Below are 141,105 nucleotides of genomic sequence, written 5' to 3'. Positions count from 1 at the left end.
AATTAACAATAGCAAAGGTAGGCATGTGTCCTCCTAGAGTAGAAGCACTTGATCTATTTTGGTAGCTTTATAAATGAGAACTAAGGTTCCCCTTTTGGTTCTCTGCTGAGCACGCTGCTGACCTAAGGTTCCCCTTTTGGTTCCCCTTTTGGCTCCCCTTTGTGAGCACGCTGCTGACCTTAAGCATAGGAGAGCTAAATCTTCCGCTTTGACTGAGCATGTAGAAAAAACCAATCATCATGTTTGCATTGAGGAAGCTAGTGTTATTGCTAGAGTTTCGCATTTCCATCATCGGAAATTTAGGGAAGCTATTGAGATTGAAAAGAGACCCAACAATCTTAATAGAGATGATGGCTGGAAAATCAGCAGGTGCTGGGTCCCAGCGCTTTCTTCTTAGTCGTTTTTTCTGTCTCTTTTATTATTTATACTCTTATTATTAGTACTCTTATTTACTATTATTTAGTAGACAACTATCATTAAATATACAAATTAAAACAATTACTTTATTTATTATACAGTACTAGTATAGTAATCGTTGCTCGTATCTCTGAATTTTTTATATTTATTTATTTGATTATTTATTTGTAATAACTTTTTCTAGTATTATTTTGAATATTATTATTAGTAGTTATGTACTTAGTAACTTAATTATTTATTACATTTTTAATTATTAGTGATTTATTTATTTATAAACTATTATTTATAATGATACCATTTCTATTCCCATTTATAGAAATTAAATAAATAATTTATTTACTATTTTATTTATTAATTTGTATATTTACTCCTTTATTTAATAAATAAATAAATAATTTATTATTATTTCTAATTCTTCATTTACATTTTTATTTATTTAATAAATAAATAATTTATTATTAGTTTTATAATTCTTCAATTGTTTTACACCTAATATAACTTAATTTGTGTATTTACCTTAATAATGATACCATTTATTTATATAAATTAATTAAATAATTTATTTTTGCTATTATATTTATTAATTTATATTTTCATAAATAAATAAATAGTTTATTATTATTCTTCATTTATATATTTATTAATATATAAATAGTTTATTATTATTTTATATTTCTTCATTTATTTATTTATGTATCTTACTCCCAATATAACTAATTCTATATTTCTATATATAAATTTATATATTTTTATTTATTTATTTGTATTTTTATAAATTAAATAAATAATTTATTTTTACTATTATATTTATTAATTTATATTTTCATAAATAAATAAATAGTTTATTATTATTCTTCATATTTTTAATAAATAAATAATTTGTTATTATTTTATATTTCTTCATGTATATATTTATATATTTATGTATGTATCTTACACCCGATATAACTAAATTTATATATATAAATTTATATATTTTTATTTATTTTTATTATTATATTATAATTTATCATGTATATATTTAGATATTTATTTATTTATTTTTACCTAATATAACTAAATTTGACCTTGCTCCTTAAGTCAACCTTTGGCCCAGGTAAACGTTGGTGTCTCTGCTCTAGCTATTTAAACAGGCAAAGCTGGATCTGTTCTTCAACTTGTCCTGACGATGAACCACACTGGTTGGTTCGAAACGCGTCGACAAATGGTTTCTCATGTGATTTTCGCCGAAAAATCTATCATAGATCTTTTATTATGTTTTCAATAGATATCAAGCTATGCTACTACTAGAGATTTGGATGTAAAGAACTCTATTTAAATCCTACAAGATAAAAATAGATATTTTAACTTACTATGGTCTTGGTTTCCCTAAAGGAAAGTTGCAGTTAACCTTGACTACATTTTAATTTGTACTATATTAATATAAATTTCAACTAGCTTACAAAAAAATAAAAAATAAAAAACTTGAAAACTCGAGTTTGAAACACCATAAATGACTACAAAAGAGGATAGTGGTGTTGAATTTTCTACAAGATGTACAGTAGAAACCAATTTTATGATCTAATAATTACTACCTAATAATATTTAAACAATTCATCTCATGCCACTAATATCATTGAGCAATTATACACAAAAAATCTCAACAGTAAATGCAGCGAAAACAATATCATAAAGAGGTAGCCATGCACAATAAAGACCACAATTTTACCCTAGGAAACCCAACCTTGGGAGAACCCAACAACTTTTCTTCTAAGAAAAAATATTCTTAAGCAAGGTTTACAATCCAAATTGTCTAGAAATTTGTGCCAATATCCAAGTCCAAAGTCCATTCAAACCTAGTCAATTTCCAGCAAATCAACATTGGTCAAACCAACCAAAAGTACAAAATTCAACACTAGTCAAACTGTCAAATTTCGTGTTATGGTCAAATCCATATTGCGGTCAACTCTAGTCAATAGTCAAACTGATCCATACTTATACAGAAACGCAACATAATACAGATACAAACATTAACACTAAGATGCAACAAAAATAAAACTTCATTTCTTTAATATTAAAGAACTAAAATATGCTTACATACAAAATGGAAATAAACTAGCTCGGGCGATGGTAGCTTATCTCTGAGAAGAGATGTGGAGGCCACATGCCTCTAAACTATGTTAAAATGAGGCTCAAGGGCCTTTTTATTATTGAACAATAAGGGGAAAACCCTAAACAACCAAAATCCTAACCCGAGGAGATGGAACACCAAAAGTTTGTGGGTCCCATTGGGGTTAGTTGGGCAGCGAACTTCCCGGGGTCAGAACTTGGTCATATGATCTTCATTTGGCACATACGATACCTCTTTCGAAAGATCTCTCTAGGTACTACAGGATTTTGCGAACCTCAAAAAAATGTCATTGAGGGGGTCAAAACAGCTCAGGAAGTTTACGACCTGAAACACTACTAAAAATAGTAAATGTTGGTATAATCAAGGAAACAAATGAAACCTAAAGGGGGTCTAGGTGGAATAGGCGGGTGGCCACCAATTTCCACCTAGATCAGTCCTCCCCCCTTAGGAAGCAATGGTCCCCATTGCGTGCAGAGCCTCCATGAGGTGAGGAATTTTTTGTTGAACCTGGTGCCTAGTGAACCACTTGCCCTGGTGAAGGAGTTGGCATACTTTGACTATTCGATAAAGGTCGATCCTATGTAGGTAAGTGTACTTGATTTGTGTGTCCATGATCCTGTCAGTTGTGGCATGTTCGATGCCACTAGGGTTGACCTCTTTTGGTGTTAGATGCTCAGCAACATCGAATGTGTCCAACAATGGGGGGAACTATGGTCACAGTCGATCCACATTGAATATTGGGTGTAGACCAAGGAATGGTGGAATGCTGAGCTCAAAGACATTGTCCCCTACAACCTTGGTGATGGTGTATGACCCATATCAGAACAAGCGAAGTTTGCAGTGGGGCCCAACAAGGTGCTCCTTCTGCAAATGTAACCAAATTTGCCGCCCACTTGGAACTTGTGTGGCACTTGATGTTAATCATACCGTTGCTTGTACTTAGCATTGGCTCTATCCAATATGTCATGGATGTGTTGGCGAATGTGCTAAATGAGCTCAATGAAGCCGTTAGCCCTGTTAGCTTCGACCTGGACATGATTTGAATCTGCCTAAGTCGCTGCAAATGGTATGGCCACATCAATGGTGTTGAAGTTTCTAAGTATACTTAGTTAGAAACCCTCCATGCACTTTATCTGATTTATTCCTACCTACTTGTTATGTTACTTACCAAGTTATTTACAATGTAAATACTGAAAATAAACACTAGTGCATGCTCAACATATTACAGACTAACAACTGAAGGAAACAGAAACAATCACACCATATGACACCATTATTTTTGGACCAATGTCCCCGGAAAAACCCAATGTGGGAAAACTAGTGCAGCTATCTGAGGGTTTTCTTATTAAGCAATATCAGAGTACAATCTAGGTGTCGAAACTGGCCTACCCAACAGAGAATTTCCTTGGCAGTAATACCTCTCAGCTTTTGACAAATTTCCAGGATGAAACCCCGGATAATCCTTCCGACAGCTCCTCAGCACCAATCTGCCCCAAAAACCCCAGCGTCGGCCTTTTCTGGACTGCGTCAGCCCCTCTCTACCCAGCGCTAGCCCTGTGTCACCTCAGATGGGTCTGCGTCAACCTTAGGAGGCCCTGTGTCAACCTTCTGGCCCTCTGTGTTAGCAACGCTGGCCTCTTTGAGGCTTTGCGCAACTCCCGACTACCTCTGTGTGGCCTTGTGTGAGCTATGGCTGCTACAGCGTCACTCTCCCCGGCTACTACGCTGCTCTCGCGGTAATATCTCTGCCTCTATGTCTCTTTGTACTCAATGCCCCTCAACTGCAACTCCCGATCACTAATTCTATCTCTCTTAGCAAACCCCGCTCTAGAGAATAGAATGACTAATGACTTTGGTGTGTCCTCCAAGTGACCCTCAAGCCTCCTCTTATACTTTTTCTGTTGACATATCAAATCCTTAATTCTATCTCTCTTAGCAAACCCCGCTCTAGAGAATAGAATGACTAATGACTCTGGTGTGTCCTCCAAGTGACCCTCAAGCCTCCTCTTATACTTTTTCTGTTGACATATCAAATCCTTAATTCTATCTCTCTTAGCAAACCCTGCTCTAGAGAATAGAATGACTAATGACTCTGGTGTGTCCTCCAAGTGACCCTCAAGCCTCCTTTTATACTTTTTCTGTTGACATATCAAATCCTTAATCAACGGCTAAGATTAGATATGGCTTGATCCATGTCTTTTGGACCATTCTAACATGGTTTCATATTAATCCACATTAATATTTTATTTTCCCTAAGTTTAGACTTGGGACTCCATTAAAAATATTAATTATTTTAATATCTCTTGAGCTGTTTAGAATCTTCCCAAACCCTTTCTGGGTATTGGAGATCTCATGTGCCCCAACCTCTCCACCAAATTTTGTGGCTAGAGCACATCCGATGCTACCCCAAACCAACACTCCCTCTTAGCGAGGATTATACTCTAGCAATACTCCTCACTGAGAATCACTCTGATCATTCGACATCAATCCTTGTATTGATGCTAGGCCTGCTGCCCACCATCCTCTGCACTGTTGTCTCCTGTACTGCTGCCCATGGTTCTGCCACTGCCACTGTTGCATCTGTACGACAACTCCCTCTGCATCCGTGCTATTGTTGGCCCTTTCTCCCAACACTGCATCCACACTGCACCTCCTCATCATGTTGCATCGTGCTGCCCACTGCTGCATTGCAACTCAGTTGCTGAGAAGTAAGTAACTGATCTCCCAACTTGACCTCCCTGTTGGGCTAGAGACATCCACTGATATTGAAGCTCCCTCTGCCGTTGACAAGTGCTCCCTCTCTGACCTCTGTACTACTGCAACAACTCCCTACATCTCGCACCGTTGCACACCTCTCTATGCCATCCTGCACGAGTGAAACACTCCTGTGCCTCTCGCACTGTTGCAGCCTGCTAGCCTCGCGCTGTCTTGGGACTCCTGCACTATAGCTCTCTCTGTCGCTCCATCTGCATCCATCTCTACCCGACTCAGCCAATCCTGCTACTCCTCTTCGGGGCTCCCGTAGCAAGGCCTAATCCAAGAGGCTGGGTACCTCAAGGATCTTGCCCTCATCGCCTATAGTCCGCCTGATTACAGCTCGATGTCTCGCCACTTCCACTCAACTGGTGCATGTGCGCTCATGGCACAGGTCAAAACTTCCTTCTCTACCCTTGCTGGCGCTGCCTTAGTCTCGAAAGACTCTCCCTTACTCTTATTCCTTGGACACTGGATCGCATAATGACCTAGATCCCCACAGTGGAAGCACTTGATCTTGGAGAGATCCTTCTTCTTCCTCTTTTCTTGCTTTCCCTTAGATGCTAGGGCAACATCTTCCTCCTTCTGCTTGAATTTGATCCCCTTGCTGCTGCTACCTGCCTTCGACTGCCATCTGATCTATTCCTGGCGAAGAGCCGCCCACATCTCATCCCAAGGTGGAAGTGTCCCTCTACCCAGTATACTCTGGACAAATACCTCCCAGTCTTCTGAGACTACATTCAGGGTCGTCCTCACCATCAACTCCTAATCTGGGGTGGATTCTATAGCAGTCGACTGATCTCGGATCTCGTTCAGTCCTCCGAGGAAGGTGTCGATCGGTTCTCCCTTCTTCATTTGATATGACCTCAACTGATTCTCAAGTAACATTCTTCTCTGCACAGAAGTATGTTGGTACAACTTTTTGAGGGCCTCCCACATCTCATGTGTCGTTTCCTTCTCAGCAATGTGTGGTACTACATGGTCCTTGACCCCATCAAGGATGACGCTCTTGGCCCTCGCCATTGCCTCCTTGTACTTGTCGTTATCATTGGGGTCGATTGGGATAGCTATAACCTTTAAGGCGAAGTTCTTGACACGACTTCTGTCAAGTACGGATAAGATTCTGGCCTTCCAGACTGCGAAGTTCGACGCTCCGTCCAGCCTGTCCTGGTCTCTTACTTCGTGCGGTGCCATGATGCTTTTCTACTTCCCTCCTCGAAGTTATCTGTTCGACTCCTCCGAGTTTGTACTTGTCGTCTGGAAGTTCTCTTCCGAACTCCCTCTTAATCTCGATTTCCCTCCTGGAAATCCTTTTGCCGCCGTCGAGATGCCCCTTACTCTGATTGTCTTGTGCAATCGCACCACTAATCCAGGTTCCTTGGCTAGAAACACTCAGTAGCAACTCCCTCCTCTTGGCCTTGCTCTGTCAGGTATTGTTCTGACTACAGTACCTCACCAGCTTCACTGTGCAATATTCCCACAGCCTTCTAAACCCCAACAACCTGAGGGTGAGAACTCCTAGGCTTTGCGCAAACCCGGCACCAGCAACCCGACCTCCTCAGCCAACTGCGTCAGCCCTCCCAACTTCTGCATGGCTCTGCGTGAGGCTCCCTTTGCCTTCCTTAGCCTCTGCGCTGCCTCTTCCTGGCTCACCCTTGATGATGCAGGCACTGCGTCACCCTTCCCTTGTTGCTGCTCTGCTAGAAACAACTTCTGTCACCTCGAGAAAGTTGTTTTCTGTTGTTATTGCTCCGCTCGGCTGATGTCCTTAGTCCTCCTGTGATCTGCAATCACCCTCTAATACCATGTTGAAGTTTCTAAGTCTACTTAGTTAGAAACCCTCCATGCACTTTATCTGATTTATTCCTACCTACTTGTTATGTTACTTAACAAGTTATTTACAATGTAATTACTGAAAATAAACACCAGTGCATGCTCAACATATTACAAATCAATAACTGAAGGAAACAGAAACAATCACACCATATGACACCATTATTTTTGGACCAATGTCCCCGGAAAAACCCAATGTGGGAAAACCGGTGCAGCTATCTAAGGGTTTTCTTATTAAGCAATATCAGAGTACAATTTGGGTGCCGAAACTGGCCTACCCAACAGAGAATTTCCTTGGCAGTAATACCTCTCAATTTCTGACAAATTTCCAAGCTGAAACCCCAGATAATCCTTCTGGCAGCTCCTCAGCACCAATCTGCCCCAGAAACCCCAGTGTCAGCCTTTTCTGGACTGCGTCAACCCCTCTCTGCCCAACGCTGGCCCTGCGTCACCCCAGATGGGTCTGCATCAGCCTTAGGAGGCCCTGTGTCAGCCTTCTGGCCCTCTGCGTTAGCAACGCTGGCCTCTTTGAGGCTCTGTGCAGCTCCCGGCTACCTCTGTGAGGCCCTGCATGAGCTCTGACTGCTATTGTGTCACTCTCCTCGGCTACTGTGCTGCTCTCCCGATACTATCTCTACCTCTCTGTCTCTCTGTACTCAATGCCCCTCAGCTGCAACTCTCGATCACTAATTCTATCACTCTTAGCAAACCCCTCTCTAGAGAATAGAATGACTGATCACTCTGGTGTGTCCTCCAAGTGACCCTCAAGCAAATTTTGCAACTAGAGCACATCCGATGCTATCCGAAATCAACACTCCCTCTTAGCGAGGATTATGCTCTTGCAATACTCCTCACTGAGTATCACTCTGATCATTCGGCATCAGTCCCTATGTTGATGCTAGGCCTGCTGCCCACCATCCTCTGCACTGTTGTATCCTGTACTGTTGCCCATGGTTCTGCCACTGCCACTGCTGCATCTGTACAGCAGCTCCCTCTGCATCCGTGCTACCGCTGGTCCTTTCTCCCAACACTACATCCACACTGCACCTCCTCTCATCATGTTGCATCGTGTTTCCCACTGCTGCACTGCAACTCAGTTACTAAGAAGTAAGTAACTGATCTCCCAACTTGACCTCCCTGTTGGGCTAGAGACACCCATTGACGTTGAAGCTTCTTGTGCCGCTGACAAGTGCTCCCTCTCTGACCTCTGCACTGTTGCAACAACTCCCTACATCTCGCACCATTGCACACCTCTCAGTGCCATCTTGCACTAGTGCAACACTCTTGTGCCTCTCGAACTGCTACAGCTTGCTAGCCTCACTCTGTCTCGGGAATCCTGCACTGTAGCTCTCTCTGCTGCTCTATCCGCATCCGTCACTACCTGACTTAGCCAATCCTGCTACTCCTCTTCGAGGCTCACGTAGCAAGGTCTAATCCAAGAGGTTGGGTACCTCAAGGATCCTGCCCCTCATCGTGTGTAGTCCGCCTGACTATAGCTCGATGTCTCTCCACTTCCGCTCAAGCGGTGCGTGTGCATTCATGGCACAGTCATCATCTGTCAAAACTTCCTTCACTGCCCTTACTGGCGTTGCCTTAGTCTCGAAAGACTCTCCCTTACTCTTCTTCCTTGGACATTGGGTCGCATAATGACCCAACTCCCCACAGTGGAAGCACTTGATCTTGAAGAGATCCTTCTTCTTCCTCTTTTCCTGCTTTCCCTCAGATGCTAGGGCAACATCTTCCTCCTCTTGCTTGACTTTGATCCCCTTGCTGCTGTTGCCTGTCTTCCACTGTCGTCTGAACTCTTCCTGGCGAAGAGTCGCCCACATCTCATCCCAAGGTGGAAGTGTCCCTCTGCCCAGTATACTCTAGACAAATACCTCCCAGTCTTCTGAGACTGCATTCAGGGTCGTCCTCACCATCAACTCTTGATCCGGCGTGGCTTCTATAGCGGTCAACTGATCTCGGATTTCGTTCAGTCCTCCGAGGAAGGTGTTGATCGATTCTCCCTTCTTCATCTGATACGACCTCAACTGATTCTCAAGTAACATTATTCTTTGCACAGAAGTATGTTGGTACAATTTCTTAGGGGCCTCCCACATCTCATATATCGTTTCCTTCTCGGCAGTGTGTGGTACTACATGGTCCTTGATCCCGTAAAGGATGATGCTCTTGGCCCTCGCCATTGCCTCCTTGCACTTGTCGTTATCATTGGGGCCGACTGGGATAGCTATAACCTTTAAGGCAAAGTTCTTGACACGATTTCTGTCAAGTACGAATAAGATTCTGGCCTTCCAGACTGCGAAGTTCAATGGTCCGTCCAACCTGTCCTGGTCTCTTACTCCGTGTAGTGCCATGATGCTCTTCTACTTCCCTCCTGGAAGTTATTTGTTCGACTCCTCCGAGTCTCTACTTCCCGTCTGGAAGTTCTCTTCCAGACTCCCTCTTAGTCCCGATTTCCCTCCTGGAAATCCTTTTGCCACTTTCGAGATGCCCCTTACTCTGATCATCTTGTGCAACCACACCACTGATCCGGGTTCCTCAGCTAGAAACCCTCGGTAGCAACTCCCTCCTCGTGGCCTTGCTCTGTCAGGTACTGTTCTGACTACAGTACCTCACCAGCTTCACTTTGCAATATTCCCACAGCCTTCTAAACACCAACAACCTAAGGGTGAGAGCTCCTAGGCTGTGCGCAAACCCGGCACCAGCAACCTGACCTCCTCAGCCAACTGCGTCAGCCCTCCCAGCTTCTGCGTGAGGCTCCCTTTGCCTTCCTTAGCCACTGCATTACCTCTTCCTGGCTCACCCTTGATGACACAGGGACTGCGTCACCCTTTCCTTGTTGTTGCTCTGCTAGAAACAGCTTTTGTCACCTCGAGACAGTTGTTTTCTGCTACTATTGCTCCGCTTGGCTAATGTCCTCTGTTCTCCTGTGATTTGCAGTCACCCTCTGATACCATGTTGAAGTTTCTCAGTCTACTTAGTTAGAAACCCTCCATGCACTTTATCTGATTTATTCCTACCTACTTGTTATGTTACTTAACAAGTTATTTACAATGTAAACACTGAAAATAAACACTAGTGCATGCTCAACATATTACAGATCAACAACTGAAGGAAACAGAAACAATCACACCATATGACACCATTATTTTTGGACCAATGTCCTAAGAAAAACCCAATGTGGGAAAACCGGTGTAGCTATCTGAGGGTTTTCTTATTAAGCAATATCAGAGTACAATCTAGGTGCCGAAACTGGCCTACCCAACAGAGAATTTCCTTGGCAGTAATACCTCTCAGTTTCTGACAAATTTCTAGGCTGAAAACCCGGATAATCCTTCCGGTAGCTCCTCAACACCAATCTGCCCTAGAAAACCCCAGCGTCAGCCTTTTCTGGATTACGTCAGCCCCTCTCTGCCCAGCGCTGGCCCTGCATTACCCCGAATAGGTTTGCGTCAGCCTTCTAGCCCTCTGCGTCAGCAACGTTGGCCTCTCTGAGGCTCTACGTAGCTCCCGACTACATCTGTGTGGCCCTGCATGAGCTCTGGCTGCTACTGCGTCACTCTCCCCGGCTACTGTGCTACTCTCCCGGTACTATCTCTACCCCTTTGTCTCTTTGTACTCAATGCCCCTCAGCTGCAACTCCTGATCACTAATTCTATCTCTCTTAGCAAACCCCGCTCTAGAGAATAGAATGACTGATCACTCTGATATGTCCTCCAAGTGACCCTAAAGCCTCCTCTTATACTTTTTCTGTTGACATATCAGCAACCAAGATTAAGTCCTTAATCAACGGCTAAGATTAGATCTGGCTTAATCCATGTCTTTTGGACCATTCTAACACAGTTTCATATTAATCCACATTAATATTTTATTTTCCCTAAGTTTAGACTCAGGGACTCCATTAAAAATATTAATTATTTTAATATCTCCTGAACTGTTTAGAATTTACCCAAACTCTTTCTGGGTATTGGAGATCTCATGTGCCCTAACCTCTCCACCAAATTTCGTGGCTAGAGCACATCCAATGCTACCCCAAATCAAAAAATGGGACATAGTGGCTAGAATTCCAATCCCACCTGAAAGGGGATATGGCCAGTTGAGCTATGGAGAGCTCTATTGTAACTGTGTTGGACATAGGAGAGGCTTTCATCCCATGTGTGTGGATGCTTCGAGTTGTACATGCACAAAATGTGCACGATCATCCTATTGATGACTTATGTTTGGCCATCAGTTTGGGGGTGGAAGGTCGTGGACTCAGTGAGCTTGGTATCCATCATCGACCAAAGGTCTGACCAAAATGTACCTAGGAACCTGTTGTTGCAATATGAGATAATGGATTGTTGGATCCCAAAGTGTACCCACACTCATTCAAAGAAGAGCTTAATAATGGCTTCTGTTGTGATACTCTTCTCGCAGGCCGCTAAAATGGTCATCTTAAAGAATCTGTCGACGAACATGAAAACACAGTCATTGCCATGCCTAGTAGAAGGAAGGACCGACATGTAATCCATGGAGATGGATTCCTAAGGTCGATGAAGAGTAGGTAGAGGAGATCATAGGCCTTGCTTCTTGATGGTCGATTTGGCAATGGCGTAGGCAGTGCATGATCTAATGTACTTCTCAACATCATGTCGAAGGTTCAGTGAATAAAAATACTTTTGCAACACTGCAACTATTTTTTTTACTCTGAAATGTCCAACAACTGACTGTAGTGCACCTCCCAAATCACCTTGGCACGCTAGCTTGAAGGAACACAGAGGTGTCCCAAGTGGCATAACAGTGCACCCTGAAGGTGAAAACCGGGAACTTGTTTTCCTTCCAGGAGCATCTGGTATGTGTTGCCGAATTATGGATCGCTCTTATAAAGATGCAGCCACCTTGAAGTCTCGTGTCCACAAGAGTCGAGCATAGTGGTCAGCACCATGACTGGTGGTCAACTGAGGTAGTTTGCAACATTATTCATGTTTCCCTTCTTATACTTAATGTTCAAATGGAACTGTTGCAGGTATGTGGACCATTTTCGATGGCGATCGTTCTGCAACTTTCCTTGTGTCTACATGAACTGCAAGGGTCGGTGGTCTGTGTGGATGATTGTTTGCTTCCCCATATGTAATGCTTCTATTGTCAACAGTACTGCACAATGGAATACATCTCTTTGTCATAGGTGGGATACTTTTATACTGTGTTTGAAAGAGTCTCATTGTGATATGCCATTGGATGTCTTTGTTGAGTAAGAACTGCACCAATAGCATAGTCAGAGGCATCTGTCTCAATCTAAAACGGTTGTTTAAGGTCTGGTAATGTGAGCATTGGTGCAGAACAGAGGCGATGCTTCAACTCAGCGAACGCCTTCTGTTGGGATTCGGGCCAAAAAAACTTTGTCTACGCTCCACCCTTGGTGACTCAAAGGCCAAGTGATATGAGAGAACCCCAACATGAACCTGCAGTAGAAATTGGCTGGACCCAGAAAGTTGCAGAGCTTTATTAGAATGGTTGGGGTTGGCCAATACCGAATAACCTGTATCTTGGATGGGTCCACATGCACACCCCACTCATCAATGATGTACCCCAGATATTGAACCTGGGTCATACCAAAAGTGCATTTCTCCAAATTGGCACACAATTTGTTTTGTTGCAGGGAGGTGCTCTTCCCAACTCTAGATGAAGATCAGGATGTCGTCCAAATACACTACCACGAATGAGTTGGTGAAGGGCCGCAAGATATCGTCCATCAGCCTCATGAAGGTTGCGGGGGCATTCGTTAACCCAAAAGGCATGACCAGCCATTCGAAAAGGCCCTCCTTGGATTTGAAGGCAGTCTTCCACACATCAAAGGGTTCGATTGGTACCTGGTGATAACTGGACTTCAAGTCAATCTTGCTGAAATATTTGGCCCCCTTGAGCTGGTCCAGAAGGTCATCAATCCATGGGATTGGATCAATGATCTTATTCAACACCCGATAGTCAATACAGAGTCTCCAGGTCCCGTCTTTCTTCTGTACCAACACAATCGGGCTCCCACAGGGTGATGAACTTGGCCTAATGTTCCCTTTTTGCAACAACTCTTGAATCTGCCTCTTGATTTCATCGTTCTCCAGAACAGAGCGTCGATAGATCAGCGCGTTGGGCAGCGGCCTGCCCAGAGTCATATCGATAGAGTGATTGACCTGACAGTGTAGGGGTACCCCTGTGGGTGAGGTGAAGATGTCCCTGTACTCCTTCACGACTTTGTCCATCTGTTGCTGCCATGCGGAGGAGCCCTCTTTGGAGGCCGTGGATGTTGCCACAATCTTCTTTTTTCCCTGAGGGTGAATCATAAGGAAGATAAATTTCCCGGTCTGGGAAATGATCTTTCTCCATTTCTTCGGAAAAAACAAAGAAATGGTGGTAGGTGGTGCTACCTCCGATATCCTCTATAACCTATTGCCCAAAGAAATAATAATAGTGCAAGGTCTAGACTCATACACAACATGACGCTTCCACAAGTATGGTTAGCCTAATAATACATCACATACTTCAAGAGGGGCAACATCACACAGTACCTCATCTGCGAAGGGCTTGATGTTGTAGGAAAGGCGACATTGTTGGTTGATGCGGAGATCTCGTCCTTAGTGAAGCCACTCGATGGTGTACGGTTATGGGTGTGATGTTGTCGATAGGCCCAACCGCTTCACGACCTCTGTTGAAATGCGGTTCTTTTGGCTTCCACTATCGATAATGAACTACAGCGAAGAACCCTTCACCCACATCTGTGAATGGAAGAGTCGCTCCCCTTCCTTTGAATATTTAGGCTCAATCTTCTAGATCTTGGTGGTGGCAATGGTGGCGCTGGGCTCCACATCAATACTTTGCTTCCCTTTGTCATTCCCCTTGTCAGGTTCTGACCCAAAGTCGAAACATGCATCTAATTCAGAAGCTTTTAGCTCGGCCACTAGTGGCTGCTTGGCTCGACACTCACTTGTGTTGTGAGTGGGGCTCTTATGGAACTCACCATTTCCTTGTGTCTTTTGGCTTCATGGTGTTGTTCTTTGCTTGCGGCTTCAACAGGCTGTCCTAGGTCACCCTGCCTTAGCTTTGTCCTTTATTCTGCGGTTTGGGGGCGCCTTTCCCTTACTTTGTATTTGCAGATCCAAAGTCTTGCTTCTTCTGTTTAAATTTCTGCTCAATCTTAACATCGTATCGATAGGCGACACCAAGCGAGGAGATGTCCAGGAACTCCATCTCATCCTGGATGTACTTGTGTAGACAATCGTGGTACTTGAGTACCAAATGCCGCTCAGAATCCTTGATACTCAACTTCGTGCGAAGGGTATGAAAAATATTTGTGAACTTCAACACGTCTTGGTCCCTTCCTTGCCACAGCGTGGGCCACTTTATGTATTTATCTTCATAGCTCCCAACAAGGTAATATTGTTCCTTGATGGCATCTTGGAAATATTTCCAATTGGGTGCAACTGAAAACAATGAGGGTTCACTCTCGTCCTTCTGTTCACAGTAGGTTTCCCACCAATCCTTGACATGGGGGAAGGCTTTGAAGATTGCAAAAGTAATATTTTCCCGATTGGAAAAGTCATAAACCAAAAAATATCCTTTCAACAGATTTAACCATCTATCTACGACGTTTGCATTTATTTGGCCTTCAAATATGGGAATGTCAACGTTGACTTGTACCTTAAAGGGAGTGGCGCCTCCCGAGTGGCTACTGAATGAAGATGTGTCGCTTGTGGATAACTACCGAAGGATCTGGACAAAGTTATCCATCATTGTGTTCCTCTATCGCTCGAGAGATTCCTCGAGAAATATTTTGAAAGGATCTCCTGCTCCCTCGTCTTTATTTTCTTCCACCACGGGAGGTCGTTATGGTGGAGGTCGTTGGAGTTTGTGAGGCTGGTCTTGCAAAGGTTCAACTAGTTCAAGCCCTAACTGCTTATACCCTGACCTTGTTGCGGACATGCAAAGAAAACAAGAGAAAGAGCAGACCACTTTGATAACACTGATCCAGAGTTATACAACAACGCAACAGAATACAGATACAAACATAAACACCGAGATGTAGCAGAATTAAAATCTCATTTATTTAATATCAAAGAACTGAAATATGCTTACATATAGAATGGAAATAAACTAAATCAGGCGATGGTACCATATTTTTGAGAAGAGATGTGGCGGCTACATGCCTCTAAACTGTGTTACAATGAGGCTCAACAATTTTTTTTTTTATTGAAAAAAAAAGAAAACCCTAAACAACCAAAACCTTAACCCCAGGAGATGGAATGCCAAGAGTTTGTGAGGCTCATTGGGGTTAGTTGGGCAGCCAATTTCTCGAGGTCGTAACTTGGTCATATGATCTTTGTTTGGCGCGTACAATACCTTGTTGGAAAGATCTCTCCGAGTATTACAGGATTTGCCGCAAGACCCTACCATATCTACGAGCCTACTGCGGACCTCAAAAAACGTTGTTTAGGGGGTCAAAAGAGCTCTGAAAGTTCAGGACCCAAAAAACTGCTAAAAATTGTAAATGTTGCTATAATCAAGGAAATGGATGAAACTGACTGGAAGTCTACATGGAATAGGCGGGTGGCAACCAATATCCACCTGGATCACAAACTCAATCTTGGTCAACTTTCAGAATTCAGCTCCTTTCTATCACACGTGCGGCTACTCTAGAATAGAGAAGATGTGATGATGAATGATCAAAATGAAGATATCGCATTATGTATATATACTTGTCAAATGGAGTTGAATTTGACCAAGCGACACACCCTTTCATGGTGGGGCAAACTTTTCCTTTTTGAGCCTACTGTAGAAATTCCCACGTGTAGATCACTTGGTAATGCAATATACTAAAGCAAAACACTTGATCTACTTCTACAAACAATTTAGCAGAAGCTTAATCGAACATGAGCAACATCAATAAGAACACATATAACTGATAAGAAGGAATCAATCACACATAACACAGAAGATATAACCCGAGGAAAGCCTCGGCTTAAAACCCCAACTCTATATTATCATACAAGTGGAAATATAGTCAGTATTACAAAAAGAATTAGCTCAAAAGCTATCCTTCTCTCTCTGCAATACCTCCGCTGTTCATAGACAGTTAAAGGCCTCTATCTAACCTCTGGTCTGCCCTCCAAGCCTCCTATTTCTTTGCACAATTCTAATTGGGGTCTAGTGCAGCCACTTGTGTGAATTGGCCTCTTCACACACTCACTAACCTCTGATCCAACTACGCAGTCCTGAAGGAAATAAATCCTCATCATGTATGAGCTTCCTTTATAGGAAAAATATTCATCCAATTGATAGTACACTGTCCCTTCTCTGATCTCAACTAGGTCTCTGTCTGCACTGACATGCATGAGTTATTCATGAGAGAATATTTAGTTATCTGAAGAACAGCAGTTATCTGCTAGCATGCATTAACTAATTTAACTTACTTAATTTAAACACACTGTTTAAATCAAATATAACTGGACTTGACTTGGTTAACTGAGCCAACTAATTACTACTCAATATAAAACTCATCCTTATCTCTTTAACTGATGGATAAATTCCTCGATTAATAGAGAAACTGCTGCATGCCCTCACATAGACTTCATGTTTGATTTTTCACAACTAATTAACTCATGGAAAATTAATTAATTTATTTTCAAACAACTGTTAAGTTCAAATTCGAATTTTACTTCCTATTTCTAGTCCAGGGACTGACTAAAATAGGAATCCATACTGAATTGCTAAAAATATAATGCTATTTTTAGCACTTCCATTTTTCATTCCCTGTTGCCCAATCCAGCACTGGTACCCAAACTGCTATTTATCGCAGTGCTATTTTTAGCACTTCTATTTTAGCATTTCTTGTTGCTATTTTCAACACTCCCTCTCAACAAGAAAGGCTTCAACTCGAACCCAATCCTGTACCTTTGGAATGTTCTGCATGCAACACTCCTACCAAGTGTGTTTGCTCCAGCAACTCTCGGAACAAAAAAACTCCAAACTGACCTCTTTGTTGGGCTAGAAACATACTCTGATGCTGAAGCTCTACCTACTGCTGACAAGTGCTCCCTCTCTGACCTCTAAGCTGCTGAAACACTCCATGCATCTCGCATCGTTGCACACCTCTTTGTGCCATCCTGCACTGGTGCAACACTCTTGTGCCTCTCGCATTGCTGCAGCCTGCTAACTCTACACAGTCCTGGGACTCCTGCACTGTAGCTCTCTCTGTCGCTCCATCCACATCTGTCTCTACCCAATCAGTCAGTCCTGCTACTCCTCATCGGGGTTCCTGTAGCAAAGTCGAATCAAAGAGGTTGGGTACCTCAAGGATTCTGCCCCTCCTCCTTGGGACGATCACTCCACATCGCCCCACCTCCTACTCGGAGGTATGGCTACATGTGATTCCTTTGCCCACCTGGCTCAAAGATTCCCCCTATTGGAGGTCTCTGCATGAGTAGATGTCTCTACTCGATCTCCTTTCAGCTTCTCTAGTTGTGGCTGCTCCACAACCTCCTGAAGCTGCTTCACCGATCGTGGCTCCTCCACAATCGTCTGAGACTTCTTCTGGCACTGCATGTTGAGAGGTAATGTACTCTCCCTCTCAATCACTGAGTCTCCATCAGTTACCTTGCTCCTCAAGGCTTTGCATGCATCTTGAACCTCAAGAGCATACATGTTCTTGACCCGTGAACCAATCTGCTTCACCTGTCTAGTGATGATGTGTTTAAGGAAAACCTTTCCCTTACTGAAGACTACATCATAGCCTCTATCTTCCAACATCGTGATCGACACCAAGTTTCTCTTCTGTCCTGGTACATACTTGACATCAGTCAAGGTAAGGCAAGCTCCATGCTCCCTCTGAAAAATAACCGTGCCTACACTTGAGACACTATACTTTTCATCATTACCTATCGCCATGAGTATCTAGAGATCTTTCTCCTCCAAAGTACTGAACAAACTCGTGTCACCGGTCATGTGGAAAGAAGCTCCACTGTCAAGAAACCAACCACTTCCCACCATGGATGAAACCATGCATGCGAACAGTGTGAAATCCAACTCGAACTGTGCGGCCAATGCCTCACTTTCATATCCTTCCATGGATCCCTTCTTGGATTTCCTCAGTGGACAATTTGTAGCAAAATGGCCCACCTCATGACAATGAAAGCATCGCACTTTCGATTTGTCAAACTTCTTCCCACCATGGGAAGAACTCGAATTGGAAAGAGAATCCTTCTCCTTCGCCTTACTCGCTAAGGCACAGTTTTCCTTATCCTCCATGGATGAAGAACCATCTCTGGTGCTTCTTCTTATCTCCTCCTGCATCAGATCCGACCAAAGTCGTTCCCAATCTGGCAGTTTCTCTCTTCCATTAACCGAGTCTTGGTAGCTATGCCAGCTCTTAGGAAGACCGAGGAGTGCAAGACTCACCATGTCATCATCAGCTGTCACGATCCCTACACTTCCAAGCTCATCCCTGCATGTGGTGAGCTTGTTCAGATACATAGAGATCATGTTGCCATTTTCACACTTGATCTTTCGAAGCTTGTCTTTCAATGCCAGCTTCCTCTGATCACTGCTATTTTGATATAGATCTTTCAATGTTTATCACATTGAAAACGGTGTCTCCTTCCCATAAAGACTCGAGACTATGTGATCTCGAACTCCCTCCAAAAGGATTCTCCTTGCTTTAGCTACACATTTCTTCTATTCAGCCGATTCAGCAGCACCAGTCGGCTTGGGGACTTCTTGATCAATGAAGTCCTTTAGACCGTTATCCTCTAGTACTGCTTCCATGTGATCCTTCTAGGCTAAATAATTCGAACTGCCATCAAGGGCATATTCGAGTCTCAAACCATTGAACGCCATAGGTGAAATAGAAATGTGATAAGAACTCAATTTCTATATTCAGGAATCACAAACTTCAACTTCTTCCTTCTTGTATATTGTTCTTTCTTGATCACCTGTGCTTTGATACCATGTAGAAATTCCCATCTGTGGATCACCTGGTAATGCAATATACTAAAGCAAAACACTTGATCTACTTCTACAAACAATTTAGCAGAAGCTTAATCAAACATGAGTAACATCAATAAGAACACATATAACTGATAAGAAGGAATCAATCACACATAACACAGAAGATATAACCCGGAGAAAGCCTTAGCCTAAAACCCCAACTCTATATTATCATACAAGTGGAAATATAGGTAGTATTACAAAAAGAATCAGCTCAAAAGCTATCATGCTCTCTCTGCAATACCTCTGCTGCTCATAGACAGTTAAAGGCCTCTATCTAACCTCTGGTTTGCCCTCCAAGCCTCCTATTTCTTTACGTAATTCTGATTGGGGTCCGTGCAGCCACTTGTGTGAATTGGCCTCTTCACACACTCACTAAACTCTGATCTAACTACGCAGTCCTGAAGGAGATAAATCCTCATCATGGATGAGCTTCCTTTATAGGAAAAGTATTCATCCAACTGATAGTACAATGTCCCTTCTCTGATCTCAATTGAGTCTCTGTCTGAACTGACATGCATGAGTTATTCATGAGAGAATATTCAGTTATCTGAAGAACAACAGTGATATGCTAGCATGCATTAACTAACTGAACTTACTTAATTTAAACAAACTGTTTAAATCAAATATAACTGGACTTGACTCAGTTAACTGAGCCAACTAATTACTACTCAATATAGAACTCATTCTTATCTCTTTAACTGATAGATAAATTCCTCAATTAATAAAGAAACTGTTGCATGTCCTCACATAGACATCATGTTTGATTTTTCACAACTAATTAATTCATAGAGAATTAATTAATTTATTTTCAAACAGCTATTAAGTTCAAATTCGAATTTTACTTCCTATTTCTAGTCCAGGGACTGACTAAAATACGAATCCATACTGAACTGCTAAAAATAGAATGTTATTTTTAGCACTTCCATTTTTCATTCCCTATTGCCCAATCCAGCACTGGTATCCAAATTGCTATTTATAGCAATGATATTTTTAGCACTTCTATTTTTAGCATTTCTTGTTGCTATTTTCAACACATACATGATGCCCAAAAAAATTTATTTTATTTTGATTTTTCACAATTCTTCTAGGCTGACTTAGGAGACCTCTTGGCATGTGGAATACCTCCCAATGCTACAAGAAAAATCAACACTCCCTCTTAGCAAGGGAGGCATTCTCCTTAGTAGCAACAAATTTCCCCTTCACTGAAATTTCTCCTTCGCAAAAATGTTCATGAGCTTGGTATGTGTATGCATGTCTATAGATAACTCCATCTTCGAGTAGGCAATGTAAGTATCCTAGGCCATTTACCCATGGCCAAATCAGCATGGCCTCGCCAAAGTCCTTTTATGGCTCCTTAGGTAAGTATATCAATCTCCTCTAGTCAAATTAGCATGACCCAACCAAAGTCCTTTATGGCTTCTCAGGAGAGGATTTACCCCTTAACCACTCACCCCAGCCAAACGACCCAACCAAGGTCCTTTATGGCTTCTCAGTGAATTTCATCTATCTCCTCTAGTTAAATCAACATGACCCAACCAAGTCCTAGATTTTTTGGAGAAGATATGTCCAATCTGCAATTTCCCTGGTCCATTCACCCCTGTTTGAATCAACATGACCCAGCCAAGTCCTTCTACCTTCTCAAGTGAATGTGTCCATCTCGCCTGGTCAAATCAACATGACCCAGCCAAGTCCTTCAAGCATCTTAGGAGATGGTCTACCTGGTCCTGCAAAGACATCAACACTCCCTCTCAACGAGGGGACATTATGCATCACGCCAAGCTTGTCTCTAAAGTATACAAACTTCACTCTAGATAGAGGCTTGGTGAGGATGTTTGGAATATGTTGATCTATGGATATGTACTAGAGCTCCACTGCTCTTCTCTGCACCATGTCTAAAATGGGCCTCCTAAGAAAAATGTACAATCAAAATAAACTTTAAAAGAACCAATAGGATTCAAGATGATGATGTCAACCATGGAGATGATTCACCATTTTTGGAGTGAAAAAGTAAAAAGCTTAAAAAATAATCAAATAATAAAACTACTTTTTCAACTTATCTCCCTAGATTTTACTCAAATTTTGAAAAGGAGTACTCGTTGGATGCAAAATTTAATTCCTCATTCAAGAAAAACTATTTTTTCAACTTATCTCCTTATGGGTTTACTCAAATTTCGAGCAGAAACACTCGTTGGATGAAATATTTGATTCCTCATCCAATGAGTACCCATGTTGCATACTTTCGATGGACCCTGTTACACGAAAAATGAAATCATGTTTTTTCATGTATTTCTCATTTTTCGTGTAACAGGGTCCATCGAAAGTATGCAACATGGGTACTCATTGGATGAGGAATCAAATATTTCATCCAACTAGTGTTTCTGCTCGAAATTTGAGTAAACCCATAAGGAGATAAGTTGAAAAAATAGTTTTTCTTTTATCCCTCTAAAATTTGATGATGTAATTTAATCTTATTTTATTATTTCCACTATTATTTTTAATCTCCTTAGGAGGCCCATTTCAGACCTCAAAAATCCCCTAATGGATATTTGATCTCAATATACTTCTACTTGTCATGAAAAAATGGACTCTTTGAAAACTTTATACAACTTTGATTATCACAAAATATCAAGGTCGACTCAAGCTTCTGATCAAATAGTCTTACAAGTAACTTTTGAAGCCACAGTGCTTCTTAACTTATGGCATTGGCTGTGATATACTCTGCCTTTGTTGTACTACGTGCAACAGAAGTATGCTTCTTGCTAAACCAGGATATCATAGCCAATCCCAAGCTGAAGCAACACCCTGATGTGCTCATTTTGTCCTCTACAATCCCAACACAATTTGAATCCATATATCCTTGCAGTTTCACTTCACCACCTGAGAAATATCTCAAACCATATCCAACTATACCACGCAGGTAGCTCAACACATGCTTTGTTGCAACCCAGTGCATCTACCTATGCTCAACCAGATACTGGCTCAAGGTGTTCACTGCAAAGTAAATATTTGGCTTAGTGTTAACCAAATACATCAAGGATCTGATCAACTTCTTGTACATCGTGGGATCCACCAAATCTAAATATGAAGTGGAATCACTCGGCTTCTTCAAATTGGTCACCATAGGTGTATCCATGGACTTACAATCCATCATATCGAATCTCCTCAAAATCTTAACAATGTACTTCCCTTGTCCAAGGAATATCTCATCAAGTCTCTGCCACACCTCCAATCCCAAGAAATAATGTATCAGGCCAAGATCCTTCATCTCAAACTCTAAGGCCAACTACCTCTTGCACTTGTCGATGAGTTTCTCTGCCCCTATGATGAGTAGATCATAAACATACAACACCAAGATCAAAGGATCACCATCAACAATCATGTAGTAGAGGTCAGGATCCACAACACTCTTGGTGAAGCCCAAACTCATTAGATATCCATCATTCCTGAAATAGCATGCCATGGGTGCTTACTTGAGTCCATACAAAGCCTTCTTCAATTTGCCAACACGGGGCTCCTTTCCATGTACCTCAAATCCCTAAGGTTTTTCTATGTACACTTCCTCTTCAATCACACCATTGAGGAACACGGTCTTACATCCATCTAATGTATCTTCCAACCCATAACAAAAGCAAGAGAAACAATAGTTCTAATAGAAGTGTACCTGGCGACTGGAGCAAACATCTCATCATATTATACTCCCTCTTTCTAGGAGAACCTTTTTGCCACAAACCTCGATTTGTACTTCTTGATGCTGCCATTTGCTGCATGATTGATTTTATAGATCCACCTGGAAGTCACCACCGACTTCCCCTCTTGTCTTGAAACTATCGCCCACACATCATTCTTCACAATGGAATGATATTCCTCAATCATGGCATCCTTCCAAACCTGTTGGCCTGCTACATCTTCATAAATGGAAGGCTTAGAACCAATGATGTGGCTTATCAATGTCATATAGAATAAGTATCTATGTGGTCGTTTACTCTCCCTGAAAGTACCATGAGGAGCTACATGCCCCTCTGCGTCCTGCGGAGTGTCACGAAGCCACACTAGCCTCTTACTGGTTCCTAAATATTTCGGTGGGTCCACTAGTTCTACTGGTTTGGTCAGTTCCTCTTGATCCTCTAAAGGATGAACAATTGGAATAGGCCCTGTACCTACATCCTTCGAAGTCTCTTGCTCCTCATTATTAATCTTCATGCGGGACTCTTTAGACTTCTTGAAGGCTACCTCCTCATCAAAAATAACATCCCATCTAACCTCAAACTCACACTGTCCTAGAATGTCGATCTTGTATACCTTCGAAGTCTCACTGTATCCCACAAACGTACCCTTCTTTCTAGAAGACTCCAATTTCTTCCTCTTCTCCTTAGGCACGTGAACATACACTAGACAACCAAAGATCCTCAAATGACTGACCTTTGGTTTCACTCCCATGAATGCCTCCTTAGGAGTCTTGTCTTCTAATATCCAGTGAAGAATCTGGTTCTGAACATAAACAATTGTGTTGCTTGTCTCTACCCATAAGAACATGGATAGATCTTGATCATGAATCATCGCTTTCACTGCTTCCACAATAGTTTTGTTCTTCCTTTTTGGTACTCCATTATGTTGAGGATTGTAAGGAACGATCCACCCCCTCTTGATCCTTGCCTCCTTGCAGAAATCACTGAAATATTTGGAATTATACTCTCCTCCATCATCTGACCTCAAGACTTTGATCTTCCTTCTTGTCAAGTTCTCTACGTGAGCATGGAATTCCTAGAACTTGTCTTCATAAAATAGATCCAATTCTTCCAAGAGAAATCATCAATGAATGTCACATAGTATAAGTAGCCACCAAAGAAGGATGAAGTCATAGGTATGCACACATCTAAATGTACTAGATCCAACATCCCCTTGGATCTATTGTCACGACTTGGAAAATATCTTTTTGTATTCTTACCAAATGCACAACCCCTGCAAACACCATCATGCTCTACTTTAAGTTCTAGAGACCTGTAACCATCCCCCTCAATATTGGCAAATCTTTGTAATGTGGGTGAGCAAATCTTCAATGTCATAACTCACATAAACCGATACTATCATGTACCAATGCTTGGGTTGGTCGTCTTATCAATATGTATAATCCTCTCTCTCGAACATCAATTACTTTTGTTGAGTTTATGCTTGAATCCTTAGGCCATATAAGAACTTGACCATCCATGAATGCAACTCAATAACCTCTATACTCTATTGCAGAGACAGAAAATAAATTCTTCTTCAATCCTAACACAAAGAAAATTTCTCTCATGTAAAGAGTCTACAAACTCCAAGTGAAAAGAAGCAGCTCCAAGTCCTTTTACTACATGCTTGGTATTGTCTCCAAGTTCCACCTAAAATGTTGAATCCCTTTCTACCAAATATCTGAGAGCATATTGAAAACCAATCATGTGCCTAGAAGCACCAATGTCCACAAACCAAACATCATTGCTATTGGTAATATTGCTTGAAAGAGCAGAAATAAAGACTTTCTTCTCAGCTCCCTCTGGCTCTATATTAGCTTCCTTTTGAAACCTGTCTTCCATTATGAGACTTGGAACCATTTGGCAACATATCAAAAAATCTAGTCAAGTTGTTGAACACTTGTCTCTTACGCTGAATTTAGTGGCTGCTCTTTCAACAAAGCTCTAATACCATGTTGAATTTTCTACAAGATGTACAGTAGAAACCAATTTTTTGATCTGATAATTACTACCTAATGATCTTTAAACAATTTATCTCATGCCACTGATATCATTGAGAAATTATACACAAATTCTCAACAATAACTGCAGTGAAACAGTAAGATCATAAAGAGACAACCATGCACAATAGGGGCAACAATTTTACCCTATGAAACCAAACTTGGGGAGAAAACCCGACAAATTTTATTCTAGGAGAAATTATTCTTCAGCAAGGTTTACAAATCCAAATTGTCTAGAAATTTGTGCCAATATCCAAGTCCAAATACTAGTCAAACTTGGTCAATTTCCAGCAAGTCAACATTGGTCAAACTAGCCAAAAATACAAAAGTCAACGGTTAAATTGTCAAATTTTGACCTGCAAATAAGCTTGATCTTGCGGTCAAATCTGTATTGGGGTCAATGGTCAAACTCAATCAAATTCTAGTCAATTCAGCTTGTTTTTGTCACACGTGAAACTGCTCTAGAATAAAGAAAATGCGATAATGAATAATCAAAATGAAGATGTCACATTATGTATATATCCTTGTCAAATGGGGTTGAATTTGACCAAGGAACACACCCTTTCATACTGGGGTTGACTTGTCCTTTTTGAGCCTACATGATGCCGAAAAAATATAAAGATTTTATTTTGATTTTTCACAATTCTTCTAGGCCGACTTAGGAGACCTCTTGGCATGTGGGAATACTTCCCAATGCTACAAACAAAATCAACAATTGGGTGATGGACAATGGTAAGCTAGTATTAGCATGGAGATCCTAGTTCAAAGCTCACATAAATTTCTATAAACAATGTTTTCTAAGTAAACAAATGAGTTGTTTCCTTACGTTGCATTAATGTTATTCTTTATTTACTTTTAGAATGACAAGGATGAGCACCGTGATGTCCATGCATAAATTAGAGTTCAACACTCTAATTGGTTGAAGCATTATCATTTTCATTTATTATGGATACAATGTTTGTGATTAATATATCAAGAAATAATAAATATCAATGAATATAATAAAAAGCTAAAGTAAAATTGAGAACATACAAATAGCACTGATGAGCAACATTTAAAAAGTGATTGATATATATAATAATGTGGGCAATTAATATGACAAAACTCTATGTAATGGCAAATGATGCTCATGAGACAATGCAACTTATCAATATACAATGTAGAATGGAATGCTAAATTTTGCACAACATAAAAGTCATGTTCAACAATATGTATCCTCGTCACAATCTGAATATGGATGAAACATTTATTTTAACACTAAATTTGGTTATGGTAGTTGAGGAGAGATTTGTCTTTTTCTTTGGCCTTTAACAATGGTGCAAATTGTTGAAATTCGGATGCAAGGTAGAATTTCTTAACATGATAATTACTTGTAACTGATCTATGTGTTTCCTTATAATGTCATCAAGCAATTACACATTCAAAGACGTCAAGAAAAATAAACATCATGGAGCACAAGAGACAAGAGACACCATAAATTAGGCCAGAGGCTAGGGGAAAATCCAAAAGTGGGAAACTTGTCAATCCTTTCCGTATAGATTCTTCATCAACAAGAGAAATCCAATTCAACCAACCAGTGATCCAAGTGACAAGTCAACCCTCCAAACTTTGCCATGTCTTGTCAACTAATCTGTCATTTGTCAGTCTTAAATGTCTCTGAAACTTGCATCAACATTGGAGAATATGCCTCTCTAAACTTGTATCATCATAAAGAATATGCCTCTTTGAACTCGCATCATCATAAGTTATATGTCTCTCTGAATTCGCATCATCATAAAGAATGTGTCTCTCTGAACTAGCATCATCACAAGGAATATGTCTCTCTTAACTCGCAACACCATAAAAAATGTGTCTCTCTAAACTCACATCATAAGAGGTAATATGTCCTCTTGTAGCTTGCATCACATAGTAATGTCTTCTTCTAACTTGCATCACATAGGTAATATGTCTTCCATATTTCGTAGTCACAGAGAGAGAAGGTGCCATACAGATCTTGCTTTATGTGCCTCAAATTCCCACATCATAGATTTGAGCTTATTTTCACAGAAGAGACCGAATTGGATGCCAAAATGTGGAGCATAGGTGTCAATATATAGTTTGTTTGTTTATGTGAAGAGACACATCCTTTGGGTAGGCCAACTTGTCTTTCTGGAGGGCCAACTTGGCAACTTGAAGGGACAAATGACATTTACAAAATTTCAAATTTTCTTCTTTTCATAGGGTCACAAAGAACATGCCCTTTGACTTTTTCTTTTGACCAAAATAAAAAATCAAGAACATGTTTGATAATAATAATAATAATAATTTTTATTTTTGTTTTTACATGAAATACATATCAATACAAATACAATAATTATGAAGACCAAACCTAGTTATAATTTCAACATAAATAAACAAGAAATCGCACTATAATAGTAACATAGGTTTTATAAATACTCATTTATCATTCCATATAGTGGATGAAGCAATTGCTAGTGAGAAGATATTTGTGTTTTTCCTATGAGCATAATGCAAATCTTCTTACAAGAGAAGCAAAGAAAAGCAAAGTTCAACCACATAAGAGGTCCATAGAGGTGTTGCTATAATGTGGGGAGTAGATTCTTTAGGTACTACCATTATAGCTACATGGATTTGAGATCCTCTCCTTTAAATGGCACTAATTTTCTAAGTCTAAAAAATCTTAATAATGATTATGGATTCCTCCTAAAGGGTGAAATTTAACAAGAAGTGAGTAAAAGCCTAAAGTTCATCTCTTTATAATGCACTTTACTTATGGTGTCACTTGACCTATTATTTTAAAAACATGTGTACCTTTTGCAAAACCTTGATGTTTGAAGGTTCAAAGAACTTAATCTATGTATATTAGTTTTTGCCTAGAGACCTTTATTTCTATGCAAGATAGCCATGCCTACAACTAAATGCTTTGATTCCTTTACAATCATGAGTACAATAATAGTGAAAGATTGTTTCCAATCCTTCATAGGGTTTTGGCACTAATTTCTCCACTATAATATTCCCATACACATACATTGTATAATGACAAGGCAAAGAACTTCAACTAAACATGATCTTGTTACAACCATTTTGGAAAGGACATTAAAGACTTACGGTGTTCGACTTATATGTTCGTAGTTGTCATTGATTTGTTCCAATTGTTAATCTTACATATCTCTTTACATGTTAACATTTCCAAGATAACTCTAGACCACCTCAAGTTTATGTGTGTCCCTCATGTTACACTTGGAAGCACTAGTCATAGCATTTACAAGAATGTCTTTGGTAATTACTTTCTTTAGATATGCTGAGTATTATGTTAAGGCATATACCTAAAAGCACTGATATCACCATAAGGTTAAGTGAATACCCATTAGGTTTTTTACAATAGAGGCTAAGTGTAAATTTATGGCCTCTTAGCTAAAGACCTTGGTCATAATGGGTAAAGTATATCAAATTTTTAACATAAATCTTGATTTATAGTGGCCTTGCGGCCTCAACAAAATTTCTCCAAAATGATATTTTCAAAGTATTATGATTTTTTAGTATCTTTGATACTAAGTCTAAATATATAATTTTTCGACCTATATTGTATCACAAGCTTTTCAAATTGCCTAATTTTCACAGGTCATACCTTCTGTAAAAATAAAATTGGATTCCAGTTCAAGATTCATGCAATGTACAAATGTACACATTAACAGTGAAGAAAGTGTTTCATGTGATAGCGCTCCTCAAAATTTTCATAAGTGATACTTTTTTAAGGGATAAATATTAAGCAAGATCTGGTATTTTTCAAATTGGTTCCTTGTCATTGGAGCAAAGAAACACTAGAGAGGCTATAAGAGCAAGTTTTTGAAAATTTTCATCACCACCTAAGCCATGAGACAATCAATTGACTTAAGGGGTTGTCATGCCAAATTTGGGCTTAAAAGTTATAAAGGCGACTTTGCTAGAGGGTAGGGTAAGCAAATAAGAATTTTCAGGTACCAATGAGGCATTTAGGAATCAACTCTCGTTTGATAATTTTTATGTATGATCTCAAACACATTTGTCTTGCATCTTGATAATTTTTTGCCATCCATTTGTCTCTAACCAAATAATATTGCTACTAGGTTTATAGCCTGTAAGAAGTTTCATCCCCAATCTGTTAGGCTGTAATTTAATAGCATGTTTATAGGTGGGTTTTGTAAGAAAAATTACATCTGAGGCTGGGTGAAAATCCCGTGACCTTTACATCCCTCAGATGCAGCAAATAAAATTGTAAAGCAGCTCTGTTCAGGGGTGCTGTTGCCCAAATGATCATAAAGAAAACAGAAAAATACAGCATTACCAACTGCTTCTACAATACAGAACGAAAGAAGGGAAGGTGGCCATGGAAAATTAATATTTACTTATTTCCTAGCACCACAATAGAGAATGGTGAGCAAGGTGTCCAAGATTAAAACCTCAATCTCATCATAGTAACTGTCCCTACTTTTATTCTTCAACCACAGAACAATGGACAGGAGTTGGAGTCTACAGTTGTTATGGGCACATTGAGAAGCAGATTGAGAATTGGCTACCAGTTGCAGAACTTAAAGGGCATGAAAAAACATGAAGACTTAGAATGGAGTTCCACATTTTTATACAAAGTATTCTGGGACCTTGATTCGACCTCAAAAGCTAGCAAGGCAATGCTAAATGACTTATTTAGTTCAGTTCACTCTAAAGGATCCAACCTGCCTTGACATTTTGTAATATGCAATAGAATCAAGTTACTTGACGACCTTGCCTCAGGAAAGATCATCAGCAGCCAATGTATATTGTTGATGTTAGCTCAGAGAAATGTTAAGATAACAGATAAGTCAATATCAACTGACCTTGAGGGCTTCTGTGATAGATGACAGTTCTATTACAGAGCATCTTTGGTCCCTGATGATGGATGGAGTAACCATCCGAAACGTTAGATGGACTAAATCATTACACAGTTCTCTTCCGGAAATCTCCAACAACATTTACTCTTAACAACACATAAGGTGCAGGCATGTATAAATGTTCCTTCTCATCAAATATTTGATTACTATTTCGTGTCAAATCAAAATTTCATTTCTACTGGACACAATGTCAAATAATTTCACGTGTTTTGTATGAAGGATCATGTCATATCCCCAATAGTTAAATTTGTCTAAGCAGCATTGCAGTTTTGTTTCCTACTAAATATTTTGGCATTTGGACTTAGGAGTTTGTGTTAAAAGACTTGGGACTAAATTTTGCAAAAAGGAAAAGAAGGCAACTTAGGAAAAGTGGGTAAAAATTAAAGTGGTGAGTTGTGGGGGCTACACAAAAAGGAAAATTGAACCCTTAGAAGGAATTCGACCCACAAGGAGGGAAAACGCTCAAGGGGGCTCGATTAGGTGGGGACCACAAAGGGAAAGACGATAACAGCTACAAAAAGCAAAAGCACGCTTATTTTTGGGGTTCGTTGTTTATGCATCTAACTTGAGAGTTTGTTTTTGTTGATAGCCAAGTCGACTGGTGCTTTGAGCACAAGGATTTCCAAGGGGAAATTCCAGACTCTCTTTTGGTGGACTTCAAGTGCCACCCTAGGAGAGATTTTCAGAACTTAGTGGGAAGATATTTGCTGAAGTTTATGGGTCAAATCAGCTCTTGCTTCAGCCAGTTCGAACTTCCAGGACACAGGGACAGAAGTTGTTCCACTGAGTTGAGGGAGTTTCAAGGGGAATTATGGCCAGCGAAATTAAGAGAAATTTCACAGGGTGGACTAGCATTTGGGGTAAATTTCAGGGCTGGAAATTGCTGTTCCTGTGAGAGCCAAAATTCACCATTTTAGGGCCTACATAGAAGTGTTGCTGGGCAAGATTCATCTCATTTGTGTTGGGTTTGGGAAGGAATTTCACACACATCTTCCAGAGGAGTTTTTCAAGGAAATTCTACAGCTAATTGAGGAGGGATTGTGGTACATTCAATAGTTGTGGATTGTGGGGGATGCAGAATCTGCCAAGGAGGGCATAGCACCAAATTTGGGTAATTCCAGGTCAGAATTAGCCCAAATCATTTCTGGGTTTTGTTTGATTAGCCTCAAGGAGCGTGCTCCTAATTTTGCAGAATTTTTGGAGGGGTTTTGGGCCCTCAAATCTCAGTTCACCTACAGCAACAGTGCAAAATTTTATGGGTTCAACGCACAACTTGGAGGAGCCATTTTGAGTGGAGATTTCCAGCTATTCTCACCTGGGTATTTGCTTGATTTCTATAGCAAGCCCGAGTGCACACTTTCCATCTCCAGTTGTAATCAGATTCCATATTTCTTAATAAAATGGCTCAAGATTATTGTTGTTGCCCCATGGAGTTTTAATTTGTCTCTGCGTGTGTTATTTTCAGAAATTTATGGTTATGCTTATGTCATAGCTAGTGCATGTCTTTGGTATTTCACTGTAAATTTCTACTAGGAATATTACAATGGTATCAGAGCATGTTCCTAGCCAATGTGGAGAACAAGAGCAGGTGATGCCACCCAGAAGAGGAAGAGGTAGAGGTCGAGGTAGAGAGGGAGCACCAGACCCATTTTCTGACACAGAGGTGGAAAACATAAGAGGGCACATGGAGAACCAAGAGGATACAAAGCAACCTAGACAAGAAGGCAGAACCAATTCCTAGAGGAGTTGCTAAGGACCAACCAGCGGATGCTAAGGCAAGGCCAACTCATAATGGACATGATGTAGCAGGTGATGGGTCTATATGTGAATGATAGACCAGGGGCAAAACCCCAAGGTGATGGGGGTTCTAGAGGAGGGGGAGGAAGTTGTACATACCAGCCACCTCATACCCCTCTGTGTGGCCAAACATGTTGTCCTACGATGCCCCATTTTATGGACGAGCTCGACCAGGAGAAGGAGCCTGACCCTATCGCAGATCTGGTGAACTCAGTTGCCTTAGGTATTGATGAGTATGAGGGGCTAGACCCCAGGATTAGGAGGGTGATGTCTTTTGGGGAGTACCTTCACCTCAAGGAGAGGCGTGCCACAGGAGTTGGGACTCATTACTGGGGAGGGCAATCTAGTCAAGAGGTGCAGAAGATAGTAGGGAAGGTCACACTCCCAAATTATGATGGGTTAGCTAAGAGTTCAGCCAGGGCTTGTGTCCAAAAGCTTGATACTTACTTCCACTTGAACCCCATGTGAGAGACAAACGATATCCGGTTTTCTACGCTACATCTGGAGGGAAATGAACAGGAGTGGTGGTACCACAACTTGATTACGCTAGGGCACACACACATTACCTCTTATACCGAGTTCATCGGGCGATTGATTGAGAGGTTCGAGAGGAAGGACCCTGAGCTACATTTCAAGGAGTTGGCCCACCTGAGGCAGACAAGCAGCGCAGAGATCTACATCTCAGAGTTCCAGAGGCTGGTCATGATGGTATCAGATATCTCGGAGGTCCAGTTGATTATGTTGTTTGTGGAGGGGTTAGTTGAGCCTACAAGCCTACATCCTTATTGGGCATTATTTCCAGGACCCAAGAAATGATTGACACAATGGCCAATACCAGGGCCTTTGCACCCACTAGACCTACCGCCCCACAGAGGAACCGAGATATTTGCACACCTCATAGGGAGAGTGGATGTGGCCCTTTGGATGAGGAGACTAGGAGGGACCTCAAGAGAAGGAAACTACGCTTCACATGCCAGGAGCCTTGGGCACCAGGGCACAAGTGTGTGAAAATTCCACTACTGAAATATTATTGTAGCAACTAGAATTATTTCTTCAAACTGTTAATTAAATTAACATTTTATTGCTACGACAACAAAAAAATAAACACACTGCAATCTTCACAAAAATACTGCGGAAAATAAATAGCACTGGAAACTGAGAAAAATATTAGAACACACAATAATTAACACAATTATTTATGGATAAAAGTCCCGGAAAAACCCAACTTGGGAAAACAGGTGCAGAAATTGAGGGTTTTATATTATTATGCAGCAGTGAGATTATCTAAGTACAATCTGGATGCTGAAATTGGCAATACTGCAGAGAAAAACACTGGTAAAAGTATCTTGAGGGAAATTACCCTCACTCTGAGCAATCTCGACACTCGACTACCACTGAAAAGCAAGCGGTCCAACTGGTCGTACGCAGGCTTTGCATCAACCTAAGGCTGCCTGCCACACGTGCTACCCAGATCGCCTGCTAATCGAGTCATCTTGGCTGCTGCTGACTGGGAAAACGCTTCTTCGACACTCTAGAACCTTTGCCCAGCCTCTAGAATTGGAAATGTCTTCCTTCCTCAACAAATCGAATTGCCCATTGAATCTTTTGCATAACCTCCTGGAGAAATCTCGGCCTCTCTGCAAATGCATTCGCCAAATCTGGAAATCTTCCTCCAACTTCACTGTCTCTGCCCCTCATTGTCTTTACTTCCCTACTAAAGCTCGAACTCTACCAGCACGACTAGCTCTCTGAAAATCGAACCCTCCAAGGAAATCAAACTCTATGTGATTCTCACAAGTGTACTCTCCATCTACCCATCGACTTCTTATAATCCTCTATTGGAGCACCAACGACCAAGATTAAAACTTAATCAAGAGCCCAGATTAATTCCCTGTCAATCCATGTGAGTTTCTAGAGAATTCTCACCTTATCTCAATTAATATTGATTAGTTAACCATATTCCCTAAGTTTAGACTTAGGAAATATTTAAAAAAGGCTAATAATCTAACTGAACCATTCTAGGTGGAATTTCCAAAAACGATTTCTAAGTTTGGGAAATCTCATGTGTTTTAGCCTCTCCAAAAAGTTTCGAAACTAGAACACCTATGATGCTACAAAAAAATAACAAAGTGCACCAAGGGCAAGGCCCATTACATTGAGGTATACTCAGATAGTGAGCCAGATGAGGAGGTTGAGCTGGAGGTAGGCCACAGAGATGAGGGGCCACAGTCATCATGAGGAGCACCACCACCACCTCGGGGAGGAGGACCATTCGCTCCATCTCCATCTAGGGGTGTTCTGGCTTCACTTCAGGGAGTTTTGAAGTATTTGACACTCTCGATTAGAGGTACTGTACAAGGGCAGCATGTGTCAGTCCTAGTAGACAGTGGGGCTACCCAAAACTTTATCGATGCCCAGATGGTGGAGTGGAGGGGCATTCACATAGAGAATTTGAGGGGTTCTCAATGTTGGTGCCAGGAGATTAGACGATGTAGTGCACGAAGTATGTTCCCAGCTCGACTATGACATTGGGGAACTACTCCATCACTAACCATTTCTTTGTGTTCGATGTTCCGGACAACAATGTGGTGTTGGGTGTCCAATGGTTGTACTCATTGGGGAGGGTCACCATTGATTGGTAGAAGTTGGTGATGGAATTTACAGGCCTAGATGGGTAGCCAACAATGCTGAGAGGGGTGTATTCCTACCCGCCCCCGACAGTCTCCGCTCATCGAATGGAGGAATATTTGCGGCATGGGTACATAGAGTGGGAAGTGGAGCTTAGGATTTCATAGACAAGGACTCAGGCACAACCCGTGTATCCAGATATATTAGCCTTGTTGGAGAGGCATCAAAGGGTTTTTGGAGAGATTCCTTCAGGCAAACCACCGGACAAAGGGTTCGAGCACACTACTGAGCTGGAGGAGGGAGTGCATGCAGTCATTACTACTCCCTACAAGCACCCCAAGGATTATCGAGACGAGATTGAGAGGGCGATATAGGAGCTACTGAGGTTGGGGCACATCAAGCCTGGTTCGATCCCCTTTGCTTCTTCTGTGGTGTTGGTGAAGAAGAAGGATGGGACTCTCCGCATGTGTATAGACTACAGGGCCCTCAACAAGAAGACGTTGAAGAACAAGTACCCCATCTCGCGCCTTGACGAGCAGATGGATGATCTCGGGGGAGCTAACTACTTCTTTAAGATAGACTTGCTCTCGGGGTAACACCAGATCTGGGTGAGGGAGCAAGACATCCCCAAGACTGCCTTTCACTGTCACTATGGGCATTTTGAGTTTTTGGTGATGCCCTTTGGGCTAACCAACGCACCAGCCACATTCTAGTCCTGCATGAACCATGTGTTTCGCAGGCAACTGCGACGTTATGTCCTTGTCTTCTTTGACGACATTCTGATATATAGTCGGACTTGGGAGGAGCACCTCCAGCACCTGGAGGAGGTAATGCGCATACTAGAGGAGCAGCAGTTGTATGCGAAGATGTCCAAATTTGAGTTTGGACTAACTGAGATGTTGTACATTGGGCACATGATAGGGGAGGATGGAGTGAAGGTACACCAAGAGAAGATTAGGACCATCCTAGATTGGCCTATGCCCAAGAATGTGACAGAGCTAAGGGGATTCTTGGGCATTTGCACATAATATAGGAGGTTTGTGAAGGGATTCTCACAACTGTCAGCACCCTTCACGGATTTGACGAAGGGGACTTTTGAATGGACACAGGTGGCATAAAATGCATTTGAACACTTCAAGAAGGTAATGAGCATCTACCCTATTTTGGCCTTGTCAGATTTCACACAGTTCTTTGTTTTGGAGTGTGATGCCTCTGGCGAAGGGGTTGGAACCGTATTGACCAATGTTGCACAAAGCGGGGACGTTTTTTGGAAGCAGGGACACGAAAGCGTCATTTCCCAAAAATCTAGGAAGTGAAACATCTCAGAAGCATCTACTATATATATATATATATCTTTATTAAAAAAAAAATTGCATTATATTAAAAAAAGCATCCAAAATACCAAAATAATAGTAGAAGATATGGAAGCATGCATATTTGTACATAAATCAAGATAGATATGGCATCCATTATACATTAATGATTAATTATTCGAGCATCAATCATTTAGATGCATCAACCATCTAGAATCTAGATTCTTCTCCTCTTGTCTAGCCTTTGTCTCTACCTCGATTGTCTAGGGATATTAGTCAACATTGCCCAATTTTGATCAAACTACCTAATCCAAGCCTTAAAATATGGTAGAAAAAGCTTAACATGCTTGATCAATGATTTTGACTTGATTGAAAGGTAATTTTTTGCTAAAGGCATGACAAAGGAGTTCAACAATTAACACCACCAACACTAGGGGTACATATGGGGCTTGGTGCTCTTGATTAAATGCTAACCACATACCTCATACATGACATAATCTAATGAAAAGCCACAATCCCATTGATCCTGAATTCCTGAAAACTGTTAAGTTTGCTGAATTTTGAATAGGATATGAAATTCTATTTTCTCCATATGAAGTCTGATGAGGTTGGAACCACTCTCAAACATCCTGAGTCATTTCATGGTAATGTTAAAAATTTAAGTAAAAGGATGAAATGAAAAATAAAGGAGAATGTCACTTTTACTTTAAGAATTTAACATTACCATGAGGGAACATCTATGAAGCATCTAAGGAGCACCTTGGGAGTGTCCGATAAGCCCCAACACAACTTAAGTCAAAGAAAAAATAAAAAAATATTTAGAACCCTGTGGAATTGCCCGTCTCCCTTCGGATCCACTTGGGATCTACAGATCCGTGCCCGATCCGCCGCGGATTGGGCCGACACATTTCCAAATTTCCAGGAACCGTCTTCGTTGGCCCAATCCGCAGTTCCGAAATTCCAAATTGTGGATCCAACAACGGATCCCCCATGGGACGCGATTCTTGGTTTGGATCCTTTGGGGGGGCGTTACGTGCAACACTGGTATTGACGCAAGGAGGTCACGCCACAACGTTCGAGAGTAGGAATTTGCTACCCCATGAGCGATTGTACTCTATTTACGACAAGGAGATGCTGGCAATGACGCATGCACTAGCCAAGTTCAAGCAATACCTAGTGGGCAACCGATTCAAGATGAAGATTGACCACAACAATCTTCAGTTCTTCCTAGAGCAACATACCTTGCAAGAGAGGCAGCAGAAATGGGTGAGCAAGATTCAAGCATACGACTTTGAAATCGAGTATGTCAAGGGAAAACAGAACGTAGTAGCCGACACACTTTCCAAGAGGCCCGCGACACTCTCTCTGATGGACATCACACAAGACTGGAGGGCACAACTACTAGTGGAGTACTCCAAGAATCAACATGCATGCGAGGTCTTGGATGGTACTCATGGGGATGACAGATACAAGGTGATGGATGAGATTATATACTACAAGGATAGGATCTATTTAGTGCCAGGGTCGTAACTGAGGGAAAATATCCTATGAGCTGCAAATGATTCACCCTAGGTGGGGCACCAGGGGTTACTTAAGACATACATGATTGTTAGAGAGTGTTTCACTTGTCGGGGGCTTAAGGAGGACATCTTGAGGCATGTGCGAGACTGCGATGCTTGCCAGAGGAACAAGGGAGAGAACACTCATCCAGCAGGGCTTTTGCAGCCTCTCCCCATTCTTGAGCAGAAATGAGAGAGTATATCGATGGAATTTATCACAGGACTGTCGACGGTTCAGGGATGAGATTGCATTTATGTGGTAGTGGACAGGATGACGAAGTTTGCTCATTTCTTTGCCATTTCAGCCAAGTACTCAGCTTCCCAGGTGGCCGAGTTATTTTTTAGGGAGGTGTTTACGCTGCATGGGTTGCCTAAGACTATTGTCAGTGACAGGGATAGCAGGTTCATAAGTGGTTTCTGGCAGGAGCTATTTCGCCTAGTGGGCACTGAGCTTGCACCCAGCACGAGTTAACAAACTCAAACAGATATACTAAACAAGTGGTTAGAGGGCTACCTGTGCAACTGTGACCAGGCAGCAGAGAGCATGGGTGAAGTGGTTGTAACTTGTACCTCGGGGAGTATTGCTACAACACGTACCATATGTTTATAGGTATGATGCCCTTTCGTGCTCTTTACAGTTATGACGCACTAACATTTTTTGATGTGATCTTTGGAGACAGCAAGGCCCCTGGAGCAAAGGATTGGATACAAGAAAGCCAAGATATCTTTAGAGCTCTTAAGGATAATTTGCAGACTGCCCAAAACCAGCAAAAAGTGTATGCAGACAGGGGTCGAATGGAGAGGCAGTTTGAGATGGGTGACTTGGTATTCTTGAGGTTGCAGCCATATAAGCAGTCCATGCTCAGGCAAAAGGGAGCAGAAAATCTCAAGCCTCATTTCTACGAGCCATACAAGGCAACCAGGAGGGTAGGTGACATAGTGTATTAGTTGGAGCTTCTAACTAGAAGCAAAGTGCACAACGTCTTCCATGTTTCTTGCCTGAAGAAGGCTCTAGGATAGCAAGTGACAACCACAATAGAGTTACCGCCTTTAGATGATGAGGGGCATTTGGTTTTGACACCAGAGACCATCTTGCAAGAGAGGGAAAGGAGGCTCAAGAGTAGAACTATCAAAGAGTACCTGGTGAGATGGAAGGATTTACTAGAGGAGGATGCCACGTGGGAAGGAGAACAAATTTTGTAGCATCCAACACTTCAGTTGCTTGAGGACAAGCAACATTTGGGAGGGGAGGACTGTCATATCCCCAATAATTAAATTTGTCTAAGGAGCATTCCCCATTTTTGCAGTTTTGTTTCGTACTAAATATTTTGGTGTTTGGACTTAGGAGTTTGGGTTAGAAGACTTGGGACTAAATTTTGCAAAAAGGAAAAGAAGGCAACTTAGGAAAAATGGGTAAAAATTAAAGTGGTGAGTTGTGGGGGCCACACAAAAAGGGAAATCGAACCCTTAGGAGGAATTCGACCCACAAGGAGGGAAAACACTCAAGGGGGCTCGATTTGGTGTGGGCCACAAGGGGAAAGAGGAGAAGAGTAGCTACAACAAAAAAAAGCAAACTCATTTTTTGGGTTCCTTGTTTATGCACCTAACTTGAGAGTTTGCTTGTGCTGATAGCCAAGTCAATTGGTGCTTTGAGCACAGGGATTTTTGAGGGGAAATTCCAACCTCTCTTTCGGTGGACTTCGAGTGCCACTCTAGGAGAGATTTTCATAACTTAGTGGGAAGAGATTTGTTGGAGTTTGTGGGTCAAATCAGCTCTTGCTTCAACTAGTTCGAACTTCCAGGAGGGCGTAGGGGCAGGAGTCGTTCCATTAAGTTGAAGGAGTTGCAAGGGGAATTCTGGCCAGCAAATTTAGGAGAAATTTCACTAAGGGTGGACCAACATTTGGGGTGAATTTCAAGGCTGGAAATCACTGCTCCTGTGAGAGATTTATTCACCATTTTAGGGCCTACGCAAAGGTGTTGCTGGGAAAAATTCATGGGGTGGGATTCATCTCATTTGTGTCAAGTTTGGGAAGGAAATTCACACACATCTTCCGAAGGAGTTTTGTGTTGGACAATCAAATAGGCAGAAAGATTTTCTTATGATGATAATTACTTGTGATATTGTTGTGTTCTTATTAACTTTCTTATGTTCTTCTTTTATCTTTGTTTGATCAAGCAATTATCAAATACAAAACATGAAGATCACAGACACAAGATGTAGGCGGACAACCAAGACAAAACCCCTATCTAGGGGAAAAACCAGTCAAGAACTCTTCCTTCAGTAGATTCATATGACAGTGAGACAACCAAGACCCTAGACCAAAAGACCTTCCTTCTCCACCAAGTTAGCCCTTCCTTCCTGTAAGTGTCAGCCCTTCAAAGTGCAGCTTCAATCCAGAACTTTGACTTTGATGCAATTTCACAACTTCAACTTTGATGCAGCAGTTTCACATCTTCGACCTTGATGCAGCAACTTCACAGCTTCAACCTTGATGCAACAGCTTCACATCTTCGACCTTGATGTAATAGCTTCAGCACAACAACATCTAGAAACTTCGATCCAATTTACTGCAACTACAGCAGAATTTTCGACACCCAGCTTCAGAACTTCGATCCTGCAATAGAGAGAGAATTTCGGTCACAACTTCAACTCAATAAATTCACGTGTGAGAGAAAGGTAACGCAAAAACTCAATTTCCTTCTTTTCCAGCAACTTCGCACCTTTTACTGCAACCAGTTTACTGCACTTTTTACTGCAAATCGAACTTGATGAGAGAGTGTTCCAAATGAAGTCGAGTTGCTCCAATATATAGGCTTCTGGTGAGGTGGAATTACCTTGTTTGAGGCTAACTTGATCTTCTTGAGGCTGACTTGGTGGAGGAGGCCTAAATGAATTATTTGACTCAATAATAATTCTTTTTACATGATACAAAAGCCCAAGAAGGGTCTCATAAAATGGACAATGACTCTAATGATTCAATATAAAACCTAGAAGTCCTCAATGGGGACTTTGACCTATAAAATGATGACCCAAGCATGAAACCCATGCTTTAATAAGTCATAATAATAATAATAAATTCTTTTTCTTTCTTTTGATAAATACATTTCATTATGACTCAAGTACAATTATGAAGACCGAACCTAGTTACATTCTTCAACACTCCCTCTTAACTAGGGAGGTATTCATAATTACATATATCTATAGAGGTACATGGAAGATCTCAAAATGAACTACGAAGAGTTTAGGCACTCACGGTGCCATGGACTAGATTCTTGACCAGGGAAATCTATCCGGGTAGGACTAAGATGGACTAAAGCTTTCTGTCGCTCTAGGTACCATCAGGCTTACTTGCTAACCATCAAGCTAGGGAACTAAGTGCGTAATGCAAGGTCAAAGGTCTATGACCAACGCCCCCCTACCTACTTTGGGAACTAGACATCAACACACAGGTCGGCCAGATGTCCTCCCTGTTGAAGAAAGTGTAACTAGGTTCGGTCTTCATAATGACATGATCTTTGTATTTGATGTAATAAAAGGAAATAATTTATTTTTGTAATCTTGCTACATGGGTTTCATGAGCAAGAAGTGTCTCTAGCTAAAAGACTTCTTGATGTCTTTACGATTTAATGTCAAAGAGTCATGGCATGTGTATAGAAACTCTTTATGAGTTCATGTAAATATGTACAAGTCTTCAAAGTTGTGTAACAACCCTCCAAGATCAAGATCAATGCCTCAAAAACAAACCTACCAAAGTCTGCAAGCAAAAACAAGGAAGAATACTTCATGTCGGCTCCAAATATGAATTAAATACATAAATGAAAGTTATGTCGGCTTGATAAAAGGACATGTCGGTTCATGAATGTATGTCGACTCAATATAGGAGGCTAACCACTATAAATACCCATGAAGGGTCAGCAAAAATCACATAAGAAAATTTTCGGATTGCTCTGAAATTTCGTGTGGAGAAGCAGAGCCGCACTTAGGGTTTGACTGCACCTCATTTGGGGTTTAGGTGCAGTCATAACCTCGGCTAAATGAAGCAAAATAATCTCGTGTAAGGACTAGCCTAGATTTTGGACAATCTTGGCATACCTGTGACTAGAATCAGAAGCCCTCGGATGGGTAATACTGTGAATAGAGACACAACATGTATACTTCTGTGATTACAACCTCGACATCTCTATTTTGGTATACAGATTTGTGTAAATATGTCACAACAATAGAACCAATGATCATGACATACCTATGAATCAACTCTCGGATGGATATGGGTCTAAGATCCACGTTAAAAGAAGACAAGCATCCTTGCAACTTTAGATATGTATGGGATATCGTTACCTTGTAACCTCGGTGATAGCTTGATGATGTTGATCTCGGTGGAGGGATAACATCACAGTCACTGTTTCATTGGAGATTAGAATGAAAGGCCTCGATGCATGGAGAACACATTCACTATCTCAGTAAAGATCATAGTGCATGAGAGAACCACAGTCTCAATGATCTCTAAAGCAACTTGAACTATGATCTCAGTGCAACAAAGTGCATCTATAGAGAAACAATCATACTTTCAGTGGATCTAACTATAGCTCTCAGTCATGCATATGAAGATCTCATTGTCATGATGAGGATCTCGGTGAAGGTGCAACATTGGATGTTGCAACAGTAATAAAGATCAGGATGGTGCAGCAGTGATGACCTTGGTGGTGCAGCAAAGATAATGATCTCAGCAGTGACACGAAGAGGATTGATGGCTTGGTCTTGGAGAGGCAAGATATGTCAAGGGTCATGGTCTTGGTATTCGTCAAGGAAATTTCTATAAGAAGAATTTATGCATGGGTTTTCCTCTCCAAGAGGGAGAGGTTTTGGCCCTAGCAGAAAGCCAAAGATTTGTGTTCTTGTCTCTTTTGTTTTTGATAGCAGTTTGATGAAGTTAACATACACACATACTAATAATGAATGAAACATTGATCTAATATAAGTTGTATAAATGCTTCACAAATTGTTATCATAAAAAAGAAGAATCACCTTAATATGACAGCCCTAGATTCGTCAACATGGTATCAGAGGGATTGGTTCGGCAGTCAAGGAAGGGCAGAAAAAGGGACATGCAAGCATAGCAAACTAAAAAAGCTATACCTTGATCAAACCCTAGATCAAAGGGTTAATCTACAACAGCAGTATGGAAAACACAAGGATGGCCGATCAAGGAGACAATACAAGAAGCAGTCCACATCTACAGTCATCTACAGCAAGTGTTTTGGAGGTCTGAAGTCGAAGTCTAGTCTATAGCAATAGCCTTGGCATGATCTCAACGTTGCAGTGATTGATCTTTTCAAAGAACAACCCGGATTCCCATACAAAGAAGCAGAGGATCAAGAAGACTTGACCAGGAAACCTCCCGGAATGATGTGAAGACTTTGATGGAAGTCTAAATAGATGAGGACCCTTGACAATAGATATCATTAGGAGATGTGTCAACATGAATGCAGGATGATTGATACCTACAAGAAGATGTCTTTGGAAAAAGCCATCACCAAAAGGTAATATGTAATTTGTTTTTGGTGTTTGACCTCTTGGAAAAGTTTGGGTATGTGTGCAAGATCAAGGAAAGGAAAGTTGTGAAGGATGTCACAACTATGTATCTTGTGATCCAGAGCAATTACTTTTGAAGGAAAGTGAAGACAGATGAGCTTATAAAGGAAGCCCCAGATGTAAAGCCAAGGAGGATACTTTCTGAGAAAGAAGGAATGACATGATGGAGGAAAGTGATGGATGGTTGAACCCTACATGTGAAGAAATCGATGACATCAAAGTCTTGAATCGTCAGTCAACTAGAAGACCCTATAAAGCACTGATGATAGAATCCCTGGGTAAGAGGGAGCTCTAGGAAGTTCCTATGAGCAAAGAAACTCGAGCCAGTTTCTGAGGAAAGAGAAACTTGGAACTCATCCCTGGTTAAGAGGGAGAGTTAGACACGAAATTCTTGTCTTCAGTTCAGAAGAAAGAATGGCAGATTGTGCAATCATTTGGCATCCGACACTCCTTGAGGATGTGGTAGGGCATCCAAGACAAGAGTGGGCAAGAGGACTGATATTCTTGAAAGCTGGGAACCCAAGATAAGAATAGTCCTAGTAGGGCATACTCGAAGAACACCCGGGTGGGTATGACCCTAAGAGAGACAATGATGATGCGTGTCTATCAATCATTGGTCTCGCCAACATTGTGTGCTCTGATCTAAGCAAGAGACAGAGTTGTCAGTCAAGGCCTTGCTAAGTGGAAACAATGTTGGTTGAAATGATACTATAACAGATGGATTACAAATCCGATTCTTCTTATGACAAATTCTTCAGATTGAGAATGACCAAGTACCATTATGAAGACCTCCCTCGTTAAGAGGGAGTGTTGAAGAAAGTGTAACTAGGTTCGGTCTTCATAATGACATGATCTTTGTATTTGATGTAATAAAAGGAAATAATTTATTTTTGTAACCTTGCTACATGGGTTTCATGAGCAAGAAGTGTCTCTAAGTAAAAGACTTCTTCTTGATGTCTTAAGGATTTATTATAAATGTCAAAGAATCATGTCATGTGTATAGAAACTCTTTATGAGTTCATGTAAATATGTACAAGTCTTCAAAGTTGTGTAACAACCCTCCAAGATCAAGATCAATGCCTCAAAAACAAACCTACCAAAGTCTGTAAGCAAAAACAAGGAAGAATACTTCATGTTGGCTCCAAATATGAATTAAATACATAAATGAAAGTTACGTCAGCTTGATAAAAGGACGCGCGGTTCATGAATGTATGTCGGCTCAATATAGGAGGCTAACCACTATAAATACCCATGAAGGGTCAACGAAAATCACATAAGAAAATTTTCGGATTGCTCTGAAATTTCGTGTGGAGAAGCAGAGCCGTAGTTAAAGTTTGATTGCACCTCATTTGGGGTTTAGGTGCAGTCATAACCTCGGCTAAATGAAGCAGAATAATCTCGTGTAAGGACTAGCCTAGGTTTTGGACAATCTCGGCATACCTGTGACTGGAAGGAGAAGCCCTCAGATGGGTAATATTGTGGATAGAGACACAACATGTATACTTCTGTGATTACAACCTCGACATCTCTGTTTTGGTATACGGATCTGTGTAAATATGTCACAACAGCAGAACCAATGATCACAACATACCTATGAATCAACTCTCGGATGGATATGGGTCTAAGATCCACGTTACAAGAAGACAAGCATCCTTGCAACTTCGGATATGTATGGGATCTCGGTTACCTTGTAACCTTGGTGATAGCTTGATGATGTTGATCTCGGTGGAGGGATAACATCACAGTCATTGTTTCATTGGAGATTAGAATGAAAGGCCTCGGTGCATGGAGAACACATTCATTGTCTCAGTAAAAATCATACTGCATGAGAGAACCACAGTCTCAATGATCTCTGAAGCAACTTGAACTATGATCTCAGTGCAACGAAGTGCATCTATAGAGAAACAATCATGCTTTCAGTGGATCTAACTATAGCTCTCAGTCATGCATATGAAGATCTCATTGTCATGATGAGGATCTCGGTGAAGGTGCAACAATGGATGTTGCAATAGTAATAAAGATCAGGATGGTGCAGCAGTGATGACCTTGATGGTGCAGCAAAGATAATGATCTTAGCAGTGACACGAAGAGGATTGATGACTTGGTCTTGGAGAGGCAAGATATATCAAGCATCATGGTCTTGGTATTCATCAAGGAAATTTCTATAAGAAGAATTTATGCATGGGTTTTCCTCTCCAAGAGGGAGAGGTTTTGGCCATGTCAAAAAGCCAAACATTTGTGTTCTTGTCTCTTTTGTTTTTGATAGCAGTCTGATGAAGTTAACATACACACGTACTAATAATGAATGAAACATTGAGCTAATATAAATTGTATAAATGCTTCACAAATTGTTATCATAAAAAAGAAGAATCACCTTAATATGACAACCCTAGATTCTTCAACACTCCCAGTCAATGTGTATTACACACAAAGCCTCAACACTCCCGATTATTCAAATCGGTAACAAATCTCTCCCGATCAAACAGATCAGTAACATCAAGCATGTAAAACATGCTTCCAAAACTCCAAGAGATTTACCTGTACAAACACAACCCCAATCAGTAACAACCTTTCAAATACACATAAGTAAACACAAACCTTCAGGGTCTTCAAACATCTTGATGCTGCTTCACAATTTATCACAGTAGGACTTAGAGGCTTCCCAAACAAATCTTGATAGAAGTTTCCTCAATCATACAACTTCCTTTCCTACTTCACATGTAGCAACATATTCTACAACCAGATCCTGCTTTCCTTCTTTCAGTAGCACCTCAATATTCATTCTCCAATTTCTTCTTCAAGGTATCCATCATGACTATAATATGCCCTCCCTCTCAACTTGAGAGATATACCCTTTCTTTTATCCATACTCCCTCTTAACTTGGGGAGATCAACTAGTTTCTATAACATCGAAGAATCTTTTATGGCTTCCATCCTTCTTATCAGAGTCATCTTGATCATCATCATTCATATAACTTACTTCATCATGCTTGCCAATCAAGTCAACTTTTCTTATGAATATCTCAACATCTTGAAGACTATGTACCTGCACAACTTAGACAGCAAGTACAAACAAATACATATATAGAAGCATGAGTTAATTATATCATAATCATACAATAATGGAGACTTTAGCCATCAAATACCTGAACTTAGTTAGGTTCATAATCAGCAAGAGACACATACTTCTATACTTCAACTTCTTGCTCAGGTTTTGTTACAAACCCTAGACCACATCAGTAACTTAATCAAGATATCGATCTCATTATATCTAGGGCCTCAATATTTCTTTTAGAGATATGACATACTCTACTATAATATATTGCAAACCCTAGAAGCAATTCAAACAAGTATACGTCTACAATGCATCCAACAACTTTAGAATTCATATGTTAGACTTCTACTAAGATTTAATGCAAACCCTAGATTCCATCTTTGAGACACTAAGCCTTAGATGTCATCAATCATAGCACAATCTAAGGTTTCAACAATATGATCAACTTCTACTAGGGTTTGTTGTAAACCCTAGATTTATCATCATAATGGAAACAATATCACCATATCCTAGAATATCAAACTTCTACTAGGGCTTAGTTACAAACCCTAGAACTATGAGCATCAACGAGTAGGTTAGCACATATACATATCTAGGATTTCATAATCATGCATAAGCATATCACAACAATATCTATTAGGTAAACCCAAGACACAAATATCAATAAAAGTTAGACATAACAAATTTGATCAGGGTAGGGTTTCGATCAAACGGGAAAACATACACCAAGGGTTTCATTCCTAGGAGCTTACTCTAGACATTGTAAGGGTTTTGCTCATAAACCCTGATTTACTAAAGCCTCAAGGTCTAGGAATTCAATACATAGACATTACCATCCAACCCTAAAGGACTAGGGTTTCCATAACAATACTAAAACTTCAAACATGACATTACCATCAAAACCCCAAACATCAAAAGAATAGTATTTTCTAGATTTCATCAATAACCCTAAGTAGACTAGGGTTTTTCACATTAGCATTGACATACCCTTAGGTTAGGGTTTTACAGAGAACCTTTTAGGGTTCCATAAACATAATGATTTTAATGAGGATAAATTCAATCTAATGATTAATCACCCAAATAAGAATCTTTATGATTCAAAGGTCCTAGACATAACGATGTTAGTAATGTAAAACAAATTATTAAAAGGAATGAATATACCTTTATCATGAAGCTTATGGTCTAAGACATACCTTTGAGTTGTTTTCTTGACAAACCTTGTAGGACATCAATTCTTGAAGAACTTCTCTTGCAATAGGACTTTTGCTTTGTGAGGTCTCCTCCACAACCCTTGAGCAGATCAGCAGGCTTTCCTAAACAAGGAAAAATATAAAAGAAATGTTATTAGCATCTAATACAAACACATCTAGATAAGAGAGGGAAACCAAATATAAAAAGATAATACAAGGAGTAAGATACTTATCTTTGGAAAAATGGTGAGGGCTCCCTCTTAATCCAATCTTGAGGGATACCTATAACTTTATCAAAACAATTCAAAAATGTTTTTCCAAAGCATGTTAAACCTATAAATACTAGAAATCAAAGCATAAAGGAAAACAATTCAAAACTTAGAGTAGAAGGATATGTAAGGGATAAAGTCCCTAGAAAATAGGTTTTTGACTTCAGATCCTTCCATCTTTTTCTTCTTTGGTGAACCTTCATTGGCAATGTTTGCTTGATCCCTATCTCTTCTTGGATTCTTAGGACAATTACTTCTATAGTGACCCATCTTGTGACAATTGTAGCATTCATTCTTGGATAGGTCTATCTTCTTCCTTGGCCCTTTGGACTTCTTGAAGGTTCCTTTATTCTTGTGATGAGCAGAATAGTCATTCGAGATTTTCTCTTCTTCACTTTCCTTGTTGCTTACTAAAGATATTCTGACTTCTTCTTGACTGCATGCATTCTCGAATGTAGGAGTATCCTTCCAAATCTCTTGAGCAGAATCTATGTTGGATATATATGGGATGAGGTTATCCTTTATTCCATCCACTATTAGGCTCATGGCCAAAATCTTTGTTTCTCTAAACTTTGCTTTCACTGCTTCACTTGATTCATCTGTAGGCTTCTTTACTTTTCCTTTGACTAGATCCAAGACTTTATTCTTCTCAAGGATGAGATCTATCCTCTTTTTCCATGCCTTGTAATTGGATGTTACTTCTAGTTTGTTTTCTCCCTTTATTGAGTTAGACATGGTTCTTAAAGATAGTAAGCTTCTCTCCTTATATGATCCTCTTTAATGACCCTTATTCAACTTTTTGATATTTCCTTATTCTCCTTTCAGTAGATCTTCAGGCTGCCTTTTTCCTTCTTCTTCACCTTAGCTCTGATACCATGTTGGAAAATCAGAAAGGCAGAAAGATTTTCTTATGATGATAATTACTTGTGATATTATTGTGTTCTTATTAACTTTCTTATGTTCTTCTTTTATCTTTGTTTCATCAAGCAATTATCAAATACAAAACATGAAGATCAGGGACACTAGATGTAGGCGGACAACCAGGGCAAAACCCCTATCTAGGGGAAAACCCAGTCAAGAACTCTTCCTTCAGTAGATTCATATGACAGTGAGACAACCAAGACCCTAGACCAACAGACCTTCCTCCTCCACCAAGTCAACCCTTCCTTCCTGTAAGTGTCAGCCCTTCAAAGTGCAGCTTCAATCCAGAACTTCGACTTTGATGTAGCTTCACAGCTTCGACCTTGATGCAGTAGCTTCACATCTTCGACCTTGATGCAGCAGCTTCACAGCTTCGACCTTGATGTAGCAGCTTCACATCTTCTACCTTGATGCAGCAACTTCACAACTTCGACCATGATGCTTCACATCTTCAACCTTGATGCAGCAACTTCAGCCCAGCAACATCCAGAAACTTCGATCCAGTTTACTGCAATTGCAACAAAATTTTCGACCCCCAGCTTCAAAACTTCGATCCTGCAATAGAGAGAGAATTTTGGTCCCAGCTTCAGCTCAATAACTTCGCATGTGTGAGAGAAAGGTAACCCAAAAACTCGATTTCCTTCTTCCAGCTTCTTTCCTTCTTCTCCAGCAACTTCGCACCTTTTACTGCACTTTTTACTGCAAATCAAACTTGATGAGAGAGTGTTCCAAATGAAGTCGAGTTGCTCCAATATATAGGCTTCTAGTGAGGTGGAATTACCATGTTTGAGGCCGACTTGGTGGAGGAGGCCTAAATGACTTATTTGACTCAATAATAATTCTTTTTACATGATACAAAAGCCCAAGAAGGGTCTCATAAAATGGACAATGACTCGAATGATTCAGTATAAAACCTAGAAGTCTTCAATGGGGACTAACCAATAAAATGATGACCCAAGCATGAAACCCACGCTTTAATAAGTCATAATAATAATAATAATAATAAAATTATTTTTCTTTCTTTTGATAAATACATTTCATTATGACTCAAGTACAATTATGAAGACCGAACCTAGTTACATTCTTCAACATTTTGCAGGGCAATTCTACAGCTAATTGAGGAGGGATTGTGGTACATTCAGCAGTTGTAGATTGTGGGGGGCGCAAACTCTGCCAAAGAGGGCGTAGCACCAATTTTGGGTAATTCCGGGATGTCAGAATTAGCCCAAATCCTTTCTGGGTTTTGCTGGACTAGCCTCAAGGAGCGTGCTCCTAATTTTGCAGAATTTTTGGAGGGGTTTTCGGCCCTTAAATCTCAGTTCACCTACAGAAGCAGCATTTTTTTTGCATTGAACGCACAGCTTGGAGGAGCCATTTTGAGTGGAGATTTCCAGCTATTTTCACCTAGGTATTTGCTTGCTTTTTGTAGAAAGCCCGGGTGCACACTTTCCATCTCCAGTTGTAATCAGATTCCATGTTTCTTAATAAAATGGCTCAAGATTATTGTTGCCGTCCTATGGAGTTTTAATTTGTCTCTGCATGTGTTATTTTCAGAAATTTATGGTTATGCTTATGCTGTAGCTAGTGCATGTCTTTGGTATTTCACTGTAAATTTCTATTAGGAATATTACAGATCATTCAAATGTTGAACCGATTCTAATTCCCCGTGTCTTCTCTCTGTTCAATGTCGTACTATACATGATTTTACATCAACTTACTCATATCCCTTCACCCAGGGTTATAAGAAAGGTAAATGAGATTAACAAGAAAGGCAAGCACAAAGATCACTTGAACAGAGGACTAACTGTGATAATGAAAATTTGCTAAAAATACTATGAATAGGAGACTAGAACTGAATGCTTCTTATTTGACAACATGCTAAAATTAATAAATGTAATAATCTATGATTTACATTCCTTAAGATTGATATAAGCCACAGTACAGTCTTAAATGACAGCAGATAATTTTAAACATATTACAAGATATCAAATGATCACAGTCGATAAATAAACAAGGTGGTAAAAGATAGATAACTCTAAAAAAACAGGACCTTTATAAAGGGCCTTCAAGCTTCTGATAAATAATTAAATACAGCTGTTGCAGCAGCACACCCAACCTTCAGGGCAACAGACTTTGACGATAAATATGTTGTTTCCCAACAATAATGTTTCAGTCCAATAAAAGCTCCAACATTACTCATCCAAAAATGGCAGCAGAGAACTACTGTGAATATCCTTAATATAATTCTTGAATTACGTGATTCATGCCAAGAAGTACAAACGTTCCACACATACACTGTACATTTGAGTGCACGAATGAGTGATCATAACCATCATCTGGAGAATAGGACTCTCATTCTAATTTCTGACAACTCAAAATGATGCGTGTTTAGACAATTTCAATCTTCCTTGTCCTCACCTTCAGAATCTATAACATCAGAACATCAGCATATCAATTCCTATAAGTAACTCAGATTCCCAGTAAACCTTAAAACACGTTGTTTTAGGACAATAGACAGAAACAGAAATACTGACCGGATCTAAGATCTTCACTAATTTTCCCTTTTGCCTTGATTTGTCGGACAATCATGCGGTATATCAAAACCCACCAGTAAATATGAAGGACAAGCAAACATATGAGGAGTGAGTTGAAGATATAATAGTAAATAGGGCCTTCTATCTTGTGCTTGTCCATATCCAAAGTGAGAAGAACTTCATAACTGCAAATACATCAGAAACACAAGAAACAACATCAGAAGATAGAGAATCTAGGTTTGACAACAGAGGTAGAGAATCTAGGTTTGACAATGAAGGTAGAGAATCTAGGTTTAACAAGGATATTAAGTTGGCATTTCTAAAATATCAGAGACAGAATTAATTATTTAAGCAAAAGTGCCTGCCTAGGTTTATTAAGTACAATATCCAGTGACATATATGCAGAACATGCAGTAATTCTGACATCATTTTAAAACATCAAAGGCACAGAAATAATTATTTAACCAAAAGTGCCTGCCTAAGTTTTAGTATAAAATATCGTAAGTGCCTGCCTAAGTTTTAGTATAACATATCGTAAGTGCCTGCCTGAACTTGTTAATGTGATAATCATTTTTGGCACAAGGGCATCATACATTTTAAGGTTATAGGGGCAAATCAAGAGGTACACAATTGGAGTTACAGTAGAACATCCACGAAAGAATTTATATTATTAGTTTCACATTGCTATATACATTTGTCAGCTGTGATCTAGAGTTGTCCCGGGTTTTTAATGCCTGATATGTTATGGGTTTCATTTTTCTTATCTTCCATGAACAGGACAGTTCACCATCCAATGCTTCCCACTATAGTTCTCTGATTGTAGAATTGAATGATACTTGTATTATGTAAAGCCTTTAGGTAAACAAAGAAATGGAACAGGTAATGAATCTGGTGATAGATAATTGGTTTCCTTCTAGCGCATAATTGATAAATAGTCTTCTGGTCTCCACTGTTCTAATAGATAGCTTTTGAGTAAAACATTAATGAGATATATTTCTCTTTTGTGTGAAAATTCCTATACTCGAAGGAACCCCTACTGCAATATCTGGTTTACTATATCCTACTTGTTCTTTACATTAACAAGTTATTTAATAACATAAACATCGAAGTAAACACAATTGCAGCCTTCACAAATATATAGATCAACAACTGAAATAAACTGAGACAACACAAGGGACACCGTTATTTTTGGACAATCGTCCCCGGAAAAACCCAATTCGGGAAAACCGGTGCAGCATATATGAGGGTTTTATTATTAAGCAGATTTCTGAATACAACTAGGGTGCCAGAAATGGCTCACCCTTCAGAGAATATCCTCAGCAGTAGTACCTCTATCCGGAGACAGATATTCCGGCAAATCAGCAACCGGATGAACAATCCCACAGTGACTTTGACTGTTCCTTGTGCTGGATAGTGAAAGCTACTCCAAGCACTCCTCTAGAACTGCATCACCCTTCCTCGGCTCTGCGTCAGCTGATTAGCTCCCAGTCTGCCCCATAGACACTCCCAGTGCTACCTCTGAAGCCCTCTTCGACTTCTGCGTCAGCCTCTACGGTGTTGAAGTTTCTAAGTTTACTTAGTTTAGAAACCCTGCATGCTTTTTTTTTCTGATTTATTCCTACCTACTTGTTATTTTTCTTTAACAAGTTATTTACAAAGTAAATACTGAAAATAAACCCCAGTGCATGCTCAACATATTACAGATCAACAACTAAAAGAAACAAGAATAAACACACCACATGACACCATTATTTTTGGACCAATGTCCCCGGAAAAACCCAATGCAGGAAAACCGGTGCAGCTATCTAAGGGTTTTCTTATTAAGCAATATCAGAGTACAATCTGGGTGCTGAAACTGGCCTACCCAACGGAGAATTTCCTTAGCAGCTATACCTCACAGTTTGAGAGAAATCTCCTGGCTGAAACCCCGAAAAATCCTTCCACCAGCTCCTCAGCACAAAACTACTTCGCAACCCCAGTGTCTGCCCAATCTGGACTGCGTCAGCCCCTCTTTGTCTCACGTTGGCCCTGCGTCAGCTTCCTGGGCCTCTGCGTCAGACACGCTAGACTCTCTGGTGCTCTGCGCAGCACTTGGCTGCCTCTCTGTGAGCCCTTGCTAGCTCTGCATCACTCTCCTTGGCTGCTACGCTACTCTCCCGACACAATCTTTGCCTTCTCTGTTTCTCTGTACTCAATGCCCCTCAGTTGCTCTCTTGATCACTGATTCTATCTCTCTTAGCAAACCCCGCTCTAGAGAATAGAATGACTGATCACTCTGGTGTATTCTCCAAGTGACCCTCAAGCCTCCTCTTATACTTTCCTCGTTGATAAATCAACGGCCGAGATTAAGTCCCTAATCAATGGCTAAAATTAGATCTGGCTTGATCCATGTCTTTTGGAGCATTCTAACACAGATTCACATTAATACACATTAATGTTTTATTTTTCCTAAGTTTAGACTAGGGACTCCATTAAAAATATTAATTATTTTAATATCTCCTGATCTGTTTAGAATCTGCCCAAACCCTTTCTGGGTATTGGAGATCTCATGTGCCCCAACCTCTCCACCAAATTTCGTGGCTAGAGCACATCTGATGCTACCCCAAATCAACACTCCCTCTTAGTGAGGACTATGCTCTAACAATACTCCTCACTGAGTATTACTTTGATCATCCAGCATCGGTACCTGTGCTGATGCTAGGCCTTCCTACCCAACATCCTCTGCACTGCTATATCCTGTACTGCTGCCCATGGTTTTGCCACTGCCACTGCTACATCTATACGACAGCTCCCTCTGCATCCGTGCTATGCTGCTTGTCCTTTCTCCCAGCACTGCATCCGCACTGCACCTCCTCTCATCATGTTGCATTGTGCTGCCCATTGCTGCACTGCAACTCAGTCACTGAGAAGTAACTAATTGATCCTCCATCTGACCTCTCTGTTGGGCTAGAGACACCCACTGATGTTGAAGCTCCCTCTGCCGCTGACAAGTGATCCCTCTCTCTGACCTCTGCACTGCTGCAACAACTTCCTACATCTCACACCGTTGCACACCTCGTTGTGCCTACCTGCACTGGTGCAACACTCCTGTGCCTCTCGCACTGCTACAGCCTACTAGCTCTGCGTTGTCTCGGGACTCCTGCACTGTAGCTCTCTCTGCCACTCCATCTGCATCTGTCTCTACCCACTCAGCCAGTCCTGCTACTCCTCGTCGGGGCTCCCGTAGCAAGGTCTAATCCAAGAGGCTGGGTACCTCGAGGATCCTGACCCTCGTCGCCTGTAGTCTGCCTAACTACAGCGCGATGTCTCCCCACTTCCACTCAAGTGTTGTGTGTGCACTCATGGCACAGTCATCGTCTGTCAAAACTTCCTTCTCTGCCCGTGCTGACGCTACTTTAGTCTTAGAAGACTCTCCCTTACTCTTCTTCCTTGGGCACTGGGTCACATAATGACCCATCTCCCCACAGTGGAAGCACTTGATCTTGGAGAGATCTTTCTTCTTCCGCTTCTCCTACTTTTCCTCAAATGCTAGGGCCACATCCTCCTCATCCTGCTTGACCTTGATCCCTTTGCTACTACTACCTGTCTTCGACTGATGTCTGATCTCTTCCTGGCAAAGAGCTGCCCACATCTCGTCCCAAGGTGGGAGAGTCCCTCTGCCTAGGATACTCTGGACAAACACTTCCCAATCTTCTGAGACAGCACTCAGGGTTGTCCTCACCATAAGTTCCTGATCCGGTGTCGCTCCTATTGCAGTCAACTGCTCTCGGATCTCATTCAGTCCTCCGAGGAAGGTGTCAATCGATTGACCCTTCTTCATCTGATACGACCTCATCTAGTTCTCGAGCAGCATTCTTCTCTGCACAGAGGTATGCTGGTACACGTTCTTGAGAGCCTCCCACATCTCAACTGTCGTTTCTTTCTCGGCTATATGTGGTACCACATGATCCTTGACCCCGTTAAGGATAATGCACTTGGCCCTCGCCATCGCCTCTTCGTACTTGTCGATGCTTCGTCCAGTCTATCCTGGTCTCTTACCCCGTGTAATGCCATGATGCTCCTCTACTTCCCTCTTGGAAGTTCTCTGTTCGACTCCTTTGAGTCTCTACTTCCCATTTGGAAGTTCTCTTCTGGACTCCCTCTGAGTCCTGATTTCCATCCTGGAAATCCTTTTGTCGCTTGTCGAGATGCCCCCTACTCTGATCGTTTTGTGCAACTGCACTGCTGATCCAGGTTCCTCGGCTAGAAACCCTTGGTAACAACTCCTCTGGCCCTACTCTGTCAGGTACTGTTCTTACTACAGTACCTCACCAACTCCATTCTACAATATTTCTGCAACCTTCTAGACTCTAGCAACTGCCTTTGTGTGAAATGCGTCAGCCCCTCTTTGCCTCACGCTAGCTCTGCATCACCCCAAATGGGTCTGCGTCAGCCCTGGGATGCCTTGCGTCAGCCCTCTGGCCCTCTGCATCAGCAACACTGGCCTCTCTGAGGCTTTGCGCAGCTCCCGGCTTCTTCTGCGTGGCTCTGGCTGGCTTTGCGTCACACTTCTTGGCTTTTGCGCTACTAGAAACAACTTCTGTCACCTCAGGACAGTTGTTTTTTACTGCTATTGCTCTGCTTGGCTAATGTCTTTTAGTCCTGTGATCTGCAATCACACTCTGATACCATGTTGAAGTTTCTAAGTTTACTTATTTTAGAAACCCTTCATGCACTTTTTCTGATTTAACGAGTTATTTACAAAGTAAATACTGAAAATAAACACCAGTGCATGCTCAACATATTACAGAACAACAACTAAAAGAAACAAGAATAAACACACCACATGACACCATTATTTTTGGACCAATGTCCCCGAAAAACTCAATGCGGGAAAACTGGTGCAGCTATCTGAGGGTTTTCTTATTAAGCAATATCAGAATACAATCTGGGTGCCAAAACTGGCCTACCCAACAGAGAATTTCCTTAGTAGCTATACCTCACAGTTTCAGAGAAATCTCCTTGCTGAAACCCCGAAAAATCCTTTCGACAACTCCTCAACACAAAACTGCTCTGCAACCCCAGCATTTGCCCAATCTGGACTGTGTCAGCCCTAGGAGGCCTTGCGTCAGCTTCTTGGGCCTCTGTGTCAGACACACTGGCCTCTCTGGTGCTCTGCGCAGCACTTGGCTGCCTCTACGTGGCCCTGCGTGAGCCCTTGCTGGCTCTGCGTCACTCTCCTTGGCTGCTGCACTGCTCTCCCAGCATAATCTTTGCCTTCTCTGTTTCTCTGTACTTAATGCCCCTCAGCTGCTCTCCCGATCACTAATTCTATCTCTCTTAGCAAACCCGCTCTAGAGAATAGAATGACTGATCACTCTAATGTATTCTCCAAGTGACCCTCAAGCCTCCTCTTATACTTTCCTCGTTGATAAATCAATGGTCGAGATTAAGTCCCTAATCAACGACTTAGATTAGATCTGACTTGATCCATGTTTTTTGGACCATTCTAACATAGATTCACATTAATATTTTATTTTCCCTAAGTTTAGACTTAAGGACTCCATTAAAAATATTAATTATTTTAATATCTCATGATATGTTTAGAATCTGCCCAAACCCTTTCTGGGTATTGGAGATCTCATGTGGCCCAACCTCTCCACCAAATTTCGTGGCTAGACCACATCCAATGCTACCCCAAATCAACATACGGCCCTTTGCGTCCTCTGCATCAACCCTCCTAGGCTTTGCGCTGCCTCTTCCAGCACTTTGCTGCCTCTCTGATATGTATTCTTCAGCCTTGGATCGAAATCCCTTGCTAAACTACCCCTCACCGCAACTGATCACTCACTCGATTTCCACAGCAAACCCAACCCCAGAAAATCAAATTCCTGATCTCTCTTGGTGTATCTCCAGCTGACCCACAAGCCTCCTCTTATACTTTTCTTGTTGATGATTCAATAGTCAAGATTAAGTCCCTAATCAATGGCTAAGATTAGAACAGGCTTGATCCTCGTCTCTTAGAACTTTCTCACCCATATTATATTAATACACATTAATATTTTAATTTTCCTAAGTTTGGACTTAGGAACCCCATTAAAAATATTAATTATTTTAATATCTCTTCATCTAGGTGGAATTTCTACAAATGATTTCTTGATCTTGGAGATCTCATGTGCCTTAGCCTCTCCACCAATTTTCATGGCTAGAGCACATCCAATGCTACCAAAAATAACACTCCCTCTTAGTGGGAATGTGCTCTAGTAATGCTTCACCATATAAACATCACACTAATCCTCCGCATCAGTACCTGTGCTGATGCTTGGCCTGCTGCCTCACATCCCCCGCACTGTTGCTTCCTGTACTGTTGCCCATGACACTGCCACTACCACTGCTACATTTGTACTACAGCTCCCTCCCAACATGTTGCATCATGTTGCCCATAACACTGCCACTGCTAACTGCAACTCAGTTATCGAGAAGTAAGTAATTGACTTCACCCAAACACTGACATCCTGGTTAGTCTGGAAGCCTCATGATGTTGAAGCTACCTCTGCTGCCACTGCACTACTGCAACCTCTTTTGTGCCTCTCGCAATACTGCGCTGCTACAGAGTTCTGCACTCTAGCACTACCTTGTTGCTCCATCACACCTTGCTCCACTCGACACTTGTCATCATGCTACTGTCTTTAAGGGCTCCCGTAGCCGAATGTGATCCAAGAGTTTAGGCACCTCAAGGATCCTGCCCCTTTGCACTGTAGTCCTCTCGACTACAACTCTATGTCTCCCCACCTCTTCTCTAGAGGCACATGAGCACTCATGGCACAATCGTCATCAGTCTTGACATCCTTCTCTGCCTTTGCTGGAGCAGCCTTTAAGTCGGAAGCTTCTCCCTTGCCTTTCCTGGGGCACTGAGATGCATAATGTCCCAGCTCCCCACAGTTGAAGCACCTGACCTTGGAGATGTCTTTCTTCTTCCTCTTCTGAACCCCCTACTGTCCCGCAGATGGTAGAGTTGCATCCTCCTCCTCCTCCTCCTTGATTCAAACTCCCTTACTGCTACTCCTTGCCTTGGTCATTCTCCTGAGCTCTTCCTTTTGAAGAGGTGCCCACATCTCCTCCCAACTGGGGAGAGTCGCTCTACCCAAGATGCTTTGGACAAATGTTTCCCACTCCTCAGAGACTGCATTTAGGGCAATCCTAACCATGAACTCTGGATCCGGTGTAGACCCCACGGAAGTAAGTTGTTCGCGAATCCCTTGCAACCTAAGAAGGAAGGGATCTATCTCCTTTCCTTTCTGCATCTAATATCACCTCAGCTGATTTTCCAATAACATCTTCCGCTACACGGAAGAGCCCTAGTACAAGGTGGTCAGGGTCTGCCACATCTCCCTTGTTGTGTTCTTCTCAGCAATATGTGGTATGACATGATCCTTGACGTCGTCTAGAATCATGCATTTTGCCTTTGCCTAGGCCTCGTCATACTTCTCATTTGCATCAGGGTCAACTGGGATAGCTCTGGTTCTCAACGCATAGTCCTTGATGCGATGTCTATCTAGGATTGCCAGGATCCTAGCCTTCCAGATGACAAAATTGGAAGGCTCGTCCAATTTTTCCTGATCCCTCAATCCATTCACTGCCATCTCTGCTCCTCTTCTCTAGACTCCCTCTAAGTCCTGATTTCCCTCTTGGAAATCCTCCGGCCAATTGTCGAATCACTCCTCTCCAATCCTCCTTTGTCGCTACACCACAGATCTAGATTTCTTGTCTAGAAATTTGTCGAGGTAGTACTTCACTCTACCTTAGTTCAGTCTCCTTAGACACTGTTCTGCATTGACAGACACAGTGTCCCACCAGCTTCTCAAATCAAAGTCTGCACAGCTCCCTTAGCCCCGGCAACTCAAAAATTTGAACCCTTCTGGCTCTGCGCAATCGCAGTGAGAGCTGGATTAGCTTCTCCTGGCCACTGCGTCAATCCTTCCTGGCTAAGAAAGATGACTGGGAACTACGTAGGCCTGATCTGCCCCCCTCTGCCTCTGCGCTGGTCTGGACTGCTGACGCAGCTACTGCATGGGCTCCTCCCAACTACTACGTCCTCCTCTCCTGGCTTAGAATGCTGACACAGGCACCACATGAGCCTCTACGTCACCTTCTCTACACTGCGTCACCCTTCCTTCTGCGCCTCTGGCTCTAGAACAACGTTGTCTCTCGGCACAGCTACTTCTTTGCTGCAAACTTTGAAATTTCTCGACTAGTGCCTTCAGTCTCCTATGATCTACAATCACTCTAATACCATGTGAAAATTCCTATACTCGAAGGAACCCCTACTGCAATATCTGGTTTCCTATCTCCTACTTGTTTTTTACATTAACAAGTTATTTAATAACATAAATATCGAATTAAACACAATTGCAGCCTTCACAAATATACCAATCAACAACTGAAATAAACTGAGACAACACAAGGGACACCGTTATTTTTGGACAATCGTCCCCGGAAAAACCCAATTTAGGAAAATCGGTGCAGCATATATGAGGGTTTTATTATTAAGCAGATTTATGGATACAACTAGGGTGCCAGAAATGGCTCACCCTTCAGAGAATATCCTCGGTAGTAGTACCTCTATCTAGAGACAGATATTCTGGCAAATCAGCAATCGGATGAACAATCCCACAGTGACTCAGCTTGTTCCTTGTGCTGGAGAGCAAAAGCTACTCCAAGCACTCCTCTAGAACTATGTCACCGTTCCTTGGCTCGGCGTCTGTTGATCAGCTCCAAGTCTGCCCCACGGACACTCCCAGTGCTACCTCTGAAGCCCTCTGACTTCTGCATCAGCCTTTATGGCTTCTGCGTCAGCCTCTACGCCCTCTGCGTCCTCTGCGTTGGCCTCCTTAGCCTCTGCATCCTCTGTGCTGGCCTCCTTAGCCTCTGCGTCCTCTATGCTGGCCTCCTTAGCCTCTGCGTTAGCCCTCCTAGGCTCTACGCTGCCTCTTCCAACACTTTGATGCCTCTCTAATATGTATTCTTTAGCCTTGGATCGAAATCCCTTGCTGAACTGCCCCTCACTGCAACTGATCACTCACTCAATTTCCTCAACAAACCCAGCGCCAGAAAATCGAATTCTTGATCTCTCTTGGTGTATCTCCAGCTAACCCTCAAGCCTCCTCTTATACTTTTCCTGTTGATGATTCAATGGTCGAGATTAATTCCCTAATCAATGGCTAAGATTAGAACAGGCTTGATCCTCATCTCTTAGAACTTTCTCACGCATATTATATTAATACACATTAATATTTTAATTTTCGTAAGTTTAGACTTAGGAACCCCATTAAAAATATTAATTATTTTAATATCTCTTTATCAGAGTGGAATTTCTCTAAACGATTTTTGGGTCTTGGAGATCTCATGTGCTTTAGCCACTCCACCAATTTTCATGGCTAGAGCACATCCAATGCTACCAAAAATCAACCTTTTGATTATTACATCAGATTCCTTTTGAATTACCAATGCAAGACAATATGCCCTGAATTATATGCACAATGTAAATTACCATACTTGTATTAAATGTTTGACAAAATTGATAACAAGTTAACAACCAACTAGGACAAAACCCAAAATTATAAATTATCATAAGAACTACCACAAAACTCAGAAATGGCAAGAAACAAAGATAAAACATCGTTTATGCTTGGTGTTGTTGCACACATTTTGTCAAGGTTCAAGAAAGCAGTGGTGCCAAATTTTTTCAAAAAATCTAGATCATCAACCAACAATTTTTTGAGTCATTGTAAACCCATTCTACAAATTTGTAATGCAAATGATGCCAATAAGACCGTCTATGTATGTAACAACCTAGGTAAGCCTATTGTTTTGGCGACGAATTTCATCCTAGGAGATTTTTCGTCTCACTGATTATCTGTGTTTCTAAACACAGATGATCAACAAAGTTTTTCCTTCCAGCCTCACCCCAAAGCTAAGGTGGAATTTATCGTCAAAGTCTTAGGTGAGTCCTAGTGTTTTAGTTGAGTCTTCTATAAAAGTGACTTGGCCAAATTATTTTATTACAAATCATTTGGTCTACTAGATGATATTGTGTTGCAAAATTCGGTAAAAATTATGAGGGTCTGTAACGAACAGGTATCCCCCTTTGAGGGTTGAATTATTTTAAAAGCTTGCGTAAAAAATATTTTAGTTCATGGTCCCTCATACTTGAACACCATGGCTAAAATATTTGAGGGAGGAAAAATAATTAATCCCCTCATGAGTCAATTAATTAATTTTTTTGGCAAAAAATAAAATTAAATCCTAGGCCAGAAAATCTAAGTTGCGTGATGCAGGGAAACGGGTACGGGTATGAAACATGATATATATATATATATATTAGGACATTTAAGAAATGTTATGTGCAATCATAAAGCATACATGGTACATTATAATTTATTACATTTAAAGTTTAAACATTATGATTAAATTGTCCAATGCCAATGCATAAACTACAAGTCTCTAAATTTACATCACATTTATTCATGAATGATCACATAATAAAAATAACAATACCGGAATATCCAAAATCAACCTTTATTATATATTCAAATCTCAAGATCAACCTTTATTATATATATGAGGTTGCAAGTACAATAAAGACTATGACATTGCAAGTACTATAAAAACTAAAGACTAATCCTCATAAAAAATAGAAGCAGAAGCATGCTTAACAGTGGATGGTGGAGTTGAAGAAGATGATTGGCCGAAGAAGATGATTGGCCAATTCCACTTCTAGGCTCCTGGTCCTCAATATTCAGGGTAGCAAGAGATAGCTCCAAACTAGGACTTTTTGGATACACATCCCATTCTTTAGAAGGACCATTGTTATATTCTGGACTCCTACAAGATGCAAGGCAAAGGTTGGAGTGCACATAAACAAGATCCTCTGCCTTCTGTGAGCCCAACCTGTTGCGCTTCACAAAATGAATAAAACCATAGGTGCTCCAATTCCTTTCTGCTGATGAAGAGCTTGCCACTTGTGAAAGAACACGAATGGCAAGGTTTTTCAAATGTACACCATTTGCTCCATGAAAAATTCACCACCTAACTAGATTCATGGTGCTTCTCTCCTCCAAAGATGATATATTTGAATAATCATCTAATCCTGCAACAAAACTGGCAAATTCTTCCTTCACCTCCCTGTGTAGATGAGCTAGAAACATTCTCATAATGCCTTTTTACACCCCATTAGCCACCTGTCTATCCTTATGGGGTGCCTTCCTCTTCCCATTGCTTTGAGAAATAAGCTCCTCATCAGAAAATTTGGGGTTCAAGGCATGTGCTAAAGTGTGCAATGGAGTGTTGAAATTGTTCCACCTATCAACAATGATTTTTTTGACTAACTCAGCAAAATGATCATCAACAAACAAAAGTTGTGGAGACTCTTGTGAATGATTTCCATAGTTTTCTCAACCATGGTATCCATGCCAACATATACCTCTCCTAAGAAAGGTTGGTCAGTGTCAGCATTTCGAAGACGCTCAAATGCAAGGGTTGTGAACTTTAGCAAGAAATCTATCTTGCTCCACCACTCCTCATCAAGGCACAATCTACGCACCATATATCCCTGCTCTGAATTTTTCTGTCTCCACTCAGCCCAAAGTTGACTCATCGCCATAGAAACTAATGCTTGCTTAACCTCAACAAGGCGGTGCAACATTAGGAAGTTTGAGGCATATCTTGTCTCAACAACTTTTAACAACTCCAATTTGGAGTACTCTCAAAATATTGCTTGAGATTGGTGGTGGTTGGTGATGTATTTAAATATCTCCCTCCCTTCCCTTATCCATGGAATTTTATTGTCAATCTCCTCTAAGATCAAATTCAGATTATGGACAATGCAAGGTGCCCAAAAGATGTGGTCATACCTCCCCTCAATAATTAAACCTGTAGCTTTGCAAATTGGTGCATTATCCATTATAACTTGCACCACCTTGTTAGGTCCTATTTGTTCAATAGATTTTCTAATAACATCAAAAATGAACTGTGCATCTTTTACCTCTCCTAAGCAGTCTTCCACCTTTAAAAACATTGCTCCTTTTGGTGAAGTGGCAATGATATTTATCAATGGTTTGCGCCTTGTATCTTTCCATCCATCTGAGACTATGGTAACCCCAGAGCTACTCCAGGGAGAACGAATTAGTGATAAGATATCCTCCACAAGCTCCTCATTTTTGAGAAGCTGAGTTCTGACTTTCTCATAGTTGGGCACCTTGTACCCTTGAGGAGTTTTGTTAACTGCACTTATCATATCTTGCTAGTAAGGAGAAAGAACAACATTGAATGGGATACCACATGCATAGATGCACCTAGCCACTCTGGAATCAACTTCTTCTCTCGCTTGCACATTCACCAATTTAGCAATTCTGCTATCTTGAACTGAAGCGGATGCCCCTCTGGTATTTTTGGATGGTGGTTGTTCTTGTTGTTGAGTGGCTCTCCTCTTCCTTGCTTCAACTACAATCCTTGGCTCAATGTTTGGTGGAGCTTGAGGAGTAGCTTGACTAAGCTCTTCATGCCTTCTTTTAATTCCATCTACCTCATCTTGCTCTCTTTGATATGCCCTCCTCACCAATGGGTCTGTTGTTTTTGTGCAACCTGCAATCCCCTGTCCTCCTCCATGCAAAATATGTGCCTTCACTCTTGGGTAGGAGCCCTTGTACGAAATACTGCGAAGATTACATCGCCATTCCCATGAGCCACCACCTCCACATCTTTGAAGCTTCTGAACATGCCTCCAAAGAGGATAATATTCAGACATCAGGTTAGACTTGGGGCTTGAACCTGCACCTTGGTTGGAAGCCATTGCTACAAAAAAAAAAACACAAATTTGTAAAGAAAAACCATTTTTCATATTTTTGGAAGCAAAAACCCTCGAAAAATAGAAGAAATAGTGGGAAAAAAAACTAAGAAAATGAATGCTTCTTACCCAACTTAATCTTTGTAGTTGAAGCTACCCCAAAATGCCACAAAAGACGAGAAATATGGTTGTAGCTGAGCCAAAAACCAAGAATGTCGTAGCCAAAAACTCCCCACTTCAAATCTGCTTGTGAAATCTCTTTCTCTTGCTGCTGAAATCTCTTTTGCTCACTGTTGAAAATGCCTTAGCTAAAACCACTGCTCTTTTCCTGTTTTCTCCTTACTAAAATCATCCGTCTCCAAGTGAAATGACTTGCTCAATTCATGTGATGAGGGAATGAGGCGAGAGTCTTTTTATAACTTGCGAGAGCCATCTAGAAGCATCCAAAAGATATTTTATTCGCCAAATAAAATAATAAAAACGAAAAAAAAAAAAAAAAAAAAAAAAAAAAAAAAACATCACTTGAAGGTGGAAACGAGGCCACACGACATGGAAACGTGTTTCAGGCTGTACTGGGCCACGTTTCCCCCACGTGAAACGTGGCAGTATGGCCTGAAATGCGTTTCCAGGCCATTCCAAATGCATTTCCGCATTTTTTTACCGTTTCTACCCAAAAATGGGCTCAGGACCAACGTTTCCTGCAACATAGTAGAAAATTAATTAATTTAGAGTCAAAATTAAAATGTTAGAGAAATTAATTTATCCAAGTGGAAAAAATTCGTGGGGCTAAAAGAAGTCAAATTTTGGAGGTCCCCCACCAAGGGAATATTGGGAATTTCAATAAAATTTGGATCCTTGGACCTTGGTGGTTGAGTCAAAGTCAAATTTTTTGAGGAAATTAGCTCAAAATTTTTTATTTTTGAGCTAATAAAAACTGATTTGATGAGAAATTCGAAAATTCCTCAAAAATAATTATTTTCGACGGCAAAGATTAAAATATTATCAAAGATTTATTGACGAGGATCAAGCCAACTAGCCATTATTTTCCACTTCGAGAAATTTCTCTATAAATAGAGGCCATTTTGCCTCTATGAGGAAAGGGATCTTGAGCTCTGATTTGATGTAACTTTGTAAATGCTAACGTAAAGCCATTGTCCCGCTAGGAACGTTTTGATCATCATAATAAAAGACTTTGGGGTGCAGTTCATGGTGTCTTTGTCTCACTGATTTGTGGTATGTGTTGGGTATGTGCATTCCTATATTGTGCTTCAAATATTAATTAAATCGTTATTTCATTGTAGATGATAGGAACATTCTATTGGTAAGTTTTGGGCTTATCTTAGGTGATCTGATTCATTGTATGTTCTAATGGTTTTTTCTTGAGAAAATATATAGAGTTTGCAGGTTCCCCAGCCCTTGGGCTCCAAGTTCACAAATTGTGGGCATAGGCTGACTATGTTTGGATTCTGAATATTTTATGTGATTTTCTAACTTCACTAAGGTTATGGTTTAACATTTATTTTTCGAAATACATCTAGCCATTATCAAGGTTTATAGAAATTCTATTCTTCAAAATCTTTCTAAGCATTGTACATTTGTATACTTTGTAAATATATTTTGTATCACAATGTTTTGTAAATAATTTTATTTTCTAACCCTTGTTTTGTAGTTGGGATTTGGGGTTTTGGGAATTTTGAATTTTTGTATATATTGGGGTTTTGGGCACTTGTATCTTTATTTGTGTAGTTGATATTCAAGAAGATTTGCTAGGTTAGAGCTAGATATAGGCCCTTGAGGATAAGATCTAGTCTTTAGAACTTTTACGGGGGCAACAATAGAAGAATTTTGCAGTGAAATTGAAGATCTGAAGCAAATTCGAGTTTTTGGCGAGGGTTTGAAATTTTTTAGGGTTTATAGGCTCAGCGTCCTCCTTTAAACAAGTCGTCCAACCCTCCTTGTCTCTGTGTCAGCCTTTTCTAGCCACATGACTAATTAGGCCTCGGCCTGTCCTATTAACCATTTTCGTGGGCATTCTTGGCCTTTTAAGGCCTGGTCGTGAGGCCTAAAGGCCTCAGCCTTCCTCCTAATCCTCTTGGCCCTCCTTCTCCTCCATCCTCCTCTCCTAGGCCTATCGTAGGCCTTCCCACTCCCTTGGCCTCCTCTTTTCTCCCTTCCCTTGCCTCCTTGTCCCTTCGCTGCCCCTCTTCCCTTCTCCTACCCTTCGCTAGCTCCTCTACCCCTGCCGTAAACCATACCAGGCCTCTCGGCCTCCCCTCAAGCTAGACAGCAGCCTTCTAAGGCTTGCCATTGGCCCTTTGTGGCCTCTAACCTCTAGCCGCTATCTTTCCTTGGCCTTAATCCCTCTCTTTGGCCTCTCTCCTTTCTTCCCTAGCCCTCTTTTCCTCACTGTGGTCTATCATTCAAGTTCTGAAGCTAATATTGGTGTTTTTCAGTGAAATTTTCAAGCTAACTTTGATGTTTTCAAGTATCAAGTCATTGGACAAGTTGGGCAAGTATTTTCAAAGGGTTTGGGCCTCAAGGGTTTGTTATCTAAACTTTATTTCCCTCATTGTTTCCTACAACAGTCATATCTTTTCTTAACAGTGGTGAAAAATGCATAGAAGTGGCACAAAAACTCATATCTAAGATATCTCACATATTGATAAGTCATTTATGCATATTGAGCAATCATAATTTGGCATGAATCTATGAGTTTGGGTCACTCACATCTCTGCATAAGAAGTCTGATATAACAGTGGCAAATCACATCTTAAAAAGACTAACACGTCTAAAATCTTGCGTGGAAAAGTTTAATTTGGCATTTGGTTTCTATTGTTTGCATTGGACATCTCACTTTGCATCCAATAGTGCTATAATACTAATAATCTCACTGGTGTCCAAGATCTATCTTAATACTAGAATACAAGTTACATAAGTGCTCTCATTGCTACACATTTTAATTGTTGCTTGTCTAGTAATTTTAAGTGCTATTGTTATTTGGAATCTAACGTTTGCTTGACTCTTGTAAGCTCTTTCTCACAAGATCATTAACTTTGCACTAAATTCACTCATATAAGCACTTAATCCATAATTGAATATCATCTTGTGTCTCTTAAGTGAATTGGACTAATCATTGAAGAATATTGGCTAAGAACACTTGCAATCTTATTGGTATAGCTCTAATTGTGTATCATTAAACAATTTGTGATCTTGAGGTTCTAAGAATCCAATTGGTTTGATATCTTGGCATCTAAGTGTTCTTTGCTTAAGAGTTTCTAATCTATTTGAATATCTCTTGACAATTGGAGTTAAATAATATTGGCATTTATCTCATTGAAATATCTTGGAAGCTTTTAATTGAAGCAAGAGCATTGATAATCTTGTGATAATAATCGTTGGTATCTTGTTAAGCATTGGTTAAATTATTCTAAGTGCTTCAATTATCATTGGACAAGTTATTACGGGATTTGGGCACATCTCGTAATTGTTGAATAATTGTATATTGTGGGTATCTATTGTATCTTATTGGCACTTGGTGACTTGGCACATTTTCTTTTGGTTAAATATCTTATTGATGAGTACTTGTTGGTATAATTTAAAATCGAGTCATAATTAAGTACTTAAGCAACTTAAACAATCTTACCTCAAGAATCACTCACTCCATCTTGCATTGCATTCTAAGTCTAGTTGCATTAATAATTTACCTCCAAGCATAAGCTTGGTTGATAGATATTTAGGGCCGCCCTTTCTCAATTTAGCTTGAGGAATTTAGCCGCTCTTTAATGGTTAACACGGTGACCTTGTAGTCGTCAGAGCCACAGTTTCTGCAATGTCAAAGGCATCAGGTGGTTGGAACACAGGGGGAAGTATCATTAATCAAGCCTTTGCTTGTTTCCCGTTGGCTTCCATCCCACAACCCACTCTAGAGACTAGTTCCAGAACAGTTAAGTGAAAGGTTATACTTAGAATAAGCATATAATTAAAAGTAACCAAGATTCTTGCATGACGCCTAGGTCTTAGGATTTGCATAGCATATAGGTTAGTGAAGCATCCAAGCAACGATTGTTCATCCGGCTACTTGGCATCTAATTAATAATAAGCAAGAAGTTGACTCCATAAAGCATTGGTTTCACATTCAAATCTAATCTAATCTTTAAATCTTGCTAAAATTAACCCAGTAGCTAGGCCATTCAATCGTGTCTCCTAGACTTGTTGGTTGCCAACTTGTCTTCTGTCTTCACATTTCCATAGAGACTACCCCCCATAGCCTATTGTTGGGAGACAGCTAAAAAGGAGTAGGTGGGGATCAGAGTGACAGCCCCTGCCATGAGTCATTGTCGCAGTGCATGTATAATCTGAGCGACAATAGGTGTCAATGTGGACATTTGGTCGATATAGTACCAAATAAACTCAAAGATATCTTCATACTTGAATGAAGTGAAATGAGCTTGATCTTAATTGCAATGTTTTTCTCCCTGAAAGGATTAAAAATTTCTGTAGGCAGAAAAAAATAAAAATTGATCAAACAATAGCAATTGCTGAAATAAAACAATATTTTATTGTTCAGATCTTGTAAGGACTATTGCCATATTAATGTGGAGAAATAGAGTAAGCTGAATGGAAAGCACCAAAGTGGATACATTAACATGAGCAATTTGTCTCATATATAAAATTTCGTGAACAAATTTAACCTCGGCACACCTCAATCACCTGTGCTTATGCATATTAACAAGAATAAACGAAATATCTAAAATCAACGAAATTAAGAAATTTTGAAGCATGGAACATTACAAAACACTAAATGAAGAGAAATTTACCTTGTGCTCCAAATAATCCAGAAGGGAAAGTATATAAGACGGAGCACAATCCATGAAATCGCAAAAAGGATAAACAAAATGCTAGGTATCATGGTAGAGCCGCTGTATTTAAACATCTTGCTGATTTCCAAAAGCACGTCACTTGCATCATGGATGGCTAGAACAACGGAGCCAACTCTTGAAAACCTGAACAGGAATACTATCAACCCATGTCAACAGAACCAAGTCCAAATAATTTTCTAAATTCTTGCAACAAAGAACCTAGCAAAGAGCATGAATGCATTTTCCTTCACAAGAAAGCAGATTCATGTTTAATCTTGTGGTGACACACACCAGTGTAGCCTCACTTACCCATTAAAATAAGAGTATATAAACTTTAAGGCGTGTCTCTAAAACTAAACAATCCTAACAGAATATATATCTGTGAAAGAACTGAAAAATTGTCATGACGTGATTTTGCTTCACATCATGCTTTTGGTCACAGCTGGGCATTGAAACGGTTTCTTTCTTATTTCCCTTCTCACCTACGAGGTCAAAATTTCCATTCTTGCCAAGACACCCATCAATTTGCTGTCTCCCAGAAAGATGCACATTCTGTCATTTTGATCAACCAGGCTCGTAATCACCTTGATTAATATAGGAATTCTGTAATCTCATTTTCTAGTTGTGTTGTACCACATATGACAATAGAAAACATGTCTCAATTCTTGCAAATACAATATGGAGACAGATCGGACTCACTAGAAACAATTACAATATCTAGAAACAATTTACAATATCTATTGCAAAAGATCCCAATATAAACACGCAATCAAGTCCATTATCTACAACTCTTATAAGAAATCCCAAAACAAACACAACAAACATAGACACGTCTGATGCAAAAATTACATGACAACTTATAATGCTGTAATCATAAAAGAGGAACCAGTAATAAACCTTAGCAAATATGATGCTAAAATGAGAATCACAGTTGCTACATGATGAGACATGGACAATCCAAAATCCGATCGCCTAGTCTCCCAAAAAATCAAAGCAAAAATACTGTATGTATAAAACCCTGCTGCATACATGTACAGTAGCTTTAACTTTGTCCTGCCAACCATTCCATTGAACAATCACAGTAAGGTCAAGTGTAACACAATGTCACAAACTCCACCTCAGTTATTCTCCTAATAGAAATCAGTTTCTTTACAATGATGGGAGCATCTACAATGATGTTTTACAGTTTTACACAATGCAACCAATATTAAACACAGAAAACCTTACTTCACTTTTTGATCTGGCCATATCTGTTCACCCGGTCCAACCCAAAAGTTCTGTGTATTTGTGAACCATGGCTCGTTGTAAGTGACTGCCAATGCCAGTGATTGTGCTGAAAAGTAATACAAACACTTCCAAGCAGACTCTTTAAACTTTGTATGGCGTTTTCTGTGATCCGCAAGTTCATCTTCATGCAAGCCATTCATAGAGCCCAGGACAAGCCACCTTCCTAGACTCTGCAAACCTTCATAAATGAGAAAAACTTCAAGTTTGTGCATATTGTTACATAACTGAAAAGATGCTAGCTTTGAATGCATTAAAAAATTTCAGTGTTGCAAATATCTCTGATTTATCCCAATATTTCCAATATTTTTCGAGCTTTTCAGGTTGCCAATTTTCTCGATATTTTCCAAGTTTTCCATGTCAAAGTTTATGTTTGCCCATATTTTCCAATATTTTTCCCATGTTTCGGATAAGTTTATTTCCAGACCCTTAACAATATATTGTGTTAACGATATTTGCAACATTGTTAAACATAAATTAGGTCAAAGAAATATTTTCTCTCTCAAAACAGATAAAGTGACTCATCTTGGCAAGAGTGTTTTCCACTCCGGCCAAGAAAAGATAAGAAAAAATTATAAATGTCCATGAATAACCAAAAATAGTAGGTCAATGGAACTCAAAGTACAACTTGTAACAATCTACTATGGAAGTGCCAAACCTACTGCTGAAAACTAAAAGAATAAGGATACAGGCGAGTAAAAAAGTACAATACCAAAAGCAGAATGACTCATCATTAAGTATAGATGTAGAAGTTGGGGAGCAAAAAGAAGCATCTGCAGCCACCTCAATCACTGTGGTGGTGCCAATGCACTACCTGATAATGTCATTAGAGGAGACCTGGGACTAAGAGGGCCTGGCTGGAGGGTCCAAGGAGGAAATCTCATAGAAGTGGGTCTTCCAGCCACTGAATGGGAGGATGTGCATGGTCTCACTGATCCGGCACTGTGTATATCCAAGGCAGGGGAGTCTGCATGGCACTTGCTGCCACCTGCAGCTAAGATAAGCAGGAAAGAGGATGTAATCCACCTAATGGGATTGGGCATGGATGAACCTTACAAGATCGGTCATCTGTTTGTAATTTTGCAATTGCCTCGTGCATGAAGAGGGCCAAGCACATCTGATCTGGATAGAGAAGGAAGGTAGTAAGAGAGCCCCCCATGTCCTGGTACAAACAATGAAATCTCTCTCATATCTCAGGAGAATAAAAAGGATTGGCTCAGCTAGGCCAGATTTTATATGAGAAAATATAACAGGAAGCGGCATATTGCATTAGTATCTCCAATTTGCTATATAATTTATGTAACTATCTCTTGAGTTTATGATTTAACCATTTAAGATGGTTTTCAATATGAGTAATAAAGAGTGGAAATGAATCGGCACCTTGAGAGTAAGCATTCAATTTGTGCACACATGTTTGCAGACAGGCAATGGTTGTAAAGCAAATGTTCATGATCAAACTGTGACAGCAAACGTATTGCAAGATTAACAAGTCACTTCTACACAAATTATAAAAATGAATGAGATAAATGGCTTCATTGCATATGATTAGGCTGTTACACCTGTAAAGTAGATTATCTTTGACTGCTGCAGCATCAAGTCAAATTAAAGTAATGTCTTAAGACTATAGGCAATACCTGAAGATCATGGATATAAGAAAGGCATTATTATTTATAATTTAATATATTTAAAGATCAGAGCTTACGTGTGATGCTTTCAACAGGGATAGTAGTGGGAAACTTAAGAAATGTTTTGTGACAAGTAAATACTTAAGAATCTGTAGCAGACCCTAAAGCCATAGGAATCCAATTATTAGGCTAAATATCAGTACATCATTCAGTCATAACATAAATTTCCTTAAAGACAGTAATATGCCTGAATAAGAGCTACAGATATACATGGAATCATAACATGCACAATCCAACAGCAGAACCTGTATATAATTATCAGACCCTTTAGTTGACTGACCATGACTTATTAGTGTTTACTATTATTATAATTGTCATCAGTCAGTTATTTAATATCATTAAAGTTTGACTCAGACAGGGTTCATTAGTCTTCCCGAGTCTTAACTAGACTGCATACTTGCCTCATACTTGGCCATGAAGTTGCCACTCACCAAGATTCACCCTTTCTCACCAAACTCATCTCATACCCAACCAAGACTCACCCTTACTATATTTTCAGGTATTAGTAATAATTATAAACAAGTCTTTGCTGAGTCTCTTCCAAATTTCCAAGTCTTGCCAAGTCCCAAGACAGCTGGGTCTTTTCCGAGTCCAAGTGTGACTAACTTTGTGAATATTAACGTTTACTTGGAACATTGCATATCTTCTATTCTTTAAATTTCTTCCAGCTTTAAGCATTGTTGTTTTTAAAATCAATTTTTTGCTAGTACTATTATCATATTTTTTTTATCTTGATTGTTTTTATTGTATTCTAGATACTTTTGCAAAACATCCACGGTTTGAGATATTGATTGAAAAGTGACACCCTCCTGCCAGAAAGATGTCATATTTCTCATTTTGGTTAAGGTGCTGCTTCCTAGACATGCCTTGTGTAAAATGTAAACTATGGAATTTTCCATAACCATTAAGGACCACAAACATATGGTCTACAAAGTTATGTGTACCATCCGAATCTGAGTATTTTGACCTTTTTATCTTTTATGATTCCTCTGCACAAATAATTTGATCTTAACACCCTGATAGACAACATCATTATCATATTGAAAATAGGAAAATTTCTCTAGGAACCATTACCACAACCTACACCCTCCTCTCTTATCTGCTGCCTCCATGACACACCCGTGAGATCTTTACCATAACCTACTCTAATGCCAATCCTTTCTCCTCTCATGGCCAATAATTGACTGTCACTCAGCCCTTTTTTAAATAGCTCGTTTTCAGAATTGGCAAGTATAAGGGTTGTGCATAATACTATATTGTATAGCTTGTTATGCTTACAAGTTTGAAACAACTACAAACATTTGTGGTGAATTCTGAAATTTTATATCCTTTTACTATATATATATTATTGTCGTCCCCAAACTGTTGTCCCCTGGAAAATTGGGGGTGCACTCTAGCCATCCTAGGGACACATTCCCCCATCCCAAAAACCAGTGCAACATAGTTAATAGGGTTTTGAAAGAAGAGTCTGAAAATCCAATCCTCAAACAACTAGTTGATGACAGTGAAATTTAAAAAAACCTTCAACCAATAAATGATTCCCTTCATGTTGAAATCTTTGATCTCAAAAAGCAAACACGAAGAAATAAAATCTCAGCAAAGCAGAATTCAAACTGGAAATTGAAACTTAGCTTAATTCTGGGGTTCAAGTAGTCAATGGGAAAGACATGGTCCCAACCCATGAAGAGGCCGAGAAGGTTGTAAGGCTAAGTTCATCGAGGCATGCACTAGGCAAGCATGGAAATTAATTTGAAGATAAGATAACTTTTCCCTCACCTCATTGTTGAAGAATGTAACTAGTGTTGGTCTTCATAATTGTATTTGTCAAAAGAAAAATTTATTGTAAAAGAAAAATATTTTTGAAGCATGGGTTTCATGCTCTTTCATTTATTTTCTAGGTCATAGCCTCCATTGAAGGCTTCTAGGTTTTGTCAAGAGTCAAGAGAGTCATTGTCATATTTATTAGACCCTTCTTGGGCTTTTGTATCATGTAAAGAAATTTATTTTTGAGTCAAAATAGTCATTTTGTCCCTCCTCACCAAGTTGGCCCTGTCTTGGAGAAGTTGGCCCTATTGGAGGCAATTCAACCCTATGGAAGCAGTATAAATAGAGGCAGATCGACTCACTTGGAAGCACACTCACACAAATTCAATCTACAAAGAGAAAGAGGACGAAAAAGAGAGAAAAGTGCAGGAGAAGAAGACCTATTCAAGAAAGACGAAAAATCAAAGTTTTTGGGCATCTCCCTCAAACGTGCGAAATTTGCTAGGGTTTCTGGACTGAAGCTGGGGGCCGAAATTTCTGAATTAATTGCAGGTCTGAAATTCTGAAGTTGGGGGTCGGAATTCTATATTGAAGCTGCATTTGAGGAAGTTGATCATCTACTTGAAGGAAGGGTTGACATGGTGATTAAAGGAGGTCTTTGTCTAGGTCTAAAGGGTCTTGGATTGTGTCATCTTGATTTGAATCTACTAGTGGAAGAGTTGCACTGGGTTTTCCCCTAGATAGGGATTTTGCCCTAGTTGAGTGCCTACATCTTGTGTCTCTTGTTCTTGTGATCTTCATATCCATTTAATATGGTAATTGCTTCATGAAAGACAACATAATAAATAAGTAAAAGAAGCCAACATAAATCACAAGTAATTATCAAGAAAGAGGAATCAAGCCCTAATTGCTAGTTTTTGTAGCATTGGGTGTGTTCTAGCCATGAAATTTGGTGGAGAGGCTAGAATACATGAGATATTCAAAACCAAGAAATCGTTTCTGGAAATTCCACATAGAAGTGTCTCAATTATATTATTAGGCGTTTTTTAAATATTTTCCAAGTCTAAACTTAGGGAATATGGTAAATTAATCAGTATTAATTGAGATAAGGTGAGAATAGTCTAGAAACTCACACGGATTGATCCAGAAATGATCTGAGCCATCGATTAAGATTTAATCTTAGTCGTTGGAGTCCCAACAGGAAGACATAAGAAGGGATCGATGTGGTGATGGAGAATGCACTAGAGTCACTTGGAGAATTCGATTTTCCAGAGTAGCAATAGTCAGTTTTTGGAGAGTTCGAGCTTCAGTGAGGCAGCAGAGATAGTGAGGGGCAGGGACAGTGATCCGGAGGAAGTTTTCCAGATCCGGAGAGGCAGTAGCAAGAGGGTCGAGTTATTCCCAATGAGGCAGCGCAGAGGACTACGCAGTTGCTTCAGAGAAGTAGTTCGATTTGCTGGAGAGAAATTCGTTCTCAGTTCCAGAGGCTGGGCAAAGGGTCTAGAGTGTCGGAGAGGCGATTTCCTCAACAGAGACGGGCAAAACGACTTCATCAGAAGCAGGTTAGAGGCTTTACGTCATAGGGTCTACACAGAGCAATGCCAAGGCTGACGCGAAGGGTCTAGGAGGTCGAGTTTTCTTAAGGAACTTGTGTCAAGATTGCTTGTGGAGGAAGCGTATTTCCCTTAAAATAATTTTACCCAAATTTTCTTGTTGTTTGGATTGCCAGTTGGGCAGCCATAGATTGTACTCAGAATTTCACGGTTACATAATAATAAAAACCCTCACTGCTACACCAGTTTTCCCAAGTTGGGTTTTGCAGGGGACATTTGTCCAAAAACAACGGTGTCATTGTTTTTGTGTGTGCTAGAATTTTCTCAGTTTCCAGCGCTATTTATTTTCTGTAGTTTTATTTGTGAAGGTTGCAGTGTGTTTATTTCGATGTTGCCGTAGCAATAAACTATATAATTAATTTATCAGTTAGAAGAAATAATACCAATTGTTGCAATAGGATTTCAGTTTCAGAAATTTTCACATGGTAACAGAGCGTGAGTGATCATACGGGAAGCTCAGTAGCGAAAGAGAAAATTTCGCTGCTCGGAGGGAGCAGCAGGCCAAAATTTTCAGAGGCAACGCAATACCCAGACAGGCAGCCCGAATTGTTGGGGCAAAAATTCAATTTTCAATTGCAGGGTTGCAGAAAAGTCGAGTCGCCCAAGTTAGTGATTCCAACAGTCAAAGGGAGCAGCTACAACTCAAATTTTCGCTGAGAAGATTCCTTGGTTGGACGCAGAGGGTTTTGCAATGGAAAAATCAACGTCGGGTATAAGAGAAAGCACACATAGCAGAGGGAAAAATTTCCTCAGGGAACTTCGAGTCTCAAAACTTTGAATTTCCAGTTGTAGATTGGCAGTAACAGCTAGCAGATCTGTGCATTCCAGAAGGGAAGCAGAACAACAACCGAGCAAAGGTAAAGAGAGAGTTTTCAACAATTTCAGAGATGGCCACTGCAGGGCTTAGAGATCAGGATAGGTTGGATGGAGCTTCCAACTATGTCATTTGGAAGGCTAGGATGTCCTTCCTTCTAGATGAATATGGCCTGAAAGCCTACATTGATAATGTAGTGGCAGTTCCTTAGGATGCAGACCAGCTCAAGGAATATAAGAAGGAGATGGCGCAGGCGAAGCGGTTGATCCTGGATGGAGTCCAAGACCATATAGTCTCACATATAGTGGCCAAGGGAACAACCAAAGAGATGTGGGATGCTCTCTCCACGTTATACCAGGGTACTTCTGAGCAGCGGAAGATGTTCCTAGAGGAGAAGTTGAGATGCATCAGGATGCAAAAGGAGGAAGGCATAGATCCTTTCCTCGCCAAGATTCAGGAAGTCCATGACCAGCTGTCAGTTGTTGGGGCAACGCCTCAACCTTCAAAGCTAGTATGATTGGCACTCAACAGTGTCTCAGAGGATTGGCAGGTCTTTGTCCAAAGTATATTACGCAGAAACATGCTACCAGGATGGGATAGAATGTGGGCCGATTTGCAGCAGGAGGAATTGAGATAACCTCTGTTGAAGAGGTCCATCAGTGGCAACAGTAGCAGTGGACAGAAGGTGGTGAAGGAGGAAGAGAATGTGGCCCTCGCATCCAAGGATCCCAGTCAAGGGCAAGGGGAGTAGAGAAAGGAGAAAAGGACCTATCTAAGGTCAAGTGCTTCAAATGTAGCGAGTTTGGCCACTATAGTACCTAGTGTCCTCTCAGAAATAAGGACAAAGAGGAGAAGCAGGACTAGGCAGCAGCACATGCTGAGATAGATAGGTTGTCCTCCAGGTTGGAGGAAGACTTCGCTATGATGGCCCACATACCTCCAAGAGTGAGGTGGGGTGACTTGGAGTTGTAGCCCCAAAGAGCTACAAAGATGGGCAGGGTCCTTGAGGAGTCCACCTCATGGATCATTACATGGCTACAAGGGCCCACAGTATTCAGTAGTAGGATGGATCAGTGGTAGAGGTGCAGTCAAAATTCCAAAGTGACAGTGGCAGACTGGTTGCAGTCAGATGCTGAGGAGCGCAATGCACTGTTCGCAGCAATGTAGAGTGGCACAGTGCAGAGTCAGCAGCAGCACAGATTCTTCAATGACAGTGCAGAGGCTAGTAGCAGTCAAGACTCCGAAGACAGATGCATCATACTGAACACAATTGGTTCAGTATTTTGGATGCTTCTCAGTTGCAATAGTTGCAATTGCAGCAGCAACAGATGAGAGGGAGTTGTAGTGCAAATGCAGAGTTGATAGCAGTATAGCAGTGTCAGCAGCAGCACAGATGCAACATCAGAGTTGCGCAATAGTTGGTGGGCAGCAGCAACGTGAGAGAGGTGATATAGAGACAGGCTGTTGTAGCAGGGTGTGCAACACTAGAACACATTAGTGTTGGTTTTTGTAGCATCGGATGTGTTCTAGACACGAAATTTGGTGGAGAGGCTAGAATATATGAGATCTCCAAAACCCAGAAATCATTTTTGGAAATTCCCCCTAGAAGTGTCTCAATTAGATTATTAGTCATTTTTTAAATATTTCCTAAGTCTAAACTTAGGGAATATGGTTAATTTATCAATATTAATTGAGATAAGGTGAGAATAGTCTAAAAACTCAGATAGATTAATCCAGAAATGATCTAAACCATAATTAAGATTTAATCTTGGTTGTTTGAGTCCCAATAGGAAGACATAAGAAGGGATCAATGTGGTGATGGAGAATGCACTAGAGTCACTTGGAGAATTTGACTTTCCAGAGTAGCAGCAGTCAGTTGCTAGAGAGTTCGAGCTTCATTGATGCAGCAGAGATAGTGAGGGGGTAGGGACAGTGATCCGGAGGAATTTTTCCAAATCGGGAGAGGCAGCAGCAAGAGGGTCGAGTTATTCCCAATGAGGCAGCGCAGAAAACTACGCAGTTGCTTCAGAGAAGCAGTTCGATTTGCTGGAGAGAAATTCATTCTTAGTTCCAGAGGGCAGGCAGAGGGTCCAGAGTGTCAGAGAGGCGATTTTCTAAATAGAAACAGGGAGAACGACTTCATCAGAGGCAGGATGGAGGCTTGACATCATAGGGTCTGCGCAGAGCCTAACGTAGATGGTCTAGGAGGCCGAGTTTTCTGAACGAAGTTATGCCGGGATTACTTGTGGAAGAAGGGCAATTCCCTTAAATTAATGTTGCCCAGATTTTCTTGTCGTTTGGATTGCCAATTGGGCATCCATAGATTGTACTCAGTATTTCACTGCTGCATAATAATAAAAACCCTCACTGCTGCATCGGTTTTCCCATGTTGGGTTTTTCCGAGGACATTTGTCCAAAAATAACAGTGTCATTTTTTTGTGTGTCCTAGTATTTTTTCAGTTTCCAGCGCTATTTATTTTCAGCAGTTTTAATTGTGAAGGTTGCAGCATGTTTATTTCGATGTTGTCGTAGCAATAAACTGAATAATTAATTTATCAGTTAGAAGAAATAATACTAGTTGCTGCAACAGGATTTCAGTTTGAGGACTTTTCACACTAATACCTACATGCATTGATTTCTCAACATGGTATGAGAGCTAAGGTGAAAGAAGGACTAGTTGAAGATCACTTTGTTGGCTATCAAGTGAAGGAAGGAAAAACAATCTTGGAAGACAAGATCACTCTCTCAATGGCAAGTTATTTGAAGATGGGACTCAATCTCATGAAAATTACAGGAAGTTGGGTTGGAAGGATCATCTACAATCTATCTAGGAGAGTCAAGAGTGAAGGATTCTTGGTTGCACTCACAGGTACACTTGATGATGACAACACATGGATTATTGATAGTGAAGCCTCAAGACACATGACAGGAGAAAGTGCACAACTTCATACTCTATCAAAAGAATCATCATCACATGTAGGGGAGCTTGGAGACAACAACAGTCATGCAGCCAAGGGCCTTGGATCTACATCATTAAAGCTAGAAAGTGGAGCAAAGCTACACCTCAACAACATCCTCTATGTCCCAGGTTAGAAAAAGAATTTACTTTCCATTTCTTGTTTACAAGATAAAGGAGATAGAGTTGATTTTGTAGATGGTAAAGTTTTGGTTTGGGGAAAAGATTCTACTTTTGAAAAGGACAAGGTTATTAGGATTCGTGAAGGAAGATTATATAGAATTATAACTCCATCTCCTCAACCCCTTGTTCATATGGAAATTAGTCGCATCGAACTTTGGCATAGAAGATATGGACATATTCACTACAGATAATATCCCTCTAAGTCAAACGGTGAAGGGAATCCCTGTTAGTTTTTGTAGCATCAAATGTGTTCTAGCCATGAAATTTGGTGGAGAGGCTAGAATACATGAGATCTCCAAAACCCAAAAATCGTTTCTGGAAATTCCACCTAGAAGTGTCTCAATTAGATTATTAATCATTTTTTATATATTTCCTAAGTCTAAACTTAGGGAATATGCTTAATTAGTTAGTATTAATTGAGATAAGGTAAGAACAGTGGAGAAACTTACATGGATCGATCAATGTACTCAGAATTGCATCTAAATCATTGTACTCAGTAGAGCATCTAAATCATTGTACTCAGAATTGTTGTTGAAGAATAATAATAAAACCCTCATCTATTGCACCAGTTTTCCCACATTGGGTCTTTTCGAGGACAATTGTCCAAAAATAACTGTGTCAAAATTCTTTTGTGTGTGCTAGAATTTATCAGTGTCCAATATTTCATTTTCCACAGTATTTTTATGGTGAAAATTACAGTTGTGATTTTATTTATTGTTTGTCGTAGCAAATACACTGCACAATTTAATTTACAGTTAGGAGAATAATTTCCAATTGCTGCAATAGATGAAATTTTCACATGGTATCAGAGCATAAGTGATCAGCTGGAAGCTCATAAGCGAAAAGAAAAGAATTTCATTGCCTAGGAGGAGCAGCAGGCTAAAATTCTTGAGGTAGCGCAATTCATTCTCAGGCAGGCTGAGTTGCTTGGGGAAGTTCGATTTTTTAGTGCAGGAGACAGAAAAAGTTTGAATTTCCCATATTAGTGATTCCAGCAGGCAGAAGGAGCAGTTGCAACTCAGATTTTCGCTAAGCAGATTCCTAGTTGGATGCAAAGGGTTTTGCTGCAGGTTGCATAAGTAGAATCAACGTCAAGAGGGGAAGAATAATATCACACAGTATGGACATGGATCGATTTGATATTCAAGGAGCTTCAGAGTTATCTTCCAGATTGGAGGATGAATTTGCTTGCTTATCAGGCTTAGCTTCACAGGGTGTCTAGTATATAGATAGTGGAGCGTTAGCTCATATGACAGGGGTTAGAGAATATTTCTCTAGCTACAAGGAGGAGCAGATGGACTTCCAAATTACGATGGGAAACAGAACTAAGTGTACTCCAGTAGGGAGAGGTACCATCGATTTTCAGAGGGAGTCAGGAGCAAGCACCAAAACAGATGTACTGCATGTGCCAGGATTGGGTATGAACCTAATTTCAATATCCCAGCTACAGGATAAAGGATATGATATCCACTTCGTAGAGAAGAGAATGTTTATTAAACATTCAAGCTGGAAGAAGGTAAGACAAATTGGAGTTTGAAGCAATAGATTGTACAAGTTGCAGCTCGACTCTCGAATCACATGGATAGGTAGCGACAATAGTGGTGAGAAGGATCTAAATGAGTTATGGCATAGGAGAATGGGACATCTACACCATGGAGCACTCAAGATGCTCAAGGAAACAGTAACAGAGGTTCCAGAACTTGGAACGGAACACGATGATGTGTGCAAAGGATGCATACTTGGGAAGTATGCTAAGGCAGCATTCCAACGAAGTGACAGCAGATCAGATGACGTGTTAAGACTTATACATTCAGATATTGTGGCTCGATGTCCACTAGAACTCTTAATGGTGTCGACTACTTCGTCACCTTTATTGATGACCATTCCAGGAAAACCTGGATCTACTTCCTGAAGACAAAACATGAGGTCTACGATCGCTTTAAAGAGTTTAAGGCTCTCATGGAGAATGCGACAGGGAAGAAGATCAAGGTGCTTCACTTAAATAATGGTGGAGAATACATTGATAGAGACTTTACAAATTTTTGTGTGAAGGAAGGAATCAAAAGAGAATGGACAGCGTCGTATAATTCACAACAGAATGGGGTAGCAGAGCGGAAAAACATAACCAAATTTGGGGAGTTCTCAACAGATGGAGCAACAGAGACAGGATGAGGAGTTGGTTGAACCTCCCACCACTAGTGGTCAAGCCAACAGAGAGGTTCATCAGACATCTAGAGATGCAGAGGATTTTATTGGAACTTCTAGGACTAACAAAAGACAGCGCAGATAGCTTGACAGGTACCAAGCATTGGTAGCTCACGTTGCAAAACCTTCCAGCGTTCAGGAGGCCGCACAGCATCAGGTGTGAGTAGACGCCATGATAGAAGAGTATAGATCTATCATGACAAATGATGTTTGGGAGGTGGTGCCAAGGCCTAAAGACAAGTTAGTTGTAGGTTCTAGATGGATCTACCAGATCAAGTATGCTACAGACATCAATGTGGAAAAGTACAAGGCTAGGTTCGTGGCAAAGGGTATGCACAGAAAGAAGGGATAAATTATGAAGAGGCCTTCGCTCCAGTTGCCAGATACACCTCTATCCGATCAGTTATATCCCTAGTAGCTCAAATGGGATAGCATATTCACCAAATGGATGTCAAGACAACCTTCTTGAATGAGGTGATAGAGGAAAAGGTGTACATAAAACAGCTAGAGGACTTTGAGACTCATGAGAGGCGCACTCATGTGTGCAAACTAAAGAAAGCTCTATACGGACTCAAGCAAACTCCCAGGGCATAGTATGGTCAGATTGACAGCTACTTGTAGCAGATGGAATTTGTCAAGAGTGACACAGATCCCAACCTTTACTATTTAATGGTAGAGGGTGAGCCACTCATCCTAGTTTTGTATGCGGTTGATCTTTTTCTGATAGGATCATCAAGGCTCACAGAGGATTGCAAGAGGAACCTAATAGCAGAGTTTGATATGAAGGACTTGGGGTTGATGCACTATTTCCTAGGATTGGAAGTGTGGCAGAAGGATGGGGAGATCTTCCTTGGGCAAGGAAGATACGCTACAGATATTCTGAAGAGGTTCATAATGCAAGATTGTAGATCCATGTCTACGCCCATGATCACCAACTGGAAGAAGATAGATGCATCAGATGACAAGGATGTCGACCCCACCTTGTATAGATAGCTTATTGGGTCTCTCATGTATCTGGTCAACACTAGGCCAGATATTTGCTTCGTAGTCAATACTCTTAGTCAGTTCATGGTAGAGCCGAAGAGGGTACATTGGGCAGCAGCAAGGCATATTTTGAGGTATGTGCGCAACACAGTGGAGTATGGGTTCAGATATACCCGAGGGAATGACATCTGATTATGTGGGTTCACATATGCAGATTGGGCAAGCAATTTAGTAGATAGGAAAAGTACCTTTGGGTACTGCTTCAACATTGGATCAGGGATGGTTTCGTGGTGCAGCAGGAAGCAGAAGTCGATAGCTCTGAGCTCTGCAGAAGCAGAGTACATGGCAGCAAGCACAGCTACGTGCGAAGCTATATGGCTTCGGAAGCTGTTAGTAAGCTTGTTCAGGCAGAGGATGGAGGCAACCAAAGTCTACTGTGATAATTAGAGTTGCATCAAGCTCTCTGAGAATCTAGTGTTTCATGACAGGTCAAAACACATAGATATATGACGTCATTTCATCAGATATTGTGTACAGCGTGATGCGGTCTAGCTACAGTATGTTCCCATAGAAGAGCAAGTTGCAAACATACTCACAAAAGCTCTAGGGAGAGCTAAGTTTGTCTATTTCAGAGAACAGATGGGTATGCTGGAGAATTTGTTCCAGTAGCAGGGACAAATTTTCAGTTGCAGTTGCAACAACAATGGATCAGAGGGAGTTGCAATGCAAATGCAATCTTAGCAACAGTATGGCAGGGTCAGCAGCAACACAGAAGCAGCATCACAGTTGCGCAGTAGTTGGTGGGCAGCAGCAGTCAGACATCAACAACGTGACAGGAGATGATACAGAGACATAGTGTTGTGGTAGGGAGTGCAACACTAAAACACATTCCTCGCTAAGAGGGAGTGTTAGTTTTTGTAGCATCAAATGTGTTCTAGCAATGAAATTTCGTGGAGAGGCTAGAATACATGAGATCTCCAAAACTCAGAAATAATTTATAGGAATTCCACCTCAAAGTGCCTCAAATAGATTATTAGTTGATTTTTAAATATTTCCAAAGTCTAAACTTAGGGAATATGGTTAATTAATCAGTATTAATTGACATAAGGTGGAGATCATCTAGAAACTCACACGGATCGATCCAGAAAATATTTGAGCCATTGATTAAGATTTAATCTTGGTCATTGGAGTCCCAACAGGAAGATATAAGAAGGGATCAATGTGGTGATGGAGAATACACCAGTGCAGATACTCAGTTGCCCAGGCAATTCGATTTTCTTAGAGGCAGAGATTCAGCAAGGAAGATAGAGCCAGAGGGTGAGTAGAAAGTGGCAGAGGGAGTAGTAGCATTCCAGGAGGAAGTATTCCAATCTTGGGAAGAGACAATGAGAGGAAGGTCGAATTCCCCAGAGGTTTTGCGCAAGCACTGCACAGAGGGTGACGTAGAAGGCTCAGCATGTGGCTAGGGAGGCAGTTTCGGTGGCAGAAATTAGCTGTGGGGTGAGAGAAAATTCTCACAATAATTTTGTCAGTGTTTTCCTCAAATTAGATTGCTAGTAGAGCATCTAAATCATTGTACTCAGAATTGTTGCTGAAGAATAATAATAAAACCCTCATCTGCTGCACCGGTTTTCCCACATTGGGTTTTTTCGGGGACAATTGTCCAAAAATAACTGTGTCAAAATTCTTTTGTGTGTGCTAGAATTTCTCAGTTTCCAATATTTTATTTTCCGCAGTATTTTTATGGTGAAAATTGCAATTGTGATTTTATTCATTGTTTGTCGTAGCAAATAAACTGCACAATTTAATTTACAGTTAGGAGAATAATTTCCAGTTGTTGCAATAGATGAAATTTTCACAATCCCCAACATCAAGGAGGACCATGAAGGAGTATGCAAGGGATGTGCCTTGGGAAAGAACAATAAGAAACCTTTTACAAGCAGTGATACAAGATCTAAGGAGATATTAGATCTCATTCATTCTGATGTGTGTGGGCCCTTGTCTAACAAATCCCCTGGAGGCCACCAATATTATGTGACCTTCATTGATGATCACTCTAGAAAGGCATGACTCTATCTTCTCAAGACAAAGGATGAAGTATCTAAGAAGTCCAAGGAATTTAGATTTTAAGTTGAGACCCTAACCGAAAGAAAGATAAAAACTCTTAGATCCAACAATGGAGGTGAATACACTTCAAAAGAACTTATAGCATATTGTAAAGAAGCAGACATTAAGAAGGAGCTCATTGTTCCCTACAACCTTGAACAGAATGGAGTAGCAGAAAGGAAGAATAGAACCATTGAAGAATGCATAAGGACCATGATATTTGATCAAGGCCTACCAAAATTCCTATGGGGAGAAGCATCCATGACAGCAGTATACATACAAAATAGAAGTCCTCATAGAATCCTTGACAATATGACACCAGAAAAATCGTTTTCAGGGAAGAAGCCAAGTGTAGACCATCTTTGAATCTTTGGATGTCCTGCATACATTCATGTTCCAAAAGACAAGCGAAAGAAATTAGACTCTACAAGTATAAAAGGTATCTTCATTGGTTATAGCCTTTCATCAAAGGCTTATAGAATATACATCAAAGAAGATACACGAATTGAAGTTAGCAGAGATGTTATATTTGATGAAAACCATGCCTACAAGAAATCGTAGGATATACCAATCGAATCTAATGAGGAAGATGTACCACTATTTGAAGAAGAAGAGCAACATGACAAGTCACCTACAAATCTAGAGGAAGAAGGTCCAAGCGAACCCATCCAACCTATAATTCTTATGAATAAAATATTCATAAAAAAATTAGTTAAATAAACTATTAATAATAAATTAATTAATTAATTAATGACCCATTAATTATAAAGGGGCATGGGTCAAAAGATGTGACCACTCACCTTCGTGGCCAATCAATGCCTATATAGGCACACTGCCACAAAGAATTGTAATCATCATTCAGTTTTTAATAATAATGCACAATTACTTATTTACCTACTTACAAAATCTACACAATTACTTGCATTTTGGCATTCTGTCTTCTACGATGGTATCAGAGCCATGGTTCCGACCCGATTATGTTGCACATACTCCTCACTGTATTAATCATCCACACCCTGTTTCACCATCCATACTCCTCTCCACAAACATTTTCATGTTGTCATTGACAGTCACACTGTCTCACAACCCACAAGTCCTGTCGTGCCATACTCCCCCCTGCATTGTTCGTACCTCACTACGTTCCCTGTTGCATTTGCCTGTCAATACCAACATTCGAACCCTATTTTTCCTTTGCCAATCCTCTACCCTGACAAGTTTACGTCCCCCTCTCTGTCGCGTTCCTTCCTCACCGCAATGTTTTCTCTCACTCGATTTGCCCTCCCCCGCAATCATTGATCCTGTCGTATCAACCATCATTGTTGTGTCCTGCTGCCAAGTGTTGTTGTATACGCCTTGTTCCGACAAATTCATAATGTATCGCTATAGACAGACAAACCTCCTGCGAACAGTTGCCTTGTCCAGACAAAACATCACGTGGTTTCATTCTGTCATTTCCTTGAGTGGTGACTTTATATTAACATAGTTATAAAATTTAATTATATAATTCTATATAATTATAAATATATATATATATATATATTTAAAATTATATAATTAACTAATTCTAATTTTAAAAATAACATAGAGAAATCACAAGCAGAGTTTAGGGAAGAACAAAAAAGGTTGACATCGATGATGGAGCAAATTCTACAAAAGGACTTCAAAATCGATGAGACTACTCAGAGGCTTAATGAACATGGTGAACAAATTAATACACTAATAGAAAAAATGGACACCTTGATGTTGCAGTCTAGCCCCTATCAAGAGCCAACTAATAGCCTGCCAAATGCAAATGAACATGAACCGACAAATCCACCTCAAATATAATTTTTAGGAAGTCAATATTACACTATAATTCCAAAAAGAACCTATCACCGGATTAAAAAGGAGCTCCCAAAATACGGTGGAAAAGACAATAAAGACGCTATTGTCTGAGTTAATAAAATGGAATCCATTTTTGAATCAAACCTGCCAATAGGCAAATGAGAAAAAATCATGACTGCATCCAACAATTTGGAAGCAGAGGCATATGATTGGTATCTATGGTGGTCTGGCAAATGTGACACCCATTCCTTTCATTGGAAGACCTTCGTGGATGCATTGCTAAAGAGATTCTACGATGAAGAAAAAGATGATGTCTACAAAAAAAAATTCATCACAAGAAAAAAGGGCCTATAAGCGAATACACCCATGAATGGGAACTATTAGCTACAAGATAAATAGGATTTATTGATGAACAACTACTTAAAATGCATAAAAGTGGACTTAAAGAGTACATTCGTGCAGAATTGAAATTGTACAAACCTCAAACTATCGAAGAAGCTAGACATGCAACAAAGCTTATTGAACAAAAACATAATGTAGGTATTGTGGAGACGAATAGACGTCAGGACACAGATGCCTTAACAAGAAATTGTATGCTTATGAAGTTGAGAAAGAGTTAGACACTTCAAGTAATGAATCAGAGAAAAGGATAAAAAAGAAAAATAATTATCACAAGTGTGGAGAAAATTGGACACCAGGACATAAATGTGAAGACATGTCCTTACGCTACTATAAAATAGTAGATGGAAGGCAAGTTGAAGTACAAGAACCTGAGGAAGAAATCGTTATCACACACAATGAAGATTCAGATCCTGATGAACCATCATTAGCTGCAATCTCTTGTGTCCAACAAAATTAGGATGAAGAAAGCAATTTTTCAAAAGATCATAAACAACAAGTGACTACAAAATATGTTCCACCACACCTTCAAAAGAAGAGAAATTAGTCTCCAAGAAGAAAGAACATTAAGCCTACTACTCTACCAACAAACATGACAAGAAGATTATGACCTAAAACCTTGAAGCTTAAGGGCTCATAAGAGGGAGAAATGTCAATATACTTGTAGATTCTGGCAGTACTCACAATTGTATAAACATTGATCTTGCTAAACAACTTGATCTTTGTATATGCCCAATCAAGGACCTGACCATGTCTGTCACTACTAGGCAAAAGTTCGAAGAGATAGGAGAATGTCATAAGGTTTCAATCTAGATACAAGAACTAGAGCTACAGACAGATTTATATGCCCTACCACTCAAGGAAATGGATATAGTGCTAGGTGCAGAATGGTTAATGCAATTAGGAAGCTATACTACAAACCTTGAAGAACAATTCATGGAGTTTAGTTGGCAAGGACAACACTATAAATTACATGGTGTTAATGCATCCAGCTTCAAGGAAGTTGCAGATTCATATGAGAATGTCACCAACTCAGAAGACACAAACAAGTCAAAGAAAATAGATGCCATTCCATAGCAGCATGTTCAACTAGAGAAAAACCTTCTTAATTATGCTTTGAGGACAAAGCATCTTTATAGGGGGTGGCAATGTTATGAATAAAATATTCATAAAAAACATTAATTAATAATAATATTAATTATAAATTAAATAATTTAATTAATTAATGCCCCATTAATTATGAAGGGGCATGGGTCAAAAGATGTGACCACTCACCTTCGTGGCCAATCAATGCCTATATAGGCACACCGCCACAAAGGATTGTACTCACCATTCAACTTTTAATAATAATACACAATTACTTATTTGCCTACTTACAGAATCTACACAATTACTTGCATATTGGCTTTCTGTCTTCTACAATAATTATTCCCGAAACAAAGAAGAGGCCAAATTGGTTAAAAGCTACACTTCAAGATGCTGAAGGACATGGAGCAACAAAAGGAACTTTCAGAGAAAGCAAAAGACCGAAAAGATACTCAAGATATGCAGCATACATGACGAAGTTAATCGAAGCAGAACCAACTACCTTTGAAGAAGTCGCTCATTAAGAAGAATGGAAGAAAGCAATGCAAGAAGAATATCAATCTATCATGAAGAATGGGGTTTGGGAAATCATTCCTAGACCTAGTGACAAATTTGTTGTCACTTCCAAATGGATTTACAAAATCAAACATGTCGTTGATGGAAGCATAGACAAATACAAAGCAAGATTTTTTGCAAGGGGTTTCTCTCAAAAGGAAGGAACAGATTATGGAGAAACCTTTGCTCCCACTACCAGGTACACTACTATTAGGTCTTTGGTTTAGCTAATTGTAACTATGTGATGGAACATACATCAAATGAATGTTAAAACAACCTTTCTAAATGGAACCATTGATGAAGAAGTATATATTGAACAACCAGAAGGCTTTGAGATAAATAGAAAGGATACTCATGTTTGCAGACTAAAAAAAGTTGTATATGGCTTGAAGCAAGCTCCTAGGGGTTGGTACGCAAGAATGGAAGGCTATCTTTTAAGGATTGGCTCTGTCAAAAGTTCTGTTGATGCAAACCTCTACATCAAGATACTGAAGAATGAACCAGTTATTATACTATTATAGTGTATGATTTATTTATTACAGGTGTGGAGCATAGAATTTTATAATGCAAGAAAATGTTGGTAGCAAAATTTGAAATGAAAGAACTAGGACTCATGCATTAATACTTGGGCTTTGAAGTTTGGTAGAAACTGTGAAAATTTCACACTACGAAATTATTCTGCAGCTGAAAAAATTTCACTACGAAATTTTATTACAACGACTGGAATTATTTCTTCTAACTGTAAATTAATTTATCAGTTTATTGATACAGCAACAACAAAATAATCACACTGCAAACTTCACAAATATACTACAGAAAATAATAGCACTGGAAACTGAGAAATATTCTAGAAAGCACACAATTATGAGACACTTATTTTTGGACAAATGTACCTGGAAAAAACCCAACTTGGGAAAACTAGTGCAGTAGCTAAGGGTTTTTATTATTAAGCAACAGTGAAATTTTGAGTAAAATCTGGACGTTGAAATATGGCAATCTATAGCAAGAAAATCTAGCTGAAATTATCTAAGGGAATTGCCCTTCCTCCACAAGCAACTGCTTCACAACTCTGCTTCAAAAAACTCATCCTCCTTGACCCTCTACGCAGTGCTTGCACAAACGCTTTGACATCTAGCCTGGAACTGGCTCTGATAAAGTCGTTATGCCTGTCTCTACTGCTGGAAATGATTCTCCGGCTTTCTGGAAGACTTCCACGGCCTCTAGAAGTTGAATCAAATTTTCCCACAGCTAAATCGAATTTCCCTCTGAAGTTGCTTCTGCAGTCCTCTGCACTGCCTCACTAGGAATAACTCTAGTTGCTAACTCTCGGAACTAGAAAACTTTCTCTGGATCATTGTCCCTACACCTCTCTGTCTCTGCTTCCTTCTTCGACACGAACTCTTCTGGCAACTGTTGCTGCTCTTTAGAAAATCAAACCCTCCAAGGAAATCGATCTTTGTGTGTGTGTTCTCCATCTACACATCGACTTCTTATAGTCTTCTGTTGGGACTCCAACGGCCAAGATTAAGACTTGATCAAGGGCTAAGATCATATCGAAGTCGATTTGTGTGAGTTTCTAGATGATTCACACCTTATCTCAATTATTTCTGTTTAATTAACCACTTTTCCTAGGTTTAGACTAGGGAAATAATTAAAAATAGGCTAATAATTTAATTAAGACACTTCTAGGTGGAATTTCCAAAAACAACTTCTGGGTTATGGAGAACTGCGCTTTAGCCACTCCACAAAGTTTCGAGACTAGAACACCTCTGATGCTACAAAAACTAACACTCCCTCTTAGCAAGGAAGTTGTTCTAGTGTTGCACTGTTGCTATAACACCTTGTCTCTGTATCACCCTCTGTCACGCTACTGATGTCTGGCCATTGTGACTGTCTATCACTGCCCACCAACCACTGCACAACTTTGATTTTGCTGGTGACACTATCATACTGCTGCCAACTCTGCATTTGCACTGCAACTCTCTCTCAACTGTTGTTGCTGCAGCTACAACAACTGCAACTGAGAAGCATCCTGCATACTGAATCAACTGTGTTTGTGATGCATTTGTCTCCCAAGTCCTGACTGCTATTAGCTACTACATTGTCCACTGAAGAATTTGCGTTCTTGTTACTATGCTGCTGAGCCTCCTGCTTGTTGGAAAATCAAAGTAGTTATATTAGGGTTTGATTCTCCTTTCTTGATAATTACTTGTGAGTGTGTTGGCTTCTTTTACTTCTTTATTATCTTAACTTTCATCAAGCAATTACCATATTATGTGTGTATGAAGATCACAAAACAAGAAACACAAGATATAGGCACTATGTCAGGGAAAAACCCCCCTCAAGGGGAAAACCCAATCAAGATAATTATTCCTTTCAATAGAAATCTTTGAGACTCTTCACCCTAGACCAAGACTAGACTTTCCCTCCACAGCAAGTCAGCGTCCCAGATCTTCGAGCCCTTCCAGCAACTTCAACTAGAGAGCAGCTTTCGACAACAGGGAAAACTTAGGAGACTTTGATCTCCCAATCCAGACCACAAAGCAGAGAGAGAGATGCACCAAAAGTTCGATCTTCTTCCTCTCCTTAGACTTCCTCAAACTCGCACTTCTTTCAACCTCTTGGCAACAGACTTCGCACTTCTCCAGCTCTTCTTGAGATATCGAACTAGCTTGAGAGATGATGCTCCAAATGACTTCGACTAGCTTGTATTTATAGGCTTCTTGTGGGTCGAATTAGGGTCCTTTAGGCCGACTTGATCTCTCTTAGGCCGACTTGACATGGAGGGTACATAAATCATATTTGACTCATTACTAAACCTTTTTACATGATTCTATATTAATCCTAGGAGGACAACTTATCTATCTCTGCGGACGCTGCCGCTTGGTCCTACTTCTCCTGCTTGTCCTTCTTCCTGAGAGGACACTGGGTACTATAGTGGCCAAGCTCACCACACCTGAAGCACTTGACCTTAGATAGGTCCTTCTTTTTCTTCTTCTCCCCTATCCCTGACTGGGACCCTTTGATGCTAGGACCACATTCTCCTCTTCCTTCTCACCCTTCACGCCCTTGTTGTTGTTTCCATTGATGGTGCTCTTCAACAGAACTCGCCTCAACTCCTCCTGCTATAGGTCGGCCCACATTTGTCCCATCTAGGAAATGTGTCTCTACCCAAGATACTTTGGACAAACACTTGCCACTCCTCTGAGACACTATTTAGTGCCAACCGTACAAGCTATGTTAGTTGAGGTGTCTCCCCAACGACTGCAAGTTGATCAAGGACCTCTTGAATCCTGGTGAGGAAGGGATCTATGCCTTCACCCTTCTGCATCCTTATGCTTCTCAGCTTCTCCTGGAGAAACATCTTCCGATGCTCGAAAGTGTTCTGATACAACTGGATGAGAGCATCCCACATTTCCTTGGTTGTTCCTTTGTCTGCCACATGTGAGACTATATGGTCCCAAACTCCATCCAGGATCAATCTCTTCACCTTTGCCATCTCCTTCCTGTACTCTTTGAGTTGATCTGCATCCTAGGGTCCTGCCACTACATTATCCACATAGGATTTCAGTCCATGTTCATCCAACGGGAAGGTCATCCTTGCCTTCCAAATGAAAAAGTTGGAGGCTCCCTCCAACCTATCCTAATCTTTAAGCTCTATTGTGGCCGTCTCTGAATCTGGTCGAAAATCTGCCCCTTTCCCTTTGCTTGGCTTCTAAATCTGCTATTTGCACTCCCTGCTGGAGTGAGAAAAACTGCTCACGACTATTGCCAATCTGCAACTGGAAAATCGGATCTCTAAAACTTGAAACCCCCTGAGAGAAATTTCTCTCTGTGTGTGCTCTTTCTCTTCCACTCGGTGTTGATTCTGCTGCTGCAAAACCCTTTTGCGCCCAAGCAAGCAATCTGCTCAACGAAAATATTGATTTGCTTTTCCAGAGTTACTTCCCAGCTTCACTACTACCAGTTGGAACTACTCCTAGGCTCTGCAGATTTTTCCTACCACCTACACTGGAAAAATCGAACCCTCAGCCCATCAGTTCGATCTGTTAAGCCAGCTTTTGTGTGAATCTGGAAATCGTGCTTTTCCGCAAATCTGGAAATCACGTTGCCAAACCCCCTCTGAATCTGGAGGATTTTTGCGTTCCGCTTCTGAGCTTCCAGCCTAATCAATCTAGCTCTGATACCATGTGAAAATTTCGCACTACGAAATTATTCTCCAACTGAGAAAATTTCACTACGAAATTTTATCGCAACAACTAGAACTATTTCTTCTAGATGTAAATTAATTTATCAATTTATTCTTACGGTAATAACGAAATAATCACACTGCAACCTTCACAAATATACTGTGGAAAATAATAACGTTGGAAATTGAGAAATATTCTAGCACACACAAAAATATGACACTTATTTTTGGACAAATGTCCCTGGAAAAAAACCCAACTTGGGAAAACCGGTGCAGTAATGCAGAAGTGTCCTCAAACACATAATTTTATTAATAAGAAAATAAATTACATCTAGAATTTTGCAAGAGTTTACACCCGAACAACAAAACACTCTTGCAATGAGCTATTTATAAGCTCAATGTCCTAGCTACCTCTAATTATGGATCACTTATAAAATAGCAAGTGTCCATTTACAATAAAAGCTATTTAAACAACTTACTAACAATTCTCCTAAATTAGAGCCTAAGATACGACACATTTGTAGAGTCATATCCTTTTACAACAATATTCTAATTCTAAATGTCTACATTTAATAATTAAATATTCTAGAATAATAATTATTAACTTAAAATATTAAACTAATAATTATTTTATTCTAACTTTATAACCTATGATAATATTTTATTTTTGGATCATCTAACATTCCCCCCTATGATCCAAAGATACATTACGACAGATACCAAGTTCATCCCTGAACTTAGTAAATTTTATTCTGCCAAGACGTTTTGTGAAAATGTCGAAGATCTGATCTTCTGAAGGACAATAAATTGGCATGAGGACATCCTTGGCAATAAGAGATCTGATATGATGATACTTGGTGTCTACATGCTTTGTCTTTGGATGAAAAACTGGGTTCTTGGCAAGCTTAATGGCTAACTGGTTGTCAATGAATAATGACGTAGCTTCTGCCTGAGAAATTTCCAAGTCCTGCAAAATTCTGCGCAACCAAACAATTTCACATGCTGCTTCCCATGCTGAAATGTACTCTGCTTCTGCTGAAGAAGTGGCCACTGTAGCTTGTTTCTTACAACTCCAAGACACTATTGTTGACCCCATGCTCATTAAATAACCTGATGTTGATGCTCGATCATCGATACTTCCAGCAAAGTCGGCATCTGAAAATCCACCAAGTACAAAGTTTTTAGTCTTTTTGTAAAGAAGACCAAAATCTTTTGTTCCTTGGATATATTGAAGAACTCTTTTGGTTGCATTCCAGTGGCTGTCTCGTGGTCCCTGCATAAAACGTGAAAGAATACTAACTGCATAAGATAGATCAAGGCGAGTGTTGGTCAAATAAATCAAGCTCCCAATCAATTGTCTATAAGTAGTGTTGTCCACCATTTCCCCCCCTTCAAATTTTGAAAGTTTCAAGTTTTGCTCCATGGGGGTAAGAACGCACTTGCAATCCTACATTCCAAATCGTTGAAGAACCACTGCTGTATACTTCCTCTGAGAAATGAAAATATGATGTGGACGTTGGAAGACTTCAACTCCAAGATAGTAGTCAAGTAATCCCAAACCTGTCATCTTAAAACCTGCATGTAACTCTGTTTTCACCTATGCAATATGATCATCATCGTTTCCAGTAATGATCAAATCATCTACATACATAACAAGAATCACCAAATATTTACCCTGTTGTCGCACATACAAAGTATCATCAGATTCACTTCGTTGAAAACCAACTTTCCTAAGGTATTCATCCATTTTTGCATACCAAGCTCGGGGAGCTTGTTTTAACCCATATAAAGCCTTGATCAATTTGCAGACTTTATGTTCTTGCCCTTCAATTTCAAAACCTGGTGGTTGTGTCATATATACTTCTTCCTGTAAATCCCCGTTGAGAAAAGCACTTTTTACATCCATTTGATGAACTTTCCATCCTTTCTGAGCAGCCAATGCAAGTGTTAATCGGATGGTGCTCCATTTAGCTATAGGAGCAAAAGTTTCCTCATAATCAATGCCTTCCTACTGCGCAAAACCTTTAGCCACAAGTCTTGCTTTATACTATTCAAGTTCTCCATTTTGATTGTACTTAACTCTATAAACCCATTTACATCCTATGGGTTTAACATTTTGAGGACAATCAACAAGTTTCCAAGTGTTGTTATCAATTACTGCTCGATATTCTTCAATCATAGCTTTTTGCCATTCTTTATGTTTCACTGCTTCGTTGTATGTGGAAGGTTCAATAAAATCATTTGCTATCAAGGCAAAATTTCCTTCAATTTTGTGTGACTTCCTTGTTCCTGTTTTATTTTGCTCATCAAGCCTTACATCTTTCAAAAGTTGAACTGCCCATTTTGGTAGTTGATGCTCACTTGTTTGAGATTCTGAAAAGTCACCATCATTGTAAAGAGGATTAACGTATATTGATGTTCGTCGATCAGTTGAAGATTCTGGAGGTGGAGAACCACTGTCGGAAGAACTGCTGCTGCTTGGAGATGCGGATGAACTGCTAGAAGATCCAGATGGTGTTGTTGAAGTAGATGGACTGGATGAATCATCTTCAGATGAAGGAAAATCAAGTTCATACCAATTTGGTGAATTTGGTTGACTTTGCATATTTCATTTTCTTTGACTGCCTTTAGTTTCTAACTTTTGAAGAAGACTTTCTATTTCTTCAGCACTCTTACTCTTGTTTCATCAAAAATTACATCCCTACTCAAAATAAATTTTCCATTGGTCAAAAGACAGTACCCTTTCTTCTCATCAGAATATCCAATCATTGTGCATTTCAAACTTCTTGAGTCAAGCTTAGCTCTTTTTTCTTTCGGAACTAAGGCATAACAAATTGATCCAAAAACTCTAAGATATTTAACTCGAGGTTTGAAACCAAACCAAGGTTCATAAGGTGTGATTCCGTCTAAAGAAGTAGTTGGAGATCTGTTTCTTAAGTAGACAGTTGTATGAATTTCTTCTGCCCAATATGTTGGACTTAACTTTTTGAAAGTTAACATAGATCTCGCCATTCCTAACAAGGTGTGATTCATTCTTTCTACTACTCCATTTTGTTGTGGAGTGTAAACATTTGTAAGATGTCTTCTTATGCCATTATCGCTGCAATAAGTTTTGAATTCATTTGAAGTGAATTCTCCCCCATTATCTGTCCTGAGAGTGCCTATCTTTTCTTTGACTTCATTTTCAACAAGTTGGCGAAAAATTTTAAACTTTTCAAATGCTTCTGACTTTTGCTTCAAGAAATAAACCCAAGTCATTCTACTGAAATCATCAATGAATAGTAAGAAATATTTGCAACCACCTAATGAACTAGTTGCAACAACTTGTTTGCATGCCATGAACTTGTTGGAAAACTTTCTCGACTTTGTTTTCCATAAATGCAAGCTTCACATTTTGCATTTTCCTTTTTGAATGTTGGAAAACCCTTAACCATCCCTTGTTTTTGCAACTGAGAAAGACTTTCAAAATTTAAATGTCCATATCTTACATGCCACAATCTTATAGGTGAAATTCCTGTAGTCACTGCCCCTGCAAAGTCAGAATGCCTTGGAATAACTGTCCCTTTCATCCTTAACAATTTTCCATCTTCATAACCTATCATCACAGTTTGCAAGCTCTGTTTGACTGAATTAATCTTAACTAAGCCATCTTCCATAATTACCTGATGTCCTGCTTGTCGAATCGTGACTAAAGATAACAAATTCTTCTTAAAGGTTGGTACATACCATACATTTGAAATCATTTTTTCTCCAATGCCAGGGAGAGAAACTTTAACTGCACCTTTTCCATAAGGAGTATGTTTTGTATCATCTGCAAGAAAGATGGAATTAAGTTGGCAATCTTGAAAATTCCAAAAGAAGTCACGTCGACAAGTCATGTGCTGAGTTGCTCCTGAATCCAAGATCCAAGCATCTTCATAATCACTTTTAAGATAGGAGGAAAGTTGTAATGCTGGCGAAGAAGTAAAGACATATTCTGAACCATCATCATCTTGATCATTTGCAAATTGTGCTAAGTGCTGATGAAACTTGGGTATTTTATCAAGAGAAGTTCAGCAATCTTCAGCATAATGTCCAACTTTGTTACATCTTCGACACACAATTTGACTTAAGTCTCTTCCTCTTCCTAGAGACTGTCCTCTGCCTCTGCCTTGACTTCTGTTTTGAGGTTGTCCTCTACCTTGATTATTTCCTCTTCCTTGAAAATAGCCTCTTCCTTGACTGTTTCCTCTGCCTTGAAAATTACTCCTGCCTGAACTGTTGCCACTGTTAAAGTTGTTTCCTCTGCTTTGGCTTCGACCTCGACTTTGTACATTATGTGTTGCTTGATTCTGATTGAAATTCCCTCTGCCTCTGCTTCTAGAACTGTCAGTTGATGATTTACTAGTGCTGGCCTTTGTGAAAAAGACATCTTCACCAACTTTCTTTTTCTTCCCAAAGGTTTTATCATGTTGGATCAACATTTCGTTGAGCTCATCAAACTTTAGCTTCTCTAACTTTTCAATTAATTGTAGAGTTTCCAAAAAATGTGTGTAGGAAGAAGGAAATCCAGCAATTAAAATTGTGACCATAAAACTATCATCTACTGCTTGAAAACCAGCATTAATGATTTCCTGCTTAATATTCTTAAGTCTGGAGATGTATTCAATGACATCACCTCCTTCAGTCAATTTTTGTTGCAACAATTTTAATTGTAGATCAACTTTCTTTAATTCAGGCCGAGTATCAAAGAAGTCTTTAAAACTTCGCAAAGCAGACCATGCATCTGTAGCATTTGCTATATGGACATACATTTCATCATTAACAAAAGATTTAATGAGAGCTAATGCTTTGGCATTCTTAACTTCCCATTTTGCTAGTGCAGCTGCATCTATGGGTTTATTTGGCTTAATATCACCATCACATATATCATGCCAAAGTTCATTATAAATGAGAGTGCTTTTGATGAGGCATTGCCATGTTTTGTAAAATTTTGTGCCTTCAAATTTGTCAGAATGAGAAAACAAATTAATCAAATTTGACATTTTAGTGTTGAAGCTTCACACCAAGAATCAGGCTCAGAAAAAAATATCAAGATGGGCAACACAACATGCAACACACTATGCAAAAAAACGATCTATCGGGGCTTGGTCTTGACCTCGTATAGTCGTTGAAACAGGAGAAAAATGACTGAGCTTTGCACTTGGCTCTAGTCACTTTCTCAAATATTTACAAGGTAACTTTCGAAATTTGACTTTTACAATGCTCTTGCAAATCCTGATTAAAAAAGAAAAAAAAATTGTCACCCCCCCTCAAAGTAAAATTACTTTGAGTTACAATGTGATGAACCCAAGTTTACAGATTTTTAAATAAAAATCACTTCTTTGAGAAATTACCCAACTCACCTTATTTCTCCATTACAAAAAAACTTTCTCTCCATTACAAAAAAAAAACTAATCTCTCCATTAAGTTTCCTTATTACTCCAAACAAAAATATTTCAAAAATTACTCTTCTTATTATACCATTACAAAAAAAAAAAAATACTATGCACGCACGGAGCTATTAAAGCATTAAAACAATGTCTTTGGCTTAGATGTACCGCAATTTCTTTCAACGCAATTTCTTGATTAGTGAGAGTTGCTATGCTTGAGAGATGCCGCTTGGTGCTGCTACGTGAGAGGTGCTGAGATGCATGCTACTCGGCTCTGTTATGCTTGAGAGATGCCGCTTAGCGCTGCTGCGTGAGAGATGCTACTCCGCGTGAGGGGCGTGCTCCTCGAAAGCTCTACAGCAGTTTGGAATGGTTTAATTTTGATCACGGCCTCCACTGACAAATAGATGTATCCACAAACAATCGCTCTTACAGTCTAGGATGAGAAGGATCTCCCCGTCGTACAAGAAAGGCCGTCCCTTCTCTTTGACTTTATAACCCTCAGCATCCAAGTTTCAAGCAGAAATCCTGTGACTTTACTTCAATATTGTCTGTTGTTGTTTGCAGAATTGCAAATGCACGATATGATCAAATTAATGGAGTTTTCCATGTGCCTGTAGAGCTGGAATCTCCTCCTCGCATCAGCAGCGGCATTACTGGAGCTCCGATACCACAATAATGCAGAAGTGTCCTCAGACATGTAATTTTATTAATAAGAAAATAAATTAAATCTGGAATTTTGCAAGAGTTTACACCCGAACAACAAAACACTCTTGCAATGAGCTATTTATAAGCTCAATGTCCTAACTACCTCTAATTATGGATCACTTATAAAATAGCAAATGTCCATTTACAATAAAAGCTATTTAAACAACTTACTAACAATTCTCTGTTAGATGATCCAAAATAAAATATTATCATAGTTCATAAAGTTAGAATAAAATAATTATTAATTTAAGATATTAAATTAATAATTATTAATCTAAAATATTTAATTATTAAATGTAGACATTTAGAATTAGAATATTGTTGTAAAAAGATATGTCTCTACAAATGTGTTGTATCTTAGGTTCTAATTTAGGAGAATTGTTAGTAAGTTGTTTGAATAGCTTTTATTGTAAATGGACACTTGTTATTTTATAAATGATCCATAATTAGAGGTAGTTAGGACATTGAGCTTATAGCTCATTGCAAGAGTGTTTTGTTGTTCAAGTGTAAACTCTTGCAAATTTCCAAATGTAATTACTTTTCTTATTAATAAAATTACGTGTCTGAGGACACTTCTGCCATTATTGTGGTATCAAAGCTTCAGTAATGATGTTGATGTGAGGAGGATATTCCAGCTCAACAAAGTTTTGGAAAACTCCATTCAATTGATCAACAAATTATTGGTAAGCAAATTGTCCAGTTGTTTTTAAAAGGAAAAGAAATTTGATTATTATTATTGATTTTAGAATTTTTAAATCTGAAAATCATTTTTCGTGATAACAAAAAAAATAAAATTTGTAAGTTCTATTTCTATGATCTTTTTAAGCTCCGCTTAGATATAAAATCATAGAAACTTCTTTCGAATAACTCTGCGGGGAAGGTGAAGCCCTGATCGCTTGCGTGAAGGCCTAGATACACAAATGTTTGTTTCTCAAAATTGATATCATTCCGCACAGGATCAGATGTTTGCTTTGTTTGCTAAATTTCCATAAAACAGCGGCTGGCACATCCTTTTGTGCAACTTCAACTCTTTCCTCAGAATCAGCCTCTGCATCACTCTCATCCGCAATGCGTATCACATTTGGGTTAGCAGTTACCTTTTGGCCCTCATCCGCAGTGCATATCACATCGGGGTTAGCAATTACCTTCCGGCCCTCATCCGCAATGCGTATCACCCCTGCCTGTGATTCTACTCCAGCACTAACAAATCCCAATGCTCTCATGCCATCTTTCTGAGCCGTGCTAGAAGCAGCTGCCGGGGCTAACTGTCTTTCCAGTGCATCCATTTCATCTTTAGGGACACCAGCCCACTTAAGTGTGTCAACCGTCTCCTCAAGAGTTAATTTGCCTTGATCCTTTTGCATCAAATACTCTGGAAGTATAAAATGTGTCTAGTTGTAGCTAGCTTATACACTGCGCTTAATTCGAAGCATTTTTCTGAAGGTAGCCTCATTTCCATGTTGCACTTCAAATTCATGTCATTTATTCCAAAATTCAGGATCATAACGAGGATTAGCCAACTATGAAGCATAGACATAAATAGCCCGAGCCCTATCAATCTCTCCCAGTTTCCTCTCCAGATCAGCATAACTCATACTTATTATTTTGACATATTTATCTGGAAGCCCTCGAATGGGTGATGAAATTTGCACGACCGACTGGACTAGATGAGAGTGCGTAAAGAATAAGGACCAAAAGAGGTCTAGGGCTCAAACAGCTACCTCGCCACCAACTCTCTTATTCATATCAACATCGGCCTTCTTGCATACAACTTCATGTTTGAAAGCGTTGGGAAAGTAAATGCTTTTACTTGTAAATGCTTTTACTTGAAAAGTTGGGAAAGTAAAGTTTTTTTTTAAATCACTCTTATAAAGTGATTTTCAATTTTGTAATTAAATGGAGAGATAAGGTATATATTTTTATGTAATATTTTATTATTGGAATAATAAGGATTTTGTAATATTTGTGAAATACTAAGTTCATTTGTAATTTTTAGAGTAATAAGGAGATTCCATTTGTAATTTTTAATTTGGAGAGAAAGAGTGACATTGTAACTCAAGGTAATTTTTTACTTTGAGGGGGGGTGGAGTACATTTTGCATAAAACACTGCAAGGATTGTAAATCCGTCAAATTTTGAAAGATTTCATTGTAAATTTTTAAGAGAAATTGACTAGAGCCAAGTGCAAAGCTCAGTCAATTTTCTCCTCCAACGACTATATGAGGGTCAAGGCCAAGACCCGATAGATCGTTTTTGCGTAGTGTGTTGCATGTTGTGTTGCCCATCTTGATATTTTTTCTGAGCCTGATTCTTGGTGTGAAGCTTCAACACTACAATGTCAAAGTTGATTAATTTGTTTTCTGATTCCGACAAACTTGAAGGCACAAAATCTTACAAAACATGGCAACGCCTCATTGAAAGTACTCTCATTTATAATGAACTTTGGCATGATATATGTGATGGTGATATTAAGCCAAATAAACCCACAGATGTAGCTGCACTAGCAAAATGGGAAGTTAAGAATGCCAAAGCATTAGCTCTCATTAAATCTTATGTTAATGATGAAATGTATGTCCATATAGCAAATGCTACAGATGCATGGTCTGCTTTGCGAATTTTTAAAGACTTCTTTGATACTCAGCCTGAATCAAAGAAAGTTGATCTACAATTAAAATTGTTGCAACAAAAATTGACTGAAGGAGGTGATGTTCTTGAATACATCTCCAGACTTAAGAATATTAAGCAGGAAATCATTAATGTTGGTTTTCAAGCAGTAGATGATAGTTTTATGGTCACAATTTTAATTGTTGGACTTCCTTCTTCCTACACACATTTTTTGGAAACTCTACAATTAACTGGAAAGTTAGAGAAGCTAAAGTTTGATGAGCTCTGCGAAATGTTGACCCAACATGATAAAACCTTTGGGAAGAAAAAGAAAGTTGGTGAAGATGTTTTTTTCACAGAGGCCAGCACTAGTAAATCATCAACTGACAGTTCTAGAAGCAGAGGCAGAGGGAATTTCAATCTGAATCAAGCAACACATAATGTACAAAGTCGAGGTCGAAGCCAAAGCATAGGAAACATTCAAGGAAGAGCTATTTTCAAGGAAGAGGAAATAATCAAGGTAGAGGACAACCTCAAAACAGAAGTCAAAGCAGAGGCAGAGGACAGTCTCCAGGAAGAGGAAGAGACTTAAGTCAAATTGTGTGTCGAAGATGTAACAAAGTTGGACATTATGCTGAAGATTGTCGAACTTCTATTGATAAAATCCCCAAGTTTCATCAGCACTCAGCACAATTTGCAAATGATCAAGATGATGATGATTCAGAATATGTCTTTACTTTTTCGTTGGCATTACAAGTTTCCTCCTATCTTAAAAGTGATTATGAAGATGCTTGGATCTTGGATTCAAGAGCAACTCAGCACATGACTTGTCGACGTGAATTCTTTTGGAATTTTCAAGATTGCCAACTTAATTCCATCTTTCTTGCAGATGATACAAAACATACTCCTTATGGAAAAGGGGCAGTTAAAGTTTCTCTCCCTGGCATTGGAGAAAAAATGATTTCAAATGTATGGTATGTACCAACCTTTAAGAAAAAATTGTTATCTTTAGTCACGATTCGACAAGCAGGACATCAGGTAATTATGGAAGATGGCTTAGTTAAGATTAATTCAATCAAACAGAGCTTGCAAACTGTGATGACAAGTTATGAAGATGGAAAATTGTTAAGGATGAAAGGGACAGTTATTCCAAGGCATTCTGACTTTGCAGGGGCAGTGACTACAGGAATTTCACCTATAAGATTGTGGCATGTAAGATATGGACATTTAAATTTTGATAATCTTTCTCAATTGCAAAAACAAGGGATGGTTAAGGGACTTCCAAATTTCAAAAAGGAAAATGCAAAATATGAAGCTTGCATTTATGGAAAACAAAGTTGAGAAAGTTTTCCAACAAGTTCATGGCGTGCAAACAGGCTGCTGCAACTAGTTCACAGTGATGTTTGTGGACCACTACAAACTTCATTAGGTGGTTGCAAATATTTCTTACTATTCATTGATGATTTCAGTAGAATGACTTGGGTTTATTTCTTGAAGTAAAAGTCAGAAGCATTTGAAAAGTTTAAAATTTTTTGCCAACTTGTGGAAAATGAAGTCAAAGAAAAGATATGCACTCTCAAGACAGATAATGGGGGAGAATTCACTTCAAATGAATTCAAAACTTATTGCAGCAATAATGGCATAAGAAGACATCTTATAAATGTTTACACTCCATAGCAAATGGAGTAGTAGAAAGAATGAATCGCACCTTGTTAGGAATGGTGAGATCTATGTTAACTTTCAAAAAGTTAAGTCCAACATATTGGGCAGAAGCAATTCATACAGCTGTCTACTTAAGAAACAGATCTCCAACTACTTCTTTAGACGGAATCACACCTTATGAAGCTTGGTTTGGTTTCAAACCTCGAGTTAAACATCTTAGAGTTTTTGGATCAGTATGTTATGCCTTAGTTCCGAAAGAAAAACGAACTAAGTTTGACTTAAGAAGTTTGAAATGCACAATGATTGGATATTCTGATGAGAAGAAAGGGTACCGTCTTTTGACCAATGGAAAATTTATTGTGAGCAGAGATGTAATTTTTGATGAAACAGAGAGTAAGAGTGCTGAAGAAATAGAAAGTCTTCTTCAAAAGTTAGAAACTAAAGGCAGTCAAAGAAAAGGAAATATGCAAAGTCAACCAAATTCACAAAATTGGTATGAACTTGATTTTCCTTCATTTGAAGATGATTCATCCAGTCCTTCTACTTCAACAACACCATCTGGATCTTCTAGCAGTTCATCCGCATCTCCAAGCAGCAATAGTTCTTCTGACAGTGATTCTCCAACTCCAGAATCTTCAACTAATCGACGAACATCAATTTACATTAATCCTCTTTACAATGATGGTGACTTTTCAGAATCTCAAACAAGTGAGCATCAACTACCAAAATGGGCAGTTCAACTTTTGAAAGATGTAAGGCCTAATGAGCAGAATAAAACAGGAACAAGGAAGTCACACAGAAGTGAAGGAAATTTTGCCTTGATAGCAAATGATTTCACTAAACCTTCCACATACAACGAAGCAGTAATTGATAACACCACTTGGAAACTTGTTGATTGTCCTCAAAATGTTAAACCCATAGGATGCAAATGGGTTTACAGAATTAAGTACAACCAAAAGGGAGAACTTGAAAAGTATAAAGCAAGACTTGTGGCTAAAGGTTTTGCGCAGCAGGAAGGCATTGATTATGAGGAAACTTTTGCTCCTACAGCTAAATGGAACACCATCCGATTAACACTTGCATTGGCCGCTCAGAAAGGATGGAAAGTTCATCAAATGGATGTAAAAAGTGCTTTTTTCAACGGGGATTTACAGGAAGAAGTATATATGACACAACCACCAGGTTTTGAAATTGAAGGGCAGGAACATAAACTCTGCAAATTGATCAAGGCTTTATATGGGTTAAAACAAGCTCCCCGAGCTTGGTATGCAAAAATGGATGAATACCTTAGGAAAGTTGGTTTTCAACGAAGTGAATCTAATGATACTTTGTATGTGTGACAACAGGGTAAATATCTGGTGATTCTTGTTATGTATGTAGATGATTTGATCATTTGAGATCATTTGTGGTTTGAGTTACTGAGGTTTTAGTGTTATTTGGAACTTCACACTAATGGAGTTGAACCCAACACATAATTCATCTTTTACAGCAATCTTCAGCGAGAATGGGATCCATCATCATGGAAAAATGAAATCAAATTGAAGAGGAGAAATGGTGGATCATTACTGATGACAGTTGATTGAGATGATTTATTTCACTCGGACTATCATGCAGAGTTGAAGTTTTCCAACCACTACATCATATTTTCAGTTCTTAAGTCCACATCATATTTTCATTTCTTAGAGTAAGTACGCAGCAGAGGTTCTTCAGCCGATTTGGAATGCAGGATTGCAAGCCCGTTCTTACCCCCATGGAGCAAAACTTGAAACTTTCAAAATTTGGACAGCACTACTGATAGACAGTTGGGAGCAGCTTGATTTATTTGACAAACACTCGCCTTGATCTATCTTATGCAGTCAGTCATTCTATTACGTTTTATGCAGGAACCACGAGACAATCACTGGAATGCAGCCAAAAGAGTTCTTCGATATATCCAAGGAACAAAATATTTTGGTCTTCTTTACAGAATAAAATTTACTAAGTTCAGGGATGAACTTGGTATCTGTTGTAATGTATCTTTGTAATATTCCTAATTAGTCATGGCTAATTGGAATATTCGATTTTGTCCAAATTTTGCCTTCTATAGTTATTTGTAAATAAAAAGTGAGGAAGGGGGGGCATAACTCACTTTTAGAATAAAAAGTCACTTCCTAGTAGCACAACGTTGTGACTTAAAAGGGAGCCAAGGGGGCCAAAGGGGGATGCAGAAATGGAGCCCACGCAAACACATGGAGGGACTACGCAGAAGGGAAGACACACGTGGCAAGAGGGGAATCACGCAAGAGAAGGTGAGCCTTGGGATTGAGAGAGGCCAAGGCTATAAATGAGAGAGGAGCCCCCTCACTTTGATCATTCTGTTATGAGCATTTGTGATAGTCATTTCGACTTAGAGCACGCTGGTTGTTTAGTTAGTCTGCAGCACTGTTTAGTGCATTGAGTGTCTCCGTTCGGAGATCTCATCCTTAGCCCCGGGGGACTTCGAGTGCCTGCTCGGGCAAGATACTTCCATTGGCATTTCAGCAGTAGATATATCAGAATTTCAGCGACAGGTTTATCAGCATTTTGGGAGGACTGCGCAGCACTGATGGAGGGACGCAATTCTAGAGGACTGCGCAGCACTGAGAGAGGGACGCAGTTCTGGTTGAGGGTTTGATTTGTGCTGAGAGGTAGAGCAGGGAATCAACCCTTGCATCTGGAGAGTTTGGCAGGGGTTTTGGGCATATTTCTGGGGGATTCCATTCAATGGCAGCGCAGAGCACCGAGAGACTGCGCAGAACCCCAAAGGGGTGATTTTCGGGGGTTGGCCATTCTAGAAACGCTTTCTGGGTTTTTCTGGGTTTTTTTAGTAGAGTCCAATTTCAGAGTTTCAACCTTTTCCGAGGAGGGGAGCAGCCCCAAATCCTCATTTGATTTCTAGCAGCAGCAGCAACATAGCAGTTTCCCAGCAGCTTGGACGCAGATCAGAGAGGGGCCATTCCTTCGCTATTCTGAGTGTATTTCTTCACTTGCCTAGTGCAAGTAGAGGTGCCATCTTCTTGATCACCTCCTGTACTCATTTTATTACTCAGTATAATAAAGTGGCTTAGCATTCTCTCTGCATTTCTTGTGTATCTGCTTATGGTTTATTTGATATATATATCATATCATTGTTATTTGTACCTCTTTGAGCATTCTCCGCTATTATACCACTTGTGTGTTTCTATTATACTCTTAGACAGAGTCTGGAAAGGGCCAAGTAGCCTCCGGATCTCGTCCTCTCTTTAGAGGCGACATATCTGGTAAATGCCCTCCCAGTCCATCTCTGGTTGGAGTTTGCTTGTGTTTGGGGTATATTCCTGATAAGGGATATTACAATGGTATCAAAGCATAGATCTGGCTCAGCCTGTGGAGCTAGCAATCTATGACACCGGGGGAAAAACCCTATATCTGTTACAGAGGTCGGAGATACAGAGACACTGGGCGTAGGTTGGAGAATACGTACGGAGAGGGAGACTGTGTTCCAGTGGTGGACACAGAGCAGGAGGCTCTGATGGCAGATGATGATGGGAAGAGATTTGCAGATATGCTCCTCAAATCAGTGCAGGATCTGTCGAGGCAGATTGAGGTGATGGGGCAGAGATTCACGGCAGTAGAGGCCAGACAGCATGAGAGCCCACGGGTTTTCCAGGTTGGTGAGGGATCAGGCGCATCCCACCATTTGCCAGAGCAACGTGATACTGCGCAGCAGGTGGCCTCACATGCCCCTACACGCTCTACCATGCCCACTTTCTTAGGAGCAGACACGGGGGCCGTAGCCCAGCAGTAAGTAGAGCCCGGACACATGGGCGATTATTTTGCAGAGTACCAGGCCTATGGGCAGGAGTTCAGGGACGCCCTCTCATTCAGAGATTTTGTTCAGCTCCAGCGGGATAGCAGACCCATCGACCATCACATAGGGTACCGGCATTACCATGATGGTGATATCCACCGTGCAGCGAGCAAATTCCACTTGCCTACGTTTGATGGTTCATCAAACAGTTCGGCAAAGTCTTGGGTGGAGAAGCTGAACATTTATTTCCAACTTAACCAGATGTCGGAGACAGAGGCCATCAAGGTGGCAACATTGCATTTGGATGGTGAGGCCCAGGATTGGTGGTTTCATGGGATGGTTACACTTGGGCACTCTACAGTGACGACATATGTTGAGTTTACCAGGAGATTGATGGAGCGGTTTGATCGGAGGGATCCAGAGCAGCATTTTGTTGAGCTGACGAGGCTCAAACAGACAGGGAGCCCAGAGACCTACATCACAGATTTCTTGAGAGTCTCCGTGATGGTGCCAGACCTATCCACGACACGGAGGGTCTATATGTATGTTGAGGGGTTAGCAGAGCCACTTCGGGGTCTAGTCCGATCCACTAGACCAGCCACACTCCAAGACGCTATCAGCAGGACCCGGGACTTACAGGATGTCTTACCCAGGACCCGGACACCTTACCCCCAGAGACAGACTTTCCAGTCTAAGGGGAAGGACGTGAGGATTCCACCTCCAAAGGGGAATCCAAGACGAGTACAGCTTGATGATGATGCCAGGAGGGAGCTGAAGAAGAAGCGGTTGTGCTTCACATGTCAGGAGCCGTGGGCACCGGGACATAGATGTGTTGCTGGCAAAGCACATTTTATTGAGGTCTTCTCTGAGAGCAGTGGAGAAGAGGATGACGAGGATGATGGGGAGGCAGGAGATAGCCATGCCGTACAGGGACCTTTACCACCTCCACCACCAGCAGCGGGAGGTGCATCATTTGCACCCGCCAGAGGGGCCCTTGCAACATTGCGGGGAGTTCCCAAGTATCTGACGCTACGCGTACGAGGGACAGTGCATGGCCAGCGGGTATCGGTTTTGGTCTACAGTGGGGCGACCCACAACTTCATCGATGCACAGATGGTTGAGCGGAGAGGTATACAAACAGAGAGCTTCGATGGGTTTTCAGTCTTGGTCCCAGGAGATCAAACCATGACATGTGCTCGTTATGTTCCAGAGCTTTCAATGACAATGGGCACCTACACTTTGACTGACCACTTTTTCGTGGTCGATATTCCAGACACCAACATGATATTGGGTGTTCAGTGGCTTATCACTCTAGGGAAGGTCACGATAGATTGGAAGACCCTAGAGATGGAGTGGGATGATGAGAAGACAGGGAGGCATGAGAAGATACGAGGACAGCACACATATCCGCCTCAGACTGTTTCGGCTCATCGGATGGAGGCAGTCTTCCGAAAGGGAGACATAGAGTGGGCAGTGGAGCTGCGTGCATCAGAGGCAGGGTCTACAGGGCAGACGGTACATCCAGAGATACAGTCTATCCTTGATCGGTATGCCATAGTGTTTGGGGAGATTCCACCAGGGCAGCCACCGGATCGGGGGTTTGAGCACACCATCGAGCTAGAGCAGGGCATACAGGCAGTGATCACCACTCCCTATAGGCACCCCAAGGCCTATCGGGATGAGATTGAGAGGGCTATCCAGGAGTTGCTGGCTCTTGGGCACATTCGACCGAGCACGAGTCCTTTTGCTTCTTCTGTGGTGTTGGTGAAGAAGAAGGACGATACGTTGAGGATGTGCATTGACTATAGGGCCTTGAACAAGAAGACCCTGAAGAACAGATACCCCATACCCAGGATCGATGAGTTGATGGACGAGTTGAGAGGGGCACGTTTCTTCTCAAAGATTGATTTGAGATCGAGGTACCATCAGATTCGCGTGAGGGAGCAGGACATTCCCAAGACTGCCTTCAGGTGTCACTATGGGCACTTTGAGTTCTTGGTGATGCCTTTTGGGCTAACCAACGCCCCAGCTACATTTCAATCCTGCATGAATCACATCTTCCATAGTCACTTGAGGAAGTTTGTGTTGGTATTCTTCGATGATATTCTCATTTACAGCAGGACTTGGGAGGAGCATCTCCAACACATTGAGACAGTATTGCGTATCTTACAGGAGCAGCAGTTCTATGCCAAACTCTCCAAGTGTGAGTTTGGGTTGACGGAGATGTTATATCTGGGACACATCATAGGGGTGGACGGAGTGAGAGTCCACGAGGAGAAGATCAGGGCCATCAGAGAATGGCCGGAGCCGAGAAACGTGACAAAACTTCGAGGATTCATTGGCATTTGTACGTACTACCAGAAGTTCGTCAAAGGTTTCTCACAGCTTGCTGCACCCCTGACAGACTTGACGAGGAAGGGGGCATTCAGTTGGTCGGATATAGCACAGCGAGCCTTTGACAGGCTCAAGGAGGTTATGAGCAGTTGCCCAGTGCTTGCAGATTCTACGCAGCCATTTGTTTTGGAGTGTGATGCGTCGGGAGAGGGGATCAGTGCAGAATTGATGCAGGGAGGTCACCCTATAGCTTTTGAGACCCGGAAGCTCCTTCCGCACGAGAGGTTGTATTCTATATACGACAAGGAGATGTTGGCCATCATGCATGCATTGGCTAAGTACCGGCAGTATTTGGTGGGCAACAGGTTCAGGGTGAGGACTGATCACAACAGCCTCAAGTTCTTTTTGGAGCAGAAGCAGTTACAGGAGAGGCAGCAGAAGTGGATCAGTAAGATCCAAGCATATGACTTTGACATTGAGTATGTCAAGGGTAAGAACAACGTGGTAGCAGATGCCCTTTCACGTAGACCAGCCACGTTGTCTCTTATGAGCTTGGATACAGACTGGAGGGCTCGACTCTTAGTAGAGTACTCCAAGGACAGGTTTGCATGTGATATTCTAGACAGGCAGTGGGCAGATGACAGGTACAGGGTGATCGATGAGATCATCTATTACAGGGATCAGATCTTCTTGACTGAGGGGTCTCAACTCAAGAAGAAGATACTCCAGGCATCACATGACTCACCATTGGCAGGCCATCAGGGGTTTACCAAAACCTACAGGGCCATTAGAGAGAGGTTCTCATGGAAGGGCCTCAAGGAGGACGTACTCCAGCATATCAGGGAGTGCGATGTTTGCCAGAGGAACAAGGGGGAGATGAGCCATCCCACGGGATTATTGCAGCCTCTTCCCATTCCGGAGGGGAAATTCTTTCCCTTATTCATTTCAGTGTAACTTACTTATAAACATAACAACACATTTTCAACAAGAAGCACCAAAGTCACCGAAATAGTTTAATTACTCTAGTATTGATGAAAGCAAACACAAACCATAAAAATTCAAAGAGTAGTCTTAAAAACATTCACAATCCATGTGTGAAAATGTGTTTGCCTGGAAGGCTTCAATATTAAGCAAAAGTCCCAAGATACATAAATACAATGAACACCACTAGCTCCAATAGTGGAGCGTTAGAGCCACTACTTGCTCCCCAAAAGTACTAACTTTGTCTCTTTAATGCCTTGTGGGAGAAGCCAAGGTTAAAAGTCCTTTACATGAGAAATGAGGATCTATTTATAACTTGAGGAATGACCTTTCACATCCTCTTGACTCTTGACTTTCCAACTTTTAGTGACCTTTGTACTTCTACAACCTTTGGAATTATGAATGGCTTTTGGAATTACATATGACCTTTGGTATTACATGTCTTTTGGACTTCCATGACTCTTTAGTTCATACATGACTCTTGGACTTCCACTTATTTGTATTTACAACAATTACACAGTACATTATGACATCCACATCATCATATGATGAGAACGTGACATGTCACTATCTTTGATGACTTGCACTGATAGTGGTTGATGACATGGACTTCTTCAGTGGTCACATGGCCGCTACATGTACCTTCGTTCTTCATGCAGCTTTGATCGTTGATGTCCTCACCCTCCGAAGGGTTTTTTATCTAATGGAGTTTTTGAAGTGCTTTGATCATCAAGATTCAAGTGTACTATTCATTCTTTTCATGCTTCCTTTTCTTTGTTCTCTTTGCCCGATCTTCCTCATGTGTGCTTGCCAAGTTGTTCCTGGAATACCTGTATCTACAATCACTCGTGACAAGCAACCATTAGCCTGAAAAACTCCTATTCTACCATGTTTTATGTAGATTTTTTGTTCATGCCTTTTAGGTGCGCTCAAAAGGGGTAAAAGGGGCTTTTGGGCATATGGGAGCACTTTGAAAGGCTGAAGGGTTGAGAAGAGGAAGCTTCAAGGCTTTGGCATGCGCTTATGCGCTCAGAAGAGGGAGGCACTCAAGGTAGGGCGCATGGCGCAAGTCTGAAGGATGAAGGGGAAGGCTTCATGCTTCCCTTGTGCGTTGTGTGCTCAAGGGGGGAGATGGAGGGCACAGGGCACACTCCTGAAGGCTAAAGGATGAAGGCTTCAGGCCTTTAAGGTGCGCTCAAGAGGCCCAGGAGGGCGCAAGGTGCACTCATGAAGGCTGAACACTAATGCTTCGTGTCTTCGAATTGCGCTCATGTGCTCAAGGGGTCCAGGACGGCGCATGGCACATTGGGGAAGGCTAAATGGTGGAGCTTAAGGCCTCTTTTTGTTTGAGTGTGGCCTCCTAGTTATGAATCTCTTCTTATTTGTTTTTGAGATCAAGAATCTTTGTGTGCAAAGCATCATGTGGCGGGTGGAGGGTGTCTTGTTCTCTATGTTTATGTAGCAGTTGTTTGAGGGACCGATTTTCTGCTTCCACCTCGGATATTCTATTAGAAAGTGTCTTAATTTCCTTCTCCATATACTCCAAAACCTTGACGAGACTATGGATCTCGGCAACTATGGAATCTGAGTCTAGTTGAGGTGTCCCCATGTTATCTAATGGAGTTGCATTATGTTTGGGGCTTACAGATTGTGTGCTAAGAACTACCCCTCAAACCTATGTGGATGAATATGTCTAAGGGGAGCAGGGGAGTGAGGGGAAATCTCACTTCTTATGTTGGTGGTGAAAAGAGAGGAGATGAAGGGGAGAAGGGGGGGGAGGGAGGCCAGAAGGCAAGGGATCTAATGGAATGGACAGGAGGGAAATGAAGTCGGTAACGGGGAGGAGAACGTGGTAGAGGGAAAAGTGTTGAAAAGTGTAACTAGGTTCGGTCTTCATAGTGACATGTGTAAATTGTGATTTTATGTAATTAATCAAAAGAAGAAAATAAAATCATTTTTGTAGTACTTAAATCATGGGTTTCATGATCAGTTATTTTAGTTAAGGTTCCCATTATGAACCTTTAGGTTTTGTCATCTAGTCATAAAAGTCATATTGAGTCAATGTCATGTATGAAGGACCCTTCTTGGGCATGTTATATATTTGTATAAGTCATTAAAAGAGTCAAAAGACCCTCCAAGACAAGCACAAGCATCTCCTAGCAAGTCGGCCTTAAATAAAGTGATGATACCTCTCCAAAAGACACGTCGGCCTATCTCACTGTCAAGTCGGCTTATTATGGAGGCTCCAACAACTATAAATAGGGCAGCTCAGCCTTATTTCAGAGACACAATTTTGGTGAAGGTGAAGAGGACAGAAAAGAGTGTGAAGTTCTCAAGGAAGGTAGCTTACTAACCAGAAAGGAAAGGAAGAGGAAGATCAAGCTCTTTTGGGACTGTTTCTTGGGCAAACATCTTCACACATGTGGCAGAAACCCTATACATTTATTGTGATAAAGGACGAGAAAAGGGTCTTCACATCATCTCTATTGCTAGCCAAAATAACAAGGAACAATCCTCAAGATAAGCAAAGGAGAAACACTCAAAGAAAGACCATATCTCAATTCACATGTGTGTCCATGCAGTGATTTCAAGCAGCTGAAATTACAAACCTATGGAGGAAGGCCGAAATATTTAGGGTAGCTGAAAGGTGCAATGTAAGAAGAAGTTTTGACTAGTATTGACTTGGTCAAGAAGAAGGCAAAAAAGAAAGGATCTTGTGTCTTGGTCTTGGAGTGGCAAATAGGTCAAGGGTCTTGGTATTCATCAATTGAAGTCTGTATAAGAAGAAGAATTTGTTTGGGTTTTCCTCTCAAGTGGGAGAGGTTTTGGCCTTGGATGATAGCCTATATTTTGTGTCTCTTGTCTCTTTATGGTTTATGCATTGGTAGTTGTTTGATGAAAAATAACACTATACTAACATAAGTAAAAGAAAATCCTAATCTATGAAGTAAAAAGCATTCATAAACAATTATCATTAATAGAGAAATCACCTAATCTTGATGCCCTAGATTTCTCAACAAGAAGGGGGGGCAAGACGACATCCCAAAGGAGCGTCGACTATACATGAGGGTGATTGCTAAGTCAAATCAAGGGCTCCACAACCTAAATATGTGGTTGTGGCGAGGGAAAGTTGTAACATGAGTTGGAGCCAGAGCAAGCGACATGCAAGGAGCAGAGAGGCTGATGTGATAGGACATAGTCGATGAGGGCTTGACGGGGGCTCAACAAGGAGGGACATGGCAATGGCAAGTGAAGCAAGTTGCATGAAAGCAGCAAACTAGAACCGCACTAAAGCCACAAACTACAGATTGCACCAACTTTAGCAAAGGGGGACCTAACTCGACTATGGATAATGATGGATGTTGGGCAAGGGTCAAGAGTCACGAGTTCTAGGCTACAATGTGACGTTTCGGGCGACGATTTGAAGGCAAGCAGCGAGCTAAGTGTTTTGGGCGACAGGTTGAGCAACAAAGGGGGGGCTCAACAAAAAGGGCCACCACATTGGTAGGTGAAGCAGGCCGCATGCGAGCAGACTGTAGCAAAGGGGGGGCCGACGTGACAGTGGACTACGGTGGATGTTGGTTCTGGGCTACAACGCGAAGAGCATTCCCTTTAGAGGAGATGCTCAATTTCCCTCTCACTAAAATATTATTTTTCTAAGCTAAAATCCCATCAATTAGCAAATGAAGGAGCAAAAGGCCTTCTTAAGCAATTAAATAATCTGAAATAATACAATCTAGGGGCATTCATGCCACATGTACAACAATAAAGGGGCATGAGCCCTCACAAAGTGACCCATATCCATAAACGAAGGGATAAAAAGGGTTGTTGGCATAGCGTCCAGCGGCCAGCCTCCAAAGGCCCTTCAAATGCATGGATTTGTCCACAAGTAATCAAAACCAGCCATCAACTTTTCCAAACTTCATTTATCAAGTGGGCAAGTGGCCCTTTAATCCTTCATTAATCCTCCCAAAGTGGGCACACAAACCTTCAAGCAATACCATGCCTCCAATCAATCTTCCATGTAATGACACCAGGTATTCAATAGCAACAACTAAGCATCCATACCCGACAATGGTGGTCTTCAAAGCTCAAAATATAGCACTCCACAAGAGAACAAACTTCCATAATATTTCAAAAGACGCTCATGAAAATTTCATTCCTTATCAGGGTTCACGAAATCAGCAAACACCGAAACGTTTAGGTTGGTTCAAGTCTTTTATCTTATATTTCAGGTCAGCTCAGCATCCAAATTCACATTTAAGTCGGCTCAAAGTTCTCTTCCAGAATCATATATATATATGATCTGATTTAGAGTGAGAGCGCTCCTTCAAGGTCTGAGGTAGGCCACTACAAGTTGCAACATCATACTGGAATATACTTGATACCCAGAAATCTCTTCACCCACTAACAGAGCTCTGACTACTATTCTTATTTGACATATCAGGTCTAAGTAGTCATCTGAGCCGCTGCTGCAACTTTTCTGAGGTTTTCATACTTCCATATGACTTGCTGGAAATTAATAACCACTGGCAGAGGAGACCAATGCTTCCTACCACATGCATCTACAGTTTCAAAACTAAGGTCAAGTACCCTCTAGTTTGGCACTTGAGTCTCTTTTTCTTTTTCTGTTTTGAGTGCTGAACGAGCATACTCAGTGGCCTCTTCCCAATTCGAGGGGAATTAACAACAGCTCTGTGCAAGCCCTGTAGACAATGGAACCCCTAAAAACAAATTTTGGTCATGTTTTCCACGACATCAGAAACACAATCCTTTGACAGTCCCAAACTACAGCCAGACTTATCAATGATTTTCAGTTCAGCAAACTCTGACTGAGACACCAATGAGCGACCTGTCTTTCTCTCATCACCACATGCAATCACCAGGAAAACTCAAGGATGAAATCATCCTCATTGAAAGGCCTTTGATTCTTACCATCTGAACTGTTCTGCATAACTGATTTTGAATTAGTGCTCAACTTGGTGCCATGGTTTACAATTAACCTCTTTGGAACTTGAAACAAGATCCAATGCAATATCATCTTCATTCTGGAGACTGTAAGAGTCTGAACCAAACCTCTTGAGCAGGGTCATATGCTCATGGTTAACATCTTTTTTAACATCCCTAAATTTCACTTGAGGAGGGGTGTCAGTGTATATGCGCCGGTTGAGTTTACTAAGGTAAGATATTAAATGCTGAGTTCGTGTAGCTGCCAACCAGCTTTATCTGCCAACTACCTTCTTTAATGCAGGACTTCTCCCAGTTTGCTATAAATATAGGGACTCGCCTAGTATTTCAGATGCAGCAGATTTAACAGATTCAGTGATTCTCTTGTTACTTCTCTTCGTTTTGAGGCTGTTCTGTTTTCTGAGTTCGGCTGTCTGTGTGCAGGCTAAGCTGATATTATTATGTTATCATGTTGTTTTAGTTTTATTTTACACTGGGAAAGAAAAATATTAATTTACAAAATAAATCATCATATCCGCATTTCCCTTGCAGCATATATAGACTGAAGACGTTCTTTCATGTTTACACAATCCAGCAATTCTAAGATTAAATATTCAATTTTATTTTCTACCATTTTAAGTATAACGGCTCCGAAGCGAATTCCTTGTAAGAAAAACGGTATTGCAATTCAAAATTTTAAAAATAAAAACATTAAAATTTAAAACAGGTGCCTAAATTCATAGATTTGGGATCGTTCCTTCATAAATAAAAAAGGAGAATTTTTTAAGAGGATTACCTCGAGAAGAAACCTGTCCAGCAATAACCTGAGAATGGGGAAAAGAATCGCAAATAAGGGTGCGAAGAGGAGATCTTCCTTTGAAGGATATTCTTCATATTCCCAATCTGGCCACTGCAATTCATTTGTCATTGCCATTAGCTGTAACTGTGCATATACAGCGTCTCCAAAGGCGAAGTCTGTGCAACCCGGACACCCGTTTCGAACTCTGTACCTCCGGGTTTAGCTCGGCTTTTTGAACTCCGAGGAGACGCTTGCATAGCGGTATGTCATTTGAAAGAGTAACTTTCCGATTGTCGTTTAGTGGTATGTAATATTAAATATTTTTTAGTTTTTTATGGTTGATTCATCCTGTGAATGTATTATTGATTATCATTATTGTTATTGAGTAGATTTTAAGGGTTAATTTCTGGAAAGTTTTTTATTTTATTTTTTTATTTAATTGGTTTGGAATTTGATAGTATTATTATTATTATTATGGTTATTGAGTAGTTTTTAAATCCAATTTTTTAAAAAAATTTCTACTTTATTTTTTTATTTAATTAGTCTGGAATTTCAAAGAGATTTATTCAAATCACGGGTGCCAAATACATATATCTGGATTCAAATTTTGCCACTGGATTTCATCCCTAACTCCAAAAACTCCAACAACAAAAAACACGCTTAAAAACTCCTCATTATTATTACTTTTTGGTAATATTATTAGTTTACAACACAACAAGAAAAGTCAATTAAATTATTTTAATGAGAGAATCAAATATTAATTTTTAAATCAAATTATTATTTTTTTTTTATGATACACCAATTTTTATTATTTTTTTAAACTATATTATTCATTTAACATTTTTTATAATGGCATTTTTTATGTTATTTTTTAAAGAAGAAAGAAGGAATAAAGAAAGAAATTATTTTAACATTTATAAAGCTAAAGATAGGCATGGGATAGATTGCTTCTTCATTTGTTTGATGTATTTTGACCTTTTTTCTATGAAACTTCAAAATAAATGCTCTCAACTTCTCAACAAACCCTTCGCTAAATAGATTATCCCAAGAGCTAGCTGCCAGCATATCTACATAACTTTATTTGTTGTCTTTGAAGGCCTCATTCTAAAATGAAATGTTTTTTGTTTCCACTTTTCCGGAAGAACAAAAAATGCATACTCTTTCCTCCCACACTTCCTTTGGCCTTTTCCAACGCCCTGTTTCACAACGGAGTTGATGAGAATTAGTCCTTAACTTAGCAATAAAAATTTTGGCTCTCCAAGAGATATTGGCATCTATGTATGCTTTTGGTTGATGACTATGAGTGGGTTTAAACACTTCAATATAGTAATTTTTCTTTCTTCCTAGCTCCTTATCCCAAGTACGCTTGTGGAACTTTTCCATAACATAAGTTTTTATCTCTTTGTTGTTTATGGGACACGCGTTCAAGCAAATACCCCATTTACTAAACCATTTGTTATTTTGTTCCATCCAAGCTTTTTTGCTCTTGCACAATCTATCATTAAAGACAACCTTAGGCCATCTACCCTCTTCCATTTGCTCAAATTTTTTTACATACCTTATGACTCGCACCATAACAATTGCTTCAATAGGAGCAGTCATTGTTTCACTTAACAAGATATCATAAGGAACTACACTTTTAATCTTAAATTTGTTTGTAATCAAACGCTTATGAATTTTCTCAATTTGTCTCCACTGCATGTCGGATGTACTGCTGGCCCATACTTCACAACCATAGAGAATCATCGGAATCACTAGAAGCCCAAAAAGAGTTTGAGTGGTTTTCCAGCCCCATAACTCTACCTCTCTAAACCTATTTTGAAAAGCATAAAATGCTTTCCAACCCCCCAAAGTTATTTTCTTTCTACAACCATTCCATCTTATATTTTTGTTGAAGTCAATTCCAAGGTATTTGTAATCTGAAACTTCTTCCAGATTGTTGCCTTCAAAGTAGAACTTATGCTAGTTATGTTTTCTTTTCTTAGAGAATACCACTAAATTGAAATTCTTGACATTTTTTTATTCTACCACCTAATCAATCATCATTTGTGGTTCATACCATTATTCAGGTTTTATCCAACATCAATGCGATGGATCCGAAAAACATTTCTACACAATATGAATTTTATTTAATCTTACCAAATTAATTTAATATTTTTATAATTGCAAATAATTAAAGCATAATGACATTGTTACTGAGGTTAGGCAAAGATTGTCCACTTCTATTAGATACTATATTGCGAGTTAAAAGTACTATATTTTTTTTGTTAAGCTTGGCAGGTCCTTCTTTTTCTATTTATAAACAACAAATTTACACCACATATGTGAGATAGGTGGCCTCAACTTGCCCAGTGGGAAACCAAGTCTGTTGGCCACCTATCCTCGTTATAAGCCATCCAAAAACAGTAAAGTATCAGTCGTTTTAACCAAGCTAGATAAGTATCAGTTTCATGATAAGATTCTATATGTCTATCTATCATAAGCATGCATATTTTAAAGTAAATGCTACCCGTAAAAACAAAAAACGCCTAGGTAACTGGCTATTCCTGTTGTTCTTCTGAAGCTGACTCGACCGAAGCCGGGTCCTTGGCTGAGTCACCAGGCATCTCAGCTAGTTCGATGATGCAAGGGATGTGCCTTTGAATTTTGTCCAGGCGAATGTCCTGCTTGTGAAGCTGAAATTGGATTGTCTGCAAATCTTTTTTATAGTTAGGCATGTCTTGGAGAGTCAGTGCCATCCCCACTGATATTTGCTCCATCGCCTTCCCCATAAGGCTCTTCATAAGCCAGTATATATAAAGGGTCTGTTTAAACTGGGTTATTCTACCTTTGGTGTTCCTGGGATCCGGAATTACAGTCCGCCAGTTCTCCATCTCCTCCTCGGATTCGCCTTCCTATTTAATTTCCCCCTCCCATTCTTCCAACAACTTGCAGATGTCAGCATCTGTTCCCTCCCTGTAGGCTACCGCAGCTTCGCTAATGAGGTGTTCTACCGGTTTCCTACCTCATCTCGGTTCTGAGGTGCTCGGGCCATTTGCCCGTGCAGACTCCCGCCCCCGTCTTCTGCGTCCTCTTCCTCTTGTCGGTCGAGCCATCTCCGCTCTGTCCACTCCCTGTTCAAAAGCACGACGAGTTAACCTCTAGTGTTGCATACCACTGTTATGCTTATGCTTTGGTCTATCCCTGATGCATTCAGAGACAGACGCTGGTTGGGTGACAGCCCAAGCAGGAAGCGAGGTCGTTCAACTTTCCTTGTCATGTTGGTCTTTGTTCCCTACCCCATGCCTCTCATACATAGTTCGGTTGACCCACCCCTCACGCGGCCAAGCAAGCGTGCCCCTGCCCAGGTGAATCTTCCCCTTCCCCTCTGCCCAGTTAAGGGTTCCCCAGCGAGGTTGAGCCTTCCCATGCCCCTCTACCCAGTTAAGTTGCGCCACTCCTATGTGTTCCCTCATGTCTACACTTCCCCATTGCATTGTTTCTACCACTCCACCCGCATAATCATGCGAAGCTACTCTGTCGCTCTCAAGACTCGTCTACTTTCCCAGTCGGCACTCAAGGCTCTCAAAGCCAAGACACTAAGCCAGACCACTGTCACCCCAAGCTTACAACGTTCTCCCCAGCTAAGCCCCTAGTTCTCCTGAGCCCCCTATCCATAAACAAACAGAGTTGCCATAACAGGGGGATTGACGAACCAAGAAACATACCCGAATACCCTCTGCTGATGTCGATGACAGTAACTCCGCCTGCTTGCTCCAATGCTCCAGCGTCCGCAGTAATGTGGTTATCCCCCTCCCAAATTGCTTTAACTCCCCAATCTACCCTTCCATATCATTTCCCCTATCCTTCCTTGCATTCATCCTCGTCCTTGCCATGCCCACCACCTTTCCTATCTCCTCCGTCAATATGCATGTGGGAGGCCACTGCACCCATCGCCATGAGCATGTGGGGGGCGGTGGGTGGTACCCTTCCATTAAACCTTATAACTAACACTATTGTCTGACGTCCTTACCGTCTTCGAGCATGCACCCTGATTGGGGAGAGTTAAAGGTACTATATTGATTTAGTTTTATTTTGTATTTAAAAGATTTATTTTACATATTTTAATATAATATAGCGAATGTGGATAATTTTCTTTTACTAAATTTCATTTAATTTTTAACTTTACATTTATTTATTTTGTTTTATTTGTGAATGGTTTTTATAGGAAGGTAGACATGTAGGGCGCATGTTAAGTTTAGATATCTTTTTTGTTTATGTATTATAAAAGTATGTGATTTTTTTTTATGGAAGGATAAGTAAATTGGAGTGTTAAAGATTTGTTTTGATGTTTCCATGTAGAGACATATTTATATTCTATTTTGGAATATAGTGTTTTTTTTTAAGGAAAAAAATAATATCACATATTTTAGATTAGATGTTTCATTCATATTAATTTATTTATTTTTCAAGTTTTGTTTTTCTAAATATAATGTGATAAATGATATAGAAAAGATTGATAAGACTAAAAAAATATAATTAATAAAATGCATTAAATTACTTCAAAAACATTTAAAAAGTAAATCATAAATTAGATAACACAACAACGAAGGAAAACAAAAAATGCAAGAAAACATATCTATAAAATGAGATGAGGGGTTACATCATCTAAAGGAAGAGAACTCTAATGTCACATCCATCATTGAGAAAGTAAGGATTTGGTTAAGTGACTTTGGGAAGCACATGGGACCCACAAGCAAAGACTTTCGTAATATGACCATGACCTTGAGTACATTATTTATCTAATCTATGCTAAGGGTGAGTACTCTTTTGTAAGATGCCCCCGAGAATACCTTGGAATTTCCCCTCAATTTTTTTAGTGTTGTGTGGGTTTCTCTTTGTGGGAAGCACATGGGACCCACAAGCAAAGACTTTCCTAGTATGACCATGACCTTGAGTACATTATTTATCTAATCTATGCTAAGGGTGAGTACTCTTTTGTAAGATGCCCCCTGAGAATACCTTGGAATTTCCCCTCAATTTTTTTAGCGTTGTGTGGGTTTCTCTTTGAGGAATTTCATCTAAGATTTAGCATAAGTTGTGGATGCACCTCTAAGTAGTTTATTCAATTTAATACACACGGACCCAACAAAAGCTCATGGGAACACTTCAAATCAGCAATACATCATTTATATAGTACCCACGAATTGTATAGACCATTGTTATAAGTAGACATTAGATATAACTTCATATTTAAGGATTTATATGAAGATTATTAAATACAATAAAAAGAATATGTTACCTGGAATTGCGTCATCAACTAGATAGCAGTGCGTCCTTTCAGTAAAATTAATGAAATTGTAGCAAATTACTAATCCCTTCTTCAAGTATCCACTCAACCCCTTTAATAAGTGATCAGCCCCACGAAATGACGGAATGTATATATCAATTCGCTTAGCCAAAAAGACTAAGAAACTTGTGGTCCTACAACATGTACAAACTTGTCCTCTCGAGGTGACTATTCGTTGCCCCTTTTGATGTCACTCTTCAACGTGATATAAATGAAGTCCATGGTCCCTTTTTCAACGAACAAGACTCAACCAAGATAACATTAACTTGGCCCTCTCACAATGGATGTATCTCAGCCAGCACAATTGTTGAGAAATCTAGGGCATTAGCATTAGGTGATTTCTCTTCGATTAGTAACTGCTTGTGAATGCTTTTTAATTTCTTTAGATTAGAATCTTCTTCTTTCTTAGATTATTAGTGTTCTTCTTCATCAAACAATAACCAATGCATGAACATAAATAGACAAGAGACATAGAATGTAGGATATGAGCTAGGGCCAAAACCTCTCACTCTTTGAGAGGAAAACTGTAACAACCCAAAATAAATATCTAATTAATTTTCTAATTAACATTAAATTTAAATCAAAGTGGCACTTACCTTAGCCAAATAAACATATAATTAATAAACTAAATTCAAACTATGAATAGTGCTCACTTGTGGTAGAAGTAGGCTTACCGCAACAAGGTTTTGGAGACGACTCTCCACCCAACCGTAGGCTCAATTGAGCAAGGATTTGCTACAATTGGCCACCTTCGAGCCCTCAATCAACGTACTACTGCCAGTGACTCCTATGTCTTAGAACACCATTCTCCCAAGAGAATGAAAGATAGAATCTCGGAATGATGGAATGCCTCCCATCCTCCTCACCATCTAATAAATAGAACAAACATTGGATGAGAAACCACATGTACACACTCCATGTGTCTACATGCGACTTTCTTTTGATTTTTTAGCTTTCTTGTTTTATTTCTTTACTTTTCTTTTGATTTTTAGCTTTCTTGTTTTATTTTCTTCTTTTTGATAGTTTTCTTGTTTTATTTCTATTTATTCTTATTTAGAGCTTTAGTATGGTTATTACTATTTTTATTTTTATTAATTTTCTTGTATATATTTTTAATATCATTTATTATTTAACATTTATTATTATTTAGTATTTTTGTATTATTTACTATTTATTATTTATTATTATATTATTATATTATTATTTTTATTATTTATTATTTATTATTAAGGGGAGGGATATTACATACTCTCCCACTTTAAGGAACTTCGTCCGGAAGTTAAGTTGAATTATTTATTATTTATTGTTTTTATTACTTATTATTTATTAATATATGTATGTAATATTCCTCCCCTTAATAATAAATAATAAAATAATAATAAATAATAAATCACTTAAATAATAAAAATAATAAATCATAAATGATATTAAAAATATATACAAAATAATAAATAATAATAATAATAATAATAAAATTAAAAATGGTTATTCTCTAAATAAGAATAAATAGAAATAAAAAGTACTAAATGAATATTTCAATATACCTTGACATAATGTGATAATACTTATGCATATCGCTATCATCGTATGGATACTATAAGAACCATATGTACATCTTTATCATGCTACCATGATATCATGAAACATCGTCAATATGTTTTCATCAAGTTGTCAAATACTTTTCAATAATCATTTCCACTTCTTTCTACTAGGTAGTCGATCATTTACACCAACGGTATAATCATCGTTAAATTTCACATGAGCCTCTTGGATCTTAATCTCTCGTTATATATTCTTCCTTCCCCAAGGAAATTCTGGTGAAATTCATTGTTTAAGATATTACTAGTTATTCCATCACAATCTATCTAAAAATTAAAATTCCTTGATTTACATCCATTTACCCTTTGGCTTACTGATTCCAATACCGCTATATGCAATTGCATATAAACATTATTTCATCATGATTTAATTTTATATCATGCTTAATTTACTTGCACGAGGATTTGTTGATCCATGTTGACTTATTTAACAATTAGCACTTCATCCACAGAAATATTTTCTTATCTCGTCGAGTTTGTCAAGTTCGTATCTCAATACCATTTGATTGCTTTATCATAAAAGACTCTTTCTTATTAAATAGTGTCATTATTTTAGATTTTGAAATAGTTGGAAACACGACTACCATCATTGTCCATGAAAAATTTAAGTGTGAGGTGTTATGTGGAAACAACCTCTTTTAACTTTATGGGAAGTCCTACTCATGAAACAATGAGTGAAAATTAGTCAAGTACAACCTCTATTAATTGACTTTCACTTCTTTTGTCACTATGTACACAATCCTTCTCAAGGTATCCTTATAAAATTTCTAGCAACATTCCTTCCTATATCTTCCTCATTTATTATCACTTGGTCATCATGCAACTTCACACCTTCACATTTTTAAAATATGTAGATCATCATTATGACCATTACCAATCATGTTTCTTGCTCCACTCATCAATACCTTTAAAAGAACTTTCTTCTTGATAGAACATCCCTTCATCTCCTACCCGATATTCATAGATATATTTTTATTTTTCTCCCTGTCTTGATTTCCTACTATTCCATGTCTACTGGCTTCAAAAATGGAAGTTTCTTCACTTCATTCTATTTTATTAAATTGACTTTAATTTCTCACCTCCAATCATTGTGGTTTCTTCTCCTCCTCTCCTATAGCACTGATATACCTTGGAAATGTTGTTACTATTTCCCAACTTGGGTAATAAATTCATTAAGATAGCTACCAAATGTAATCTGCTTATAAAATTGCCTGATCATACGTCTTGTTATCCATAATTCATTCATATAGTTAGTCACCTATGAAAAACTTTACCATGTGGCTCTCCCATTGTTATAGATGTTGTTATGCACACAACTTATCTTCTCCAATCATTCTATGTTATCATACCGTCCAGGTTCCGTAAAAATGTCCTTCATTATTACCATGATTATTCAACTTCATTAGTTGATTGCCAATATTTTCTTCTTTATGTGCATCATCCTTAGATAGACCTTATAGTGATACCTTTAGAGTACCAAGTTATGTTTCTTCCATTATGTTCCAAAATAGGTTGCCTCTTCTTACTGGTTTCTTACCCTTGTTGTGATACTTCTTCTCTACCACCTTAAGCATCTGATCCACGTTGGCCATAATCACATGAGCTATCATTAGTTATCATCCTTAAAAAATTGCAAGTTTCTCCTTTCCATTTCTCCTTAGACAACTTTTATCCACTATATGCAATTAACCTTGAATCACGAAACCTCATGTAACTTATACTCAAAACTAAACTGAAATCATAGGGTACGATTTAGATGTATCATAACGTTCAAACCATAAAACATGACTTAGTCTGTCTTAGCTAAGTAAGCACTCCAAATGGGTTCACAACATCTTAATCGTCAAGATCATATTGAGAGAGTTGTGTTCTTGTAATAATAGACCAGAGAAATACCAAGCCACTGCTATTGCTAAAGGACAATGAGAACAGTAATCCAACCCAGATAATTAGTGAATAATATGATCAACATTCAAGGACTGTTAGATCAGATTGAATAATGAACAGATGCAAGTGAACAACGATCATCTAAAGGTAATAAGATATCAGAGTTTATCCATTGTGAATTGGGACAGATTTCATTATTTAAGAGCACTTTAATTGGTGACAAATTATGCAAATACTTCAAGTTCTATGTAAACTAAAATGAACCGATTGTGAGTAGTTTCACCAGCATTAAAGATTTGTTCCTCCACAAAAGCATGCCAATATACCATATCAATCATGTAATCTTTCAGAGAATTATACATCGTCAATTATGGGTAGATTATCACCATCCAAGATTACAAGATTATATACTTTTCCAATGAATTAATGAGTCATAACAAAACTATATACCTTTAATTATGTGACTCATTTAGAATTTCGCTTTGTTATATGGTTGTAATGGAGAGAGCTATGTCACACCTTTAACCGTTGTAGTTGATTATAGCACTTTTCATTTTATGAAATAGCGTTTAGGAAATGATACAAACAACTCAAGAAAATGAGATAGTGGTTTTACCATGTAATGAGATTCTAATGAGAGCAGAGAATCACAGAGGAAAGAGCCAGTATTCAAACCAAAGAATCTGTTGTCTATGATGATGCATGAGAAAAACCAATGAGGAACTAATGAGTGCATCAAACTTTAACTTATACTGGCCAAACACTTACAGTTGATCTTCCAAAATAAATGGTAATACCCCTGGAATTTCAGGTCTCACTTCTAATATCATACTTTTATAATGATTCTAAAGAAATAAGCTCGCTATAGTTAGTTTAAAAGTATATCAGTCTACCAAAGCCAGATCAGTTATCAAAATGTAATGAAAAGAAAGTTGATGAATTGTAAAAAGAAAAGAAGGTTGATATAGAGACCTTGTATGAGAAATAAAACACTACTGTAACTCAATATCAAGATTCATCACTTGAAGAAGCATAAAATAAGAACCAATATACTCAATAATAATTATTATCAGAGTCTAATAATAATAAGGTTAATACGTTATCCTTATTATCACAGTTTGTGAGTTTTAATAAGATATACTTTATCATAAATTATCAACAATCACAATACTTAAACCATAAATTATCAACAATCACAAATTTTGTAGTATAAAACCATTGAAAACATGAGTTAGAAGGTAATAATGATGTCAGAATAAAACTTAGAGAATTGTCTCAATCCAAATTCGAATGACTAAAGCTTAAGAATATTTGTGGCATTATTGTGTTAAAAGGTACTTGAATTTCGAAAGAAAATTATGCATCATTATATGTCACACCAATATTAATTCTATAGATTCATGATTTTTAAAGATAAAGATAAATTGAAATTTTGTGTTGTAGAGTGAAATATTTAAGTATCTATTTAAGCAATCATAACTTATGTTAGAAGAATTAAATGCACTGCTTTTAACAAAATAAATCGTTAAACAAATTTATTGAATGTATCTTGAGATTCTTATGGATATTAAATGATTACTCTAAAGAAATTTAAGAAATCAAACAACTAACGAAATATTACACACCATAAATAAGAGACACCGCCATTGGACCCAAAACGGGATTGGATGACTGAGAAGGTTATCCCTCCCCAAAACACAAAATAAAATCATTTTATTAATAAGATGGCTCGCATGCAAGCGCACCCGCGAAGGCAACACCATAACCAAGCTTTAATAGCTACCGAGTTTTACATTCATTAATTACAACATAAAGATCGAAATAATACCAGGAAACTCTGAACAAACCTATTGTCTACAATACATTTTTGAATTCTTGACGAGAGAAGGAGCTTCTTTTGGTGCTTGGACTTTGAACAGATATGCACTTCATTTGAGGTAACCTTGTGGATCATATTTATCTACAATGGCTGTAACCTGGATGCTCCACAAAGAGATTACAAAAACTTAAATTCCAGCAGTGTTAGTATGATTTATTTAATCTGGGGATGGTTATGATACCATGTGAGGCCATGTTAAGTAACCCCAAAAACTTGAATGATTTGCCATTAAGGTAGCATACATATACATACACAATGGTGTGATTTTTGGTTTTAACTTCTAAAGTTCAATATCTCTTCCTATTACACTTTTACCAAATTCAAATTATTACAATTATATTTATATTCTTTTTATCACTCCATAATTATATAAACTATCCCAACACAAAGTATATTCTGATATAAACATTATGATATAAAGGGACAATGGCAATTCAAATTACCAAGCTAATGTAACCCTTAATATAATAATGTAAGAGAGACATTGAGCTTGTATGTAACATCTCAAGAAGGGAAACTAAAGCCGTTAAAAATAATTCTAAAGAATATTTGAAAATTATCTAATAAAGAGAACTAATTTCCAACCGACCAAACTTTGCGTCGGCCTAAGACAAAGAGGGCGTTGTATTTAACCTAACACATCCCATCATGATATTCAAATATTTACACACATATACATATTAAAAGGTAAGGTAAGATTCATCGATGAAACTTAAGAACTGTGAGCTGCTAGATATCCCACTGAACAGATTGAAACGATTGTCTTGACCCGGACAGAAAGATGGTGTTCTCAGGGGAGAATATTAGAAATACTGAGAAGCATACTGTTTCCGATACGACATCTGAGACATCCAACTCACGTAAGTCACACAACTATTGACATTAATTGTAGCACTCAAATTCAATTGTAGCTTTTTAACGTTTCTTTGTTTAATCAAGAATTCTTCGGCATCATACATATCACTATCCTTATGCTTTGCATATCTAGTACGCAGTGCCTCTGAAATTTGTATAATCCCAGATTGATATTAAAATAAAATGAGCTATGGGATTCAGCCATAGCCAAACAGGGCCAATGCGATTAGTGTTATGCTTGGCACAACGAGATCTCTGTAAAGGAAGCGAATTTTGTGAACAACAAATATGTATCGGCACAGGGTTTTTTTTTCTCAATTGAGAGCAGGGAAGTTTTTCTCTATCGTAAAGCAGATCGAGCCTTTTGCTGGTTCTATAATCTGAGCGGATTGTCCAAGCTTGTGCGTTCATACGAAATATTATGAAGCCTGGGTTATTCAGGAACTACGAATTTACAGTGGCTTAAGGATACGCCAAGTATTTGAGTCAGAAGCAAGGGTTTCAAGCGTCCAGTACAGTAAGGCTAGGGTTCCTGTGACCGCTCGAGATTCTAAAACCATCTTAATAGAGCGCTCTAGATAAGTGGGATGATTCCAGCATCTTAAAATATACAAATCCGGCAATCCTCTAGCAGGTTTGAGTTCTGCAATACATACGGGTTTGGAAGCAGAGAAGACGGACTTTGAGAAGAGTAACGCCCTGAGGTTAGAGTTAATCCAAGGTTGGGATTTAATGTTTTTTTTTTTTGAACAGATAGGAACCACAAATGTTTTTAGGACCCACAATCCGTAGGTGATAAAGCCGTGGTTGGTAAGTACGCAGAAGTGTAGAACTTGCAAAGGGAATTTCGTCCAAATTAGATTAGTCGTGTTTGACTTGTAAAAACTGGTCTTCTAGGAATCGGGCAGAGCAGAGAGGAGTACGACTAGTTCGTAGAAATCAAGTTTTGAAGCTAGATGAGGACTTCAAACTCCACAACGCATAGTGCTTCAAGGAACAGATTCATAATTTTATTTAAATATGTGCATGATAAGATCTGCCGTGGAAATTACTCATAGGAATGACTTTAAAATGAACACCATTAAAATATAACTATGCAGCCAATATGTACTGGAAAAAAAAAAAAAACAAAAAAAACAAAAACAAAACAAAACCAACAAACAAACAAACAAAAAACCAAAAAAAAAAACAAACAAACAAACAAAAAACAAAACAAAAAAACAAAAAAAAACAAAAAAAAAAAAAACAAAAAAAAAAAAGACAAAACAAAACAAAAAACGAAAAACAAAAACAAAAACAAAAAAACAAAAACAAAAACAAAAAAAAAAACAAAAAACAAAAAACAAAAAAAAAACAACAACAACAACAACAATTTTTTTTTTTTTAAGATGCCCATAGGCCCTAAGGGTTGAGCCTAAGCTCTGATACCATATGTAACAGCCCAAAATAAATATCTAATTAACTTTCTAATTAACATTAAATTTAAATCAAAGTGGCACTTACATTAGCCAAATAAACATATAATTAATAAACTAAATTCAAACTATGAATAGTGCTCACCTATGGTAGAGTAGGCTTACCGCAATAAGGTTTTAGAGACGATTCTCCACCCAACCGTAGGCTCAATTACGCAAGGATTTCTACAACTAGCCACCCCCGAGCCCTCAATCAACGTACTATTGCCAGTGACTCCTAAGTCTTAGAACACCATTCTCCCAAGAGAATGAAAGATAGAATCTTGGATTGATGGAATGCCTTCCATCCTCCTCACCATCTAATAAATAGAACAAACATTGGATGGGAAACCACATGTACACACTCCATGTGTCTACATGAGACTTTCTTTTGATTTTTCAGCTTTCTTGTTTTATTTCTTTACTTTTCTTTTGATTTTTAGCTTTCTTGGTTTATTTTCTTCTTTTTGATAGTTTTCTTGTTTTATTTCTATTTATTCTTATTTAGAGCTTTGGTATGGTTATTATTATTTTTATTTATTTTCTTGTATATATTTTTAATATCATTTATTATTTAACATTTATGATTTATTATTTTTATTATTTATTATTAAGTGATTTATTTATTATTATTTATTATTTATATTATTATTTATTATTTTGTATTATTTATTATTTTTATTATTATTATTTATTATTAAGGGGAGGGATATTACAAAAACCTGCACAAATTCTTTTTATAGAGATTCCAATTGACGCATACCAAGACCAAGACCCTTAGCCTATCAACCACTCCAAGCCTAAGCCACTAGTTCTCTTGACTATCTTATGATGCTTTCTTCTTCGTGACTCCTTGATCAAACGCTCAAAATTCAAAGTTGTCGGATCGGTGTGGAACCTAAATGACCATGTAATGCTCGTCGTCCTGAATCTGGCGCAACTCATTTAGTGTGAAACAAACTCCGTATGCTTCCAGAAACATGTTCTGTCTGTTTTCCAAAACATACGAATTTGGAAAAACTTTTGACAACTCAATCAACAGTTTGTACTGTTGACGTGGCATGATGACTAGGCTTGCTGGTCGGGCATGGTTGACTAGGCTTCATCAGACCAATCATGTCTTGCCACTTGTTCGAATATCATTGGCACTGATTTGGGCGATTTTCATTGGTGGGTTGGTGACCAGCCACAGGTGGCCCAACTGGAGGCCGCCACATGGCAACATGGGGGCCACCAAAAACTTGTTAAGAGGTCAAACTGCACCTCACAAGATTTGAACTCAGCACCTCGTTCCAACTAAAGTCCATTATTTACCAACGCGCCACGGTAGTCCTTGTTAAAAGGACTTGGGAACGTTTAATTTGAATATGCGTTGGGCAGGAGTTGGTAAAAGGGGCCAGGGGTAGCCCCAGCCCCGATCAGCGTGCCCAAGTGGACTAGGGGCAGGACCAAGGGCCAGGGGTAGCCCCGGCGCCCCCGACCATAACAGATATACCATGTGACATGTCAACAATACCACGGGCGAAGGAAGTGGGGGCCCAGCCGGCGAGGGTGGACAGTTAACCTTGGCCCCGAGCATGTGACCCCCTACGTGACCACGATTTTCGGAAATAAGGCCTTAGAGGGATTTCAAGCACCCTGGAAAATGCGCCCAGATATTGGGTAATTTGGCGCTCGGTTAGCGGAATTAGAGGCGAAATTGTAGGTTAGGTGCCTGATTTTGGGGAATTTGTAGAGCGAATAGCAGCCAAGCTAGGGGAACTCATAACTTGTTGATTTTTTGTCCAATTTTGGAGCAGGAAGAGGCTAGATAGGAACTTTTGGGTCTTCTGAAGCCATTGGAACATGTTTCAGAGCCATTTGAGCACTGTAAATGTATGTATTCACACTTTTGAACATAATTGAAGAGGGTCAAGCCATTGGAAGCTGGACCAAGGAGACATAACCCAGGAGGGGTGAACTCCTTCATCATGTGTTGTTGTGTTACTATTTATGGTGATGTTTATGTCTAATATATGTTGTTGTTCAGTGTTTTACTTATGTTAATTTTCTCATGAAATTTACATAAAAACACATAAAAATTCATGGTTAACTTGCAATTTACCTCATAATCCTCAAGCACTTGTTTATATTCTGAATTGGAATTTAGCACAACAAACACTAATTTTCCCATTCAGGTCACTCCTCTTCTTCTTTCGGCCTTCTTACCATTGACATCATCTCCTATCATAGAAATGAACTAGAATTTCACACTGATGTCACAGAAACTCATAATTTTCATGTCATCAAACTATGTTCATTGTAGCAACATTGAATCTTACCGTCATGTCATCAAAAATAGCAACGAATATTTGTATATTCATTATACCAATGATATGAGACCTCTTCCTAGCACCGAGACAGAGATTCGAACTTCTAGTCACTGTAATCTGAATACAAAGATACATCTAATTGTGGTATTATTATAGCATCGAACTGTGCTCATATGCCCTTGTCCAATCTCTAAACTTTTGCGATAATACTGAGACTTTCCTTCATAAATGCGAGCGATTGTTCTTGCAATTAGACTTCTTCATTGCTCCCTTATCATCTTACTCGCTGCCACTTCCATCCAAACTCATCTATGTTCTAGAGATCTGAACTGATCTTTGTAATACCCGTCCGAAAAACTTAAAGAGATATGGAATCTGAACTATGTATAATGCGAAGAGCCTGCCCTTGTATATATAGTATTTCATCCTATAAATAAGCCGACATGTTCTTATCGAAGGGATGTGTCTCTTAATTGTGAGCCGACATGAGTTTGATTCATTCATTTGGAGGCCGACTTGAAGAGGAGGACAATGCTTGTCTTTGGAGGGCTTCTAGACACTTTAATATACTTATATACATTTGACACATGCTCAAGAAGAGATCTTCATACATGACATTGACTCTTTGACTTTAATGACAAACCCTAAGGCTCTTAATGGGAGCTATCTAAAATAAAATCCCTTGCTCATGAAACCCATGAAGCAATTCTTACAATAATAATTGTATTCTCTTCTTTTCATCATTTACAAAGATCATAATTACATGTCATTATGAAGACCGAACCTAGTTACACTTTTCAATACTCCCTCTTAACTAGGGAGGTATTCATAATGGTACTTGGTCATTCTCAATTTGAAGAATTTCTCATAAGAAGAATTGGATTGGTAACCCATCTATCTAGTATCATATCAACCAACATTGTCACATAACAAGGCCTTGACTAACAACTTTATCCACATGTTCAGAGCACAATGCTGACGAGACCAATAATTCATAGACACCATAATCATTGTCTCTCAAGGTACATATTCCACCCGGGTGTTCACAAAGTATGAGTTACTTTGGACTATTATTATCTTGGATAACCAATCCTCAAAGAATATCGGTCCACAACTACTCTTATCTTGGATGCCCTATCTCATCCTCAAAGAGTATCAGATGCCAGATGATTACCCAATCCTCCATTCTGTCTTCCCAAGTGAAGACCATAATGATGTGTCTATCTCTCCCTCTTAATTAGGGAAGACATATCAATTCCAATAACAGAATTTACTCATTCCTACAGAAGGAATGTACCTAAGCTCCCTCTTGGCTTAGGAATTTTCAAGTTTCTTCCAAGTAAGAAACATGTTTTCTGGTTCCCTCCTAATTAGGGACCTATAGCAGCTCCTCAACTAGTTGCTTGAAGAGCTCCTTCCTTCAATGTCATGAATTTTTCTGTCAAGGAGTCTTCATCTTTTGTGGCTTCTTCATAGGGCACATACCATCCATCATTTTTAATCCATGGGTCAGTCATGTCATTATTTCTTTCATCAGAAAGTGATCCATTAGTCTTCATCTAGCCTTGCTTCATGTCATTCTATCTTCTTCATGCCATATTTTCTATAAGGATATTACATCCTTCTATATGGTCCTCTTGGAAGTCATCCACAGTTCTTCCCTTTGGCAATCTTGCATAAGCCCATCCAGATATTTGTTCAAAAATAAGAAATGAACACTTAAATCAAAATTACCTTTGTGATGGTCTTTCATCATGAGATCTTCCAGTTTGCATCAACATCCTGCATACATGTTGACATATGTCCCAAAGATATCCATTGTCAAGGGTCTTCATCTTTTCCAGACTTCCATCAGATTCTTCATATCTTTCTAGTAGATTTCCTAATCAAATCTTCTTGGTCTTCCGGATGTTGATTGCTTTTACCATGGTTGCATTATCTCGTGGTATCTTCCTTCCTTTCTTCACACATTTCATTTTGTTCCTAGGAGATTCTAACCAAAGTTCCTCAATTGTAGTCAACCATATAATACTTGATATGGGACATATTATGTTGATTTCATCTAGTGTGACCCATGCCCTCTAACAAACTTTCATAGGAGGAGATTCCTTTCATTTGATCATGCATATCAAGATTAAGTAGTGATCCATGTTACCTACAACCATACAACATGACTTTATAATATTGAATACAAGCATACATACCTCATTTATCTTTAGGTCATCTAGGATTCTTGCAGAAGCTTCCTTGATTGAAAAGAATTTCAACCCCTTGATCTGCTTCATCTCTTATGTCATCATACCATCATCCCATGAATTCCACAAGTTGGAGTTCCTGATGAAACACTTGCTTCCACACTAGATTGGTGAACCTTCTGATGAAGATTCCATTAATGAGTCTTGAGGATCTTGCATATCCGTATACAACATATGTTACCTTTAGATGTGTGATGAGCCTTGTCATGGATGACTTCTTCCTTTCATTTAGTTTCCAATGAGGTTCTTAAGAGTTATATCCTTCATAGTTGACTATCGGACATCCTTCATGTTTCCTATGGTGATGTCACGAGCTCTTACTTCTAATTCTTTTCCTCTTGGACTTCTTTCTTTAAGCTATCTCTACTTCTTTGGTGAAATGGACTTCTTCTCTATCTTTCTTGTTATTGCCCTTATTGTAATGCTCATAGCATTGAATCTTAGCTATGTTATTCTTTCCTTTCAACAAAATGTATGAATCCTTTCATTTTGATCCTTCAACACTTTTTCCCTCAACCTGTCATCTCCTATCTTGCATAGAAACCACGAGTTGTTGAATAGGATGGCCTTTTTTATCCTCATAGACATTTGATACCTTGTCCATTAGTTAGTGCATTTAGAACAATGATGATTATCTCCTTATCATCTCTCCCAGATCTTGCAGTCGAGATCTTATGAAGATATCACTTCATCCTTTGATACCTTCAATTTTGCATAGATCAGATATAAGTGATATGGCATTTCTTTATCACATCTTCAGAGACTAGTTCTACCAGTTTATCATATATTTCTTAGATGTCTCCAATCTTGTTATATAGGGATGAGCAATCTTTGACTGATTTCATAAGAATCCCTTGAGCCCTTTGATCCCTTTCCATGTATTCAGAGGAGACTTTTTCATTGATGTGTTCAATGACTTCACTTTCTTCAAGGATTATGTCTATCCTCCTTTTCCATGCAAGGAAATTCAATGACCCAACCATCTCATAGATCTCCTTGTAAAATGAAGTCATTTTACTACATTAAATTTATAGAATAAAATATACTTACTTGACAATTGAAGATGAAATCTTCAACTTGATCTCTTTGATGGTGGTTGAAGAAGATGTATTATTGCCCCTTTTGGATGATCTTCTTCCAAATGAAAATCCCTTCTTCAATAAAGGATATTTCTCCTTTTATGATGTCAATGTCTTTAGATCTAGCATCTTTTGTTAATGGTGATTGATGAGAATGTTTTGATGCTTCCTTGAATGATATTCTTCAATGATAAGGAGGGGGTCTTTGCTGATAGGTAGCTTGCCTTATAGATTTTGAAGATGATGACAATGCTTTCTCACCTTCAAGATACTTCGACTTCTCGGCAGTGAATGAGTGTAGATCATAAATGCTTCTAGGGTCTCCAAGATAATGTGATCTTAGTCCTATAAATGCTTCTCTTGGATGTCTATACTTTGGCCTACATTGCTTTATAAATAGCTTCATCTTGATAAGGGTATTTGTGGTCTTTTGATAAGGACTCTAGATCCGACACTCTTGCTGATGTAGACTTTTAGTTGCCTTGATTTGATGATCCCAAGACTCTTTCTGAAGTAGACTTCCTTCTTTGATCTAGGGTTTGATTCTTTAATGTAGATCTTTGAACTTTCGCTTTGATATCCTTCAACTTGCTTTGGTGCCTTTCTCTAGATTCGATCCTTGAGTGTCCCTTGATAAGATTCCCTTCCTTGACTTTGACACCTTAGCTTTGATACCATGTTGAAAAATCTAGGGCATTAGCATTAGGTGATTTCTCTTCGATTAGTAACTTCTTACTACTTGTGAATTCTTTTTAATTTCTTTATATTAGAATCTTCTTCTTTCTTAGATTATTAGTGTTCTTCTTCATCAAACAGTAACCAACGCACGAACATAAATAGACAAGAGACACAGAATGTAGGCTATGATACAGGGCCAAAACCTCTCACTCTTTGAGAGTAAAACCTGCACAAATTCTTCTTATAGAGATTCCAATTGACGAATACCAAGACCAAAACCCTTGACCTATTAGCCACTCCAAGACCAATACACTAGCTCTCTTGATTATATTCTGCTCCTTTCTTCTTTGTGACTCCTCTTCTTCTTTCAACCTTCTTACCGTTGACATCATCTCCTATCATAGCAACGAACTGCCATGTCACATTGATGTCACAAAAACTCATCATTGTCATGTCACCAAACTATGTTCATTGTAGCGGCACTGAATTTTACTCTCATGTCATCAAAGATAGAAACGAAATTCTATATATTCATTATACCACTTGTTAGTGTCCATTAGTTATAATGATCAAATTTACTCTTTCATGTTGTTGATAGGGTCTTAACTCAAATTGTTATATTTTCAAATAAAATTTGACACCTCTTAGTTGTCAAATGGTCCTAAGTCATTGTCTAGGTATCATTGCTACTCCCTCCACTTATTCAAGGTCATAAAAGTCATCATGGTCGTGTCATCATTCCCTGTGCTAGGTCATCAAAAGATTCAATGGGTCATTATATAGGTCATGGTATAGGATATACATTTGATGGTCATCATTATTAGTCATCAATATAAAAAAGGGAGTCATGTCATCCATTTTGGTCATCATCATGGGAGTTAGCAATTAGGGAATAAAGTTCTTCAAAAAGAATCAAAGTACATCTATGTCACATGGATATGTAACCTTCCTATTGAAGAAATGATGTTGTAGTACAAATCACATCACCAAGTCATTCTGTCAAAGTACACATGATGGCATTCAACCATCAAACCAAAAAATTGAGCTTCTAAGCTATAAAGGAGAAATAAAGCATTTTGAAACCTCATTCTATCCTTCCAAAAGCTCCAAGAGCTCCTCTCTGCCATTGTGACACTTGCCAAGGCCATCAGATTACAAATTTCATCACCAATTGCTAGTTTCATCAGTTCGTTGTGTTTCTGTTGCACTTCTAGCAGGGTTATTGCGCTTTTGATTTGGAGGCCATAAGGAGGAAAGAGCAGGTTCAATATTCATCTCATTGTTTCAAATCATATCTAAACAAGTAAGTGGAGCCTTCACAAACCCTTGATGCAGTCAACTTCCTCAAAAAAATTGATTAAACTCCTTGCCTAGGGTTTCGCTACGCTTTTGTTGCGTTTTTGCATTTTCATGGGCTTTGCTTCACCTGACAAGAAATTCCTTTGTTTCTTAGAATTCACATCCCTAATTACCCTCATCAAGAATTTCCCACCATTCCCCAACACTCAAACTCACTCATTTTATCATTTTCCCTCACAACCCTAGCTAGTTGTTGCACTTCTGGCCTAGGGTTGTGTTTTCCCCTTTTCACCCCTCTTTCCTCACTCAATTTGAGAAATTCCACTTCCATTGCCTTCCTAAAACACTTCCCTACCCCCCATAATTTTCTCATAAATTATCCTATCCTCCTTCCCCTTCATTCCTTCCCCTCAATTTGTTGTGCTTTTAGCCTTGTTTTGCAGCACAAAATCCCTTGCTCCTTCTTGCTTGAAATTAGGGTTTTCTGTCAAAAGTGAAGCCAAACATGGTGAAGACTAGTGAAAGGAAGAGGTATAGGGAGGATATATCTCAAGATATGATCCAACTCATATGCAAGAGGTCAATGCATCAGATTTTATTAGAAAAGCATTTGAGCAGGCAGGTTGCCTAGGGTTTTGTCAAAAAGTGCAAGAAGTAGGTTACCACCATGAATTAACAAGCCTCTTTGCTACTAGTTTCAAGAAGGATCAGGCTATTATAGCAGGGGTGAAATTTCTAGTGTCAGTAGAGGTCATAGCTTCAACAACTACTATCCCTAATCAAGGTGAGATTTGGTTCAAAGGAGTGGAGTTAGACCTAGAGCACTACAAGGTGTTCTTGAAACCACAGTACAAGGAGTCTCCTTCTCATATTTTTCCTAGAAGACAGTTGTTGGACAAGTACAACCCTTTGATGAAGATTATCATGAAGTATTTCACTTGTGAGGGTAGATTTAGCAGGCTATATTAGTATCATATCAGGTTATTGATGCATTTCACCTCCATGAAGCCCCTAAACCTACCTAACTATATGTTAAGAAGTTTGGTGAAGATGACTGAGAAGGTGCAATCCAAAGGAAGAGATCATCAAGCAAGCCTCTTTCATCATTCTCTAGTCAAAGTAATAGTCCTCCACTAGCTAGCACAGATCAACATGCCATGGGAAGCTTTCTTAGAGTCCAAGTACTCCTTCATCATCATCCAGACCACAAGGAGCTAAAACATCAAGCATGCCATCAGTGAAAAAAACTCAGCCAAGGGCAGAGATTACAAAGACATACAAGAGAGGTGAGAGGTTGGTTTTTGCTCCTGAGCTAGAAACAGAGATGCCTAGACCTAAACCTAGAACTAGGTCTCAAGCAAGAAGAATACCTAAGGAGGTTGTTACTGAAGAGGTGCAGATTGAAGCTATGAGAGAGGAATCACCTAGAGATAGAGATGATTCACCCTTGCAACATCATGAAGAGGTACCTCCTGAGACAGAGATGGTTGACCATGGAGATAAGGTAGCAAATGATATAATCAAGGAGAAAGAGGCACAGATTAGGGAGCTAAAAGATGACCTTGCCAAAGCCAATTTCATGGTGGCTTTCTTGCAACAAGAGAATAGGCAATTGAAACTAAACCTAATGCAATAGAGTAAATCACAAGAGGACCTTCCATCATCCAGCAAGGCAGATGTTTTGGCAGCAAAGGATAAAGGTAAAGCAGTCATTGATGTGGAGCACTTGGAAGACAAGGACATTTAGTTATAGCCAAGGAGACCCAAAACCAGAGCAATGGAAAGGAAGGAAAAGCATGTCAAAGAGCCATCTCCTCCTCAAGCCCAAAACACCATAGATGACTCCATAGCTACTGAAATTGAGAAGGACAAGGAATATTGGCTTGAGAGGGTAAATGAGCATTTGGAGAAGCTATTGAAAAAGGAAAACAGGGATATCACTATGCAAAGGAATATGGAAAGGCACTACTATGCAAGAAACATGGTTGACAAAGTTAGGGTCAAAAACATGAAAAGAAGCTCAAGAGAACCCTAAGGAAACTCAAGAAGAGGGATAACCTTGACCTCTTAGCTGAAGCATCACTGGTGGTCTGATGCAGGACAAAGAGCAAAGGAAAAGAGGCAAAATTTTGAAGTTTTTTTTTTGTGCACAGGCAAATAGCATCCTACAGAAACACAACGAGTGGTTGCTACACTTTTTCTCAGGAGGTCCAAATGCATAATTTCAAGCATGTGGAGATAGCTTATGGTATAAGGATGTCAGAAAAGTACATTGGGACACTTGAAGACTCATAAATTTTCAAAAAATCACCAAATAGTGCCTATTTTTCACCTTTCTACCACTTTTTTAGGGCACTCGCTACGCTTTTGGACAGTTTGAATTCAAGTCAATTTTTAAGGGGTTTGAAGCAGGTTTTTGCAGGGATTAGTGATTCCATTGTGTAGAGGACATCTTTAGCTTTCCATACATACCTTTTGCAGCAAAAAACTCATTCGGGAAGGCCTCCAAATCATCTTCCAAAGTTTGTTGCGCTTCTGCTAAAATTCACTGCGCTTCTGTGAATGAAGGTGTTTTTTGCATGTAAATGGTGAAATGTCGAGTTGGGTTGAAGTAAATGGTTTCATTATGAGTTCATATGATGTAAATGAGTATGTTAGTAGTTACTAGAGTGAAAAGTCTTGTAATTAAATGCTTTGAAAACAAACTCAATTAGTTAGTTTAAAGGAGGAAAGTGGTTTCTAACTCCCCTATGATGTGGCAGTGGTTAGGTAGGATCATGAAATCAGTTCCTAGGAAGCAGGATTTGACCCCTTAGAGGGGAAATTTGGTTTTTCATCTATATGTAGTCAGAATCAAGCAAAGGAGAGGGTTGGATATTGGAAGCTCATACTTTTGAACTAGTGTACTTGATATTGGCAAAAATAATATACAGTTGCAACTATTTTTATGGGATTCATGTGTTGTGGTTAGTGACACTGTTTTTCTCCAGTTTTTCTTATGCATATGATTATTAGATACTTTCAGTAGCTATTCATATTTCTTCTTATGCTTTATCTCTTGAGTGTTAAACATAAATCATTATCTCAATGTTCTGTTTTGTTTGAGATTAACATTTAAATGTTTTTCTTCCAGATAAGTGAATTCATGCATCTGCTCACTTATTCTCTTTCATATGATTTCCTCATTACCATACTACAATGACAAACCATTTGTGTCACTGATTACACCTACCTTGCCTCATTCTATGTCTGCAACTGATCTTTTGACCTACTTGGCCTAGTTCCTAGACCCTGTGCTTCTTATCCAACAAACCCTAATAAAAACCCTACTAAGTTGATAACTAGCCTAAAACCCTAGTATTCTCCAGTCACTTCCATTGGCTGTGAGGATTGATTTAGAGAGATCCCTCTCTGATTTGGTAGGGCTAGCTGCCAAGTCCAAAGTTGGTCTGAGGTTACCTCTTTGGTTTCCTTTCTCAGCCTTGGGAAAACTAAGGAGTGCTAACACCACTGATATGAGACCTCTTCCTAGCACCAATACAAATATTCAAACTTCTAGTCACTGTAATCCGAATACAGAGATACATCTAATTGTGGTATTATTATAGCACCGAACCGTGCTCATATACCCTTATCTGATCTCTAAAATTATGTTATAATATCGAGGCTTTCCTTCAGAAATTCAAGCCATTGTTCTTGCAATTAGGCTTCCTCATTGCTTCCTTATCATCTTACTCGCTACACCTTCTATCCGAACTCATATTTTTTCTAGAGATTCAAACTGATCTCTGTAATACCCATCCGAAAAACTCAAAGAGATATGCAATCTAAACTGTGTATAATGCAAAGAGCCTGCCCTTGTATATATAGTAGTTTGTCATATAAATAAGCCAACATGTTATTATCGAAGGGACGTGTCTCTTAACTGTGAGCCGACATGAGTTTGATTCATTCATTTGGAGGTCGAATTGAAGAGGAGGACAATTCTTGTCTTTGGAGGGCTTCTAGACACTTTAATAGACTTATATATATTTGACACATGCTCAAGAAGAGATCTTCACACATGACATTGACTCTTTGACTTTAATGACAAATCCTAATGCTCTCAATGGGAGCCATCTAAAATAAAATCCCTTTCTCATGAAACCCATGAAGCAAGTCTTACAATAATAATTTTATTCTATTCTTTTCATCATTTACAAAGATCATAATTACATGTCATTATGAAGACCAAACATCGTTACACTTTTTAACAACAATGATAGAACTCATCCCTTTCAATATCAATTGAACTCGACCCTTCTATAATCAGAACTTAGCCCATAAATGTACAAGTGCCCACGATGAGCTTTAACAAGTATTTTTGGCCCTCTTTTAATAGTGAACTGGGCCCTCAAATTTAGCTGGAAACTCCGCTTGTAAAAGATATAGAATACTCATGATTAGAAGATAAAATCAATTGATAACACCATGAGAACTTACTTCTTTTATTATTATCTTCTTCTCCATTAAAGCCCAACGACGAAATCTGAGTGATCTCGCTCTCAAACTAGCTAGGGTGTATAGTTTCAACACCGAAACTAGCAACCATAATGAGGGTTTCCAAAAACCCTAGACTCTTCCTTAAGAGCTCTCCAAATTTATTTTTGTCAAGTGAGCCGATGCGAGAATGAGGAGACACTCCTCATTTTCCCTTTTTATAACTCATTTGCCACTTATGCTACCCTTTAATTTTAAAAAAGTCACTTTAGTGGGTTTTCTCACTTTATACTTTAAAAGTGATTTTTCAATGACATAGGACCCATGTCCCCTTTTCATCAGTTTAGCTTTTGTAATGTTTTCTCCTAGGCGAATCATGTTCTCTTGATTAATTTTTCTCGTCCTAGCCTATGGGAACCTTATTAGGCTAGTGGATCCCCTTCCTTATGTCTCCTAAGTGGATGGGGACATTGCAACCTTTAAACCCTCATGGAAAATACTTGACCAACCCTAGTGGGAGAATGTGTACATGGTCTCATTGTCAGGGTCCTTGTTGTGTCAAGTATTAATGGTATAGTTATCATTGTGTGTAACTAAGCATAAAATAAGTTGAAATAAAAAGATAATGAATGTGATAAGAAAAAGTTTGGTTGATTATTTAATAGGCATTACCTTACACATGCAATGGTCTGTACATTTTTAATTAAATTGTCATATGAAAGTGAAGATAAATATTTTCCAATTATAGAATAGGCAGTGATATCTACCTCAACTATCATAATAGATGTAACAT

The 141,105-nt window shown here is 39.5% G+C and overlaps 2 protein-coding genes across 4 annotated transcripts; one reads left to right on the top strand and one right to left on the bottom strand.

Annotated features, from left to right (window-relative positions):
• The first annotated feature begins 37,332 nt into the window (after positions 1 to 37,332).
• LOC149225586 (uncharacterized) lies at positions 37,333 to 38,009 on the top strand. Its single transcript, XM_089379965.1, has 2 exons — positions 37,333 to 37,463; positions 37,700 to 38,009. Exons 1-2 carry the CDS (start codon positions 37,333 to 37,335, stop codon positions 38,007 to 38,009), a joined length of 441 nt encoding a protein of 146 aa, XP_089236091.1.
• A 12,113-nt stretch (positions 38,010 to 50,122) lies between these two features.
• LOC149225585 (ceramide synthase 1 LOH3-like) lies at positions 50,123 to 115,501 on the bottom strand. Of its 3 annotated transcripts, none has more exons than XM_089377170.1 (6): positions 115,206 to 115,500; positions 69,536 to 69,765; positions 69,206 to 69,361; positions 68,267 to 68,452; positions 50,627 to 50,811; positions 50,123 to 50,519 (listed from the first exon to the last, which is right to left on the bottom strand). In XM_089377170.1, the coding sequence occupies exons 1-6, from the start codon at positions 115,341 to 115,343 to the stop codon at positions 50,491 to 50,493; spliced, it is 924 nt and encodes a 307-aa protein (XP_089233296.1). In that variant the 5' UTR covers positions 115,344 to 115,500; the 3' UTR covers positions 50,123 to 50,490. The 3 variants fall into 3 exon arrangements, with proteins under 3 accessions (XP_089233296.1, XP_089233298.1, XP_089233297.1); XM_089377172.1 differs by having other exon boundaries at positions 69,536 to 69,773; positions 115,206 to 115,340; XM_089377171.1 differs by lacking the exon at positions 69,206 to 69,361 and having other exon boundaries at positions 115,206 to 115,501.
• Positions 115,502 to 141,105: the final 25,604 nt, after the last annotated feature.

This window comes from Pinus tabuliformis, chromosome J (genome assembly GCF_031772625.1).
Source record: "Pinus tabuliformis cultivar Carrire ecotype Pingquan chromosome J, CPIR1, whole genome shotgun sequence".
Lineage (NCBI taxonomy): Eukaryota > Viridiplantae > Streptophyta > Pinopsida > Pinales > Pinaceae > Pinus > Pinus tabuliformis.
Note: the sequence above shows the minus strand (reverse complement) of the source record. Positions and strands in the feature narration are given on the sequence as shown.

What these genes read in the sequence shown, in the direction of transcription:
- LOC149225586 (XM_089379965.1), top strand. Translation starts at nt 37,333, where the DNA reads ATGACGAAGTTTGCTCATTTCTTTGCCATTTCAGCCAAGTACTCAGCT. An exon ending in GTCAGTGACAGGGATAGCAG is followed by an intron (nt 37,464 to 37,699) that starts GTTCATAAGTGG and finishes TGCTCTTTACAG; the next exon opens with TTATGACGCACTAACATTTT.
- LOC149225585 (XM_089377170.1), bottom strand. Translation starts at nt 115,343, where the DNA reads ATGGCAATGACAAATGAATTGCAGTGGCCAGATTGGGAATATGAAGAA. An exon ending in TTAGCATCATATTTGCTAAG is followed by an intron (nt 68,453 to 69,205) that starts GTTTATTACTGG and finishes ATTCCTGTTCAG; the next exon opens with GTTTTCAAGAGTTGGCTCCG. An exon ending in TGGATTATTTGGAGCACAAG is followed by an intron (nt 50,812 to 68,266) that starts GTAAATTTCTCT and finishes ATGTATTTGCAG; the next exon opens with TTATGAAGTTCTTCTCACTT.